This window comes from Perca flavescens, chromosome 2, assembly GCF_004354835.1.
Source record: "Perca flavescens isolate YP-PL-M2 chromosome 2, PFLA_1.0, whole genome shotgun sequence".
In the NCBI taxonomy this organism is placed as follows: domain Eukaryota; kingdom Metazoa; phylum Chordata; class Actinopteri; order Perciformes; family Percidae; genus Perca; species Perca flavescens.
In genome coordinates, this window is record NC_041332.1 from 10,644,041 (window position 1) to 10,753,707 (window position 109,667).

The 109,667-nt window shown below is 40.3% G+C and overlaps 4 protein-coding genes and 1 non-coding gene across 8 annotated transcripts; 2 read left to right on the forward strand and 3 right to left on the reverse strand.

The window, feature by feature from the left end:
* Window positions 1–14,721: 14,721 nt before the first annotated feature.
* Window positions 14,722–50,042, reverse strand: ncf4 (neutrophil cytosolic factor 4). The gene is made up of 10 exons (XM_028595183.1): window positions 49,752–50,042; window positions 48,514–48,598; window positions 48,255–48,414; window positions 37,536–37,606; window positions 36,623–36,750; window positions 32,467–32,515; window positions 23,651–23,749; window positions 20,021–20,172; window positions 18,858–18,923; window positions 14,722–15,063 (listed from the first exon to the last, which is right to left on the reverse strand). The coding sequence occupies exons 1-10, from the start codon at window positions 49,781–49,783 to the stop codon at window positions 14,856–14,858; spliced, it is 1,050 nt and encodes a 349-aa protein (XP_028450984.1). The 5' UTR covers window positions 49,784–50,042; the 3' UTR covers window positions 14,722–14,855.
* On the forward strand, window positions 23,853–62,527 carry pvalb7 (parvalbumin 7). 4 transcript variants are annotated; one of them, XM_028595223.1, is made up of 5 exons: window positions 23,853–23,910; window positions 59,728–59,796; window positions 60,063–60,192; window positions 60,305–60,414; window positions 61,923–62,527. In XM_028595223.1, the coding sequence occupies exons 2-5, from the start codon at window positions 59,736–59,738 to the stop codon at window positions 61,946–61,948; spliced, it is 327 nt and encodes a 108-aa protein (XP_028451024.1). In that variant the 5' UTR covers window positions 23,853–23,910; window positions 59,728–59,735; the 3' UTR covers window positions 61,949–62,527. The 4 variants fall into 4 exon arrangements, with proteins under 4 accessions (XP_028451024.1, XP_028451014.1, XP_028450998.1 ...); XM_028595213.1 differs by having other exon boundaries at window positions 23,859–23,924; XM_028595197.1 differs by lacking the exon at window positions 23,853–23,910 and adding an exon at window positions 49,917–50,156.
* Window positions 62,528–63,081: 554 nt separating this feature from the next.
* Window positions 63,082–76,880, reverse strand: baiap2l2b (BAR/IMD domain containing adaptor protein 2 like 2b). Its single transcript, XM_028566896.1, is given in 14 exon segments — window positions 63,082–63,570; window positions 64,029–64,055; window positions 64,179–64,550; window positions 66,053–66,118; window positions 69,229–69,436; window positions 69,855–69,957; window positions 72,283–72,387; window positions 72,563–72,694; window positions 72,892–72,981; window positions 73,798–73,869; window positions 74,746–74,807; window positions 75,591–75,677; window positions 76,521–76,596; window positions 76,812–76,880. Coding segments are annotated over 14 exon segments (1,530 nt in total). The 5' UTR covers window positions 76,866–76,880; the 3' UTR covers window positions 63,082–63,494.
* trnai-uau (transfer RNA isoleucine (anticodon UAU)) lies at window positions 64,953–65,046 on the forward strand. Its single transcript has 2 exons — window positions 64,953–64,990; window positions 65,011–65,046. It is a non-coding gene; the product is annotated as a tRNA-Ile (tRNA).
* A 2,034-nt stretch (window positions 76,881–78,914) lies between the features above and the next one.
* Window positions 78,915–105,760, reverse strand: dnhd1 (dynein heavy chain domain 1). The gene is made up of 46 exons (XM_028597105.1): window positions 105,569–105,760; window positions 104,122–104,553; window positions 103,521–103,685; window positions 103,184–103,387; window positions 102,993–103,103; window positions 102,645–102,801; window positions 101,698–101,952; window positions 101,284–101,427; window positions 100,102–100,213; window positions 99,646–99,878; window positions 99,284–99,527; window positions 98,890–99,047; window positions 98,457–98,582; window positions 98,019–98,295; window positions 97,668–97,795; window positions 96,565–96,763; window positions 96,391–96,482; window positions 96,021–96,234; window positions 95,788–95,913; window positions 95,582–95,679; window positions 92,337–95,493; window positions 92,111–92,231; window positions 91,781–91,940; window positions 91,393–91,684; window positions 89,800–91,300; window positions 89,381–89,486; window positions 88,851–88,965; window positions 88,549–88,735; window positions 87,589–87,691; window positions 87,060–87,188; window positions 86,652–86,843; window positions 86,087–86,506; window positions 85,549–85,960; window positions 85,171–85,269; window positions 84,887–85,063; window positions 84,366–84,544; window positions 83,196–84,230; window positions 82,925–83,093; window positions 82,712–82,786; window positions 82,136–82,361; window positions 81,849–81,940; window positions 81,620–81,769; window positions 80,693–81,321; window positions 79,301–80,555; window positions 79,138–79,197; window positions 78,915–78,933 (listed from the first exon to the last, which is right to left on the reverse strand). Exons 2-44 carry the CDS (start codon window positions 104,181–104,183, stop codon window positions 80,127–80,129), a joined length of 13,260 nt encoding a protein of 4,419 aa, XP_028452906.1. The 5' UTR covers window positions 104,184–104,553; window positions 105,569–105,760; the 3' UTR covers window positions 78,915–78,933; window positions 79,138–79,197; window positions 79,301–80,126.
* Window positions 105,761–109,667: the final 3,907 nt, after the last annotated feature.

Sequence of the window (109,667 nt, forward strand, 5' to 3'; positions counted from 1 at the left end):
CATCCCTTTTTTCTAAATCATTTTGGAGGGTCATCCAAAATTTAATTCTGGTGAAGTGAGGGTCAGGTCTATTTTGACAAAAGATCCCAAAACTCCTCCAGTGGCCCCTGAAATAAATAATGAACAGTCCCTAAGTCATGTAATTACCTCACTTTGCTACTAATAATCTATGCAAATATTAGAGAGTATATCATGGATAAGAATTTGAATAAAAAAGGAGGTGCACATTGTAAGAGAAATACAGGGAAAGCTTTTTGCAACAATGGCCTGTTTTTAGAATTCAGTTTTTTACTTACCCATGAATAAGATAGTACTGTGTAAACTTCTTTGTGCTTTCTTTTCAAGTTGTTATGATGAGGTTCACAATATAAAATGAAGATTATACAATCACTATCAATCCATTTCTGAAGACCCTGTTCTGGTGAAAGATAAAACCAGTTTTGTCAGCTCTGTTTATGCAGGGCCTACGTGTCAGTGTGTCCTATTTAAAGTGTTAAAAGCTGTGGTGGTAGTGGAAGTGGTTTGTGAGCGAAAGAGGATCCTTCTCCCATCAAGTCAAGTTGATGATAGGGGATGAATGCACTTTGGCGAACTTCTATCCTCTCCACACACTGAGGGTATCACTAAAGTGTGTATCTATTTCCCTCTTCAGGATGTTTTGAAAGTGAAAGTGGAGCCATTTCTGTCTTTGTTCTTGTGTGTATAAGGGTGCACATACACTCAAACACAGACAAACACACCAGCATCTTAACCTGCATCTGTCGCCTCTTTAAGAGGAAATGTTAATACGGTGCAAGCACAGCTGCATGTTGAGAGTTGTGAGAGAAGACACAACAGAAAACACGCATAAAGTTGAGCGGAGAGGGTCCTTCTCGAGCCATGACTGACTTTTTTTAAATAGTTTCTAATACTTTTTATATTTTAGATAAAAGACAGAAATAGTCCTTTTTGTATTGCCTTGTTCTGCCAGCCACTGGGCAACAGCAGCGGGGGAATAGGACGCTATATGTCAGACATTTCTCACAGGTTTTAACAGGCGGCATTACATCACTGCTATCCTAGCTTCACTTCACTGGCTTCACTTGAATTGATTTTAAGATTTTACTGATTACTTTTAAAGCTTGTCAGGGTCTAGGCCCTGATTATATCACAGAAATGACCCCATACAAGCCTGTTGGCAGCCTTAGATCCTCGGGCGGGGCCCTGCTAACCGTTTCAAGGTTGAGGTGAAAAAGAGGTGATTGTGCCTTCTGGACCAGAGCACCCAAGACTTGCTGAATCAGTGACTTGTTTTAAATCTCTTCTTAAAACACACTTTTCTAGACTTGCTTTTATGTGATGCCAACTGTTTATCACTTTTTCATCTTTCTCATTGTCATTTTGTCCTTTAGAGCTGACCCATATTTCCCTTTTCACTATTACAATGCTGTGTATTTATGGGTATGTGTGTTGATTTGTTGTGTGCATATGTGTATTCATTTTTATGTACTTTATTTCCACTGTCAAAGCACTTTTGTTTTTAAAGGTGCTATACAAATAAAGTTATTAGTATTATTATGAGTTTCTAAAGTAAAACTTTTCAAAGCATGCTGCTAAATTGCAGTATTTTTTTACTTTTGATTGTGTTTTACTACCTTCCAGACGGCCATTAGTTTCTGTTCACCTTTTATACAACATTTAAAAAAGGAAAAAAGAAGCTTGTTACTTTGCAAAGAAAACCTATTTCCCCACTTTCCTAGTGGTATGTAGTCATGCCTATTCATTTGCACATCTCTGAGACTTCTGCTGCCACTCAGTAATGTATCTTGTGTCGGAATCCAACTAACAGCTTGTTGCTTGCTACATTGTATTTGCGCTGGAAGAGTTTGCACTGCAAGTGCTGCCTCCTAACTGCAAAACCAGTGTCAGACACTTGAAACAACATAAAAAGCATTTTTTAATTATGGCTATTTTAATTATAATTAAAAAAATGCTTTTTAAAAAATTCTCTTTTAAAATTTAATGTATATATATATATATATAAAGAGCATTTTAATAAGAGCAGTTAATGAAGACTGCAAAAAAGACTTCACATCTGCTGTAAGGTTCAGCCTCTGGACCATAAAGGACTGAATCTAAACAGCCAGAAACATACAGTTGCATAATACAGCTCAAGCCAATGTCACTGGCCAGGGAGCCAAGTTTAAATGTCATAAAATATAACATGAGCTGGTTCCTGCAAAGTGAGTGAGAGAGCGCATTAGTCTGGGTGATCCTGTTGTAAAGTGAACCTTTTTACCCCTAAGCTAAAGGACGATGGGATTTAAATTAAAGGTCAGTGTGGAGTTTATTCCTCCCTAAAGATCTGATTGTTTGCTGACGATAAAATTATTTTTATGAACAAAGTTCACCTCAATCTGGCTGAAGGGAAACATGGTCAAATGCAGCAATAAATATGATCAAATGGCAATACAAGGATTATAGAAATCATTGTCATGTGTCACAGTGTAGACGCTTTTTTGTTTTTTTTCGGTCTAAAATGTGAGATTGTAGTGGTAAATTTATTTCTTCTATTTTTCTCCTCTCATTTTGTCATTTTGTTTTATTATCTGAAAATCATGTTGTAGAAAGTAGCTGCATCAGTCAAGTTTACCTTATTACATGTACATGGTAGTGGCAGTTACATGGCAGTTTACACACCAAAGACCTCCATCATTGCCTGATATAAGAAGTTGTGGATTCAGCTGTCACTGTGAGGTAAACCACAGAAACCAACTCAAACACATCTCGGTCAGGGGGGTGCAGATACTCAACCGCCCCCAAACAACACTGGAGGTGTGTCTCTCAGTAGTTTATCCACACAAGGCCCATCAAGGGCAGCAGCTCTTTGTATGGGCAAACCCTAATTACCGTTTGGACCGTCGTGAAAAAGCTTCCGCTCTGACATCAAATACAAAGTCATTGAAGTACAAAGGCTTTTCCCTTTGTTTCAGATGCCAGCACAGCAGAAGGAGCGGAGGACCGAAGGGGAAGCGGCGGAAAGATAACGGGATTTAGAAAGCGCCGGCAGAGAAAGAGAATTGGACGGAGACAATAGTGGAGTCGAAAATGGCAGAGTGAGACAAGGAGACAGACAAGAATGAACAAAAAATGGAATCATGATAAGAATGATGGAAGTAGAATGAAAGAACTTCACACACACAGGCGCGCGTGCGTGTGCGCGCACACACACACACCAGGAAATGCCATTAAGTTTGGATGTGGACAAAGTGCAAGAGGATGAATCAGATCAGAACAATGAAACACAAAATAATTCCCAAACTTCAAGAGCAAATTCTCCCACTTTCCACTAAAGACTATATGTCATACAGTATGTGTGTGTGTGTGTGTGTGTGTGTGTGTGTGTGTGTGTGTGTGTGTGTGTGTGTGTGTGTGTGTGTGTGTGTGTGTGAGGGACTTTTCCTAATTGTTTTTCTTTCTCTGTCAGTTACTGTAAGATGGTAACAATGGTGTATTCTGTTTTACAGTGGACAGGAGACTGACAGACCCACACCCATGTCTGAGCACTATCCAGTGTGTGTGTGAGAGTGTGTGTGTGTGTGTGTGTGTGTGTGTGTGTGTGATGGATATTTTTGGGCAGGTTATTCTGATGACAGTGATGGTAGTGATGATGATAACAGTTTATTTCCATGCATGTGTGTGACAAAGACATTTGGCAATGTGTGTGTTCCTGTTTGTCAGTAGATTGGACAGAGAGTTTACACTGTAGATCCTGTGGAGGTGAGGATGTGTGTGTGTGTGTGTGTGTGTGTGTGTGTGCGTGCGTGCGTGCGTGCTTGAGTTTCTATGTGTGATTGCGTTTAGAGAAAAGGCTGTTTATGGGTGTTTGTGTACGTGCTTTTCCTCCACATAATATCTGACTCTACATTTGTAATTTGCCTCCAAAATTGTTTCTGTTTTGTATCCAAAAATGTACATTTAATGGTTGAGAGAAGGATGACGAATGTCTGTCTCATTGTTGTGCTTTGACTGACATTGTCCTTCTTATCTTGTTCATTTACTTAGCAAATTTAAAAGCAAAATGAGCTAATGAATACATTTAACATGAATAAATGAATTACAAAATAAGATAATGTCAAGATTGGTACTCTCTTCATAAGTTCTCATTTAATATACTAGGTATTAACAATATATCTAAACATATAGAAGGAGTCCACATATATTTTGTAATACAAGCCAATATATCTTAATTTATTTTTCAATAATGTCTTCATAGTATCATAATTTACAATGAATAAAACATATATCAAAGTCAATAGTTGAGTTTCATCCAAATGTAGCACAAATTTTACACTAACTATTTGCAAAAGAAAATGCAAAGTGATAAATATTTAGAGGAGTGAAAATACAGAAAAAATACTTTCACTAAGTCTAAGATGTCAAAATAAAGCTATCAACAACACTTTTAATGAGAGGAACATATTTTTACAATTAATCCAAATCAAAACATCTTCAACAATCAGAACATAATTCTAGTGATTAGATTATGAAATTAGGCTGATACTTCTGGTATGTTTATCTGCTCCAGAAAGGCAAATAGTTAAGAGGCCAGCCGGAGTGCCTCTACAGGAAGTACCTGTGATCCTCATGGATTTTTCATACAAAGTACTTTTTCTGGATTTTACACTTTAATTATTTTGCAGATTTTTGCGTTTAATTTCTCGTCAGTTTTTTTTATGAACATCCCCAGCAACTCTATCTCCAATTATGCACAGCCCAGTTTACTGTAATCCAGGAAAACAGATCTGTTAATGTAAATCTCCGGGTGTAGCCTTTTCTTTTTTCTTGTACAGCAAAAGTCCCTCTGTTGCTTTTTAACAGCCTGTCTCCGACCTCTCACTCTAATTTCTCTGTCTCTTCTTTTTCTTTTCATTTCTGTCCCTCCACCCACTTGTCTCAATCCCTTACCAACTTGTCTTTCCCCCTTTCATAACTAAGAGAGATTTAAGATTCATGCAGAGACAAAAAACCCTGGCACTGACACACACACACACACACACACACAAACACACACACACAGTATCCTCACAGCAGCATCTCAGGCCAAGTTCTTGACAACAGACTCCCAGCAGTCTCTGCCTCCTCCACAGCTTCATAATTGACCTTCTGTGTGTGTCTGGCCATCTGTGTGACTCCGGTCGGCCCTGTTTGAACATTTTCACTGTGAGTGCCGCTCACCGATCCATCTCGATTTCTTTTCTTTGCCCTCTCTTTCTCCTCTCCTGTCTGCCTATCACTTTAAAACCTTCAGGCCTAAATGGAGATGACAGTATCGACCGATTTCTCCTCTCTCCTGTGATGGAAAATTCACTGCAGTATTATGCAGTGTTTTATCCAGTCATGCTTCTGTTTTGACTGCAATACATCTTTGGTTGGTCATCCATATATATGTTTTATTTTGGCATAAAAAAGGGCTTGTATCCGAACATTGAAAGAAGATAAAGAGTATAAAAAGAAGTAGCTTTGGTTACTTTATTAGCAGCAGTCTTGAAGCATACAGGAGTCAGTGCTGTTTGCTGTAATGGCCTGACTGTATTTCTGCTAGCTCACTCCCGGAAACACAAATAAACCAGTATGCAGAGCGGTAAAGGGTAATTTTGTTTTCTTTCCTTAGAATCTAATCTGGAGGAAGCTGGTTATGTTGATGATGATAATGGTCCTGATGCTGACGACGTTGATGATGATGATTATGTTGATGAAGATGTTCTGTGCCTCTGCAGCACACAGTAATATGACAGCTGCAGAGAGTAGATCAACAGTGCCGCTCTGTGGCGAGGATTTGAAAATAATGCTGCAAAGAGTCCTCTCTGCACATACAGAGTCACACATTTTCTTCCTGCATTTTTCTTTGTATTCAATTATTAGCAACTGTCTACTACACTAAATATGTTTGGGATGTATTGAACATTGGAAAGTTTAATTTGTATTTTCCTACTTAGAGAAAGTTTCAAAGCTGCGATTGGTTTAGCTCCAATAACTTCCCACTGAAGTTTTAAGTAATATATCCAATCAGGTCCCTTTTAATTAACTCTGGGTTACTTTTTAATTACCTGGTGTGGCTGGAAAAATACAGTCTAGTGGTATACATGCATTTTTCAAATGCCTGCCTTTAAAGACATTCATCGAAGGGCTGTCTTATCTGTCAGAAAAACCTTGGGATATCTCAATATATTTAATGATATATGCATCAAAGATGATGTTGGTGATAGTGATGATAATCCCTGATAACCCCTGCATCACATATTTGTCACACACTGCCCAAAGCAGTGTAATAACGCTCCCCTGGGTCAGGAAAAGAAAACAAGCCAAGCTCACAGAACCAAGTCGTGTTCGTGATTTGATGAGTTCACTTTATCTGTGGAAATGATCAACCAAATATTAGTGAGACTGGATGGAAGATTTAAAAATAAAGTGTCAATGAGCTGTTTTCTATGACAGGATTGTTATGCTGTATGTATTATCATGATCTCTTATTATTGCATGTTCCCGAGTCCCCTCTCTGCACACCAAATTTGAAATGAACTCGTTTGTCTGTCTGAAGTATGTGGTCGTGTGTGTGTGTGTGTGTGTGTGTGTGTTCTCAGTATGACAGATCTCTACATGATCATAAATGTGGATGAGGAGGGTGAATGTCTGCTGGCTGGAATAGAATGAAATAAAGATGAATGAACTCATTGCCGAAAACCAGGAGCAGACGGACAGATCCATCTCTCACCAGTCTCTGTGTGTGTGTGTGTGTGTGGTCACATTGTACGTTCCCAAATTTAGAGACCTAAAGAAAACATATATTACCAAAAGCTACTTATTTATCTTTGTTTGGCTCTGTGTCACCTTTGACAACCATTCTGTCTTCCATCAGCAGAAATACAGCACAGCATTGTGCTGTAACCTGTAACCTGTGGAAACTCACCAACATGAATTCTTGTAAACTATGAATCAGAAAAGGTTAGAGCAGCAATTAACAGCAACAATTACACTCTGTGCTGTGAGCTGACTCTGCACTACCTCATAAAGTCCAATGAGTGGCAGCACTTCACAGCACTACAGCTGATCTCTGCGAGGATCAATGCAGAGGAGAGAGGGTTCATTTTTACTTATCAGATAAAAGTTAAAGTTCAAACTTTCAACACAGGCAGTTGTGCTCTTAGTGGTCTTTGACACAATTCCAACACGAACAACACACATCTGTAACACATACCAGTAATTCAGGGAGTTAATAGAAATTAATTTTAAGACTGGAATGAGGTTGCAAGGAAAATAATCTGATTGGCACAGGTTTAAAAACTTTAGATGTGTTTGGACAAAATATTGTACGACCCAGTTCTTTTGCAGCATACTCTTTAAATGGGAACTAGAACAAGTTAGTATTGCACTTTAATAAAGTTGGAAGATCTATGAGAGGCAGCTTGACATGAGAATGGTCAAAAGTCAGTGTGGCAGAGGCTGAGATGTGCTAACCTTTAGTCTGTAGTATGAAAAAACTAGATCCTACAATTCCCAAAAATGTAACTCAATAGCATCTTTTGTTAGACCCTCCCTGACTGGTAAATGCCAACATCTTTCAAACTCCACATTATCAGTTTGTATTGCAGGCTTACTGTTGAAATTCTGAAGTCTCCAACCCCAAGGTGCAACATAATTATTATTTTCTCAGTCTTTAAAAAGCTCCTCCAGATCCACAGAATACATTATACACCCATATTCACAGATTCAGCTGCACTCCTCATGACGAGTAAAGTGGACACATTGTGTAAAATTGGTGTAGTGCCCCTTTAAGTGTTTTATAATGTTTGTAGGCTGTAAGCAATTATAGCATACCATTGTACTATTTTGACAGTAGTAGAAGTCAATGCATAATTTTGTGCGTAAGCCTGCAGAGATCTGAGGAGCAGTTAACCATAGTCCTCAAAAATCACAGAAAATTAAAAACTTTACAACACAAAGAAAGCTGCGAAAGGTAACAGGGCATTCGAAAACGGATATCCAAAAAGAGTGACATCCGGCGGAATTTTGGGCAGAACGAGAGCAGTCCCAGAGGTGGAACGTTGTGGATATAGACTAATCGAACTGTGACTGTCTCCGAAATCACTCCCTTTATAGGGAGATATGTAAGTGCCCTCAAAGGTGTCCCACAACGGCACAAAAATAAGTAATTCTTTCTGCTACAATCCCACAGTGCAATGCTCCAGATATTATAGTTACATAATTACCATTGTGCAACTCAATAGCTGTCAGTGATTATATAAAATGAAGATGATTCATTAGTGTCTGAAATCTCATGCTTAGTATAGAATAAAGCATTGAGTTTATATTAGTAGTCGATGTGTAAATGAGGGTGTGATTTTGGACGCAGCTTGAGATTGTAGTGCCAACTGCCATTTTAAAACTTTTCAAATAGACAAAAATAAACCCTCTATATTCATTACCTTTTGTAATTCATTTCCAGAGCTGTTGCTTGAGCCATCTTTCTGCCATCCTAGATCAGGCACTCAAATGAAAGTGATTCTCCAAGCATCTTGGCATTTTAATTTTGCGCTTTAATATTTGAAAAATGCACAATGGGACAAAGCTAGCTTATCAAAGCATGCTATGGTAAAGGTACATGTTCAACAAATGTTTAGCCCACCTTCTACGCAAAGTTCCAAAAATATTATAAAAAGCTACATAACTCAAACTAATGGCAGGGTTTACCTTATCAGGGAACTTTAAATGGATATCCTCCCCACTGCAAATCTCTTCCAAAAGCAATTGGGATCGCAGAATAATGTGATTTTGAAAGAAAGCAATCTCCCAAAACAATTGCAGTAAAAAACGCTAGAGCAGGAGCAGTAGCTTATCAGGATGGGATTTAACTACCCCTTGTGCTATGCTGAGTGGCTAAGTGGAAAACTGTCCACTAGAGAAGATTTATTTCTGGAGTTGCCAAATGTGAGAAATAAGTGAGACAGAAGAAGAGTAGGTGAAAGGAAGGTCAGGGAGGTAAAGGAGACAGAAACAAAACGGAGAAAGCCAGAAGGCTAACAGGAACCGGTGTGGGGAAATTAAAACCATCCACCAACCACATTTTGGTAAATTTAGGCCTAGTCTGTTATTTTGTCTACTTCATCAGTCACTCAGGAAGGTGAACAACCACCACAAAGGTCAATAAGATGAATTCTCCCCTTCAGGCTCATTGGGTTTTATGCAAAATAGTGCCAATTACTATCACCATGGGGAAGCATACAGTAGACCTAAATTCAGTAACTTCTTTACCAGACTAATCTATATTGGCTTTATCCCTAAATAGTTAAGTATATTCTTCATTTATGTTGTATGGCTAAAACATGTATTCATTTGAAAGATCCTTTTGTTCAAAGCGACATACAAATGACTTACAATTCAAGCCACTACATCAAGGAGAACCTATTGAGGAGAAGTGCCACAATGCTCAGTTTCAAATTCATGCTGACACAAGTGCCACAAGTTCACCAGTGCATGCAAAAAAAGGCAGAGGCAGGTGTCTTGAGTGATTTTTGAAGACAGAAGTCTTTCTACTGCCAAGGGACCACACTGTAGAAGAGTTTGAATTGAGATTTCCTTCTTCAAAGTGACAATAGGACTACTTTGTAAGCTGTTATCCTGTTTGAACTGCTGCCTGCCTGTTGTTTCCTGCTTTCCTGCCTCAGTCCTTTTAGATTTGTTTGACTCCTGCCCCCTGTTGATGACTGTTGGCTTGTTTTTGTGAACAGAACATTTGAGCAAAGATAACTGCCTGTTAAGCTTACCTGGTGAGTCCTCTTGTCTGTATTTTGTGTCAAGTTTGACTTCACAATGAGGCCAAGTATGGACTCAGCAGACCCAATCCGTCCACAGAAAACATAGTCTGTATCCAGGACGTTCCACTTCCGGGATTGCTCCGGTGTCAGCGGATATTCTGCTGGATGTCACTCTTTTCAGCCTGATCTCCGTTACCTTCTGCTTTCTTCGTGTTGTAATTTTAAACTTCAGTGGATTTATGAGGACTATGGTTGACTGCTCCTCAGATCTCTGCAGGGTAAATCCAGACAGCTAGCTAGACTATCTGTCCAATCTGAGTTTTCTGTTTGTACGACTAAAACAACCTTCAAACGTACAAATTCCACCAAAACAAGTTCCATCCCGAGGCTATTTTGCAGCGGCATTGAAATGCCAATAAACCAGAGCACGTTTTTCTCCCATCCCGGAATGCTGTATAGACTAGCCAGACCCTCCTCCGCAGTACTGTGGAGGAAGGTCTGGCAATGCGAGACTACAGAAGACGTGACAGTCCAGCAGCTCTTGACAAGTGACGGCAATGACAAAGCGTCAGTATGTGACGAGTTGGGATGAGAACGTGTTCATTCAAATACAAAATGAAATTTCATTCCTTTATTTCCAACTTTCTCCTACTTAAGCATGTGCCCCACGTTCCATTGACGGTTCATGGTACATGGCTAGTTCGCAGGCTGACATGGCTTTGGCCCTAATGACATTCATTATGAGCTTAATTGGATGTACAACCAGCCATCATGGCAGTAGACAAATGCTGATAATTAAATTCTGGGCAAAGGTTGACTAGAGAACATGCTACTTCGATTGAGTCTGCCCTTTCTTACTGATTAGGTTATGAGGCATAGACAGACTGATGATGACAGACAGAGAGAGATACAGTGTGTGAAATTGACCGAATGTCAAACAGACAGACTGGGTAAGATTGACAAACAGAAATATACAGACATGCACGAAAAAAAGTTCTCCGAAAGATGATCGGTCACCCTCAGAAATAAAATGAATCATTCCTCAATTTTCATCAAAACCTGGCTGGTATTCTTGCAGTTGTGTGTTTTCAAAGCATTTCAATCAGAACCATCAGTGTACGTTAGGGGCGGGGCTAGAAGGGGGGCACGGGGTGGCACCGCCCCTCTGAAACATGATTGGCCCCCCCGGTGCCCCTCCAATCCATTGGGCTAGAGTGCTGTCAAATTAAAATTTGTGATTTCCATTGGATCAGAAAACTGATTTGGCTGACTGTTCTGCCAATTTTCCCAGCCCGTGTCACATGACCAATTAATGTTTCATTGATGATTATCCAATATTTTGATACCATGGAACCAGCACTGGAATAGTTTCTTAAAAAAGTGGCAGACTGAGCCTATTGAAAACGTGTATTGTATTCGGATATACAATTTGTTTAAAATGAAAACAATTGAAATTAATAATGAATGTGATATTTTATTTAGCAGAATTACATTGTGGTGTTCTATCCTATCCAACACTTCATATATTTCTAAACAGATTTTCTATGCTGTATTCAGATCAAATGTCCCTTTTGAACCATTCCAGGTTTAAAGTATATTAGCTTACAGCTGGCTAGGTTTCAAACCTGATGAATTAATTTATTTTTAAAAGTACTGATATAGTATAATATGATATGTACGTAAGTCACAGTTTTTTCTTTTTTTAACTTTACCTCTGTAGTATTCTTGTTTGTGTACGGTAAATAGATAATGTTTCATGTATGTTTTTTGGTGCTATTCATCTTATGTATGTATGTATGTCTATGTCCACTTTCTTATATGAGCTACCCAATGATGCAAAAATAATTTCAGCCCTGGCTGACAATGAAGTTGTATCGTATCATAGATAGATAGATCGATAGATACTTTATTGATCCCCAAGGGGAAATTCAAGATTAAGCTACCACCAGCAGCTTAGCTTAATTTATCATGAAGACTCTACACACGGGGATACAGCTAGCCTGGCTTTCTCCTAAGGTAAAATCCACCTAACACAATATCTCAGTAATCAACAGGTTTTATGTAATTTGTGTAAAATGTGCTAAAACAGATGAATAAGAATGATAAATTGTTGTTTTACAGGGGGTATTATGTGCTGGACTACTCATTGGTAGGGCACAGTGACCTCCTGGAGTCTCCGTTTCCAGTTTTTATGCTAAGCTAAGCTAACTGGCTGCTGGCAGTAGCGTCATATTAACTGAACGACACTAGAGTGGTAACCTTTGGCAAGAAGGTAAATAGGTATATTTCCGAAATTGTTGAGCTATTCTTGTACCAGGAAGTTACACCAACAAGATATCAGAATTGTGAGGTTTGACCTTTTCTTTGTTATGTTCTGAAAGTGCCATCAACTGACCAGTAACACAACAACTTTGAGAATGTTGTCGGTTATGATGTGACAGTATTAGCAATGCCAACATCAACGAACATTTCTTAGCATTTCCAATCACAGCTCCACTTAAAATTAATAATGGTTTTAATCATGTTTTAATAAAAGCATTAGGAAATTCAGTCTTAAAAGCTTAACTTAAACAAGGAGATTATTTCTGACCCCCGAGAAACCCCATAACAGGACTCAAATCTGCCACATTGTCCATCGGTAAGCCGTGTCCTTGAACAGGACTTGAAGCCTTGCATGTTCACTCAGTTTAAGGGTTGCTCTGGATGAAAGCATCAGCTAAATGTAAGTGGAAAATACAACAGCACATTACCTCCATGGTGGCAGCGATGGGCTCTTCCTTTTATCACCACAAAAACAAAGCAATCACAAAGCGTCAAGCAGCAAAAGCATTAACACATTCAGTAATAAGTGAATGTGGGCCAGAGGTAAGGCTGCCTTATGAGTGGCATCACACATTACCACATAGTTTTGATTTTACTCCAGCTCTGCCAAGGTCACTGTGCTTGTCGGTCACTAAAAATAGTTTGAATCTCTTGCTCTTTAGAAATGAAAAAGGCAAGAGATGTAATGGGAAACATAAAGTTATCACATATACAGACAAACTGGTTTATCAAGGACATGTCCACTATAGCCATTTAATTTCCCCTGTACTTTAATTTACACTAAATCATGTGTGTGTGTGTGTGTGTGTGTGTGTGTGTGTGTGTGTGTGTGTGTGTGTGTGTGTGTGTGTGTTCACTTGTGTCTTTACAGGAGTGTTTTTGAGTGTTCAGTGTATGTTGCTTACCTCACTGTTTTGCTTCTCCTGTTTCTAATGCTTTCATCCCACAAACATCAATATAATCTTACACTTTTTTGCATAAAGCATACAGTACCAACATAACAGCCTGAGAGGTAATTATAGTGATGTGCATTCATGTCAGCATGCAATCAACAAAACCCCCCATTAACACCTGAAAAAAACCCATTTGCACCAACATGTTTCAAAGGATCCCAGCTGTATTTTATGATAGATAATTCACTGTTTCAGCTTCTCCAAAATAACTGTTGTTTCTGACACTAAAATAAGTTGGACTTTGAGCAAAACCGACAGTGAAATGTCTCAACCAAAAATGTATAAAAATATGTAAATTAGCTGTCAACTCCAGTCCATCACAGTATCAACATGCATATTTACCTTCTGGATTTGTCAATTTTTCAATAATGCTAACTCCTAGAAGAAAAATACACACCTGAATACTCAATGCAATAACAGTGTTTACACATATAAGTATCAACTGCCTCTGGTGCGATAAGCAACTTTTAAAGATGCATAACTTCCACAGTGCCTGGGAGAGGTTGTTAAAAAGGAATATGAGGGGAATAACTTTGCGTTAAAGATGAGGAAAAACTGTCCTGCCAGCAAAGGCAATATTATATCTGAATTTCCTAAGACAAGTATGAATGAAATGCAGACACATCAATAAAATGTGAATGCAGGTTGTGCTTTTTAATACACGCAATTAAACGTACAATATGTAACTTTCTGCTGCTAGGTGTCTCTCAACCAAAACAATGGATTGTAAACATGGACTTTTGATGACCTTGGAAAGTTGCGTGAAATTATGAGAGTTTATTCATGTCATTCTAATAAAATAGCATAATTACATTTATTTTTATTCGATCTGTATTGGTAGCTGACCAGTTAGCTAGTGAGCCAGCAAGCTAACATTAACCAGCAACTTACCAGGTAAGGAGCCAATTTTAAGTTAAGATTTTCCCCTGTAGCACCGAATTAACAGTAATAAATAAATGTAGCAGGGGCGATTCTAGGATTACTAGACTTGCAAAAGTGTTAACCCCCCTTGCTAAATCAGTAATTTCACTGGACAACAATGCATATATGTATTTATTATTATATCAGAGGATAAAGGTGAAATATTAAGCATATGAAAAAACTACGAAAGTCCCTCTATGGACTACCAGAATCAAATTAAATGATAATGAGGTGTAAACAATAAATTAATAAAAAATAAAACTTTCCTTGACTGGGTTACAGGTGCATAGCATTGGCGACAGCGACACAGGATATTAAACCTGTTTCTTTGAACCTGTAATTGTTTGTCCTGTGTCACTAACAGACAAGTTCGCAAACTAACTTGAAGCACTAAAATTTAATTTGTTTTTATTATTATAATTTTTTAGGGGGGCTGAGATGATATTTAGGGGGGCACGAGTTTCCATTGAGAAAGAAGTGGAAAGGTATTTACCTTCAGAATCTAGAAGGACGGACCCACTTCTTCAGTTTCACCTCAGGTACACCTTTGTTGTTTTGCTACACTCTTGCCATTCCTAAAATCTGCAAAAGAGTGAGGTGATGTGTAGCTTAAGGTTTTATTTGCTCTGAGCTGCGGCTCCCAGGCTCAGACTGCGCATACCCATCTGTGTACTGCTCTGCCTCTCCAGTGTACAGCAACAACTTCCAACAAGAACAAAACTAAAGCATTAAACAGGTTATTAAATTAGTTTATTCCTAAGTGAAATGTACCCAACTGAAACAGCAGTGACATTTGTAACTGTGAATGAATAGAAAAGAAAACCCTAATGCTAAAAGACTTCTCTACGTCCCTTTGTTTCGACTCTCAGGCCTCAACATTGTAAACAGAAAGGTCAGAGGCATATGTCACATGCAGTTCCCACGGAAACTGATTGACAGGTATCTTGACGTTTCCCTGCTGATCGCGGCTCTGCCTGATCATCAGCTGGACGTCTTCGTCGTCAAGGATACGGATGAGGTCGCCCTCGTGGTCGCGGTAGTTGATGGCGATGTCGTCCACCTGGAAGACGTGCCTGAAAAGAGAGACACGGACAGGGAAATAATGACTAAGGGTGTTTTTAGATATTTTAAAGGGTAATTTGTTTTTTTTTCCAACCTGGACTCTATTTTTCTATGTTTTTGTGTCTAAGTGACTGATAGAAACAATCTTTGAAATTAGTCCAGTATTAAGCGTGAACGCTGTAACAGACAGCCACAAACCGGGCTGCAACATAACCCTATGGGGCAAATGTGTTCGTCAATTTGGTCCACTAAAAGTGCTTTATTTGTACACTGACATGCTCAAATTATTATTCCAAGTGACAACATTAAGGAAAGGATCCCTACAGAGATAGGCCTTATTAAAACCTCTTTAAGACCTTTCTGTTTAACCAGAAACAGCTCTAAGGTTGCTAGTGCTAAACTAAAAAAATGACTTAAAAAAACAATACTTTTAGCGTGTAAACTGTGATATTTCAACCAAAACTATAGTTGTGATGGTTGGAAAAGTGGAAAGACGACCCAAAACGGCTTTTCATAGTTTTATTTAGTTTTTCTCGACTTTGAATTAAGTGTATTTTACGATGCTAAAATTCCGGTTTGTTTACATGGAGTCTGGTGGGTTTAGCGAACACAATATCACCGATGTTTTTTATGTTAAAAAAAAAGGATCTCACTTTTGTGAAGGTAAATACAAGCTGCACAATTGCCCTGTTAACTTACATTGTAGCTTGTTTCGCCGCTGCCGACTGCAGCGATCTTGCTTAAAACTGGACCAATGTCAAAGATTGTTGTTCCCATCAGTCATTTAGACACAAAAACATAGGAAAATAAAGTTGAAAAAAACCTGTTAGTTACCCTTAAAGTCTAGACATCCTTTTTGACCAGTTTTCCTTTTTACTTTTATTCATTTGAGTTTAATACATCACAGCCGCCAGACTCAAGTTTAAACCAAAACAACACCAAGATTGAAGAATTCCCAAAATATCTCCAAAAAGGAAATAAAAGGAGGTCAAAGTTGTTTTGTGTGATGCTCATGCAACTTCAATAAACAACCATGATATTTTGTAATCGAACAATCATTGTGGTGTAAATACATTATAACTCCTTTTTCTTTAGCTTTTTGTTGTGCAAGATAAAACATGAGAGAGCAATTGAAATCTAGCTTTCGACATGGTGAAATATATTTACCAACAGAAATGCAAAGAAATAAAGATGAAAGACAAACAACCTCACTGTATTTCTTTAAATGCACATTTGCAAATGGTACAGCTGCAATATCAGTCGTTTATGGAAACTGCACCTAAATAACTTCGTGTGCCAACTTTTAACATACAGTATTTGTGATTCAGAAGCTTATTCAGTTCTCTATGGACGATAAAAGATAGAAGACCATAAGGGCATAAAAAGAGGTGGAGAGGTGTATTATTATTATTATAGTTTTCTTTTGAAATATTCTTATTTTATTTATAGGATTTTATTATTAAAAGCAATAAAGATATTTAACGAAGACATAACAAGAAAACCCTGCACCATTCTTTCAGTGAAGGAAATGACTGCCCCCACATGGCTTTTGTTGATATATTACAGTTTAATTAAAATGTTGCTGTGGGAATTATCATTAAGAAAACATGTGCTGGACCAAAGGAATTGGGTAATAAGTGCAGATATGAAGTTACCACCTTCTCTATATTCACTTTTCTTTGCATGGGCAGAGAGTAAGGTTTGTGTCCAGGAATGAATAAGACACAGTCACAGTTTATGAAGTTTTGAGTTAATGGAATTCCTAGAGGCACAACATGATGGAGTGTTACGTCTGATGAAGGACATGCAAAGACATATTCAAAGTCGCTTCCTGCCAACAGCGCTGAAAGGAAAAGTGTTTTTTTTTTCCTCATTGGAGGACATACATTTCTAATCTAAATCTTGTAGAGATATGTAACACATAAAGCTATCTTACTTTAGCGGTAGTATGGTCACAGTGTATACGATTACACCATATACACACTCAAATGCTAGTTTAGTGTCGGTGGTGAGGGCAGTATAGTAGCAGCATTGCTGAAGTCTCCCTCTGCTTGTATCCGCTGATACAACACTGCTAGTGTGAGTGTAATTAAATGTGTTAAAAGTGTGGATGATAACCTTGCACACTCAAAAATCACACAAGAAACAAATGTATCTTTTTTACCATCTTTTCTCATTGTCTGCCTGTTAACTCCATTTTGTTTATTGAATTGTGATTTTTTGCTGCCCCATCTCTCTTTTTTTTTACTATCACCATGTTGTGCATTTATGGGTATGTCTATTGAATTGATGTGTATATTTATGTATTGATTTGAATGTGCTTTTTTTTTCCACTGTCAAAGCACTTTGTAATCCGTTTGTTTTTAAAAAGGCGCTATACAAGTTATTATTATTATTATTATTATTATTATTATTATTATTATTATTAACGTGGTGTGACATCTTATTCACTGGTTTGATTCCATTTTAGACTAATTTATACTTGAGGCAAGGCATTATATTTCAAGTTATTTCATTATCCAATAGTTAAGCAACATTTCAGTTGCTACTCTTTCACTATTTCTTTGGTTCTTCCTCTTTCTTGTTTAACAAAATCCTCCCTCTTCTCTTTTCCTACTCACTATCTCCTCATACCTCCACCACCACCAACAACCTCTCCTCCCCCGCTCTCTTCACTTCCCCCCTCCTCCCTTTATCAGTGCTAAGGAATATTAAAACTCAAGACCAGGGTCTCATCCATCCTTCTCCAGGGCACAATAGGCCTGAACACAGAAAAACACTAATGAGCAGATAAGCGGAAGAAATGAACTGATTATGAATGGGGAGGGCTAATCATTGTAGCGCTCACCTTTCCAAATTACCAGATAATGAGAGATAGAGGGAGAGGGAGAATGAAAGAGAAAAAGACAGAGAAGAACAGATATGATCGTGTAATAAGCATACGCTTCCTGTGATGGAAGTGCTGTGGAAGGTTGGGGGGAGCAGTCGGAGGTCCTGCAGGAACTAATTTGACGAGCGATGGGCGACTGGCAATTTGCAGGTTTGCATTGCAGAACAGTTGCCCCTCAGGAACCGGGCGGGGAATTAATGGACTTTTACTCATCCTTCTTTGTTCTGAGATTAACAGAAAGAAAATTCTGAGGAAGTTAAAATGTTGAAAGTGTGGTCACACATGTCAGAAATCACGTTGGTTTATCGATATGGGAATCTGCCCTGCTACGCAAAGATGAAAGAACAAAACAGGATACTTTGGGATTTAAATCACCATCATTTCAAGTCTAATTTATTAAAATAGCCTCAATAAAACACACTGAGCACTTCACACGTGCTTTACAAAGTTGAGGTGAAAGATTACAAGTCAACAACAAGTACTTTTTCACTGATGTAATGCTAGTAGGAAAGCAGTGGCAGAACTGGGAAATGGCTTGCATAATGCGATTATGATGTGAAATCTTTTGGAGCTTTCATGCAAAAAAAATAGTGTAATTGTCGCATGCGTCGCTGCCTCTACTTTAAGCTTCCATCAAATAGTTTTATGTTCCATTATCACACGGAAGGTGCTGTAATTCACTCACAGGTGCGAGGTTGCATACAATCATTTCCCCCTACACAGCTAAACAACAGTTGGCTCTTAACACCCACAAAATTGATCCTCCTATTTCTCTCAAAACCACACAGGTGTAAATGAAAATAAAAAGATGACATAAAACACAGACTTCACACAAATCTTTGGTTTCTCCCTATGAAAAATGGCCCCAGTGACAGCGAGTTACAGAAAGGTCTATAGAACGTGGTATTCACCCACCTCATACGAGACAGTAGGTCCTTGTACGTCGGCTGGATAGTGAGGTCCTCCTGTACACACACATCTCTGGAAGAAGGAATACAACATTTAGACCGGCCTGAAGCATTCACTCCTGAAGGTGGAACCAGATATTGTAGCCGATCCCTGACACCCCGGACACAAACTGAACGCCTCCCCTCTGGCAGGATGCTGCGGACCAAAAACCTTACTAACACTCCCCCCATTCATAGTCTCTACACTTGCACTAACTTTCATCCTGGACTTTACATCTGCCCATTGCATATACTATATATTCTTTGCAAACCCATCCAGCCTTTTTTCTTATGCAACAGTTACTTTGTGTATGTGTATATATATTTTTTTCTTCTTCCTCTTCTGTATTTCTTGTTTATTTCGTTTTAATGTATAATATGTTGGTTTATGTATGCACCTTTCACCAAGGCAAATTCCACATAAGTGTACTTATTGTGGCAATAAAACATCCAATCAGGGCAACAAAAAGGTGACATGCGATGAGCAGCAGATGGAGATGAGCTATGATGGCGTGGCATCAATGTGTCTGGGAATGAGTGTTGCTGTTCATGCCACCAACATTTGAAAATATGACTCCAACAGAAAGTTTCACATCAGTAGATGTCTTGGTTGTTTTCAAACATGCCTCAACGGCGCTTCTCTTTACTGAGTAAGGGTTAGGCCCGGGGTAGTGTCCCCGACGCGAAGGGTGCGTGAGCCAAAAACGACGCCATCGCGAGTTTTTTGCGTAAAGTGCGAAGGTGCCGCAAGTTAGTCCGTCATCGTCCCGCCCACGTAAGATAAATAGCTGTGATTGGCCAGGGTCTAGTCTGGAAATCCGTCTGAACACGGGGCTCTGCCGGAGCAAATAAAACATGAGCTTGCGGATCTGTCTGGTTCCCAGGCAAAAAAAAAAAGAAGCACTCAAACTGTTACAGATTTCTGTGAGCTAGAATCTCAACTTTTAGAGGGCTTTTAGCGCACAGTAGATCACATCCAACCTGAAGTCTGGGGTGCTGCGCGTGCTCTAGCTACCCTTCACTTAATTTCCCCCACAAACTGTGCTTTTAGTACTTATGACATCCACACAGTGGAAAGTTTTGACGACTTTGAAAGTCCTGAAGTGTGAACTACAGTAGGCATAAACAGACCTGGTGTTGACTCCAGAGGGGGTGAGCATGAAGCAGCGCAGACAGCTGTAGGTGGGGCCTCCACCCTCACCTTCGGAGTCACTCTCTGGGAGGGGCTTAATGATCTTCACAAAGGATAGTGGGAAAATACCGGTTTGATTGTTCACTGTGCCCTGAGTAGAAGACAGAAGGGCAGAAGACAGCAGAGAAAGGATGAGAAGAGATGGATAAAGAGGTGATGAGAAATGCAAATGAGTAGGGACCCGGAGGATGGAGTGATAAGGGATCGATGATGAGATGAGTTGAAGATCTAAAAGGAGAGAAACACAATAAAGCAGCAGGGACGTGCATCTAGAGAGAAGTTTCCCAGAATAATTAGCTTGTTCATAATATGCTGCTGATGTTCGAGCACTCAAAACCATGCAGCCTTTTTACAACACCCCTGGCGTCTGAGTGTGTCTGCATAAACACACACACACACACACACACACACACACACACACACACACACACACACACACACACACACACACACACACACACCATTAGGCAGTTTTATGAAAAAAAAAAAAAAATTATCCCTGTGATCAGGCAACAGTAAACAATATTAAATAATAAGAATTAAGAATCTTCACTGAAATGTAGATAGACGTAGACATGGCATAGTTTCTCATTTTTACAGTTATCAGTCAGGTTGTAGGTTGGTTGATCTTTTTAATAAGGTCTTAGTTTAAAATGATACCGTCAAGTCTTGTTTTTTTTGCCCCTTCTTGCCCTGCCCCTGAGCTTTACAGAAGATGCTAATGAAATACAAAATATAATATTTTTTTATTTTCTCTGGGAGCCCTGAAAAGGTCCAGGTTTCTCTCCACTGGTGTGTTTGAAACATTCGCCTTGATGCACCACGTTGGATTCTTCACATTTTCCACCCACAGCCGTTTTGTCCACTGACTAAACCGAAAGGCACGCAGTCACCTTAAAAGTTCTTAGCGGTGCGTGAACCTTAACCACGCCAAAAAAACAAAACTCTTACTAGTAGCATGGATGCAAAGTTGCCAACAAGAGAAGAACAAGATAGTGTTTTCGCAGTCTTATATAAGGATTAATACATTATCAGTGTTTTCAGTTACAATTTTTGGATCTCTTTTAGAAAGCCAGAGGCAAGATAAGTGCACCGTCCTCCTCCTCCTTCCATGTTGATTCTCTTTCTTTCTCTCTTGCTCTCTCTCTCTCTCTGCTTCCACCTCCTCCATCTCTCTCCCTCTCCCACTCACCCACTCCCTGGCTTCTCTCTCACACTCTATCTCAACACATCCTTACACATCTCTACCAAACACGTCTCCTGACCTTTCTTTAACTATTTGCTGGCACCAGTGTTCCAGTGTTGCATTTTCATGTTAAGCAGCCAATTAAAATGCCCCACATCCCATTTTTGGACGGTGTGCAGTATGTAATCAGGACATTTTGTTCATTGAGTAATTGTTCCTCTGAAGGAAACTGGAGCATGGCGCCTCCAGTCACATCTGTGGAGATACTTTGTGGTCAGTGTACTCAGCTGCTGCCATGTGGTGAGGACATGAGTTCTAAGGTTTCTTTTTTTGAAGTTATATTATATTCTGTAATTAACTTGTTCACTGCTGCAACTTGTGTAGGGACTCTTTTGTTTAATTGCTTCCAACATTTTCCAAGGTGTCACAGATGTGCTCTGATCATAAAATGAAGCCAAATGGAAATGTACACTCTATGGCCAAAACGTTATGGACACCCAAACAAATTATGTGGATACCTCACTGCCAGAGCCATATGAGATTTTTTTTTAAATATGTCATTTCAAAACCACTGGCATCTTCTCTATTCATCTGCTGCTCGGCCTCCACTCTTCTGGAAAGGCTTTGTACAATAATTGGGGACCTGGCTGCAGGGATTTGCTCACATTTAAGTCTGATTTATGGTTCTGCGGAGGCTCCACACAGAGCTTTTGCCGTAGCCTACGTGAGTGGCCTGATGTTTAAACATGTGCGTTGGTGTGTGCGTCAATCTCTTTAAGAGAATAGCGGGGCCGGCGTGTGTGTGTGTGTGTGTGTGTGTGCGTGGGGAGTGTGTGGTAGAGCGAGTGAGAGAGTGAGGAGGATTAGATTCGGAGAGAGTAGCGACTCTAGAGGCATAGTGGAAGAAACAAAGTGTCTCCCCTGTGCTTTCTGACCACGGTGGGATATATGTAACAGGAAAAGTTAACCCTCTCCTTGATTCCATGTTGTTTATGGAGAAGGAGAACCAGGAAATGAGTTGGGGGGGAAATGCAACGAGAGCATTAGTGAGGTTGGGCACTGATATTGAATGATCAGGACTGGCTCACAAGTGATGTTCCAGGTTTTCCCCATAGGAGCTGGATTGGGGCTACATTTACATTGCTACGTTTTGTTGTTTTTTTAAACAGGTTTTTTTTTAGCTCCAGTAGAAGAACTAATCTCTGTTTAATCTAAATCGCCCAAACCGCATAGCTCATCAGCATTCTCTTATACTGGGCACGCGCGAGCCGTGGTAAACAGGAGGCAGCATGTATACTCCGCCCGTTGCTGGTAGTTGCCATGGTAACGCTAGTAGCTTAGTCTCAGCGAACGAGACGTGGTGACCGATAAGACCCAATCGGGTGTTGCCAAAAGGTCTCTGTTTGCGGCCGTTGAGACTTCAACACAACCCCCGCAGATTCCAAACCAAAACGGGGTCAGAAATATTTTCAAATTCCTCCGGTTTAGGGGCTCTGAAACGCCAGAGAAGTGTTAACGCGAGGTGCAAATGTAGCTTGTATACGATGTAGATATTCGTTTTTAAAACCAAAACGTAGCAATGTAAATGTAGCCTGGGTGGAGGTCAGGTCTCTGCGTAGACCAGTCACCTTCTTCCACACCACCCTGGGACGATCATGCCTGTATAATACCCTAACCTTTCTATTTGTACTACAGTGGGTGTTGGACATGCTCACACATATGGCCACGTGGACACAAAAACTGTAAATTTGACTTTTGGCCATTTTCTTAAAAAGCTGGAGAGGAGGTGCTAGTGCATCCACTTACTCAGGTAGCAACATCTTCCACTGTTCTCTTTTCATTTGACTTTCCATTTAGCCTCTATTCATTTATCCCCTCACTTTTCATATTTCTGTTTAGTTCCAGCTCTGTCTCTCTCATTTCATTCTTCATCTTTCCCGTTTATCTTTCCTGCTCTTTCCCATTATCTCCCTCTCTCTTTTGTACAATCTTACCTCTCTCCCCCCTTTCCCTCTATTTTTCTAGCTCCTTCCTTCCCTCCCTCCTTTCCTTTCCTATCATTTCTTCAACTCTTGCCCTTGCCTGGTCTCTTCTTCCACCACTCTTCTCTTTCCTCTACTTCCCCATCACCATTAAGATGCTTCCTTCTCTCCTCCTCTTTTCATTTGTTCTCTCTTCTTGGCTTATGTCTCCCTCCACCCTCCACCTCTTCTACTGTATATCTTTCCCATCACTCTCACCAGTCTTTTAATGCCTTCCATTCTCCCACTCTTTCCCTCCCTCTCTCCTTCTCTACTTTTCTCTCTCCATCCTTCACTCTCTCCCTCTCTTTCTCTCCCCCCTCCCTCTCCAACGCTCTCGCTCTTTCTCTCTCTGTTCTTACCTCCAGCCAGTCTGCGTTGACTCGTTGCAGCAGGAAGATCACCTCTCCCTTCTTCAGCTTCAACTCCGCCTTGCCGTTGCCGCGAAAGTCAAATATCGCCTGGGACACACGCAGCAGATACACACACACACACACACACACAGACAAAAAAACACACATACACACACACAAAGAAGAAACCACACACACACACATCAGTGAGAGGCGAGAGGAACAAGAGAGGAGAGAGACGGACACATTCAACACAAAGAGAAGAGACGGTGAGAGCTGACAGGTAAAACACTTTTTGCTGAGGGATAATATTGTGTGATTATTTGTGTATAAGTGAGAGAAAGAGAGACAGCAGACAGACAGAAGAGGGATAAGAGATGCTTCTTTTTTAGGTTTTTTCAGTTTGAAAAAGTTACGATTTCTTTGATGAGAGAGAATTGACGCACAAAAGGAGTGAAGTTTGGAGTGAGTGTTCGCGCGTGTGTTATTGAGAGAGAGAGAGAGAGAGAGAGAGAGAGAGAGAGAGAGAGAGAGAGAGAGAGAGAGAGAGAGAGAGAGAGAGAATGAAGGGATGCAAGAGAAAACACGGATGAATGTATCGTCTTGAAGAAGTACATTTTTGTGAGGAAGAGATAATTGATAAGAAAAAGAAGCAAACCTGTGAGATGTGTACGTGTGAGTGAGAGCGAGAGTGAAAGAAAGGAAGAAAATGATAAAGAAGCAATGCTACAGAATGATCATTTCATGTGTTCAGTTATGCAGCTGTTCAGTGCGTTTGTGTGGAACAGATTTGCATGTATTATATTTAATGGTATTGGTGAATCTATTTTAAGTGTTTGAAAGCGTGTGTAAATGCTGCAACTAATGATTATTCCCATTATCAACACATATGTATATTATTTTACGAAAGTTTGAAAAATAGTGAAAAATGCCGATCCCTGTTGCCCAGGGAGACGTCTTCAGGTGTCTTGTTTTGCTCTATCAACAGTCTAAAACCCAAATATGTCTAATTTCACAATGATATAAAATGGAGAGATGCAGCAAATCCTCACATGTGAGAAGCTGTAACCGGTTAGTACGTTTGTTTGATTAATGACTGAAGTGATTAACCAATGACTAATCAATTAAGTGACTAACAATTTCAGCACTACATTCATGTATGCAGCGCTTTCGTGAGCATATACAGAATATACTGGACTTGCTAGTAATAACATCAGTGTTTAGGGTGCCCCTGTGTGTGTGTGTGTGTGTGTGTGTGTGTGTGTGTGTGAGAGTGTGCTGTATGTCTGTGGGAGGTGAAGTAAAAAGCATGTTTGCAAAGTGGTAGCTGAGGAGATGCCACTCTACAATGCAAGGGTGTGTGTGTGTGTGTGTGTGTGTGTGTGTGTGTGTGTGTGTGTGTGTGTGTGTGTGTGTGTGTGTGTGTGTGTGTGTGATGTCGACCGTGCTGGTTAGCATCAGTGCATCTGGAATAAAAGCCTGCCAGAGTTGAATTTGCATTTAAAGTAGATCTCCGTAGTCATAACCGATGCTTTAAACCAGTTCCTGTCCTTTTGCAAAGAGACTCCTCGAACAGACAGATCATAAAGTATGACAATTACACACACACAAGTTTTTGCAAATGCACCATACACACAAAAGCAACAATAATCTCTTCATTCTAATAGCACTTGTACTGTGCACACTTTTCCACGCACACCACACACACACACACACACACACACACACACACACACACACACACACACACACACACACACACACACACACACACACACACACACACACGTTTGAATTACAACCACAGTAGGAGAGGAATCACTAGAGGACAGTCAAACTAAAAAAAGAGAGTTGAAGAATCCGGAGAGGTACAGCGAGACCAAAAAAGAACGAGGAGCGGTTAAAGCAGTGGGAGGGAGGTGAAGAAGAGGAGGAGGAAGGGGAGGATAAGAAAAGTTAAAGTTAAAGAGAGGTGCAGGGCTGCGGAGGGCTGATAGATGGCTGCAGTTTTCATGTGGTTGTTTCATAGCGAGTGACAGCTGTTCACAGCAGCCTGGGTGAGTGGGCGAGTGAGGCAGTGTAATGTCAGTAGTGTTTTACAGTCATTTAGCTCATTACATGCTTTTGAAGTTCATGTTCAACTCTTTGTACGTGTCTGTGTGAGAATGAATGACTGCATGTGCAAGTGTGAGCGTACCTGTATGTGTGTGAGTCCACAGAAAATGAGACAGGGGCAGGTGGTAGATTATAATGAAGCTGGGGAGTGAGGGAGCTGGCTGGATTAACAATCCTTTGAGATTATCCTGACCCCGAGGAGACACACACACACACACACACACACACACACACACACACACACACACACACACACACACACACACACACACACACACACACACACACACACACACACACACACACACACACACACACACACACACACACACACACACACACACACACACACACACACACACACACACACACACACACACACACACACACGAATTTGGGGCTGCTATTTTTAATGCATTATTCCAGACGCTTTTTTATTATAGTGCTGACCTGCCGCAGTAATTTATAGATGATGTGAAAATGTGTCGGAGGCGATAACGTACTATCTCCAACACCAACACCAAATATGATGTGACAACGCAATTCCCCCTCTCTCTATGCCGCCTTTCATCCCTCGCATTCATTGTTCCACCTTTTCATCCTTTTACTTTGACCTGTTGTTTTTACTTTGTCTCTATTTCAGTCCGTTTCTTTGATATCATTTGTTTTTTTTCCCCCCCATCTCTGTCTTCCTCTGTGTCTCTAACAACAGTTTAGCCAACTAATCCAAGCAGTCGCCTTGATGAGTGAAGCATAACAACTCAGTGCTGAGCACCATACAGTAGTTGACTACAGTAGTTGAGTGTACGCCATTTAAACAGATGCATAAAACATGGCAATTGTGCATCCATTTTTTTTTTAATCAAATACTAGTTTTTGGCATCTGGCTAGCAAAAAAAAACAACCTTTGAGATAAGTAAAATGTTAAAAAGGGTGGAAAGGGGGAACAAATCAAAACCAGGAATTCTGTTAACTGTGACACATTTAACAATTATTCACACTGCAAAACAACTTACAATTTGCTTAGTGTTTTAACTTGTTAATGTTTTTCATGGCAGTCAAAGAAACATGCAGTTGTTAGTTATGTAACTATCTGTACAGCTGCATCGTATTGAGATATATATATATATATATATATATATATATATATATATATATATATACACATACATACACGTTCTGGCTGGTTTGTATTTCTTTAAACCAATCACAACCATGCTGGGCAGCGCTAAGCCCTGGATGCAGTGACTGTGCCCTTGTAAAATAGATAGCGGAAAGGGAGGCTGTCAGGCTTTATCCGAGCAATGTACATCCGTTGATGAGATGTCAAGGAACCAGTTAATCAGAGTAGGTGTAATCAGTAAAAATAGTGTGTGTCCCATAGGAGCCTTTAAAACATGAAGATGTCGGAAGCAATTTAGAGATATGGTTATTAGGCTTATTACAATCTGGCCAGATGTTGAGATCTGTTGCTCCAACCAAAGTGTTTGACAGACAAACAAGCAATGAATTTCTCAGGCAAAGGCACAACCTTCTGAATCAAAGAGGAAGAGCTTGATTCTATGATTCACCATTTTGCAATGTTACTCAACAACCATGTTGGATGAAATATAGCATATTAGAAGCAAAGACACCAGTGTTTCTACACACAGCAGTATAAATAGACCAGAAGGCAATACAGCCATAGTTTGTGTCCTTACAAATCTGTTTTCTGGTAATGTGTGAAATACAACGGCCTCCTCAATTACATTTTTGTAATTTCACCAGCCATGCAAAGTGTGTGTATATATATATATATATGTGTGTGTGTGTGTGTGTGTGTGTGTGTGTGTGTGCACACACACACACACACACACACACACACACACACACACACACACACACACACACACACTGTACTATACACACACTGTATACCAGGCACTTTCTGTTGGTATACCTCATGGACGTAGTAAAGGGCCGGCCTCTAAATGTAGCTACACAACCCTTGGGTTCAGCCAGCCCCAGGAGCAATCATTCGGTTCAATTAGACTCGCACCGACACCGCCTTAATGAGCTTGTTAAACCCTCAGCTCGTTAGTCTGGCAATAGGGAGGCGAAGATGAGAATTGAGGTTTTTTTTTCTTCCCCTGACATAATGAAAGTGTATTTTTTTAAGTAGATGGCCCACTTCCTAGAAGGCCTGGGGTGAAAGATCATAGGAGGATATGCATGTATGCAGATAAAAATGAGCACAGGTTGTAGAGGTTGTGTGTGTGTGTGTGTGTGTGTGTGTGCAGGTAACTTCTGCTCAACTTTCACAGAGAAACTGCAGCATGCATTTCAGCATTAGCAAATCCCATGTGCTCCCAAATACTGAATCGATCTATTTTTTAAAACTTGGAAGTAGAAGAAAGAAGCTGACGGACACAAAGCCCTAAAGCGTTATCGGACACGGTATCAATTCATAAGGTTGTCATGGCCAACGTGTTTGCAAGCAACTGCCGTTTTTAGACATTCAGCAAACATTGAGCAAGGTAAGCATTTATTTGAAATCATATTTCTGGCGACCTGATGACTGTAAGTCCATCGTTTACTCTCCTTTTGGCTCTGAAAAAAACATCTAATTCCTTAGCTGCTAAATGGTCCACCATGTTCCCCAGCTAGTTGCTATCTTTGTCTGTCTGCTGCGTGGTGCCCAGCAGGCAGGGTGCAGTGGGTTTATCAGAGCTATTCTGAAGACGGCTTCCTGCTGCTGCTTGATACAAGGATAATGGGAGAGGTGAGAGTGCACGAAACAGATAATGCGATGTGAGACTAAAACAGTGACCTACAACAAGCCAAAAAACTCAGTAGAGCTGCAGAATATAGGTGTAATTCTCTGAGGTTCCATCCCTGTGACTCACCAGAAGCCCACACACAAAGACCCAATTAACCTGCAGACATATTATCCATGTCTCATCTTAACCTATATATTCACTGTTATACCATATGCGCTTTAAACCATATTATAAGGAAAACAGTAAATGCTATGACACTGCTGGTCTTGAATCTTTGTCTAAGCCCATCCACATGCAACATGAACATTCTACTGCACAATTTCAGTTTATAATACAGGTAAAAGTGAACAACTGACTTACAGTATATGGTCAAATTTCTTCCTCTTGAGTACAAAGCGTACCTGCATATCAGCATCTTTTGCTCGGGTAGGTCTTTATCTAAACTAGGATCTAATTTCTGCTCTTATGGCTCAGAGTCTCGGTCGATTAGTACCTGCTTGATTTTCAATTATCTACTTTTATGGGATTTTGCTTTCATTTTTGCACCCAATCTTTTTGCCACTCTAGCATAATCTCTGCCTCTTTTCTCTCCTTTATCTATCCCTGCTTCTTTTCCCGTCTCACCCCAATTTTGTCACATTAGATAGACTAGCCCTCCAGCTTGTGCATCGTCAAAATCAGGCTAACCGAAAGCAGCCTGTCTCATTGACCTTGTTTGAAGCTCATAGTGCCACAGCCAACAGCAATTACTCATCACGCTGTTTGGGGCTAAGCCTGAGCTAATACTAAGTGGAGTGGAATGAAGTTTTGTAGCGCTTGCACCAGCTTTTCTGTGACAAATGCCTACGCTCTCCTCTTATCCATCAGACTCAGACCAGCCATTGATCATTGTTTGGACGGAGTTTAACAGCCACTTCCCTGCGCTGACAAAAGAAACAGACGGCCGGACACACAAACACACAGAGGAGCACTCATTTTGCTCAGAGAGAAAGAGTGAGAGCCAAAATAAATGTTGAGTAGGCTGGCTGCTTCGTGAGTAGAGTATACCAATGTTTTACTTCTGTGTGGGAGAGAAAAAGAGGGGAGGCAGAGAGAGAGAGAGAGAGAGAGAGAGAGAGAGAGAGAGAGAAAAAATGGAGTTTTTGCTCTTAGTTTAGCAATAAAACAATGTGTGTGTGTGTAAGACATTCACCTTTTTCTGTGTGGTGCAAGGTTAGGAAAAGTTAAAACGCTTTTGCAATGGGATAAAGCATACGTTGTTCAAGAGCTACAGAAACACACACACACACACACACACACACACTTCACCTGCAGACATGCACTTACATTGTAGGCTGTATAGTGTAGACACTTACACAGCTGAGCAAAGGTGCATCAAGCGCACAAACCCTCACACTGCAAGGAAATCTCCAGCTTATCAAGGTACCTCTGTGCATAGCTGATTCTTAAAAATCGTATTTTACTTAAACAAGTACAAAAAAATCTGCCACCACAGAGTGGGCTGCAACTAATGATTATTTTCATTATTGATTTATCTGCTGATTATTTTCTCGATTAATTAATCGATTAATCGTTTGGTTTACAAAACATCAGACAGCAGTGAAAAATGTTTCCAAGGTCCAAAGTAATGGCTGCCATCCATCAGTCTGACTGTACTACTCACTCCTACACAAACAGCATCACACACACAGTTACTGTAGGGCTCTATTGGCTCATTTTTAAAATAGTCCGTGATGGTTTTAATTATTATTAATGTGCATGTGTGTGCGCTCTTGTACTTCTATCTTTGTAAGAACCCATTTAAATTTTGAGGACATGTTTCACCGCTGCTCCTCATTTCTTCAAAAGGGCTCCTTGAAGGTTTAGACTTTTTTGGGGTTTAAGTTTGGAGTCACAGTCATGCTAAGGTCAGGGTAAAGGTCCTTGCACACAGTCCAAAATGTATGTGCGGAATTTTAGGACATTAAAGTACACATATTATGAAAAAAAAACACTTTTTCTGGGATTTGGGGTGTTATTTTGTGTCTCTGGTGCTTCCACACGCATACGAACTTTGAAAGAAAATCCATCCATGTTGTTTTGAGTGAGATACAGGTTTCTGAATGTATCCTGCCTTCAGTCTCCGGGTGAGCTGGTCAAAATCGGCACGCCTTTCTACACAAGCCGCAGTTAGCATGCTAACGCTAGCATGCTACCTCGTTCTCAATAGCAAAGCACTGCTACAACACACACAAGTTCAGCATAATCTATAAAAGAACTACTTACATGAGCTAATCCTGCCTTGTGACTGACCGAAGTTGGAGAAACTACCTTTCTTTTACTGTCTATGGAGCTAGCTGACATCTGATCTACATCTAAGCTACTGCGCATGTGCGAGTGCAATCAAAGATAGTACAGAATAAGAAGAAGAAGAAGAAGAAGAAGAAGAAGAAGAAAAGAGGTCTCACTCTGTAGCTAAAACAGAGAGCAGGTGAAAAGAGGATCTGCAGCAGTGAGAGAGAGCTGTGCAGTAGAACAAAAATATGGTGTTTTTTGAAAATTAAACTGTAAATGTAAATGTAAACCTATTCTGGTACAACCTTAAAATACAATTATGAACCTGAAAATGAGCATAATATGGACGCTTTAAAAAATAAAAACAACCTCACGTTTGTCAATCACATTTACACACTGCCCCCGAAATTTTCGTCCGTCATAAAAAAAATTTGGAACGGGTTGGATTTTCTGCGGTTTTTCACATCAGTAGCAAACATTTTTGATGTGTTTTGACAAAGAGAAAGTATGAGTATGAGACAAAGAGTGAGGGCAGCGCAACTTGTGCCAAATGCAAGAAGACACAGGCAGAGAGGACAGGCAGAGAGGTAATGTTCCTGCCAGCGGAGAGAAGGGAGGGAGAAGGAGAGAGAAAGAGCGACAGCAGCGGGACATTTTGTATTGTTTTTGCAAAAAAAATCTTAACAGATTAATTAATACGTATCGGATTCAGTGTGTAAAGTTTCTGTGACAAATTTTTAGGAAGACAGATACAAAAAAAAAACGCATACGAAAATTTTTTACTCACTGTGCAAGGACCTTTAGGGTTGGCATTCAGTTGTGATGACTTAAGTTGGGGTTAGCGTTTGGGGAATGCATTGTGTCTGCCCTCAGTAAGGGTCCTCACAAGTATAGTAGTACAAACGTGTGTGTATAGGCGCTCAAAGGTCAGTCTGGGATTGTGCTGATCGTACAAAAAAAAATAAAAGCAATTTGTTTTGCCTCCTTGGAGGATTTAATTGGCAGGTCATTAATACCTTAACCTGCATACACCGGAACCACATCAACTACACAACCTCACAAAACACACACCTTCTAGATAAAACAGCCACAGAATATAAACACAGTTTCTATTTCCTCTTTTAAGGGCGTGAACAGAATAAAAATGAGAGGATGACAGCGAGAGACGGATGAGAGACGGTCACAACCTTGGAAAGAGACAGAGGAAAAGGAAACAAGGACCAACTTGAGTGTTGTTTGGGGGAGGAGGTCGGGAAGTGAGGGAATAGGGAGGAGGAATCAGAGTGAGGAGGGAGAGGAAGGGCTAATAAGAAAGATAGATAGATGGATACAGAAATTAAAAAAGGAAGTGAAGCGAGGCGGGAACTATCGATGAGGTCAATGGAGTCACAGGCAAAAGGGAAGAGAAAAACCTGACAAATGAAGTCATCCTTTTTGATTTGTGTGTGTGTGTGTGTGTGTGTGTGTGTGTGTGTGTGTGTGTGTGTGTGTGTGTGTGTGTGTGTGTGTGTGTGTGTGTGTGTTATGAGATGCAGTCACGCCCAGGATCACATGTTATTTCTCTGGGTGAAGCAGTGCATTGTGCGTGGTTATTTGACTAAAAAGTTGTTACTCTGTGGGTGGCCATGGAGATTGTAACCACAGCAACAACAGCTACAAAAGTGTTACTACACATACCTCGGCCCTGGGGGCGGAGAAGAGTTCCATCTTTGGTTTGACTGTCTTCCTAAAAAAGGCAAAGAGGGACAGAGATGAGACGACAGATAGAAGTGAAGTGAACACTGCAGGTGTGTGATCAATAACAGGATGCATTACCTCTGGATGGGAGATCAAAATCTGACCATTCAAAGCCTTTTACCTCTAATTATAGTTCTTGTCAAACCTAATCTGTGTATTCTTAGCCACACTAGCAGCAAGGCTGTAGAGATAGAAACAGAGATAGAGACATTTCGTACAGACATTCATGGTCCACAGAGGATGACTCCTACTGACTTTGATGATCCCCTGACTTTTCCCTACATACATTTAAATAATTTGCGCTGATTCCTCTGACTTTTCATCTAGGGCCATCATCACTTTAACATTTCAATAGTTCAATCAATAGTTTGGTTTATGCGTTTAGTGCTAATAAGCAAATGTAAGCATGCAAAACTAAGAAGGTGAACATGGTTAAGATTTTAACTGCTAAACATCACCATGTTAGCACTGTCATTGTGAGCATGTTAGCATGCTGATGTTAGCATTTAGCTCAAATCACAACTGTTCCTAGGTCCAGCCTTACAGAGCTGCTAGCCTGGCCTGTAGAGGGTCTTCTTTAAATACCCAAGAAGCAAAAGCACATAATTCTCAAATATTTCATGAAAAGCGCAGTAGTGTCTGAGATACTACATTTAAGTGTAAGAATACTGAACTCTAATTGATTGTTATTTTTCTCATGCAAGAACACAAAATGTAAGAAATTGGACAAATTTCATGTCAAATTTTAAAATCAGTTTTTACAGAATATCGAAAATGAAGCTAAATATACTGTAGCCAGAAAATACACCCAGTAGTTTAACGGTGCATGGGAACTCTTGCCAAGGTTGTAAAAAAAAGTATAGAGTTCACTGTAAAGTTTTGGAACCATGCAATAAAATGTATCCGGTTTCTCTGACAAATAAATATGTGGCAACATTTGGAAGAGGAAATTCGGTTCCTTTTATAATGTTCTAACACACATTCATGTCCATATAGATAAAGGCAAGTCAGATGCAAGAGCAGAGGAAGTTATAAGAGTTTAAATTTGCATCATTTCCTGTTGAGATATTCCGCCTTTACCACATCACCTGCTGGTGTAATCTAACCAGGGATATGTGCCAATCAGAAGCCTGAATAGCCGTTATGAATGAGGAAGTACACCGTAAAAAGGGTAATATCTCTCTGTGGAGTTTTCCCAAATTTATGCATTCTTTCTCTCTCGCTTTCTCACCACTTAACTGTATCCGTTTATGATGTGAGGGAGAGATGCAGGGATACGATGGGAGGAATTAAGGCTGCACTTATTTGCTAAATGGGACATCATAACTGAGAACAGCTTCGTTTTTAATTTGACATAAAAAATTCATGGCATGTTGCACAGACGTATCACCAGTTACTGGGCTAGAAGTTTAATGTTCTGTACTTTGATCCTGGTTTTACCATGACAATGGAACACACTGTTCTAGTACTAGATGCTGTGTCACATAGATCCACTTACACACGACAAACTGCTACTTATGAAAAAGGTGCTATATACAAAATTCAGAATAGCTAATAATATAGCAGCAAACAACTATTTGCTACATAAAGATATAGTGGAGTAATGTCATCCTGAGTATAGAATGAAGTCACCCTCCCTGTGTGTGTGTGTGTTGTAATCTGAGTTTTTCTGTCCTTTGCTTTGGTATCCAGGCCGGCAGCACATTCATTTTAGTGCATTTGAGTCCCTGCCTTTGGAATGGTTGGCATTCCCTCCCTCTCTCTACGTGTTCATGGCTCACTGGCTAGCTAATCGCCACCACTCCGCAGTGCTGCTCATACGCCAGTCACTGCTGATAACGTGTTCGGGACAAAGTAGATGCTTTTGTAGGCACTAAGCGCATATGTAACCTTGTCTTCTTGCCGTAAATTCTAAACAATTAGTGGGTCCAAGCAAAGTTTCAAAAGACACTTATGTCTTTTTTACAGCACTTGATCAATCCTAACGCTAACATTAATCCCCATTTATGTAAACTGGGTTATTTTGATACTTCAAACATCAGATGCTGCGTACACACACACTCAACTTGACTATAGCACCAAAAAGGTATATCAGAAGCAGTTTTGCTTCCATTCAGTTTCTTCTGTGTAACTGAATTTTCAGACTAAATTACCTCTGTTAATCTATATACCGAACTAATGGCACTCATCTAGTTGGAAAGCTGTGTACTGAAAATTGCATGGATGTCAGTCTGCCAAAATTTTCTCTTTTGTCTATTAGTGTCTATTAAAAAAATAAAATAAAATCACAAAAGTCGAGTTCTAGAAGAGGAGGCCGAGGTTAAATCCAATTATGTTAACAGATGGTTTATGTATTTGGTTATGTGGTGGTATACTTGTTGAGATGAATACATTTGGCTGTGTTTCTGTCATTTTAGTTTGTCCCCTTTCTACTTACCTGGGGAAAAAACGACACTAAAATGTTAACACGCTCAAATTATCAGTTGAATAATTAATATCCATCCGTTTAAGCATTTCAAGGTTTATGCTTTTGGAGAAAAGTCTCCCATCCTTTTCCTCCTTTTTGTCAATTGTTGATCTCACTTATGCGCCACATTAAAACGAGACCTGAACCCCGTCTGCTCCAACTACTCTCATTTTAAACATAATTTACTTCATTCATTTGTATTCATTATTTCAAGGATGAAAAACTGCTCTTAAAAAGCCAAAATGGTACTGCATTGATACTAATTATGGTAACTTTAAAAAGATAAAAGGAGACACTTTTCCATCTTGGTGATCAAAATGACTGATATTTCAGAGACGGTCACATTTTACAGAGCTTCAGTTGCTTTTACTGGGAGCCTACAGGATTTCTTATTCACAGAAAACAATTATGCAAATCAATTTAGGGCACAAACCAGCACCTTAAGTACAAACAAATAACCCCCTTCATCATAAATTGCAGGTGCTTCAGTTTTAAACCTGATCCACCAAGGCTGCCTTCTTGGCACCCTCAAACACTTTGTATAATTGGAGTGATCTGAAGCTCTGATAAGGAAAAACAATGTTAATAAGGGTCTTGGAGTTTGGAACAGTTGGTGTTGAGAAGTGTTAGTAAGTTGAGTGGCATCTTATTTGTCATTGTGCACAGTTTAGAGTAGGACTGGGCAATATATCAATATTATATCGATATTTTGGATATCATAATATCATGATATGACAAGCGTGCCGAGTGTGAAGCGGTTGGGATGAGGATCAGCACCTCTAAATCGGAGGCCATGGTCCTCAGCAGGAAACCGATGGAGTGCCTACTCCAGGTAGGGAATGAGTCCTTACCCCAAGTGAAGGAGTTTAAGTACCTTGGTGTCTTGTTCGCGAGTGAGGGGACAATGGAGCGGAGGATTACATTCAATTTATCGCACCGTTGTGACGAAATGAGAGCTGAGCCAGAAGTCAAAGCTCTCATTTTACCGGTCAGTTTTCGTTCGGGGAACGCCTCGGGATCCCCCAGTCAGAGCTGGTTAATGTGGCTCGGGAAAGGGAAGTTTGGGGTCCCCTGCTGGAGCTGCTCCCCCCGCGACCCGATACCGGATAAGCGGACGAAGATTGATGGATGGATGATATGACAAGTGTTTTTAAAGGCTGCATTACAGTAAAGTGATGTCCTTTTCTGAACTTACCAGGCTGTTGTAGCTGTTCTATTATTTGCCTAAATACACTTAGTCATTGTATCCACATTATTGGTGATTAATTATCAAAACTCTTATTGTGTAAATATATTGTGAAAGCACCAACACTCAACCTTACAATATCGCTGCAATATCAATATCGATGTATTTGGTCAAAAATATCGGGATATTTGATTTTTTCCATATCGCCCAGCTCTAGTTTAGAGATTAGATTTAGAGTCTGAATGCTTAATGGCATATGAATAAATATAAACAACGATACAATTTATGTATTTCCCTGCAAATGGATCAGCAATGAAGTGGGGATAATGTCTTCTTCATATTTAGTCACATCTGGTCGGTCCTCAAGGGCTTCAGCTAGCTGTTTAGCATTACTACCAGTCACTCGGTTTGTACTTGTTAGCATTGTGAGCAGTGGGGCTTACACTTTGCGGGTAGGTGGGCGGAGACGCCTGAGTGCTCGTGGTTGTTGCTGGCAGTCCAGGTCCGTCTGGTAGAAAAACATCCTGATAGCCTCGTCGAGCAACAACCATGTTGGCAGACCCAGCAACCTCTGGGAGAGAGGAGAGAGAGGGAGAATGGAGAAAACGGGGACGTGTAAAGGGTTTGGATAACATGAAAGGAAAGGGAAGAATGGAGTAAAAAAAAAAAAAAAAGGACCTGAAACAATAGATAATGAGGCAGTGTTTGAGGTGGAAGATGGGGAAGACAGGTGGAGATGGAGGAGAGATGGGAAAGGAGGGAAATTGGTGTGGATGGTTGGATAGGTCGGGGGAGACAAGAGGGGTCTCAGGGGAGTGGGCGTTAGATGGAAGAGGAGAAAGCAGAAGTAGGGTGGTGGGGAGATTCGAGCAAGGGTGGAAGGAGTGGATGAAGAGAGAGAGGAGATGAAGCGGAAAGATTACAAGTGCAAGGCGAGCGAAGGCGAGAGAGTGTGGCAAAATGAGAACCACGTAGGTTGCGGGAAAAAAAAGAAATAAAAAAAAGAAGTAAAGCAGAAAAGAGAAGTGAGTGAGTGGGAGAAAGAGAACCTGATCGTGTTTTTAGCGATGGAGCAACACTGAAACATGTCAAAAGTCCCGCAACTACAGTCAGTCAGACGTGATGTGGGCACAGGGCAGAGCAAAGAGAAGAGAGCAGCAACGCCTACATGTTGAGCTTGATCTGCAAACTAGTGCTGACATATCCAAGTCAATGCTTATCCACCTACAGCATCGCTCAGCCCACTAAGTTGTAGGCTTCTGCACCGCACGCTGCAGAAGATAGCAAGCATGCCAACAACTCTTTCCTTTGTACAAAATTAAAGACTGCACCGTGCATGAAATTTTATGGGATTACCTTCATGTACGTGTTGAGTTCAGGGATTCTGCTCTCTGCAATCTCCCTCTTGTTGCCCATGAAGACTTTTCCTAAAGAGAAATATGTTCACAATGAAAAAAAAAAAAAAAAAAAAAAAACGTGCAGGAATAAAATGACCATGGGTTAGATGTATGATCAAGGCCTACATTATTTCCCACACATACTGTAAACTGGTATTTATGGAAGAAGATGAACCTGCAGAATGTGCAACCCTCACACATACTGTACTTCAGCGCAGGCGAACAGACGATTCACCAAAGCCAGCTCAGTGTGCAAGGGGATATAAAAAAATAAGGTGGTAGACTGAATCTAATGTGCAATATTATTCGTTTAGGCTCTAAGTCAAATTTTACTGACAGCATATGATGTTTGGCATTCTACACACCAAGATATTTAAAGATACTGTACCCTGCAGAGTTTTTGTCGTGCACATGCACGCACCGGTAACATGTTATACACCCCTACGCTATTCCACCGATTGATGTTTGGTGGCAGTTATGCGCATGGAAGCTTAGCAATGCACCAATAAAAAGGCAGTGAAGAAGAACTCTACTGACACACAAAAACGGACGTAAACAACGCATGATTGAAAATATTCAAAATAATCTGCTTTGCAAATTCTTTGTGAGAAAGGAAGTGTACAGTATCTGGTACATTTGTTAGCACTTAAGGAAAGGCACAGTTTTAATAAATATTTTATTTATTCTGCTTTTGGTGTTTGTTATTGTTCCTGTTTCTTAAATTTTCAGTTTTTTCCTTTATTGTGAAGCATATGCATTGGAAGCCAAAGCTAGCAAAAATATGGCAGCTATACAGTCTATGGGCAGCACACATAGCCTTTACTCAGCAATAGGAGGTGTAAATGCAGTAGGAGGTGTGAAACAACTTTCATCACAAGCATCTAAATTATGCGTAATTTGATTAAGCAATACGCTCTCAATATTTGTATTTATTGGCTGATGTTTTGTGGATTTTTATACCTGAGTCCTGAAGACATTTTTGTTAGTTGTGACAATAAACTTATATTTATTAAGAAACTTAAGACTGATCAAGATTGATTTCTTGTGTGAAATTTGACAATGATGACTGAGATACAGTTTTGCTTCCAATGAACGTTTACACGTAGGCCTACATATTGGATGATTTAATGAATATTGAAACTAGTAGTGTGAGATCTGTGCATCCGGCCCTAAGAGTCAAAAAAAAAAAACATATTGTATCCTTCTTGAGAGCGTGAACATATTACCCATCATCCCTAATATCACACCAAGTCCAGCCACAATGATGAGGCACAGCGCAGGCTCCTAATGCTCTAAATCAGGCCGCTCTACAATTCATACAAAGCCATCTAGCACTGCTGTTAAATCTAATTTAGCACAGTCTTAATGACCCTCAGCCACAATATTCAGCCCTCTCTCCTCTCTCAATTTCCCTCTTCTCATTCACTCCTGAGCACGATAACTCACTCCATCACTGGCAGACACACATTCACTCATTTACGCACTTACTTTTTATTCATTCACCCATCTGGTCACCTTTCACCATCTGCTGGATACCTCGCTGAAAACAATCCTCTTCTGACCCTAAATCTATTGTAGAATCGTATTATTTCTATCATAAGATCTATGTTGCATTCAAACAAGATATAGGAGACGAGATTTTGTTTGACTTCAAGAAAGAAGCTGATACATTTCAATTAATATGATGGAAAGAGATTGAAATTGATTTCAATCATTTACATTTTGCTCACTGGAAATTGTTAGCAATAAAATAAAATAAATTAAAATGGAAAAAGCTAATTCTATTTTATTAAAGAAAAGCAAAAAGAGAATTCTTTCTCATTAATCACAAGAGTTTCAATTTGACCAAACAGACCTATGTGCTTTCTCCATTATTCTATTTGCTCCTACCCATCACCCATCCATCCCTCTGTCTCCCTCCTCTCTGTCTTTCTTATTCCCTTTCCATCCTGATGAGATCTGGCACTGCAATTAAACCCATCAGATCTAATCATATCCAACAGACTCCTCAGTGGCAGATGCTAAATCAGAGTTTGTAGAAAAGTAGAACTTTCCCAATATAGAATGTGACATTGAGAGACACTGCCTTAAAGTCTATAAAGAATTTATATTACACATTTCTCAGTAAGGCTTTGGTGCTTGGGTATGTGTTAATTATTGTTGCCTGTCACAGAACGATATCAAACAGTTCTCTGTACTCAATATAGGGGATTACTTTGCACGCACACACACACACACACACACACACACACACACACACACACACACACACACACACACACACACACACACACACACACACACACACACACACACACACACACACACACACACACACACACACACACACACACACACACACACACACACACACTTAAGGATTTTGAGTCCCCTAGTGCCAGAACAATCTCTGATTAGACTACAATGGATGCAGTCTTTCAAACGGAGAACATTTACAAAACACACACACACACATGCATATACACACAATTACACATGTGCATGTCTTCTCTTTAGTGTTTTGGGGCAGGATGTCTATTGCAAAAATGTCATATATATATATATATATATATATATATATATATATATATATATATATATATATATATCGACAAACAGCTCACAATTCATTTCATTTCATTTATACCTTGACTACAACTGCTGAAACACACACACACACACACACACACACACACAACCACACACACACCACACACACACACACACACACACACACACACACACCTTCTGCTCCTCTAAGCATGCTATAACAAGTGCCAAGAATAAGAATCATCTGTAGCTTTACCCCGTTTGGCACACAACACATACAGTAAACATGAAGGGCACTTAGAGGAGGACAGAGAGGCGCTGAGAAAACAGCAAATAGATAACAGAACAGCAGAAGCCTGCTTTGGATTGGATGCGTTGTGGCAGAGCTCCAACCATAAGACAACACCACAGGTGCACCAAGAAGATTAAACAGATGGGGTTACTTTGATAATTTTATTCGAGAATACAGTACTACGTCCACTGGTTCCTAACGTGATGTTATCCTGTAAATGAAGTATTTCAAAATGCAGCCATTTTTCTTTGTATCTGCAACGTGACTGTTAAAGCCGTAGATGTTATCATGTAGTTGTAGCGTTGTAATCAGATTACTGTGCTTCTACAGTACTGCACCGATGCTGTATATAGCACATGCAGTTAACGTGACATTGACACCAAATGTAATCTTGTTCACTGTGCACAAGTCAATAGCTAAACTAAAGCCTTTTGAGTTGGAACAGAAATAAATCTGTATGCAACTTAAGTGGGATTACTTTGTAAAGCAGCGTAACCCGATTCACCATCTATCAGTAATTGATACATCTATGCGCACACAAACACACATCTCGGTTCTCATCTCTCTTAAATCGATGGTCCGAGCCACATATTCAAAGCCCTCAGGCCTTTATTGGTGCAGATGTTGGTTTCCAGCCCCTGATAATCAATACAGACACTGACGGCGGCTCCCAGACAGAGAGACTTATGGGAAAATAATGAGCTGCAGAATAAAACTGGAGCGAAGGAGCAGATGAGGACAAGAGGACAAACACAGGCACACTGCAGCCAATGACTGAGGCCTGAGTATAGGTTCTGAAGATACAATCTTGTCAGAAATCACTGTCAGAAATTTTATCTTAAATTTAAAAGATGGTCTGCAGACTTAAAAAGGAAACCATTAGCTTTGAAGCCATCTTGCTACCTCAGCACACAGCATCTTATATCATAATATCTATTTATTGCACGCAAAAAATAAAGTATTTTTGATTCTATTCAAAAATCCACCATATAGGGCGCCTGGGTATTTCACCTGGCAGAGCGCGCGCCCATATACAGAGGCTCAGTCCTCGACGCAGCGGCTGTGGATTCAGTTCCGACCTGCGGCCCTTTGCTGCATGTCATTCCCCATCTCTCTCCTCTTTCATGTACTGTACGGTCAAAAAAATAAAAGGCCTAAAAAATCTTCATTTTAAATACATTTAAAATGGTATGGTGGGCAAGCTAAAAATGATTATGATACATGCATGCATTCTCTGCAACTCCACATAGACAAGATGTTGCATAATTACTGTATTTAGCATATTAATAAGTTTGAGACCCGATTCTAGTATCATATTTGCAGGCTTTTGTCTGCTCAGCCTGTCTTTGAAATTGACAACTCTTCAGTCTGTGGCTCGTTATTGCACCGGGCTGACTCTTTGTGTTTGATTGTGGCCATTCCAGGTGCTTCTTCACAGCATTTATTCTTTATTAACAACAGATCACTTGCGTGAGCCTATGACTTCCCGGTAACTTAGGTTATTAAATTACCTCTGTTGGGTATATTCCTTTTCTCTTTCTCTCTTGTTCTAATTGCCCATTGTCATCTTACGACTAGTCTCACATTGCCAGACCTTCCTCCACAGCGCTGCGGAGGAGGGTCTGGCTAGTCCACACAGCATTCCGGGAAGGGAGAAAAACGTGCTCTGGTTTATTGGCATTTCTTTAAAACTATCACAATCGTCTTGGGCGGCGCTCAGCGCCAGACGGAGCAATGGTGCCTCTGCAAAATAGCCTCAGGAAGGAACTTGTTTTGGTAGAACGTGTGTACGTTTAAAAGTTGTTTTAGTGATGTTATGACAGAAAACTCAGATTGGACAGATAGTCTAGCTAGCTGTCTGGTTTTACCCTGCAGAGATCTGAGGAGAAGTTACCCTTAGTCCAAATAAGCAGCACTTACTTTAAAAAAAGTACGCATATTCGTCGTTTTGGTAAATATTTTTTGGTGTTGTAGTTTGTACCCGGGGCCCCCGTGTTACCATTCATATTTAAATTAAGCAATATTTCGGTTCTGGTTATCTTCTGTGCTCAGGTAAATATGATGATAGTGGAGGAAAGGACCACCATGTCAGAAGTTTCAATGAAACACTGATGTTTAATCCTCTTCCAAAATCAAACACCACCATCATAGCCACCACCCATACTGTATATCTTGTGCAATCTATTATTATTAACTATAGGCGTATGGTTCTAAAGTTTAGTTAGATAGGTGCTTTGGCAGATACCTGGGTAATGAGACCTGAGTGGACCCCGAATTGCAAATATATTTCTTTTTCATCTCTCCCAAACCCTTAACCTTCAGCATTTCTGTTTTTCCTCACACTTTATCTTTGTATTTTTCCCCAGGGGAGTTATCTGTCCTTCTAGCCATCTGCTCTTTTCTGACTATTTTGAATATCCATCACTGGATTATACTATACTATTACAGTCTTCTGGTTTTAAACTGACCTTGTACGATATACTCCTAAGTGGCACTATGATGACAATGCACAGGTTTTTATTTGATTATTTAGCCTGAGAACGTGACACTTTTAGAGAATAGATCTAAATCTCAAAATGCTTTTAGGACCTTTTTGGGGAAGAAAGTACATTATGTTCATTTTCAAGTTCAGTTTAATAGTAGGATGTTTGTAAAGATGCCAACATTTTGTCTTTCTGGGACTTTATACTCATTATAAGAGACAGATCCTAAGGATCAGGGCCAATCAGGGCACATCTTTTGTTGGTATCAGCTAAAAAGAAAAAGTTCCGATCCTTTCCTAACTGTGCTCCACTGTGTTTTTGTCACATCAACAGTTAGTGTTGAAGCGCTGCTCTCCCAAAGTGTGAGCACTCCGCATTATCCAAGTGAAAATGAGAATGTGTGAATGTGAAAAAAATATTTGGGGGCATTTCAGTGCAACTGACTCCGAGTTCAGACAGAGAGTTTGGCAGAAATACTTGGAGCTGCTGATCTTTGAGGCCTATAACTTCGTTATCTCTACTCCCTCTTTCTTATTAGCAAAGCCAAGTGTACTGTAGCTCCCACAACTCTGAAGTATATGATGTCCTGTATCAATAATTTAAGCTTATAAAGTTAGTTTTGAACCTGGACTTTCGGTATTTCGATAAAGAAGCTTATAGGAATAAACTGTGCCAAATTTAAGGGCTACAGATATTATTTCAGTGTGTCAGATATCAGCTGAAGGCCTCGGATAGGGGCCAAAAAAACATTATCAAGACATTCCTTCTCTTTTTGAATTTTTCGAATTCTAATGAAGCCCTCTTTCCACTCCCAATTTGAATACATATTTTGAGAGTAGGAGTTACCCTTCAAGCAGCAGATATCTTACTCACTGGAGAACCAGTGTTGTAACGCAGCGTTTTCGGTGCTCAACTTCCCATTATTATGCTGCAGCATGCGCCTAAAATATGCTGCCACTATACCCTTGTGACTTGAACAGAATTGGAAAAATAAGTTCACATGATATTGATGCTAAAGTGTCTAAATCTCTAAAAAGGGCCACAACAGTAATTATTGTTGTCATGTAGCAGATGTGTTGGTTGTTAAGATGGGTTTCAGTTCCTCCAGCCACAGGGTGAAAATTGAGCCAGCTGTCACCAAAAACCCAACCTGTTCCTCTACGTATGCATGAAGCAGAGCAGAATGAGTATACATTTGAAGGTGAAGGTTACACAGTGACAAGGCAGAAAGGATGGCGTAAAAAAAAAAAAAAAAAAAAAAAAAAAAAAAGTGTTCTGCCATCAGTCAGCGGCAAAGTCCCGACACAGCAAAATCACTGTCAACGCTGTGAAACTGGAGATTACAGTAGCCCTGCCAACTATACTCTAGATTCTCACTCAATAAGAAAGCAGGGACTGACAATGCAGTGATGTTAATAGAGTAAATAATCCAAGTTAACAAAAAAAGTTTTCCTTTCAGATAGGGATGTTAACCGATGACTGTTGGTGGTTGACAGTTTCAACGTTAACCGGTCAAAATTATTGTTAGTCGGTTAAAAAAATAAAAAGTGATCTCTAAATTAGGCAATTTTAGATATTGGAATAAACGCTACTACAGTTAGCCATCTCATTCCAATATTTTTGTTTTCTGTGAAGTGAAATAATCCCTCACGCCAAATTTTTTATAAGGCATAAAAAAAAAAAATTGTTTGGTTCCGGTTTGTTGTCTGTTGAGGTCATGGGTCGATAGGGAATTTATTTTATTTTTTATTTGTATTTTTTTCCCAGTGGCAGCATGGGATAAGTAGGATTTTTTTTTTTTTTTGCATTTACAGTAGCGATGGATACTCAATATTTTCATAACATAGCCTACCTGTTACTACATGTATAGTTGTCGCTTAATAAATTGAAAACATGTAATTCACGTGCATATTAAGTAGCCACGTGTATTTGTTTTGGTCTTATAATACAGCCACAGGTTTAACGCTCCAGCGGAGAGGATGGTTCGTTTGGACAGCAGCTACGTTTACAAGAGTTTGTCAAAAAATCAAGATTCGTTGCAAACTAAGAAACAGACTACAAACTGACATCTTTCATTTGAGCTTGTTTGTAAAGTCACTATTTGCAGAGTAGAGCTTTGTTTGCACAGCGCGGTGAACAAGAGTGGACAGAGCATGCAGAGCAGACTGAAATATCGGTTTCTACATGTTTAAATTTGCCTGTAGAACAGGTAGGTGGGTATTAATAAATATTGACTCTTTAATCATGGAGGGTTTATTGTAGGCTTCTTACAGTTAACGAGTGTACCGTTAGTTCATCTGCGCCAGCGGAAGTAAATAAAGTATAAGCTGTAGCTATCGTTTCCAGCCAGTTACCGGTACATGTGCTGCGTGAAGTAACGCACACACCTCGGCTCTGCTGTGCGTGTGCGTGTGTGCGCGCACATCGCTGTTCAGAATCCCGTCTATCTTCCATAATGCAACGCTTGTATCCAAATGAATTGTGTTGTGAAGTTGTCATTAGCTTCACTGCTGTTAGCCACCTCCAATGAGCCCCAGGGACTTGCTGTAACGTTAGAGCACTCTAACGTTTACCTTTCATTTGATCGGGTTTGCTTGCTACGTTGCCATCCTCTTGAACGACATTAAACACAACATATAGTTCATGAGTGGTTTCATCTGCCCTGTTTAACGTGTTGAATCTCCCCGGCGGCGCAGTAGCGCTGTAGCTGGCCGCCGTGGCCGGTGAGGGCTGCTTGAAGGCGCCGTCCTCACGCTGCTGCTGCCGTAAAACTGGACACGGCAAAGTTAAGTGCCGCTGCGGCGACATCGGGTCCTCTTCCAGCAGTGCTGGAGGAAAACGGGCATCTTGCATCGCAAGAGTGCTGTACAAAAATGTAATTATTAGTTCGCCTTAAATTTTTTATTTGTGTATTTATTTAATTAGTATCATTTCTTCCCCAAGCTCATAAAATAAATTTGGGTCGCACATTAATTGACAGGGTCGGTTGGAAACCGGAACCAAACAATTAATTTTGTTAAGCCTAATCGCCTGTTTTACGCATTCTGAAGGTGCCTGTTTTATCCATTGGTTGTATCCTGTTGCAGTCTATAAGGCAATATTCCGCATAAGATGGGCTTATATTTGGAAACACATTACATCTGCATTTCAGTGGTAACAGATAAGGTGATTATGATCATCATCTTTCTTTATTATTGTTAGCACTACACTCAAAATAAAGCGGCGTCTCTTCGGAGCTGTCATTTTCTCAAATGAGCCGCGGCAATGTTTCTAATGAGCTTCTAACGCTAGACAAACGACTATTTTAAACGCGATCACGTGGCTTGTTCCCAAACTATTTTGAAACTAAGGAGCCATTTGTCCTCCGATTACATACAAGCTCCTCTGCGCCGCATTTGCGGGACTTGTTTCGCGCTGTAGGGGATTTAAAAAACGTGACGTGAGTGGAAGGGCGGTGCCGGGGCAGTGTGTGTGTGTGTGTGTGTGTGTGTGTGTGTGTGAGAGATGCGACAGAGTTGAGAAATTGCAGGCGCGGCTCGAAATGGCTGTTATTTCAAATAGCGTAGCATATTTTAAACTAAACGGTTAACCGGTTTCAACCGGTTAATGAAGCTCGGTGACCGGTCAAGAAAATGTTTAGTTTTCGCCATCCCTACTTTCAGATTGTCATTTGTGTATTTATAAACTATCCAACCTGCATCTTCTGTCACAAATATCACTAGAATTTAGAATTAGTGTTAAAATAGTATGAGTGTACTAAGTGACAGGTTGCCTAACTGCCAGTCAATTACTGATTGAAAAGTTGTCAAACAAATAAGACGTCGAAAAAATTATGAGTTAATGTATTAACTTGATAAAGCTTGCTTTATGTGAATATTGCATGTGCTGATCCCATTATACACTAATAAATCACAAACAACAATAGTTAGTTAAAGCGAACTTTAGAACGTCAACATTTCAAGCCATTGCCAAATGAGTTGCTACAAAGCTAATTAAGACTATCAGCTCCACGCAACTCTCTCTGGATTTGTCAGTATGGCTATGTTCAGAAGATTGTGGCCAGTGACTTTCCCGTGTAGAAACTCAAGTGAAGATAATTACCTTATTCTGAAGAGTCCATCATGTTTTTTAATACTCCATTTCCTCCTTGGCTACTAGCAACTGCATGGAGGAGGAGCAGTACTGCTGTCTGTATGAAAAAGCCTCTATGATGGCTTATCTGTGAATATTAAGGTTGTTCTCTCAAGACAAATAAGTTAAACTTGCAGTTAGCAACTAAGGATTATTTTCATTGTCGATTAATCGGTTGATTATTTTCTTGATTAATCTTGATTTTGGTGAAAAATGTCGCTCAGTGTTTCAACATGCCATCCTCAAATGTCTTGTTCTGTCAACAACTGAAAGATATTCAGTTTAATGTTATAGAGGAGTGGAGAAACTAGAAAATATTCACATTAAAAAAAACTGGAATCAGAGAAGTTTGACTCAAACTGATTAATCGGTTATCAAAATAGTCAGACATTTATTTAATAGTTGACAACTAATCGATTAACCTCTGCAACCCTACTTGCAGTAGCTTCAAATCAGAACCAGCCGATGTATTTTGGGACTTTTGGCTCATGTTGTCTGGATTAGGGATCGACGGATACTGTTTTTTCAAGGCCGATAGCGATTATTAGTAGTTAATGAAACCGATACGCGATATTTGGAACCGATATGCATTCACAGGAAAAAGAAAATCTTTAAGTCAAAAATAAGATTTTGGAATGTTACAAACTCCAACAACAAAAAGATTGTTTAACCGAAGCTGAAGGACAGACACAGAGCTGTGGCGGAGCCAAAGTAATACAGATAATATGCAAACTGCCAAAAAACGATTATCAGCCCTAGCCGATTATCGGCCCTGGCCCTGGCAGATAATCGGTCTATCCCTAGTCTGGATTCAAATGTTTCTCAGTAATATATTTACAGTAGCTGTTTTATGTTGTTAAGCCAACCGATGCCTTTTATGAAGACGGTAGCCCATGGCACAATTCATCTTGCCAGGAAAGCAACTTAACAATATTGGAGGGCACAATAATTTGTCTGTTGAGGTGTGGGCCCCTGACAGATATGTACAGTATTTGAACAATATGAAATCGGACACTGCTGCAGTTATCCGTGCTGTGAACACACACACACACACACACACACACACACACACACACACACACACACACACACACACACACACACACACACACACACACACACACACACACACACACACACACACACACACACACACACACACACACACACACACACACACACACACACACACACACACACACACACACACACACACACTCACCTGGGAGAGAAGGCAGGATGCAGGTGTTGGGGCCACCTTTGTCTGAGTTTTCAGGAGAGTATCTGAACTCGAGGACCTGGTGGAGGTTGAAAAATTCTCTGTACCTCCTATAGATGAAATACTTACTCCCTCCTTTAGTCTTCACCTCAATCACAAACATCTGGAGCAGAGACATGAATGTGAGAGAGGAACTGATTTGTACTCGTCATTTGTTTATTATCGGCTCAGTTGAAAGTTTGTGGTCACTTTTTAAACTTACAAAGTAGTCAATGAAGCCTTTCTTCTCCTCAATATCAGCGATCGTGGCGCAGATAGGGATGTTATGAGGCAGCTGGTCAAAGTCGCTGAGTGGAAGAAATATTCTGGTTAGAATTTTACCGATATAAACCCCAATTACCAAGGTTAGCTCTAAGCAATGTTGGGTGATGTCACTTCTTGTTGACATTTAAAGTATTGTCAAACAAAAGGAGGGCTAGCTCGCCTCTCCCTCCTCCTCATCCTGTCCCCTCCCCCTCCATTCCGTGCTTCCTGAAACAGTCATGAACGCGCATTGTGGAAGTAGCCTACGTGCTATCGCTGCTGCGGTGATGGCTCAACCAACTCCTTATCGTCGGTTATTGGCTGGAACACTGTTATGTTTCATGGTGCAGGTTGGCGCATTTTGTTTTTGTTGGCGTTTGTGGATCCTGGGCTGTCTACAGAGACCATGTTTTTTTACAGTGTGTTCAGGGGACAGGCAGCTCGCGGATAGTGAGGAGATGTTTGCCGTATGTGACAAAAAATGTCGTAGCCTAAAAAACATGTGACATCGCTTAGAGCACCTGTAAGGAGGAATTGCTGTTGATACTGTATATTAAGCCTATGTTAAATGTCTGCCTGAACAGATTTAAAGTCAGATAGCTCAAGAGATTTGCATACAGTCCATCTCAGGATACATATTTAGCAAAATGTTACCTTTTTTCAAAGTTTGAACATTCTTATCCGAGGAAGAGGATTAGGGCCACATGTGAAAAATGTATTTGATTTCTGATTTTGAAGTCAGAATTCTGAAAAAAAAAAAAAAGTTTAAAGAATTTTTTTCTGAAACTTCTGATTTTAGGATTATGATTTTTCTTTAAACTCAGCACTGAAATACATTTTTCACATGTGGCCCTAATCCCCTTCCGTAGCTACTTATATGTTACATGCATTTTGCTGCATGAGATCCACCTTACTATGACAGCAACAAAACGGTGAAACATAATGAGCTCGTGCAAGAAACTTTATTTATTTATTCATTTAACATTGTCTTCATGAGCAAAGAGCAACAACAAAAAATCGAAAGCACAGCCGCAACACATATGCAAACATTAAAGTCAGCCTCTAGTTTCACTACCTATCATATTGTAGAGGCAGGGATCAGAGAGTGAACTGACGTAACGTAATCTAACTTCATATCATATTGTGATATTTTGCTTCATCTTATACGTGCTGTAAAACTGCACTATCGACACTCACCTTTCGTCTCGTAACTGCTGCAGCAGCGACATGATGTTGCGCCCAGCTTTGACCGCAGACAGACGGAGAAACTTCAACTAGTGAGCGGACAGACGCGCCTCCGACAGACAGCTTTGGTAGCGACCGTAGTAACACACTCACACACCGCGGGCTGCACACTGACTGCCTGCGTCTCAAAATGTCTGCAGAGGCAACTGTGCGGAAACATGCAACGGGAAGCGAGAGTTCCCTAAAAAAAAGACCAGAGGCTGGTGGTGCTTTCATTTGGACGTCCCGGTGTGCCGAAATTACGGCAAGGGGCGGGGAAATTGTCTTAAATGGGTTGCAGGTGTCAGACGGCAGGTAGGCTATGATGCTGAAACAACAGAGAAAGAGTGGCACAACTTGTAACAACTCTGGCAGATGGTGAGTTGAAATATAATGTAATTACAATTTTTTTTTTTTTATAAATAATTGATTTTATAGATCCCCAGTGGGGAAATTACAATTTTAAACTCTGTTATTGGAACACAATACACACAGGCCTGGAGTATACACACATGCTCAGGTCCTGTACATGCACAAATGGAGAGTGAGTGGACTGTGACTGCTGGACAGGTGCCCCGAGCAGTTGGAACTATTCTAAAGAAATAGAAACAGAAATACCAATAAACATATTGTATCTGAGGGCAAAAACAAAACCACATTTGGTACTAGAATTAACCCTTTAAATGTCTGTCTATCATGGTGAGCACAACCTATGAAACTATCATTCAGCACCAGTGTTGGTCATCTTACTTTAAAAAACTAATTAGTTACAGTTACGAATTACTTCTCCCAAAAAGTAACTGAGATAGTAACAAAGTTACCACATTGTAAAAGTAATTAGTGTCGTGCTAGCATGTGTTGACGTCAGGTGCTTCATGAGATTGGAGTCGCTTGAGGCAGACGTGGATAAAGTCTTTTTTTTTCCTGGGCATAGCGTGCATGTTACATAAACATTCTTGCCTTTAATTTCAATGAGCGAGAAGTGGTGCCGGTACTTCCAGTTCGAGAACGCTACCTTTGAATTTCCCTGGCTCGTCGCTGTCTTGTGTTTAGTGGTAGTCAGAGCGTGCAGTCATATGCAACGGTGTCATGATTCCCCCCCCCCGCTCTCTCCAGGCAGCTGATGTCACCTCGCGCTTCATTCAACCAAATTGTAGTAACGCACCACTTTACATTCTCAGTAACGATAACGGTGTTGCAACTTATACTTAAACGCCGTTATACTTAAACGCCATTACTCCCAATACTGTTCAGCACTAATTTACATTATCACCTATCATTCAGACCAGTATCATATTTGGACAGCTTGTAAGTACTGTATACCCTTTCAATTTGGATTCAGCATGCCAAGCCTTAAAAAGAAAGTGTTTACCGCTCTTTTGTTCACATTGTTGGGACACGCGACCTTTTGTCGAGGCTGTCATTTGACCTAAGCAGCATGTGCCACGTTGTTTGCCACATTAAAAGAAAGTACAAACTGCCAGTTTTGGAAAGCACCCAGTTTCACTTGGGGTTGGCTAAGGGGGTGTCCACATACGAGCTATTTAAAAAGATGCTCACACCTGCCCTCCTCTATGATGATGCTTTGCTGTGTCTTCAAATGAAGTTTCTGGAGCATGCGTTTGTGTTCAGGTAAGGGAGGATCCACATCTCCTGCAGTAGCACAAGTTTCTATTATTCTCTCTACACTGGTTATATTACTTTTGGTCAAAATGCTGACATGCATCGCATCTCTATAACATGCAGCGGACACTATAATAGCTGTTATTTTAAGTGAAAAAAGAATGGACGTAAATAAGTTATATGTCACTGTACCAAAATCACAGACTGTAAATGGGTTTTGAAAGGCAGATGTAAAAATAGAAACCTTTGGATTACATCATGCCCTGGGGCTCTCCAAACACTTCACAGGAAGGAAGTGGCCTGTCGCTGATTATTGTCACAGAGCTTCTGTTTTATTCGAGAGTTCACAGTCACACTTCCAGAGCCGCCTCGTCCAGAGTCGGTGCCCACCACCAGCGGTGCCACATCACCATCTTAAACATCAATGAATAACTCCCGTATTTAATTTGACTGATTAGTGTAAATGCTGTGAACAAGCAATATGGTTGTTGACTATTGGCAGCCTCTCCCAGCTTCCCACACGGTATCACACGATGGAGGACTGCTCATTTATGTCACACACAAAAAAAAACACAACCTTACCTCAGTGTCATCAAGGTCCTCTGTAATCATGATATATTGCCAAGCAGAATAAACATTTACTAAAGAACACACTTCTTTTTGACATTTCATTTAGTGAGATCCAGTAAGTGATAAAGGATGTTCTACTACTCTACTAAACAGACAAATCTAACTAAGAGGTAAAGAGACAGAGTGAGACCTCTTTTTCTGAGCCTTAGCTAAATGAAATAAATGGAGACAAACAGGGTCAGAAATTTACTTTTGTATTTTTTGTCTGCCACTCATAAATTGTGTCACTTTTGAAGTTGGGATAATATTTAGATTATTTAGGTATCATTACGTTTCCATTTAAGGCTAAAATACCTTTGTAAAAAACATTTGTTTGTTCATTTGCACCGCTATTTGTAAGTTCATACATACCATTCATTTAAATGTAGTGTAGGAGTCACGCTTTAACTTTGCAAAAACAGGTTGCACTATAAAGGTAAGCTGCTGCAACGTAGATTAGGTAACCCTATGATTTATGCTAGTTTATGATTATTATATTCTTTTAGCATTTTCACCAATTGTTGGAATTGTTGTTAAGGGAATTATCTGGCTCTTCAGCATGGTTACTTTATGCCTCCTCTTTGTTGCCTTCAGATACTTTAAGGTGTCAAACTACATGGATTTCATTCATATAGACTGCATTCATTCATAATAAATGGATAATAGAATAGCATGTGTAAATGTGTAAAAACAATTGCCAGCACTTTACTTAAATAAAGCCTGTTATCAAGTTTCTGACTGAATATATTGGTGGCATCATCATTGTCATGCAAATGATCCTGGAAACAGAAAGTCCACATTCCCCAAATCGCTGACGTTCCACAGACACACGCACACACACCCTTACACAAACAATCCTGCACAGGCATGTCGTGACACATGATCTCTCACCCTTCTTTTGCAGTTGACAATTATAAGTAAATACAGACGAGGGCTGGGGAATTATTCAGAAGGGAAATAGTTGGAATAAAATCTGAGGTGATGAAAGTTCATAACACTAGATGTCAGCAAAGTTGTGTGGTTTGCGTGTGTGAGAGAGTGGGAGAGAGAGCAACCATGATTTATTGTCTCATCTTAAACACAACTATCTTAATCCAGCTGATCTCTATTTGTGACGTCGGACAGAAATTCCACGGCCACTGTAAGATTCAATACTGGTTTTTGACCAGGCCCTGCGTGTGACTACAGCACCTGCATCACTGCATCAGTGGCTACACACGCAGATTAACCACGCATACATTACATGCTTCAGTAAATCACATTTTTCCTGGGATATGTTCACTGTGATCCATATACCTGTTTCTGACTTATTGTTTTCACTGAGATACATAAATGTTTCAGAGTCGTGACTTGTTCAAGTTATGCTGAACTCGCTAGCGTGCAAACAGTACTAGAAAAGAGACATGCAAAGAGAGAATGTAGGAGTGTGTGTGAGGAAAAACTGTGTAGGTGTGAATATTTGCTTGTGTTTGTTATACAAAGTCTGAGAAACAGACTGTAAGTGATTCTGTGTGTATGAAAAAAGACAGAAACAGAGTGTAATGGTGCATAGAGAGAGAGAGAGAGAGAGAGAGAGAGAGAGAGAGAGAGAGAGAGAGAGAGAGAGAGAGAGAGAGAGAGAGAGAGAGAGAGAGAGAGAGAGAGTGTGTGTGTGTTTGCGTGTGTGTGTTTGTGTGTGTGCGTGCAGCACATATTGTACTCCATATCTATTTTCATGCAGCCTGAGATGGATCCTTTGAAACGCTGCTCGCATAACAGACCACTGCCAGCCATGAATTGCAGAAACATTTTGTAAGGGTGTATTTATCTTCAAGGCCAGGCTAGCTGATGGAGTCTGTTGTTCTCGTTTCTGTGTGTAAGTGTGAATGTGTATAAGTGGGATAGAAGGCCCGTGTGTGTTTATGCGCTTAACAGAGTTGTACTGTAACTGTGTTTGTATATAGTTTATTTCTAGCCTTGGAATATAACTGAAACAGAAGTACACCGTGAAAAGTCTACTGATGACATACTTTATAATAAGCCATTAAGTTGACAGACAAACACACAAATACACACAGAGAAACAGAAGAAGGGAGACTGACAAAAAAGTCTCAACAAACCCAAGGCTTGTGTTTGCCATGTTGACAGCTGGTTACCATAGAGACATCATAAGGGAAGTAGAAAGAGGAAGAGGTGAGCCTGAGCACAGGATGATTCTAAATGCTGAGACTATAAGATATAATTTAGAGATAATGGCACTCTGTTACTATAATATATGTAGTACTCAGCCCGTCCTCACCCAGAAAACAACTGTATAGGTCGATTGTGCCAGCAACGTCACTTTTGGCACTCTGTGTCGGTACGTACTGACTGACATGCAACACAAGAACGGGACAGTTAGGTTTAGGAAAAGATCGTGGGTGGGGTTATAAAATGTATGTTTCTGTGACACGCGGGAGCCCGTTCTCCTGGGTGAACCCAGCCCGACCAACCTCCCTACGCTGCATTTTGGTCTTTCATACTACTCGCTAGCGTTGTTGCTCTTAATACTACGTCATCTTACAGCGCCACGGTCCCGCTGCCATTCTGCCCGGTGCGTTCCATACAGATGATGAAGGGCGATTTTTGCGTCGTATTTTTGCGACGCTGACAGCCACTGCCCAAGCGTCCGTATTTTACGAGCTGGAAGTGAGAACAGTTTGCGTCTTATTACGTCCTCATTTCGTGACTCATTTTAAGCCACTCCCTGATGTTTTGTTAACCGTCTGTATTTGTGTTGCCTACACTTAACTTGTTCCGTTTCACAACGTTAGCTGTGTGTTAAAAAACTGCAGCCGTTACGCTTTGTGTTTTACACTGTAAATATTGTAGCCAAAGTATGATTTAGACTTACTTATCATTTAGGATAAGTTCTCACTGTAGAGATAATGCTAGTCAACGCTAGTGCCCTAAACAATCAGCATGACTAACTGGAATATACCAGGGAAATGTGGAAGATCTGGTGTCTCATTACTTAATAGTTTGGCCAAACTCCCAAAAATTTGGTGCATTCCTTTTAAAAATCACCACCTCCCACACACGCCCACACACACCAGCCGTAATATCAGCACTAAATATACCACTATAACCACTATAACCAGTGCCTGCAGTGCAGTCATGCACATTTGGCTAAGAGCGGGGCTTCCTTCTCCCACTCTTCTGTGCATGTTGGTGTGAACTGAACTTGGGGTCGGGAGAGCTGCTGCACTCAAGTTACCAACCCAAATGAGCACAAACTGACTACTGCAAACTGCATAATGTCCAAAACTACTCAATAATTACTAATTACGTATTACTGATGGACAAAGTAGTCACATTACTTCAATAATTACTCAACAGCAAAAATAAATACATAAAAAAAAAAAAATAATGTTTTGCATGCCACATCAAATGCTTTTTTTATTCGACTTGTAATGCCTTGTCTACATGTGAGTTTATAATGTTAATAAACCAACCCTCCTTCTTAGGTGACTGAGTCGTCACTGTGCAAGCAAACATCCAATATTCTAATGCTCAGTCCAGTTCCCCCATGTTTATTTTTAGGGCCAATATCTGATATTTGATCCGTGGCGCACTCTGTGTATCTACCTATCTATTTATGCATCTATTCTAAGTGTGCATCAGTCCATCTTTGCATTGTCTCTTTTTCCATTTAAGAGTTAAAAATGATTTCACACTTTTATAACTATGAGCGCAAAAACAATAAAAGGCTTTCAGATTCTCCTTGTCTCCTCGACCCTACACATTCTGTTCTCCAGGGTTAATAACATCTTCAATATTCCAATTATTTCTCTTTGTCTCCAGTCTTGTCCTTGACATACTCCTGGCCTGCCTCTCCTCATTTATTGCCTCGTTTACAGTAACCCATCTATATGTATCTCTTGCGTCCCTCTATCTCTTCTGACCCTTTCTCCCAACTACAAATTACTCCCTCCAGTGTGTTGTCCTCACCACCTCGCCCCACCCTCCCCTCTGTCTTTCTACAATGCAGGAAAGTGCTGATAAAGGGTAATTCAATAATGAGGAGAAAGCTAGGAGAGTCTCAGGACAGGACACTGAGAGTACAGAGGGTCAGCACCTCACAGGAAGAGGCAGACGGACAGAACTACATAAAGACGGGCAGACAAGTTTTCACACTGTTTCCTACTGACATGTTAAATCAAGTTTGACACTGATTTTAGTCAATCATTCAGCCAAAAAAACAAGCTGAACACATGTTGAGATAAGATAAGATAGACTTTATTAATCCCACACTGGGGAAATCCTTGTGCTACAGCAGCTCAAAAGAAGAAAAAAAATGTACACACATCAGAATAACAGAAATACACATTAAATAGACATTGGAGAAAAAAATATATAGAAAGTATTATAAGAAATAGAAAAAATAGAATTAGTTATAATAATAATAATAGCAATAATACAAAACTATTTACACAACAAACACCCTTATATAAACAGACATACAGATGAGTATATAAGTTAATATCTGTAAAAGGGATAGCTCGGATTTTTCGGAGTAGGGTTGTAGGCGGAACTTATCCATAGTCCGTGTATTACTGTACCAACGGTAGATAGCGGTCGGCACGCCCCCCAGTTAGGAGAAGCAGACCGGAGTGGGATTGTTGTGTGTTACAGGATGGTCTTTTTAAAGTTGCATCAGTTTGTTGACCACGACAGGCTTTCATAGTATGTCCTCGTAAAGTGCGTTAGCAAACTGTTGCCCGTTTACGCATCCAGCAACACAGAGCAACATTAAACTCCATTTGGAGTCATATTAGTATTTTAATACTAATATGAATCCAATAAGTCCAAATTAGTCCAATATCGCCCCCATTCTCCCCCTTTTTAGCTCTGTTTTGGTCTCCACCAACTCCTGAGGGAAATATCTGGCTGGTGATAAATGTGTGTAAAAACAAACGAAGATTAGGGTCATGCAGGGAAAAGAGAAGACCCTGGGAGGAGGTGCGGTCCCAGGGGGGGTCAGATAGTATTATTAATGGCCGGTGTGCGGTTTATTAGTGCTGCAGAGAGAGTGATCGCACTCCAGGGCCGACGGTGTGCGTCACGTCTTGAAAACCACCCCACCTTTCTCAAAATAGAGAGAATACACAGACGTGGGGATGGGGTGTGCGAGGGCGGAGGAGGGGGTGGGGGGATGTATATGGGGTGAATGTGGATGTGTTTGGAGGCAGCTATAAAAGTCTTTTTGTGTCCCCCACCTACTGCCTACTTGCTCATCTTACCTCCATCTCCAACCCTTTTCTCTTGACTCTACTCCTCTCTCTCTCTCTCTCTCTATCACCTCTCCTCTTGCCCTCTTTCTCTTCACTGAGGTGCACTCATCCACCCCTTCATTCAGGTAAGAAAGAAAAGAGATATTACATGTTGCAGTAGAGAATAGTTATTTGAAAAACGAAAACACACAATACAAAATCAGAGGAGCTTTGGTCAGTGACCAGATGAGCTGGAGGCTATAACAGAATAATGAAATATTTATCTGTGACAAGCAGATATGCTGCAATTGAATGAAATACCTTTGCTAGTTGTAGGAATAATTAGGTATTTGAAACGCGATAATAAAATATATTGTAGCTGTATAGCAGGGGTCCAATTGGATAAACCTGAGTCAATGCTCTGCTAGAAACTAAACTCAGAAAATCCATCATGGATGTAAATTCAGCCAGGATTATAAAAAAAACATGACTTGACTTGAATAAAATGGAATATGGTGTAATAAAGAAAAATCTACAACAACATATATATATTACTAAAAACAAATCTGTAATTAAAAAAAACATGATATAAACATCTGGGATCTAACGGACACGAGAGCTTGGCTGTCCCATTCTCTCTCATGGGAAATAAGGCTGTGAAGACTTAAACTAAATGTCTGTGTTATTTATTAGTTATGGCGCTTTAGGGAATTATTCAAACTCTACAGTAAAATCGCCATGTATTCATGTTCCAAGATCAGCAATGTCGTTTACGCCAAAGCTACATTATGTAACTTAAAAAATAGAAACATCAAATATCTTCCTCGTTTTATATGGCAGATGGAAAAATGATTCATCCTCAACATTAGTTGTGTTCTGGTTTCAGAATGATAAAGACAACATAATAACTCTTCAAATGCTTTACGTACATGACGTAAGTTAGTCGGGTAATGCAAGTGACGAAAGTTAAGTCAGAGTCAAGTAAGATAACTTACATTTGTTTCCCGCAGGACACAAACAGTGGACTCCTGAGTAAAAGTCCAAGTTAGTTTGACCCATCCATCCACCCTGACCTCCTCCCTATGATTTTGAACACAATGTAATCCAAGAAAAAGAAATACAATGCCATCAAAACGTCATTGAGAATGCTCTCTAACACATGAATGCCGGGGAGTGACTGAGATGCATTTGTCATGATGTCTGTGAGTTTGTACTACTATGTTGACAACACTGACATCAAGATCCAGAACAACCTGTAACAGCAACTTTTGTGGTATAGAGATAAAAGATGAAATAATATATCTAAACAACCTTTCTGTCTTAAACAAACCAAAACAACCTGAGGCATCTTTAGCTGGCGACTTCATGCTCTTTCTATTTATAAAACACTCTCTCATGGATAGGACAAACCATTTGCTAAAGACATCTCAAAAACCACAAATGGATTATCACTAATTGGCTTTTGCTGCCAAGGATTTTGACACATAGCGGGTTGAGAGAAAGTTGAGAAGAAGTAGATCGGACAGAAAGGAAGAGGATGACTATGTTATCTTGTTACTCGTTAATATGTTTTCATTAGTCACGCTGTCCTTTGGACAGGGAGGGTTAACTATTTTGTCTGGGTCCAGACAGAGCAATGTGCAGAGGGACCAACAAAACACACACACACACACACACACACACACACACACACACACACACACACAGGGAGCTCAGATGCACATACACATTCATCAAACATTTCTCTTGACAACTCAACACTTGATGTCAGTGCTCTCAACAGATAAACAAGAAACCCAAGAGCCTTCAGCTCAGGTCTGACACCTATTGGCATCTACAGGCTACTGCAGGTTTTCTTTTTTTTACCCTCTTTGAAACTAAGCACATCCTTTACACTCTTTTTATGCAACATCCAGGTTTACCTGCATACTACATACATAGCCCAGTCTTCCACTGTGAACATTGAACATTTTCACTGATAAAGTTTAGGGGTTAAATGTGGTCTTTGGTGTTTTTTTGCCCCCAACGTCTCCTTCCAAACAGCGCGGCAATGGTTATGATTAGGGTTAAGGTTAGGGTTAGCTGCCTGGAAGGCACCGTTGGTGGCAAAAAACACCATTGAGCGTTAAATGTCTTGACATCTTGTGCCAATAATCTATAATACACTGCATAATTGACATGGAATATACTTATACCATGTTACCTGGTTATCTGGATCAATCGGGAAATAAACAGTATAGAATAAACTCAGGCAAACATCCACCTAATGACAGTTTAAGCTAGGTGTTATATATCCATTTATACCCGTGTACTCAGGAGTCACAACTTTGCATTATTCAGTGACCACGATGGAATTTGAAACTGGATATCTCATGAGACATTTGACATGCTCAGTAAGCGCGCCACAGATTGGCGCTCTTACGGCTGTTGTCTGCACTCATCTCTTTATTTCACACCTTTTATGTGCTCTCTGACCCTCTCTCCAGCTGACAAAATGTCGATGACAGATCTGTTGAAAGCCGAGGAGATCAAGAAAGCTCTTGAAGCCTTTGCAGGTCTGTAACAGTTGTGGATTCCATATGGTATATTCTCAGCAGGAATAAGCTTACAAAGTTTGCCAAAGTCGAAGCTTGCTTTGGATACTGAGGCAGCAAATCCACACACATTTTTATCTTTTTTAAACCAGTGTGTAGAAAAAGTATATGAAGCTTATTCTGCTCTGTAAGTGTGCAGAACATTTCAAACTGGCTTATGTTAAGGAAGAAGCAGTTGAAGAGCTGTTTGATGGTTCAGTCTGTACCTTCTGTCTTGCCTTTTGAAGGAGAAACATTCGACCCTAAAAAGTTCTTTGAAATGGTGGGAATGAAGGCCATGTCAGCTGAAAACGTCAAGAAGGTCTTCCAGGTTCTGGATGTGGACGGTAGCGGCTTCATAGAGGAGGAGGAGCTCAAGTACGGAAGTCAAACAGACACAACAAACACAAAAAGGAGCATAGGCCTGCCCAATATAATGTCTATGTCCTGCACGCTGCCATGTGTTCATAACACCCTGTACTTTTCTCAGGTTTGTACTGAAGGGCTTTTCCAAGGAAGGCCGAGATCTAACTGACTCTGAGACAACAGCATTCCTCAAAGCCGCAGACAAAGATGGAGACGGCAAGATTGGCATTGACGGTGAGAGAACAGAGGAACATTGCAAAGAATAAACAGGTTGCCATTGAAAAATAAGAGTAGAAGGTCGAGAAGGTCGAAGGTGGGGAGTGTACAGGTTAGCATGTAGGCTGAAGGTGCGTTACTGTAACTGCTGCTTTGCGTGCATTTTTTTTTAACAAAAATATACCAACATTTCTTTAATCCCTGTTACAAAGAGGATGTTGCTACTTGTTTACCTCCAGGAAAAACAGCATCTGGCAGCTGCCAATATGCAATCTAAAGAGTTAAGGCCGTGGTAGGCACTATATTTTCAGGCAAAAATTCCATAATATTCTTTCAGCAAATTGTAATTGAAGTGGTCTGAAAGAAAACATGTTAGCAATGTTAGCTCATCTGGTGAAGTTTAGGTGTTGACAGGAGGTTAAGTGTTTAAGATATACCTTACATATATCATATGAACTAATTCTAGTTTTCAATGATAAGATATTGTCATATTGTTAGCAAATTCCCTGAAAAGACCAAAACTAAAAATGCATTAGTCCGTCTCTTAATACTTCCCGACTTTCCAGCCCCAAGCCCATTTGTTCGTACATAACACATAAATCTTTTTTTTTTTTTTTTTTTTTTTTAAATAAACGTTAAATAACTTCCTAAAACAGAGATTATATTTTAGTGGTATCTTTTAGGCTGTTATTTCTATAGGACAGCTTAGACTTGAAAGGGGAGAGGGAGAGGTGGAATGACATGCAGCAGATGGCTGCAGGTCAGAGTTGAACTCCCAGCCGCTGCGTCAAGGTGTAAACCTCTATATATGGGCACCCTCTCTACCAGGTGAGCTAACCAGGTGCCCAGCTCTGTCATTTTTAACAAACACTACCTAAATGGGTGTAAACAGTGTATTTTTTTTTTTTAATGTGGATTAATAAGCTTATGGTGCTTTCAAATATTTATGGCAGCAGGAATGTGGGATTGGGATAAACTACAGTCTGTGTGTTCATGGTAATGGAGGAACATGTCACCCAAGCGTTATTATGGAACCCACGCAACTTCTAGGCAACACCCGCCCTTCAACAGCATTCACACGCTACTATTGGCCAGGCGTCCATGCTTAGGCTAGGTAACGTAACCCGATTTGTTCAGGTCCTATCCCCTGACCAATCGGCTATCCTAACCTTAACCACTCAAGGTCAATGCCTATCCCCAACCAATCGGCCTGCTTCGTAGGGCGGGACTTGCCTAGAAGTTACGTGGGATCCATAATAACGCGTCACTCGGTGAGACTCATTGATGTGTTTTTAATAGTTTTTGGATAACAATGAAGCATTATGGCACAGAGGAAAATTATAAATCAGGCTTTGGTTACACAGAAAATATGTGTTAGTAGGATCCATTAATTGTTGGTATTCTCATTGGATTTGTTGACATCATGGACATATAGAATATTGCCAGCCTTATCCTTAACGCTGTAGGTCAGTAGAGTTTGCCTCATCACTGCCTCACACAAATATTTTCTTTTTTTCTTTTTTCAGAGTTTGAAATCATGGTGCATGAGTAGGGGATAGCTGAACACCCCCCTTTCTTCCTCCTCCTCCTCCTCCTCTTCGTCCCTGCATTCATATTTTGTAACTACCACTACTTCTCTCACCTTCCTCGGGACCCCACACATGGAGTCAGACCAGGCCTGCTCTCTCTACAAAACACTACAGGAGCAGGCCAACAGGGAGTTACCATGAGGAGAAACATACAGGCATAACAGGCACCAGTGTCATTTTTGATTTTTATATAAATATTTAATTGCACAAGCTGTATGGGTTTCTGAATCATTCTTGATGATTTCATGATGGTAGTTTGTGGTCTCAAAACAGATGGTACTAGTGCTGTAGATGGTTTAGATGTTAGAGACTTCTTAAATCTTAATTTCCTTCCTCTGTGTATTTCAGATCGTGCATTTTGTCTGATGGGTTTTACTTCTAGATGTTCACATATCAGTGCACTTTCCGCCTACTCCTCTTCCTCATCCACCTTCCTTCACCTTCCTTCACCTCCTCTCCTCCTCCACCTCCTCCTCCACACTCCCTGCCTCCGATCAGATGATGTAGTAAATAAAATGATATATACAGTAAGAGAGTTGTGAAGAGAGAAAATATCTAAGTAAGAAATGATAATAAAAAAAACTTGAGTAATAACTGTCTCTTTACTTATTGTTACTCACAGAGGAGACAAACATTTAAACTCACAAAACATAACGTACTGAACATTGCAAAACATCAATCACAGGACAGTGAAGAAAATTTAAATTTTATCATGTGTTGTTGTCATTACTTAGAATTTCTTATGGGGGAGACAGAAAATACGCACTATAGCTTTAAAAAAAATGAGCATAGCATAAGAGCAAGACACATGACAGCTTAAGCGAAAACATTAAAAAATCCTTTAGGTGTTAACAGCTTAAAGAAATACTTGGAGATTTTGGGAAATACCGTTATTCGCTTTGCTTGATAGATTCAGATGAGAAGATCAACACCACTCGCATGTCTGTACGCTAACTATGTTGCTGGAGCCAGCAGCCAGGTGGCGTAACTTAGCATAAAGGCCTGGAAACAGGGAAAAACAGCTAGCCTGGCTCTGTCCAGAGCAAAAAAAGGCAGGAAGCCCCAGTTTCCAGACTTTATGTTAAGCTAACCAGCTGCTGGCTGTAGCTTCGTATTTAGCGGACAGATATAAGAATGGTAATGGTAGGTAGAAAGCGAGTCAGCATATTTCCAAAAATGTCTAATTACTTACACTTATATTTTTACTATAACAGGCAAACAGACCATCTATATAAACATCCAAATACTGTACAAGGAGTTGCTAAAACAACTACTTCAAAAGTGTATGTTTGTGATATTAAACTACTTAGATGTATTACAGTATCACCTTTTCTTTTGGTAAAAGAAAAACCTCAACACTGTAACAAACCTTCCTCTGCTCCTGTAGCTCAAAGCCTTCACATTTCAGAGATGTCATTGCATAGTCCTGAAACAAAAATATATACCCTGCCTCCACAACCTGATCTGGCAGCCTCGGTTACAAACCCTGCCTGCATGAGCGATGATGGATCAGTGGATCTGAGGAGAAGATCGGTCATTGGTCTTCGTGGGGCGAAGCTTTACAGTGGCGAATGGGTTTGTGCCTCTGAAACGAGAGGATGACGTACAATGTTACACAATACCTTACACACTCAACTGCCTTCTGACAACACAAACAAAACCACGTACACACACATGCACACACTCCAGGTTGGGAAAGTAACTAACACCAGACCCCAGGCAGAAAATGGAACGTTAGAACTGTGGATAGTGAGCAAGCATTTGATCATTTTCATACCAAAGACACTTCTAAAATGACACAAAGGGATACTTTAAGTGTCCATTGAAACCCAGACAACTGCAGCTGGCACAAATCCACTACTCTTCAACTTTCATGATTATGCATACTTGTATGGAATGAATTTGCATCATTTCAGACTAATGCCAATATACAATACTGACTAGCAAATAGATCATCCTTAATGAAAAAAAGTCTTAAAAAAAAAAGTGAACCACATAAAACAAACTTTTTTTCTATCAGCACATACACACACTGACATTTACCTGGGAAACAGTGGGTTTTCAGGTTGCCTGTGGGGTGATAATGTCTAAGAAAAGAGAGGTTTGCCAATGTGAATAACCAAAACAAGTGAAGTAGCATAAGTGTACCAGGATTACTCTATATGTAACAGAAGAAAAAAAAAAACATTTTGCCATCCTTTGAGAGTTAATCTATTTCAGAATGTAACTCTCTCTGGTACCTGGACATCAGATGCTGATTCACACTTCCTGTCAGGGAGGGGAGAGATTGGTCGAAAATCCGCAGAGCCCCTTCTAAGATTCTGACTCAGGGGAGGTGGCGGCGGTGGGGGAGGAGGTGGAGGTGGCTGTTCGCTGTAGTTCCTTGTCTGGCTTGACTCCAGTTTCTTCTCAGGGAGAGGAGAGATTGGCTGGCCGTCTACAGAGGCTCTGCGGTTGGGCGTGGCTGGTGGCGGGACATCTCCATAGCTCTTGCTCTCTGGTTGGTCAGTGTAGGTGTCAGTGGGGTCCAGCAGATTGTTCATACTGTGGCTTCTTAGAGAACCACTGAGGGGTTAAAGGCACACATATAGGAGCATTTAGTCATTCATAACAGTGACCTGGAATATGTTGGTGAAAGATAATAAATATAAAGCATCCTTTCCCATTTCTGAGCCGGGGTATGTATTTGTTACAGAACAGCCCACTAAATATGCATTTTACAGTAGGTATTAGTACAGTCATTCTGTAGTGTGAACGGATACAAAACAACAAAAATATGTTCTATTGGTGTTCAGAGTTGGGGCAAAGTTTCCGATGCGCAACAGAACAGTGCTACTACAAATGTTAGGCATTCTTTCCCTGCTCGAGGACACTCCCAACATCTCGGAGTAGGAGCCTTTTTCCAGGCGGTGAAGAAATGTCCCACCCTACTCTGCCTTTGATTGGCTAGTACTCAGCACCTCCGTGGCTCCAGTGGCGCAATCGGTTAGCGTGCGGTACTTATATGACAGTATACAGCAGAGCAATGCCGAGGTTGTGAGTTCGAGCCTCACCTGGAGCAGAGTTTTTGGGGGTGGCAGTAGCTCAGTCTGTGGGGACTTGGCTTGGGAACCAGTTGGTCACCAGTTCAAGTCCCCATACAGACCAAGTACGGAGTGTGGACTGGTAGCTGGAAAGGTACCAGTTTACCTACTGGGCAATTTCGGGTTTACCCTCCTGCTGCTTGGTACGTCTGTTCATTGGCAGCCACCTCGCTCTGACGTCTCTTCATTAAAGATGCAGTAGGTAAGACTTATAAAACTAACGTTCTGTCATATTTGCTGAAACTGACCCTATGTTCAAGAACTACATGAAACAGGTAATTTACAAAAAAAATCTGGCTCCTCTGGCATCACCTCCAGCCTGTAGTGCGATTTGCAAAAATCCACAGCTCCCTGTTCAGATGCACCAATCAGGGCCGGGGGGAGTGTCTAACTGCGTGTCAATCACTGCTAATGCACACACATTCATTCGCCCTTGTGGGGGGCAGGGCTTAGGAGACCGTTTTGGGCTTTAGCAGAAAGGGGGGAGGGACTGAGAAGTTCCTTGTTGATGTTAACATTTGTTGGCTAAGTCCTGGATCTTCTCAATCCTACCTAGAGCACCTTTAATGCATGTGTATAACTCCTGTTTGTGCATGTGTGTGTATTTCGGGCCTGTGTGTAATGTGTAAAAAATAACAATCAATAAAGTATGTCTTCTTTTTCTTCTTCGTTGGTTGGATTGGGTTAGGTTTAGGCATTAGGATTAAGATTGGTTAGGGTTAGGGTAAGAATACCAGGGTAAGCCAATCAGAGGCAGAGTAAGGCTGAGTAGGGCGGAGCGTTCCTTCGCCATTCTAGGAATTGTAAATTCGCTTCCAGGTGAAGGTCTCTCTAAATCTAAAGTCAATCTGTCACACTGAAATCTTTCGTCATTTAACACTGTAAAATGGCAGAAATGTTGGCCACTACACTACAGATGGGAATTGTTTTCAACATCTAAAATTCTCTGCTGAATTTGGTGTGCAGACCAACAGTAATTCCTACCTTGTTGCTAAAGTGTTGGAGAAATCCTCGACAGGGGCCACATAAGCAGCAGGGAACCAGCCCTGACTGGAGGAGATAAGACAGATACAAATGAGGAAACAACAAATTCCATAAATCCTCTGTACCAGGAGCGTATACTGTAAACCATTCTACTTTCTACATCAGACAAAATATACTGTTTTTTTTAGACTTGAAATGAATGTACAAGTGTAGAGTGTCAATGAACGACAATGTTTTGCAGTACTTGTTTGTGCTCTTACCAAATGGAAACTTACACAAAACAATGTTCATATTTCATCTCATAGTTTAAGTGGTCAAAATAAATAGCTTTACTGTCTTATTAGAGCTGGGTAGATCAAATAGATCAAATATCACGATATTTTTGACCAAATACCTTGATTGATTGATATTGTGGCGATAATGTAGTGTTGAAAATTGGTGCTTTTGCGAAATATGCACACAATGAGATGTTTGATACATATGTTGATATAATAACTAAGTGGGTAAAGGCAAATAATTTAACAGCTAGAACAGCCTGGTGTGTTCAGAAAATGACATCACTCTACTGTAATGCAGCCTTAAAAACCAGTAAAAGACAACACTTAATGTCATATCAGGATATTACCATATCCAAAATTTAAGATAATATCTAGTCTCATATATATCGATATATTGCCCAGACCTATGTCTTATTGCACGAAATGACACTTGCTGATCTCACAGTCAAGGTAACTTTATTAATACCTAAAGGTAGATTTGGTTTATAGTGGGTCAGCCTCCTTTTACACACACACACACACACACACACACACACACACACACACACACACACACACACACACACACACACACACACACACACACACACACACACAGCAGCAGACTGTAGGATGTAACGTGACAAAGAGACAACATTGCTCATTACTAATAAAATACAATAAATACATAAATCCGCAGACCAAATAAAGAAAGAAAAATAAATAAGGCAGTGGACCTGTATTGCTACTACTTATTGAATATACGTACAGCCACTGGGACAACGCTGTTGCTGTGTAGCTTAGTTTTACAGGGTGGTACTTTATACCTGCGTCCCGACGGTAGGAGCTGAAATTCACTATGTAAAGGGTGGAAGTGGTCTTTCAAAATAGTTCCAGCTATCCTTTGTAATGGTTTAGAATACAGGGATTCTGGGTTGAGCTGTGGCTTTCCCACCAGCTTACTGGGCCACTTCACAATTTGATTCAGACGGTTCCTATTTTTAAGAGACAAGTTCCCAAACCATAACACCAGGCAAAAAGACAAAACTGATTTAATAAAAGTATGATAAAATAGGGTTAATCAAGGTTCTGTCAATGTGGAGGGAGGAAAGTTTTCTCTGGCAAAACAATGGCTAGTTTCCCTTTTTACACACAGCGTCACAGTTTACCTCAAGAGTCACTTGCTGAACTTTATTGCTTTTATTGTTGATATATTTCTCACCTCTTGCACAGAAGGGTGTGAGATTTCTTCTTTCAAAACACTCGGCCTATAAGGCCATCCACATACTGCCCATATACGTGACTAATCAGCAATGCGAGACATATTGTTCTAATGATAAATTAAAAAATGACAATACTGTTACCATTTCCATTCAATTTTCTTTGGAATAATTAAAGCAACACTATGTAACTTTTAGCCCTACATGTTGTCTCATTGGAACTACAACTCGCATCGGGTAGTGTGAGTTGTAGCTCCAATGACATAACCTGTAGGGCTTAAAGTTACATAGTGTTGCTTTAAAGCTATAGTGCGTAGTTTGTCTCCCCCATGAGGAATTCTAAGTAACAACACTGTCGGCGTGTCCACATGATACAAGCCTTCTGTGATCGTGCCCCCACCCCTCCTCGATGCAGTTGTTAGCAGCTAAGGAGGACTAAAAAAACAGATGGAATTAAAAAAACTAGGGCTGTCTATCGATTAAAAAAAATTAACTAATTAATTGCACAATTTGCTGTAATTAATCGCGATTAATCGCTTTTTTAAATTGAGACTGAAGCTTGTAATAATGGATATTTAAATGCTAAATCACTTAACTTTGCAAATATGAAGAAAAAAACAAACAAGGAAAGGTTCTGCTAAGTTCAGAATGTTTAATATCTTTCAGAACAACAGCAGCAACAATTTGGCTTATTTAGTCCTGCTGAAGGCTGCTGGAAACGGCTACAAACTGTCTGACTTGAGAGCAGATTTTTGTCACCGTCCCCGGCTGCTGTCGCCTCCTCTCGTCTACTTTACAGGCGAGGCGCAGTTCATCTCCAACGAGCCTATGTTCAGTCGGCGGCAGGGCAGTCGGGACTCACCCGGAAATGGCGAGCGGAATGAGTGTGACTAGTCTCTCAAAATCTGACAAAAATCTTCTAAACGGACCTTTGTTGAGCTGAAATGAAGACAGATTCAGCAACTGCACGGCCTATTTCTCGCTTAAAATGTTTTCAGAAACATGTTTCAGTGAACTATTTTAGTACAATATGAGATCGTATTCTGAACGGCCGCCATGACAGTCTGGCTCTCAATATCCGGAGAAAACAAACCCATGTGACGCGTTCGTCCAATCAGCTGCCGGTTTTCATTACTTGGGCAACAATACAGAGTAGCGCCGCCTGCTGTTATGTAGACGTATTACGTTTCTCAGCCGCCACATGAAGTAAACACAGCTGCGTTAATTTCGTTAATTTTTTTTAACGAGTTAAATATTAAAAAATTAACGCAAAAATTAACGCGTTAATTTTGATAGCCCTAAAAAAAACATGATGGACTCTTCAGAAGAGGTCATTATCTCGAATTTCGGCGCGGGAAAGTCACCGGACGACACAATCTTCTGAACATAGCTTTGTAGCAACTCATTTGGCAATGGCTTGACGTTTATTAATATCAAAAAGTTACGCACTAAAGCTTTAATTAGGTTTCTCATCTCTGTTGTGAAAATGTGATTTCACTGTCAATGGTGGAGGAGGGAGAGGGCTTTGTAGCAACGGTTGTGCCAGAGCTTTATCAGTTGCAATACCTTCTGGTTGCTGAAAGTCATACATAGTCACAGATTTTTTTAATTTAATTCCCATGTAAAACATCTAAAAGACACTAATCCATAGCTCCTGCACCTGCATGCATACACATCGTCTTCTATCTCAGCTACCCACCGCAGGCTGCTGTCAGTGCGTCCATACAGCCAGCCGTTGCGTGGCTCCTGAACCAGCACGGTGACAGCCTCTCCCCTGTTGAATGGTAGAAGCTTTGGGTTGGATGAGGAGGGGTGAGAAACCAGGGCTCTCATGGATCTGCCTCCACCCAGACCCAGAGATTCCCCCACTGAGCTGGAGCGAGAGCGGCTGGGGAGGGGAGACGGCGCTAGAGGGTGGAGAACAAGTGGAACGGAGAGCGAAAAAAAGGAATAGGATGGAGAGAGGGAGTGAGACATAAAACAGGGAAAAGCTTTTCTGCCTCATGCTTACCATGCCATTAAAAACAAACTCAAAGACAGGTGTGGGAAAAGAGGGTGATGGCACTATTTTGGGTGTATGAATGTGTATCCATAGGCAAAAATAAAAGGATAACTCAGTTACTCAGACATTAACACAAGAACTCTACTACTGTATATTATTTTCCACAATGCCAATGTACAGAACAATATCTATTGGTCTATTAGTCTAATGCTGCAGAGGCAAATACCACTGATCTTGTTTGGCTTCAAAGGTTGTCAGAATGTAATCACATTAAATTACAACAATCATAGTTTCCACAAAGTACAGTCTTTCTCCCACGGCACCTCTAGAGGGCACTCTGCCCAGTGCCTGCTGCTCCCTCCTGGCCCAGGACATATCTTCATCTCTGGCTACTGTCTGCAGCAGAGAGCTCACTGAACCTCGCAGCTGGTCAGAAACAACATACACAAGTAAATAAACTCAATTTTGAATAGAAATCTAGCACAGTAATTGTTTAAACGTACAATATGTAACTTTCTGTCGCTAGGGGTCTCTCAACCAAAACAATGGACGGTAAAACTGGACTTTTGATGACGTTGGGAAGTTGCATGGAATTATGGGAGTTTTTAGAGTTAAACACCTTCGCTGCCGGTTAGTAAGCATCAGTTCACGGACGAGTTTACCCATTCAAGTGTATTCACGTTACGTTTAGTAACGTTTATTCATGTTATTGTAATAAAATAGCTGCAGTTTCCCCAACATAATTACGTTTTTCTTGATTAGATTTTTATTTGTAGCTGACCAGTTAGCTAGTGAGCTAGCAAGCTAACAGTAGCCTGTTGTGCAGCAGCAGAACATCTCCCAGCTGGCCGGAATGATCTCCCCTTCACTTTTCAGTAATCTTAACTTTTCGTTTTGGTGCTTAACCCACCTTTTGTCGGGTTAATTTAGCTAACCGTAAAGACAGATAAACGCAAAGGGGGGAGAAATTTTCGGCACATACACCGGTAGCGCTACGGAGATGTAGCTAGCTACCGCTATGGATGGCTGCTGTTGTGACTCGGTGCTGGGTCTGATATAGTCTGTTTCCCGACGTTTAATTAAACTGCCGTTAGCGTCGTAAGCACCAGTCACTGGAGATAAGTTCAAGCCGGGGGGTTTGCTGTAATGAAAGTAGCTGGCTGATAGCTGACTGGGGGCTAACGGTAACTAGCTAGCTTTATGTCCCGGGGCTGTTGTCAGCTGTCATCCCGACTGAGTCTCTCTGCGCCGGGGGAGTGAGGCAGACAGACCGGGGTGTGCTACTTTGGCTAAATTAGCATTAGATTAATCGTCTATCTACAGCTAACGTTAACATTACTAGTGAAGTTATTCGTGGGTTAGCTCAGTCCTGTTAGCTGTGGTCGAAACAGTCATACTAAAAATAACTTTATTAGCGTGTTGAACAATGTTGTAACCTCGTAATGTTACCCACAAAGCTTTAGCACCAAACGTTAGCACATTGTAGTAACGTCAAGCTGGTATCGATATTTCAAAATAGATAAGGTCTCTGTTGTATTACTGTGATAAAAAGTGGGATGTAATTAATCACAAAATGATGCTGTATGGCAAAAAGCAGTATTACGGTTACAAGTATTTTTTTTCTGTGACATTGTATGATTTACAATTACTCCTGAACGTATCATCTTGGTGCCAGTGTTCTGACGGAAGTTAGAGTAACTGGAGGGTGAAAGGTTATATGACGCCACTGACTAAAGGAAACGTGCCGTGTCTGAAAATAAAATAACAGATTTCTCTGGGTTTGACATTTGGTGGAAACATTTAGGATAGTGTAAGAACACAACTCATAAAAATATATAACATAGGTATGCTCATTTTTAGACATTTTAAAGCAGAAATGTTACATATTGTACCTTTAAAGGTCCTATGACATGTTGCTTTTTGGATGCTTTTATATAGACCTTAGCGGTCCTCTAATACTGTATCTGAAGTCTCTTTCCCGAAATTCAGCCTTGGTGCAGAATTACAGCCACTAGAGCCAGTCCCACAATGAGCTTTACTTAGGATGTGCCATTTCTGTGTCTGTAGCTTTAAATGCTATTGAGGAGGAGAGAAGGGGGGGGGCAAATTCTCTGGGCGGGCAAAGCAGAGAAAGGGGAGGTAACCTTGCTCCTTATGACCTCATAAGGAGAAGATTCCAGATTGGCCCATCTGAGCTTTCATTTTCTCAAAGGTAGAGTAGGATACCCAGGGCTTGGTTTACACCTATCGCCATTTCTAGCCACTGGGGGACCATAGGCAGGCTGTGGGAACTCATATTAATTAAGTGAAATTTTCATGCCATGGGACCTTTAAGTTGCTCGCTGTCTAAATGTATACAAAACATTTTTAACAGAAATATTTGCCTCAGTCACTAATTAAAATGTATCCATTCTATCAAAGTCAGCTCTTTCTGCAGATTATTACACTCAGTGGCCACTTTATTAGGTACACCTGTAAAATGTAAAGTCGTATGCAGTAAAGCAGCAATGTAAAGGGTTGTGCCTAATGATATCCTGTATCAATCAAAGGCATTTTCTCTCTTCAGTTGATAATAACAAATGACAGTTATATCCATAATCGTGTCACTGAGGCTATATACAGACACTGGTGCGGCATCCCAAGGCAGTACAGCTTCTTTACAGGCTGACTGGTGCTTAGAATACTAATTGACTGAGTATAATGTTCACATTGGATCAAAACAATTGACTAAACCACGTAACGCCTTGGTACCTGTGCATCTTGATCCAAATGAGAGGGAGTTCGAGGTCTGGACCCTCTGGTGTCGTTAACTTTCTCCTTCCATCCATCTGCCTTCTGCTGGAGAGACGCACCAGTCTGAAAAGAGATAAGAGAGGTGAACACCTCATTAAATCTCAGGCAGCAACAAAATGAACTTCAGTAAATGAGCCAGTGGTCGCTGAGGCGTGAATTTCATATAATCAAGCAATTAACATGCTATCACATGGGTGGAATAAAACTGTCTTGTGTGTGTGTGTGTGTGTGTGTGTACCTTGTTTATAAGAAAGAGCAGTGACTGAGTGAGGCCACAGTGTTTCTCTGCCAAGAAGCGATACCTCCTCTCCTCCTCCTTCTGGATCTCCTGCTGGCTCTGCCTCAGGTACAGCATGTACTCACTGTTCTCCTAAAAACACACACACACACACACACACACACACAAGACATTTTTATTCCACCCATCGACGTATTAGAAATGACACATATACAATGGTACACAAGTATTGCTACTGGACTGAGTTTGTGGATGTGTATGACTGTACATTGTGTACTGTATATGAGCATGTGAACTTGCATAGTGTTTGTGCATGTTTGTGTAACTACCAGAGAGTCTCTGTAGGCTCCTCGTCTGAGCTGTTTCTCCAAAGCCTCTGCCTGGTTCCTCACCTCCAGCTCATAGACTCTGCGACTACCCTGAAGCACAGGAAACAGAGTGATTCATGAAGCTCTGATGTGATATTGAAAGGTTTTCTTGAGACTAATTAGGCTACATCTCAACTGATTGTGATCTTAAATGAAATAATTCAAACTCAGATTGGTTTTGGGCATTCTCAGAAAGTTTTTCAAATCTGCAGGGATGCTGCTTTGAGTTTTATGTAGATGGAAATGCAATAAATATGACTAAAATGACCAGATACATGGGAGTCAAGTTGCAATGTTGTCCACAGCAACAAGTCAAAGACTAACTGCGATTGACAAACCAAAAAGAAAAAGTAATTGGTAAATTACAGTGGAGTTCTCTTTTCTTATTGAAGGATGTGTAAATATTACGTTAGTTGTATTACCATTAATGTGTGTAAGTTTCAAATCATTAAAAGAATTGCAACAAATGTGAACTCCACAGTGTACTGTACACATCAGTAGTTTCCATATGTTGAGCCACAAAGTAGGAATGAGCCATAACTCTAAAATTGATTTAGTCCAATAAAAATATACTGATTAATATATTACTGACGCTTTCACAATTGTATCTTTGTATTCATCAAATAACTATATATATATATATATATATATATATATATATATATATATATATATATATATGTATATGTATGAATTAAGAAAATGAAGAATACACAAAGTATTGCAATGCTACAGTATATAATAGAATAGCTGCCTAAGTGTTACCATAAACCATACTCCTAGCCCAGTAAGTTACTCCAAATTCTCCTCAACTTAACCCAGTCCTCAGAAGAATAGATATAAAAAACATTTGCTTTTTCCACTCACATCAATGTACTCCTCATCCAACTTGACATTCTTCTCCATGGCTTGCAATACCTCTACCTGGAACCATCGAAACTGAAGCAGGAAGATCAACAAAGGCACTGTGATGCAGCCAAGTGATTATGGAAACTGTCCCCTTGTTAAAACAGTAGATTATTTTGTGTGACTGAATCTATATGCAAATGTGCTCCATCATCAGGCCAACTTTTTAATCAAAGGGACATGTTTTGCCTTGTTCGCATCACTGAAAGCCACTGCAATCAAGTGCGAGGGTTCAAGTGGCACTATGAATTTTAAACAAGCAGTGAAATGCGAGCAGAAACTCATCTCCTAAAAATTTCTGTAAAGTCAAAAGTGATTCTATGAGCATCCTACACACATTTCTTAATTAACGCATTAAGACCAGATGCAACATATGCGTGTATAACAAGATTTCAAACATTTTAGGAAATATTAATTTCCCTTTCCCAAAGTTAGATGAAAGTATTGATATTATATCTGGGTAAATTCCACACAACTGTATTTTCCAATATGTAACAGTAATCATTTAAATGACATGCTTTTTCCAGGGCTGCAGGACAACAATGTCTGCTATATGTTGTTTGTAAGCAAAGTTTTCTTTATTGTCTTTCATTTTATAATTTTTTATTGGGGTTAATATGTATTTAAATATGACCAGATCACCACCAAACATAATTACAAACCAATTAAAACTTTTTAGATATTTATATAGATATATATAGATATAACAATTTTTTTTGAAAGTGCTCATATTATGCTTTTTGGTTTTTCCCCTTTCCTTTATTGTGTTATATATCTTTTTTGTGCACGTTATAGGTTTACAAAGTGAAAAAGCCCAAAGTCCACCCCAAAGGGACCATCCCCAATAGAATAGTGGATCCTGTGTTTTGGTTTGAATAATATGAGTATTGACTGAAGACATGTACTGACCACTCCCTCCATCTCTGCGGTGAGTCTCCTCTGTGTTTCCGATAACTGGATCAGGACATCCCCTGTTTAAAACGAAAAAGACTAGACATTTTGAATTACCATTGATCTAATGCTTTTACTTATTTTGTGTGAATTTACAAAAGAAAGGCAAAATACTTGAGCAGCAATTTGATATATGACTTTAACACATTTTAACACTGATCAAGTCATCATGTTAAGATGGCAGAAAGGTAGCCAAGCCCTTTATATTATGGGTGCCTCTGGTGTTGATTATTGTCATGGATTGTGGTTGAGCTAATGAATTGAGTGCAGCTGAAAGACTGTCCCCATCTATAATTTAGAGGCTGTCACTTAATAGGGCCCCAGGTCACGCTGTGGCTCCCTGACCTTCTCAGTTAGCCAACCTAGCAAAACTACGTGAGTCACGCTGTGCTAGCACTGATGAATGAGCCCTCACACTCTCAATGGGGATGCCTTAGCATAATGCTAACAATGATATACAGCCCCCTGGTCAGAGTGAAAGTGAAGCTGGTGGAAAATATGCACTCATGCATGCACTTAGGCCTGGATACACACACACACACACACACACACACACACAAACACACACACAAACACACACACACACACACACACACACACACACACACACACACACAAGAGAGCATGAGATGATGTGGTATTTTACAATCTGTATGATTAGGCTTGACATTAATTTGATAGAGCACTTAGCCATCTCTAGAGAACAATTATGTTTCTGTAATGCAATAAATTACAGGTGAAACCTGTTATGGAAAGATTGAGTAATCAATAATACGTACAAACAAACACACACACACACTTACCAAGAGAACGAGAGGAAAGTGTGTGAAGGGCCTGGTCACCCATTTTAGCCACAGCGCTGAAGTAGGCCTCACTGCAAACAGCTAAGGCTGTAGGGCACACACACACACACACACACACACACACACACACACACACACACACACACACACACACACACACACACACACACACAAACTACAACCTTTTCAAATACTTAACTTTATAAACATATTGGCCTTGGAGTAACACCCCAAGCCAGTTATACTACTCTTAACTGGGTCAATCAATTCTGCCTTTATTCATTTGAAACACAAGCCTTGCAGTGCTGCTGACATATGATATGTGATTTTGGTCTAGGAATAGCCCCATGCCAGTTGGTATAGTTTTACAACGCTGCCTTGTTGCCCCGTGACTGACTACCTGTTCCTTTCTTTATCAGGACGAGAGGTACATTAATGATATATGCTGCTCATCGTAGAATCGTAGACAGGAAGGATTAGTGAGGCCAGACAGGCAAATACAATGGGATGCAGGTTTCAATTCTGCTTCACGTTCTCTTAATTTTACACGTTTATTTTTACACGGTATAAGTTTAAACTCAACGTATCATTCCTACGGCACTCCTTGACAAAAAGCCAATGACCCATTTAATCCCAGTGACTTCGAGCTTTAGGAAAACGTTGTGCTTGTTCACAAACATTAGGCCCTCCCCACGAGATTACCGTTATCTATAACGTGTCTACTTTTAACACAAACTGTATGCAAAACTCAAAGAAAGAAAAAATAAATGTTACAACATGATGTACTACATACTGTGAAATTATTAAAATAACTATTAGAAAATGTCTGTCTCATGCATACATACACACACGCGCGCACACACACACACACACACTTATTCAATCCATCACCCACACATCTACCCACCAGTCACTCACAAGCTCACTCACCTTGGAAAGCATTGACGTAGCTGTTTCCTAAAGCAACAAGCTTCTGGAGGCCAGGATTGAAGTGCTCCATCAGGTTCTACAGTAACACACACAAAGAGAAATACACACCAAAAGAAACAATAGTTACTTTTGCAATCATTGAACACACAGGAATTTTAAATCTGATACTGTCCCAAGTCACTCCGGCCATGCCATGTTTAACTATATCTCATAGTTCTTCCTCCCATTTTAAAGACTACATTCCAGCCCATGAACAGAAACCAAAAGGTAAAGGACAAGGCAAGAACTCACCGAATAGACGGTTAAAGTTGATCTGTGCAGCTGGTCACTGGTGGCTCCGGACATAGTGTCCAATTTCAAAGACAATATGAATTTCAAACAAATAAAAGTTGTCAAAACAAAATGAACGTCATAGACAGAACAACCTTCTGTAGAGAGTCTGTATTCCCATTCAAACTTCTGACAAAGTTTTCGCAGGCGTTTCTTGTCCTTTGTGTTATCAGCGTTTTAAGGCAGTTAAAGTCACTTTCACTGCAGTCCCACTGTTCCTGCTGCTGTTCCAAAGACTGATAACACCTGTCTGATAGAATGGTAATGCCCTCTCCACCTTTGTCTCTCATCCGTTAATAAGCTCTTTTACCCCCTCGTCAGCGGTAGTTTCCGTGGAAAGAACGGGCAAGCGAGCGAGGGGAAGAGAAAAGGGAGTAGGTGCCATCAATCTAGCCAGGCCAGGTAAATTATTGATTGAAGCCCTGAAAGGAAAGGAGGACTGCCAGCTGCCCAATTAGCTGTGACTTGAACTCACACCTAAGGGAGGACCTCAACTCTGGTGAAACAAACTAAAGTTACTGCCTTAAACATGTGCATTAAAGAATCAGAATTCAAAATTTAAAGGGGGCTTCTGATGTTTTATACTTTATACTGCAGTCGAACCACACTATGTCCACTCCACTAGGAGCTCTTTTCATTATTCTTCATTATCCCACACATTTTAATGGACATTTCAAAACCTTTCCATGACTTTTCAAGGACACATAATAAAATGTCCATGACCACTCAACTCACAACGTATAACGCAAACAGAACTGTATAGTATACTTTACTCCAACTTACTAAATCATTTCACTAATAACAATTATGCTGGTCCGAGGGCTTTCACATTTATAAATCCTTAAACAGTTTCTTTGTCTTTTATTTTAGTGTAAACAAACCACATTGATTCATTGCATTACCCATTTTCAATGTGCATTCATCAGTCAGTTTGTGTTGTGTTCACTTTTTTATTATTTAATACATTTGTTGCAACTTTACACTTCATACTGTCAGTGTCCGTAATTATTTAAATATTCAAAGGACCGAGGGAATATGTAAGGGTAATACCAAGGTATGCTGTAATAGTATTGTATTACAGTACTGTTTTTTGCATTGAAAAAAAAAAGAAATACTAAATAGCATAATGGGCCAAAATGTATATTAAACAGAAAACAAAATCTCCTTTGAATCAGATCAGTCCAGGTCAAGACAAGACAGTAAAAGTAGTGATATTATTTTCACAGAATACAAAAAGAGACTAAGAGAATGTAATGTCAAATTGTTTGTCACCAGTCAAATGAACCTGAATCTCAAACATGTAGTCGCCTCCTTTACTACACACACATTTTAACCCTAGCAGACCAATTTTGTTGTCATCACATTGGAATGCACCAATGACAAAAGAGTGGACAAAATGTAACTTATTTGTATTTCAAAATAGAATTTCCAATACTTCCAATACTTCCTAGGATATAGTACAAGTGTCGTACAAGTACAAGTTTTAAAATTGCATTAAATATATGACCAACTATCCATTCCATTGTTGCATACCATCATATGTATAAACGTTATAAACTCTTTCAACTCTTACAACTTTCAAAACATCATGAATTTTTGGATGCTGAAATTTTACAGAAAAAATTCTTAGGACAACATTACATTAGCGGCTCGAATGAATTGTCCCGTTAAACAACCTGTTCTACTTTAACTTGGAATATGTCCTTGTGACTTTAACTACATCAATGTAACTGCTAACACCATTTTGCATGTGCTAGTGTGAAATGTAATCATGTACATGTAACATATGGGAGGTACAGACAGACTGTCCTACCCAGCAGGTGTGACCATGTCTTTCAATTAGGCAATGTCATCATAGAGGACCCCACCATCACCACCATCTTCACTCGGTCTCTTTTGGCAACGACTTACAGTCTCCAGCACAGTTTTCAAGCGCCGATCGAGAGAAGCGAGGTGAGGCTCCGACAGCAGTGGAGCCACACTGTGAAGGGGATCATGGGCGAGCGAGGCCCTCATGACATCACTGAGACGATACTGTGGCAGAGACAGTAGACGCAGGCGTAGCCAGGTGGAGCGACGGATTCTATAGAAAGAGCAAAGTGATAGAGAGCAAGGAGAGGATGGGGTGATAAGGGAAGGAACAAATAAGTGAGAAGATAAGAAAATAGGAGGAAAATGGTGGGCACAGCAAAAATCGTATTAACCTTAACTGTGCTAAAATTAAGTACTATTCTGACTGACTGAGGACAAAACCATAAATATCTGCAGAGTACATTCTTCTTTGTACCTGCAACATTGTTCTAGAGGTGCTAGGATAGAGGGCTCATCTTTGGAATGACGCCCAAATCTGCAATAAGAACAGACCCAGAGTCGGTTAGGCCACATCACAATTACAACCCCAGCAACCACTACGAAAAAGTATATTAACATCGACACACAAACTAACACACCAGAGATACTCACGCCCTCCCGTTGTCCAGGTGTACTAGGAAAGTATTGTTGCCAAACTTCTCAAAAGTTTCATAATGGTGCCTGTCCATGTTACCTAGACAAGGGGGAAAAGAAATATGGTTACTACTGTCGGACACGAGAAGGTTTCCTCTGTTGAGCTTTCTGCTGTCAATATCCTATTATACATGGCATACTGTCTATAATAATATAGTTTTGTCACGGCCAACACCAGTCAAACTATGACATTTCATATTTAAGCAATAAAATGTGCTTTTTTTATTATTGTATTGCTTAAAAATGTCACGCATAATTCCTAAAATAACTATACCATAATGAATGAATTTAGTGATGTATTCTAAACATTTGAAATGTAGCATTTAAATGTTTTTTATTTACAAGGTTCTAGGTTAGTAAATGTATCACTGCCAGCCAGCGCTGTATTTAACCTCTTTATATAGACTCTTTTTCTACCAAAAATGTTTCGCACTGGTCAGGGGGTACTTTACATACATTATTGAAATAACTTTGAGAACCGCTGAGCTAGATTGTACAAAATGCTATTAATCGACATTATGACGTTATTATTGTGTTCAAATGTTTAATGAAGAACCTTACAAAACCATTCAAAACATTACAAAGCGTCATGTATGATGAGGCATTATACAGCAACAGAAAGTCACATGAATTATTGTGAACAGCAGTTAATGACAAATACATTTACAAGACTTCTCATATAGTATGACTAAGGACTCTTAAGTCAATCCAGAGTTGCATCTGAGCGTCAGTCTGTTGCATCACAGCAGGACAAACCAGGATGGTTTATAGTCAGAGCATACTCACTAGCCTCACCCTTCTCAAACTACACAACACAGGATTTAGCTTGGCATGTAGGGGAAACGTAGTGATAATGTTAACATCTGCCAGTCCCCGGTTTCCACTCTCCCGCTCTCCATCGAGATAGAGCGGGCAGTGATAGACTGGTAACTGTGGGACAGTCGATGAAGAAGCATGTGCCACCAGGGCATTGCTGGCGTTGTTTAAATGTGAAATTTTACAAGGGAAGGTATCCTGGGAATTTTTTGTGCTCCTGACTTGAGCCTTGACACAAACAAGGGGCAGTGAGCATGGCTGCAGAGAGACTGTGTCCTGTACGGCTCCTAGCTGTGTATCCCATGATGCCCCTCTCAGCTCCAGGCCACATAAATACACAGCATCCAGGGGAAGTGAGGCTGGGTATGTATCATCACTCAGAACCTAGAGGGAAGAGAACAGTATAAGTAATTAACCTGCAGCACCTGCAAATAAATAATGCAATAGTATGAAATTAACTATTTTTATCTAATGGGTTCTAAAAATTGAACAGCATTTTAGAATGCAATTGTATATTTTACCTGAAAATGCAGGGCTATATCACTCATATATTTGCGATTTACTTGAGCAGCCTCTCTCATCACTGCCACCAGAAAGCCTCTTGCATTTTTAAAAGCAGATAGTCGGTATGCACCGGGAGGATCTGAAGTGTTGTGGTGCCAGATATAAGCACTGAGCAACTCTGCCCTCCTCTCCAAGTGAGACAAGTCAGTGGGCTTGAGGAGGGAAGCAAAGGTCGGCATGCTGTATTGAACGGGCTGTTGGAGCTGTGAGAGGAGCGAGGACACCGAATCAATGAGATCATCCCACTCAGCCTGGAGGAAGTCACGTAGGTGACTGTGAAAGACAGCTCCAGCATTTGTAACTGTGCTGTCATTCTGGGTGTGTGTGAGATAACTCTTCAGAGCCTGCAGTCTGTCTCTAGCATGGCTGTATGCTGAAAGTGTGGTGGGCTGGCTTAGCTGTGTGTAGAAACTCCTCACTCTTCCTAGAGGAGTTTGGGAGGCCTGCAGTAGTATGTTCAAATTGTGGCTATTGATCTCGGTCATCTCAGCTGCCACATCTGCACTGAAGCCCAACACAAGGGGGTCATTGATGTTTTCAGAATCCTGAAGACCCTGCTCCAAAATCTGCAGTAGTTCTGACAAATCTGAGAAAATTAAACATTGCCATAATCACTACATTGTACCTACACAGAAACACAAACATCCACTGTTGGCTCTAATGCTTGCACTCCTTGCTAAGTGTTGTTTTTGTCATGTTGATTTGAAAATGTATCCTCATTTTAATGCTGCAACCATGTATCTTGCTCTGCATAAAGGTTTCAGCTAAATGTTTAAAATGTAAAAGTAAAGAAAAAGAATATTGCATAATCCATTTCCTCCAGTTTACTGTCTCATTCATTTGCTTGTAAGATGTATAATACCATCAGGAAGAGGTTTATTTACCAATGTGGCCAGGATTGCTGGTAATATCTGAGAGGATGTGTGGTCCACTGCCCCACAGAGGTGACACTCTGCTGAGGCAGGTCTTGGCAACGCTGTCCACCACCTCCAAATCTGCAGAGTCTAGTACATGGCCACCATGCACTAGATTGACTAAATGAAAAGCATAACAAGGTTAAAGCATACAGTAACTGAACTAGAGGGACATCTTTATCGGTTAATGCTGCCTCACCTGCTATATACTGCAAAGCCTGATCCTTGTCGTGGCAGAGACTAGCAATGCAAATGTGTGCATCCACCAAAGCTAGTAGGTCTTCCTGACTCCTTCAAAACAGAAACAATCCAAATTCACAAGCTTGAACTCTTAATCGTTTGTGATATATCCACCATTTGAAGAATTAAAAGACTTAAATTCAGATCATGTTTGGTTTCACTCTAAATGGATATGACAAATATTTTGCGATTACGCAACATCTCTATATTAACTAAAGTATACAGCATGTGGGGCCATTTCCTCACCAACTGTAGATTCTCCCTTGGCCTAAGTATTTATAGGCCTGTCTCTGCAGTAACACAGAGTGGAAGATGGCACAGCGCCGGAGGAGATCCATGTTGTGTGCTTTGACACCCGACAGTGATTGACGCTGTATGATGGACACCACCTGTCGCAAGGAACAGCTCAGCTCCTCCTTCAGATCCCAGGGAGAGTCACAGACCAGAGACAGGGAACACATTCGCACTGCCGCTGTTCCAATTACAAAAATAATAATCATCATTGAAATCATAATCATCATTACAACCTGAGCAAAACCAAGACAAAAGATTACTGTATTATTTGAGGCAATAAATTAGATCACTTAGGAACAATTATAAATTGAATTATTGAAAGAGAAAACTAAAGATTGTGAGATTACCTTAATTGATAAAAATCAATATACTTTATTCTGTTGTATTCTGTTTGTCAAAGTTTATGATAAGACTGGCACTCTATATTGAACAATAATAACAGCTTAGTACCAGATGGTGGTATTAGTGAAAAAAGAAAGACTGCTTCATCCCTTGGATAGAGCAGTAATGGCAATATAGTACATCTACCTGGTATGGAGCGTGATGCATATTCTTGAGTTATAAACCACAATCGGAAGCACGGGTGAATCAGGCATTGCTCCTCTGTGAAATATGTAGGTAGGCAGGCCAAGGGCAGATGGATAAATACATAGTAAGACTTGTTTGTAACTTGGGTTGTGAGCATTTGTTAATGATAACAAATAATACAAATGCAATTCAAATTGATTCTTGACCACTTACCTCTAAAAAAAGAGATCAACTGACTGAGGTGAGCCACTACTTTACCATCCCATTGTTCCAACAGGTGACAGTTGTTAAAAACCAACCAGTGGCCATCGTTAAAAGCTTTGTCCAGCATTGAGAGAATGACCTCTCTGTCACACAGAGCCCCAAAAGAAATGACTTTTACCTGAAAATAAAAACATATTCATAAAGAAAAACATCAAGCACTGCATTGGTGTACATTGGCTACAGTTATTAACTTGAAACAAAATGAAACAGTGTGCATTACCTTCTTTGTTTCTGCTACACAGTGGGCCAATCTGTGTATTAAGTGAAGAGGCTGAATGCTTGTCCACTTATCTCCTCTTTGACTGGGCAATGTAAGGATGATGGGTCCCTCATGTTTGAGAAGATACCGTGAAAGGGCCTCTGGATTCCCAGTGTGAGGGGCCTCAGTCCCTGCTGTCTGTCCAGGCAGGCAGAGGTGGTAGGTGGCCATGGCCTCAGCTAGTCCCTCCAGGCAGTTCGGGAGCATGGTCTTCCAGAGGAGAGCCCGCTGTAGCAGGGAAAGATGGGAGTGAGAGCGACAGGGAACAGCCCCTGCTACGGTGGAGGAAGGGAAGTGCAGGTACTCCTGCCACTGTATGGGGCAAGTGGAGAGAGAGGCAATCAACCCTCTGAAGACCGGGATCTTCTCCAAGCAGAGGAGCTCTGGGTAGATATGAGGGGGTATCCAGCTGGGCAGAGCACTAGTGGACTGTGAGACAATGGGAGGAAGGGAACAGGGTTTCACTTTAATGACAGGATGTTTTATGTCTTGAAGGCCCCTGAGGAAAGCCATTCTCTCAGCCTCAGAGCAGAGCTGTTTGTGTTGGAGCAGAGCCACAGACAGCAGCAGCTCCAGAACAGCAACATGGCTCTTTAAGAGACAAGGCCTGTATTGAACCAGCAGCTGGGCTACCATCCGGTTTGTGACCTCCGGTATTATGCCCGCTGGCACTTTCCCAATGGTACATGACACTAATGGCCTGCCCTTTACAATGAAGACCTCTTGCATAACTGTGATGAAGCCACGTAGGGAAAAGTAGTAGGCAGGGGAAAGACGAGACATCTCCTGCAGAGCCTGGTAGAGGGCAGCAGCTAGCCTTATTAATTGTCGGGGCACAGCCAGCAGGGACTCATGGTACTTCATCTCCTCACTCAGCTGCTGGATCTCAGCCCGCAGTTTCTTCATTGCTTCTTGACAAACAGCCACACGGGGGAGAAAATCAGCATCCTCCAGCAGCGAGGTGTTCGACTGCAGGATGTAGTCCATCAGAGCATCCTACAACATTGTGTACAGTCAACTGATGTGCAGCAGCTACGTATAAACACATTTTGAACTACTACTACTACTTTACTGAATCTTATGAGACTAAATAACCAAGAGAAACAGTTTTGTAAATGGTGGCCTTGTCACCTCTTTTGAGATCAGTTCCTCCTGCAGCAACTGCTTGTCATTCTGGAACTGCAAGTGTGGAATCAGCAGCTTTTTACACTCAGACTGCAGCAGCTGTGTCAGCATTAGCTCCTGGATCTCTTCTGAGCTTACAGAGAGGTCAACAACGCGCACATGAGCCAAGATGGACTGATGGATGTCTATGAAACAAAAAAAGAATGCCCAGTGAGCCCTACTTTCAGATGAGTTAGAATAACTCATTTTCAAAATGTCCAGAGTGTCCATTTCATCCCTTTGTTTAAAGATCCCATGTTATAAGCTAACCCCTTGTGCGCTGAGTAATAATAACAAATAATATATAGCAGTATGACATCTTAATACTGTGTGTCATATGATCTGTAAAAAAGTTCTCAGTATATCTCTATAGCAGTTAACTTTGGCAAATCACCAAGACAAACTACGATCCCTTATTTTACTGGGATGATGAATAAATTTGAAAGTCCTGCACTTATTTTGCAAGAAAAATTGAAAATCATTCTTACCACTGCTAAGCAGTTGGACAGGCAGATGCGTGCTAAGGAAGAGGCAGAATTCAGGGTGGCTTGGCTGAACATGCTGTTTTAACCCTGGAAGGCAACGTCCAGCAGGGCGTGCCAATCTGGCCAGAAACTGTGGACTGGGAATCACACGTTCCACATGAATTACCAGAACTCTCAAACCTGCAAAATGAAAGACTAACATAAGTTACAGCTGAAAAAGGACAGTGTAACTTAGATATTTCACAAAAACAACTATTATAATAAAAAAATTCCATCCCCTAGTTGACCTTTCTCCGCAGCCTGGTCCAGCTTGTCCAGCAGCTCTGGATCATCAGCACAAACCACCACATCACACACTGTCTCTTTCTCAAGCTTGGCATTCACTCCTGCAAAGAAGACACGTATTGTACTGGTTTAAGTTTCCCAATACAATTCACATAGGCTTTGTATTGATTTTCTATAGAATTAATGAGGTTTAAAAACTGTGTGATATATATTTGCCGTTATTTCTGCTCTGCAAAGTTGCAATAGGCATTAGTTAATATTTCATATATTTTATAGACTACTAAGGTTAATTGATCGAAAACAATCCTAGGATGTCGGTAGATGACAGGGTGCAACAAATGGGCAAATCCCAGCAATGCCATTGTAATCTAAGGGCCTACCTGTGATGAGCATCCTTTGAGAGATTACATCTAGATGTTGCTGGGTGTCTGCCAGTAGAGGCCAGCACTGAACCCAAGCACTCCTGCAGCCCCACAGCAGCAGCTTTACAACCAGTCTGTCAAAAGGAGCATCCTGGAGCATTCCTATTGCCTGACCCAGAGGCAGCTCCAGCCTCTCAGACACAGGGATGGGGAAACCAAGAAGGGGGTAAGGAGGTGCAGTGTCAGAGTGTGTAAACAGGGAGGTTCTGGGGTCCTTGGGGTTTACATTGATTCTTCCTGTCTGACAGAGCGTCCTCCACTTGTTCAGCAGTTCTGTGCGTATATCAGGTCCAAAGGGGCCTAAATAAGAGATGATTGCAGCCAGGATAAGGGCATCTCCTGGCAGAGTTTGGTTACTTAACTTTGCCTCCTGAGGAGAAAATAAAGAAAATCCTAATCATTTAAATAAAAAATATTTAAAAAAATAACACCAAAGTATAAAATGAAGTTGTATGTTTAAGTGAAATGTAAAGTATATTTGCAAATGATGTGTTACCTGAGCAGCAGCCCTCCAGTCTCTGACATGTGCCTCTAACTGTCCTGCAGCCAGAGTAGCTTCTCTTTCTGAGCTCTCAGCTGTGGGCAGTCGCAGCAGTTCCTCCTGCAGTTCTTTTTGTACCAACTGCAGTTGATTCTTGACATTCTCTTGACAATGGTAAGCATGATCCTGTTGGTGCTTGGCCAGGTGCAGTTGACCTTGGGCCTTTTTGGTCAGAACCTCCAATTGCTGCTTTACCAACAGTTGGTTTTGCATAAAGCAGCACTCATACACAGCCTGGACCCATCGACACAGGGACTCACAGGCTTTGCTCACCTCTAGCACAGACTCTGGCACAAACTGGGGACTGTGAACTATTTGGCCAAGCTGCTGAAGCTGTTCATTTGTCAGACTAAAGCGGTCAAAAAATTCCAACTCCTAGGAGAGATACAGTATATTAGCATGAAAGCAATACCAAAACAGCCTCTTATGTCACTTTGTGCAATTGCACCATTACTAAACCACTGCCGACCTTTATAAACTTATGGAAAAACTTTATGATGGAAAGATATTTTCCACAAACCTGGAAAAAGTTGGATTGTCCAAGAAGCTGTTTAGCACTCTCCCAGCCTAGAGGACGATTAAACAGCAAACAAATTGCGTCCATGATTTTCACTACTCCATCAGGTGGATCTCTGTAGTGCCGCACTTCCTCCAGGTCAGATGGATTCAGACAATTTAGAATGTGAATACTGGACAGGAACAAAGGTTTTATCTGGGGGGAATAAAAGATTTGAAACATTAAATTCATATACAGTGACACGTTTGGTAAATGTAAAAGGTATACGACTGGCCAATATCAAAATAACCTAAGATGGTATGATGATGATTTTTATAATGTGATCCGTTGTGAATCTCTAAATGTAAGTATATGTTATATTATTTCTACGATTTTAGATGCAGATATTAATAAAATAGGAAATCTGTTTACCTTTTTCTGAGCATGATTAATCTGCTCTTCCAGGTGACGCAGCTTGCTTTCCTCTACCACACATTTCTGCCGGGCTTCCTCAAGCAGGCACTTGTGATAATCTACCGCTCTGAGGAGCTCTTTCTCACGCTGCAGGATGAAAAGGGAGGGAATATATTGTTTATGCAGACATCTAAATTTGTAATTTTCACAAAAGATGCTGTATTATAAGTGTGTGTGTGTATATATATATATATATATATATATATATATATATATATATATATATAGAATATTTAAATTGCAATATAAATTGAGATACGTAGGGTTACTTTTACATTATCTCTTTTGCAAAGAAATAAATGTTGTATCTGAGTATCTGAATTGCACTGAATGTATTGCTTGCAAGGTTGTTTAAAAAGAATTATGACCGTGGTAAAAAATAACCTCTTGTGGATTAGAAATTGTGGCAGTCAATTCTGCTGAAACACTATATAGAATATTGATCACATTAGAACTTCATGCTGTATGCTGAATTGCTCTATATTACCTGCTGCGTCTCAGCAACTTTCTCTTGCAGTCTTATTAAGTGCTTTCTGAACTGCAGAGCTGTGATGTTGAAGACATCCAAATGAGACAGAACAGTTGCAATTCTGGAAAAATACAATATATATTGTTTTAACAACATAATAGGATGTCAAGAAAATAAAATGTAGACCTGTACAGTCTACTACAATACAATTAAATAGCCATGCAACAAATTCTCCCTTTGTAAAGGTTACCATTTTGATTTTGTTGCATCCATCAGATATCGTTGAGGATGTAGTTTGTGGTGCAGCTGTGTTGAATTGCATGATCATCAGGCCCAGTATGGGGTCACTTTATCAGATTAAGCTAGGTCATGGTAACCTGACTCCGCCAGATGGATTGCTTTACATTTGCTCGGCATATCCATCTGGAAACTTCTCCGTTGGAGAACTTTTGGGAAGGGGCGAAAATACTGGTTCGCTGATTGGATAAACCATCTGTCTTTCACCTCCTGACCAATCAGATCAAACTCTTGCTGAAACCAGTCGGGAGAAGAGCAAAAACATCTTTTCCTCCGAGAAAAGCCTCCAGTGCCGTTTTTTGCTCTTCTTTCAATGAAGGAATACTTTCTAATTTGGATAAAACTTGCGCGATAGCTACGCTCATCTTATCCATGGAAGCTGCCATGTTGTTTAGACTGAACAGTCGCTTCTTGTTGCATCACACCTAAACCCGCCTCAAAACCAATGCTGATTGGTCGGTCGTTTGGCGAACGGCTCCAAATTTTCTCTATCTCAAGATGCCAGACTGATCTGCGAGTGAAAAACTGGAGTTCGCAAGATCAGGACGGTCTCACAAGGCTAAGGCCATGGTAGTATAATCATAAATATATTGGTATATGCACAGCAGCACATTAAATACTAGAATCAAAGGGAGGAAAAAAAAAGTGAAAAAGCCAACTACCCATTTAATAACAACTAACCTGTTGGCTTGGCTCTGCTGTTGTTTGTGCAGATGGTTGCAGAGGAAACCAAAGTGGGCAATGAACTCCATATAAGTCTGAGGGCTGAATGGCTGAGCTCTTAGAAGGACAGAAGCATATTGACATGCAGATTGATGGATTCCTGCCATAGCCAAAGACAGATTGGCCTCTGAGCCTTCTCTCTCCACTAAATTATAAGAAAATTAAAAAGGATATGTCTTAGAACAGACCAGAAATAACAGTGCCAGTAAAGAGTGATACAAATGAAGTCAGTACAGACTAACTTTTGTGGTGTGACTCACGTTTGTGGAGACTGGTTTTGAGACATTGAGCAGCAACTTCTACTAAAGACTGGTTGGACCAAGGCTGGTACACCTCTACACAGCAACTGAAGCTCAGGGCTTTGGTCAGTTGTGCCTTGATCACAAATGATAAAAAGTCATCCATTTAGGGATACAATTTGAAATTACATTATCAATTTAACATATATAATGGCACAACCTGCACCTAGTATAGAAAGCCCAAATATCACATCAGAGTAGAGTCCACATGGTCTGCATTTAAGTTAGGACTGTCAACAACATGGGATATAATTGGAATGTGGACCTCAATGACTCAACTGTGATGTGACAGTTGGGGTACAAAGGGTCCTGCACCCTAATCAAGGGTTGGTCCTTTAAGTATCAAACGTGAGAGGACACATTTAAATGGTTGCGCCTGCTCTGATTTCTCCACCTTACTGGGTTGAAAAGTACAGTTTATGTTTTGTTAATGAATACAGGTACAAAGGTTCAAGGACAGGTGTAGTAATTGAAAGAAAATGCATATTTACATTCCATCCCTGGGTTCCATTGTTTGCAGGTATCTCATTGCTGTCCGTAATGGTGAAGGGAAGCAACAGGAACACATGCACATTTCTGTGGATTTGGCTCAAGTACCTTTGTTAAAAGAAGCGGAACAAATGTGGTTTTGAAGTATTCACATTTTCTTTTTCAAATAATTACTGTCAGTCAACTTTCTCATAAGCCCATTTTTGACTACAGTCTACTGTAAAATAATGTAGTTGCAAATGCCTTACATCACAAGCACATTAGCATTAGGTACTTTTTTGGATGTCATTAAATACACTAAATGTATTTTTTAGGCCTAAAGCTTAAATACACAATTGGAAGTGGTAAGTTGTCTCTAAGTTATGCCTAAACAGTGGGCACACTAGCATGAAGACTAATCATTTAGGTACTTTCTTCTTACTTCTCAAACATACAACCATCCATACGGTATCGTCTTGAGTTTTTCACAGCAGTCACTCTGGAAAGAAGATTTCTCAGCTCCTCATCTATGTAGAGGCCTGTGTAGGTTCTGTGAGACATCACCACCAACAGCTCTTCTCTGACAGACTGGCTAATTTCTTCATGGACCAGTATGATGACATTAACTCCATCCCCTTGAGTTTGATTCCCAGCTTCTTTTAGGATTTCATGTAACTGATTCTCATTGCCAGGATGCACCTCCATCAACTGGTAGCCTGTTACATAGGCAGCTAAACGCACAGTGGTTTTACGGCCTGTGCCTCTCTCTGAGCCAATCAGCACTCCGTGACCTCCATGTATGAGCAAAACCCTGAGGATATGTAAAAGCTGACTCACCCTCTGTCTGTGTACAACGTATCTGGTTGTAATGTTGGATTCATTTTCAATTTTCTGTCCTTTGTCTTGTCCTTTTCTGTCGATGACTTCACAGAGCTCCTGCAGTAGTACGTCAAGTTCTCTGTCCCGATAAGAAGCGCTACATTTAAAACTGTATTGTTGACTTATTGGGGCCTCAGAGAGCTCAGGACCATATACAAGTTTAGCCACTATGCCCTCCATATGCTGAAGAATCTGGGGTTGCAGAGGGAGGCTTGTCTCTTCTAAGCAAATGTTTTCAGATGGAAGGGAAGGTTCAGTCAATGTATAGCCTTTCTTTGGGTCTGACAGGCCAGCTGGATTTGGCTCTTGAGGCAAATATAGTGTATCTACACTCTGACCTTTTGGCTTACAGGTGCCTGCTGTGTCCATGGGTAGTGTGTGAATAGTTAGGTTTGAGACAGTGGGTGGGTCATATAAACTGGCAGGCTGGATTTCATCAACCAATCTTATTCCATAGTGTGTTGTTGCTGTCTTGGCTATGAGTGACACAAGAGTTTTGCGTTCATCCTCTGAGCATAACCTATCACTGAAAGTGCGCATGCACTCATGCATCCAGAGATGTGCAATGTTAAGGACTGATGCTGCAGGCCCTGGCATTGTCCCTGTGTTTGGGATGTTAGGCTGCCACAGGCACATCCCTCTAAACACCTTCTGAAGGTCATGATGGGAAAATATGAAATGGGGACGCTGCACAGTTGGCTGGAATTGGTCACATACTGCATGATAGAGATTTTTAGTTGCAGTGATGATACAACATGCCATATCCTCACCACTGTGCTTAAGTTCCAAATCTTTGAGCCAGATTTTTAGCCGAGGAGAATGTATAGACAATATAACTTCCATAGATAGGCTGGGAAGCACGAAGATAGAGAACAAGCGCGACAGCCTGGAGGATATCACATTACTGCGGTGACTGCCAAATCCAAAGACACAACAGGTAGCCATGTAGCTGATGGTTCCAGAATTTAATAAATTGAAGTTGTAGGCATCAAATGTTAGAATATGTCCCATTGACATACTCTGTCGTAGTGTTTCTAGAGCGGTTGACGTCCTCCCAAACACATCTATCAACAGGAAGGATAGAAATATTAACAGCATAAAGCGTCAAACCCTGCAAAATCATATTAGTTCTCCTAAGGTAAATTTTCTTACTCACCACAGGGGGCTTCATGCAAATCATCGACAAAAAGAAGCAGTCCCGGCTGTTTTGTCATGGAACCCACAGTATCTTTACAGTTCTTCTTGCAGCTGATGTTATTCATTAAAGTGCACAGGTCCCTGGAGCTCAGTAGTGGACTGGCTGGTAGGCTAATGTGTGGCTTGTCAAGCTTGTCAAAACTCAGCAAAGTTTTGCACAGAGTAGTTTTTCCAGAACAGGGCTCTCCTGCGAGCAACACTGGCTGATTTCCCTCCAACATGAGGTTCAAGATATGGGTATAATTCCGATACTACGTAAATAGATTTAAGACACTTGTTAGTTAAAATGTATAAATGCAGTGATGACTTAATTTATGTATTTTTACTACACTAGACAGAGGACAAACCTTGGGAGGGAGGGAATTTGTCAGCAGTGTGTTCTTGGGGCACATCTTGCTGTCTTTGTTAAAAAAGTGTTCAAACACACTCTCTTCATCAGGAACCACAATTTTGTACCGGCAAGTAAATAGCACTTGACGGGCTAGTAATTCGAACTTTGTCCAGTGGCTAAAGTAAAAATATAAAGTATAGGAAGACAATTGTTGACTGATATTTCTTTAGGGGGCTTTTTGTAAAAAGAAAAATAAATTTTTAGAGATGTTTATAGCAATAACATACATACTAAATTATCTGCATAAATGAATGTGACAAAACAAGTTGCATAAAGATTATCTTACCGAGGATGCAGATGTCCACTAAATCCCCAAATATAAGCCACCAGAAAAAGGTTCCTGGCCAGCAGATCTTGTTTAGTTGGGGGATCTGTGCCTGCTGTTCCAGTTCTGTGTAGAGGTATATCTGGTGGGAGAATATGTCATACAGTATTAATAAAAGTAAAGTCACCTTAACTAGTCTGTATGTTTTACAAGCTTAGGCCTATATGTTCATGACTAATGTTTATACCTTGTTTGTCTATCTGTGGTATTGTCTCAGCTTTTTCCACATCCTTCCCAAAATGCTGTAGGAGGGCACGTAGGATCCGAACAAATGACATGATTTCTTGCAGTCCATACATGACACTTTTAGGAGATTCTCCTTCATTATGGATGGCAGAAGTTAAAGCATTTTGCCTAAGCAAACTAAGCGTGCTGGCGAAAAGATCGCTAGCCAGACAATTCCACATTTTTAAGGTTCCATGATCCAGTTTGTGTTCAAAAAAGAGAGCATCTGTTTCACTCTTCCACACAGCCTTCCAAAGATCAGTACCTGTGACATAGACAAAGCTGCAACGGGTCACTGCAGAGGGACTTGCATCACTTAGGTCAGTGATCTCCATAAGTAGCTTAAGGTGTGATTGAGATGGCAGTGTTTCACCTGATGACAAGCGCAGAAATGGGTCCTCAGGACTGCACATTGTAGTTAAGTAATCTAACCAGCCAGGCTGCCCCACAGGATTCCCATCCATTATCAGCCATTTTTGAGTCTGATCACTTTTCTTCCTATTGCTGCAGATTGTAGAACTTTTTGGTTCACGCCGTTCTAAATCTCTCAGAACCTTTCCAACAGCTCCATCTTGCCATCCTCTGTTTTCACAGAAGCAGCCAAATACCTCCTTATGGGACATGGCGTTAGGAAACAAGACCACAGTGTCAACAGAGTTCCAGGTTGAAGCAGAGATCTCTGGTTCTGCCTGTGGGGTATCTCCTTCAATCATATTGTCACTTTCAAACACATATTCCAATGCCTTGGCAGCCAGATGATTGAGTGCTCCAGCTAGAGCACAGTAACAGGTTGTCTTTCCACTACCCAAGGGGCCTATAAGCATAACTGCCTGAGAGATTTTCATGGTCTGGTAGAGTGTAAGAGCACTGCTAATTATTTCAGTGTCAGTGTGAAACTGTTTCTTTTGTAATTCTTCAATAACTGCATCTTTAAGTTGCTTCTTTTCTTCTTCCTCAATGTACGGTTGGAAAAGAGGAAACTGGCATGCTATAGGGAATGTGTTCTTGAAGGTGATGTAGAACTGGGAGGCTTTCTTGTGCTCATAAAGAATAGGTGAGAAGACAGAAAGAATAGCTTTGACAATGGCTGTCTCCTCCCTTAAACCCTGTGTAATTGACAAATGTGAACTGCTGAACTTGGCAGGCTTTTCAGTATCTTTTGTATCCTTTTCAACAACTCTGGTAGTCGCATTTTGTAAAGGTGCACAAGCAGTTTGTTCTGCAGTCGCTCCTTTAGCCTCATCAGAAATTTCTTGTTGCCTTACACTTTGTTGTAAGTGCATTTCAGAGGCGGAGATGATCTTTTGCAAGACAACAAGATAGCAGCTCTGGTTATCAGTGATGAAATCAGGCAGACAGAGAGAATCCTTGGCCAGGCTAACAAGGGCCACCAGACGTCGACTTAAAGACACAGCTTCTGAGAAACCCATGGAAGTCAGCATTACTTCTGCGATGGTCCTGTAATCTGGATGGGTTAACGCAATGGGTCTAGTTGCACATCGCAGACTCTCTGGAAACTCGGGTGTATGCCCCTTCGATGAGATAAGAACACATCCATAGCTTAGGCTGGCATAAATGCTTTTCCCTGCAAGTACCATATGGCATTCAGAATCAACAACGTTTTTGCAACCAGTGACCCCTTCAGCAGTCCTGTCCTTTGGCTCCTCATTCATTCTGTGATTCTTATTTATTGTTAACTCAGAGAAGGATTGATGGATGTCTACTAGATTCTGCCCCAGTGATGACAGGACCCCTTGTGTTAGTAAGTCCACAGAGTCCAGCAGAAGCCATGCTCCAGTCTGGAGGGCGCCCAACAGCATCCGCTGAACAACACCAGGTCTTGTGCTTGGACAACATTGCATATCGACAACCTGCCTCCCCAGTGCTTTTCCTAACTGGACCACAGTTGTTTTCTTTCCAGACATGCAAGGTCCACTCACAAACCCACATCTGTAGCTTGTCAGAGCAAGCAGAATCCCCAGTGTAGCCCGATCTGTGGATGGAGTATGCATCATTACCCAATCTTCTGGACCAAAATACTCATAATCATATTGAAGACGATGGCCCAAAACATCCACGCAACATGTTGGTTCATTGGCTTTCAGACTCAAATCTTCAGAGTTTACATGATACTTCATTAAACTTAGCCACTCAAAAGATGACTCCAGCCCACATTGTACCTCCATGAGTCGAGATAGCTGCTGTGCATGCTTCATTGTAAGCTGCACTAAAGCATGCAGACACATCATTGTGTACTTAGAAACCAGAGATTCCATTTTAGCCCCTGTGACTCCATCTCTAATTAAACGGCCAAGGTTTTTCAGTTTTGCAGAGCTGTATGCCTTTATGTTGCTTAATGTCGCTGGGCTTGATTCTTGGAAAGCTTGTAGAACTGTGTTGCACCAAACTGCCTCCTCAGCCACCAGCAAACACTGAAGAGGATATTCAGACAGCAGATCCAGCGCAGGTACTGCAATTTTTCTTCTTTCAGCAATGTGGAACAGGAGGTTTCCAACTTCCTTATCGCATGCCATATATTGACTGGGTGGTTCAAGCTGGTTTCTCACAACAGCACATTGTTTCATGAGCTGTAGCATTGTCAACTTTAATTGTTTCTCAAAGACACAAAGCCATACCAAGGCATTGGGATTTGGTTCCAAAGGAGACAGAAAGGTTATGTGCTCCTGGAGGCTACCAAAAAACCCTAGCACCTTCATCTCTCTGTGGCTTTGAGATGTAGCCCCCCAGTTCTTCACACCTATTGTATTAGATGGTATTTCACAATCCACTTCAAGCCAGCGTATCCCTTTAAAGCATTTGCGCACAAAGGGTTGCAGTGTAAAAGGCGTTGGATGAAAGGAGAGTAGTTGTATCACTTCCCTATCACTCAAGAACCAGAGTCTTGGAAACTGTTCACATAGGGTCTCCAGAAGATCCACCATTTGGTTGGAAATTGCCTCCATTGTAGACAGACCATCAATGAGAATCTGGCAAAGGCTTTTACCATGGAATCTGACATTTGTCTTCTTGGAATGAACAACGTTCAACACATGAGGGTCACTTAAGATAGAGTGAATAATTTCCTTAAATGTCTCATCAACTGGTTGGAATCGCTCCAGCTATAAAATAAAAAAGAAAACAATCAACATTTTTGGTTTCATAGCATTGCATTAGATATGTTTGACTTGTGATGACATAAGGACATACCAGATCCAATCTCTGAACACTAAAGGATGTTTCATGGAACATCTTGGTCAGGGAAGCCCATATTTGCTGGTATCTTTCAATTAAACAAAGTAGCTTTCCTGTTAATGTTGAAAAAAGACAATACAATGTTCATACTGCTTCTACACTTGGTTGCAAATTGTCAAAATCTTGCTTTGTTCATTTCTTTTTGTGAATATCCACCTTACCAAGATCTTGTAGTGATTGCACCAAATCCTCCATTTGCACTCTGAACTCAACACTGTGTGGGGACTTCAACATGGTGGACAGAGCCATCAAATCACTCTCTATCTCAGCAAAGTGAATTTCCAGACCTGAGTTAGAAAACACATGGCAAATCCCAGCAACTTGTAAGTAAAATATTGCTTTTCACACATAGTGAGATATATTATTCATTTGCCAGCTTGTTATTGAGTCTCACCAATGATAGTGAATCTAGCATCTTTACAGGAGTAGTGAATGGCAGTTTGAACATATGATATTGCGCCCTCTGTGGGTTTTTCTGATAATCCATGTTGTGGCTTCCAAACAGGAACAGTGAATTTATCCACCTGGAAAATTCTGGCATTCCATCCCTGTTGAAGCTTTTGGAATGTCTGCTCCATGTTACACTCTGCTTGTGCATCCCTGCATATCTGACAGAGTAAAATGTACCATAAGCAAAATGAATCAAGTAACATGTGTGGCATATAAGGGGAGTTTGTTGTTTATTGACCCTGTATTGAGAGGCATTTATTTCCTAATTTTAGTAGCACTGCCATTACAGCCCCATGTGTCTTTCCTGCTCTCACCTTGGAAATGAAATTCTGGTCAACTTCAAGTAGCTGAGACATCAGTTCAGCAACAGTCACCTTCTTCTCTGAGACACACAGTAGGCCCATGCCTGTCAGACAGAATGTATTTTGATTATTTTAGATATGCTTTGGTTTCATGCATGCGTTACCAACATGGCTAACGTGTCTGACCTTGGAAAATGGCTTTCCAGTGTTTATGTTTGAGTGTGGGGCTCTGCAGCTTGGCCATGGGTGCAACCTGATGGCTTAAGTTTTCCAGGATTCCTAAAGTCTCCTGCAGCACTGCATCATGAGTAGGTATGATACTTGTTAGAGATAAAGCTTGTTCCTTCCACCTGGCAATTTTCTCCTGAGCTTGTGACACCACAACCTGACGGAAAAATATTTCAGAAGATTTGTTGGTTTAATTCACATGGACAATTATGATAACTTAGAAGATTGTTATCGTCACAAAACAAACTATTCATAATTGTTTAACTCAGAATGGTTTATAAGCATTGCTTAGCATCTTCGTATATGTATTATGAGATATGCTGTACTTGCCAATACTACTAGTTTTTTAAAGGTCCCATGACATGGTGCTTTTCGGATGCTTTTATATAGGCCTTAGTGATCCCCTGATACTGTATCTGTAGTCTCTTTCCCGATATTCAGCCTTGGTACAGAATTACAGCCACTAGAGCCAGTCCCACTATGAGCTTTCCTTAGAATGTGCCATTTCTGTGTCTGTAGCTATTGAGGAGGAGAGAGGGGGGGGCAAGGTGGAGGGTGGGGGTGTGGCCTTGACCAACTGCCACTTTGCTCGTTTGAAAGCCATGATGTCTCTCTCTCATGGGTGGGCCAAATTCTCTGGGCGGGCAAATCAGAGAAAGGGGAGGTAGCCTTGCTCCTTATTAGCTCATAAGGAACAAGATTCCACATCGGCCGATCTGAGCTTTCATTTTCTCAAAGGCAGAGCAGGATACCCAGGGCTTGGTTTACACCTATCGCCATTTCTAGCCACTGGGGGACCATAGGCAGGCTGGGGGAATGCATATTAATGATAAAAAACCTCATAAAGTGAAATATTCATGCCATGGGACCTTTAAGCGTACTTGTTTTCTCCAAATAAAATAAAAGGAACTCAATTAAAGAGAAAGCAAATTCTAGTTTAAGTACCTTTTAAACAAGTTGGTTATGCATTTGTTATCACCATGAATGCATAAATAATGAACTCCTTGCCAAACATATTTTACCATGTTGTCAATAAGAAAGACCTTCATTTGACATGTTACCTCACTGAAAAGGAACTCTTTCCATCCTTCCATCCATGATGTAAACCCAGCTATTAGCTCCCACAACTCTTTACGGGCTTTGAGCTTATTAACATCTGTTGTCAAAATGGTCAAATCCATTGGATGTTCTAATGGGAGACAATAAAGCATAACAGTCTGAAAAGATTAGGATTTTTGTAAATACTTAACATGACAACAGTTTTTCCCATTGTTGTTATAAGATCAAAACCACCAAGTTTTTCCTTTTCTTGCTGTTTAGCTTAATTTTCCTTTTCTTCTATCAAGTTCAAAAATAAGTTTTTCAAGCCCCGAAATCATATACATGTATGTACATAATTTACACCATCTCACCGTGTAGTTTTTGGCTGTTCCTACTAAGTTGTTCCAGCTTTGCATTGAGATTGTGCACATGTATATACATGTGGTTCAGTTTGGAGACCATCTCTTTTGCATCCTGGGTTGGGTCAAGGAAGGGTCCAGATGTAGCTTTAGAGACAATATTTTTAAGGTCACAGACCAAAAATGAGAACATTGTGTCCAATGCGTTAGCCATTGAAGGAAGACGGTGGCACACAATGCTATCTGCTTGCTTCAAGAGGGGAATAAAGCAATCCAACATGGCCAGCATCTAAATATAGAACACAAACAGAAGTACACACAAGAAAAAAACGATACCTGAGATGTGGTCAAACAGCTGCAATGTTCTAAAATGATGCACGAAACTGAGTTGTACAACTACAGTATAATGTAGTTAATAATAGCATAATTTTCACTTTTATGCCTGCAGACCTTTTGTTCCAAAGTCACCTCCTGTTCAGTCATCTTCCTATAGTTCATGCAAATAATGTCCTGGAGGGAGTGAATGTACTCCAAACGTTTCTGCGTGTCAGCCAACATTTTCACAGACTCCCTCATCTGAAATAATAAGACAGATTTAGCATTTTTTATCAATTTTATATGTTTATCATGGCTAAAAACTATGTTTGAGTGATGTAAAATATATCTCTTTCCCTTAAATAATGTGTTCGCTTAAAAAGGGCTTTTTACAAAAACAGTGATATGTAGTATGCATGGTTTTTGAATCCGAAATCATAAAAATATCTGATATCATGTGAGAAAAGATTTATCATGCTACAGAGTATCAAATATGAATTAAATGTTGACAAATATTTGAGGGCTACAAGGAACACTCTAGTATATAAAGTCTAAAGAGTTTCTTTACCATAAGAGCGTATTTTGAGAGGTCATGTAAGTCTCTGGGTTGTGTCTTGAGATCAGCAGTAGGCCTCTCCAAGTCTGATATGACGCTTTCTGAATGCAGCTTTATCTGCTCAACTAGCTGCTCTAGCACTTCTTCCTCAATGAATCTCAGTTGTTGCCCTTAAAAAAAACAAAGGCAAAGAGTATAAGAGCATTCAGCATTAAACAAGAAAGTAATTTATCAACCCATTAATTGACCATACAGTTTACCATTTTACAAAGCCAGGGAACAATAACTCGTCTTTTTTTAGGTCAATGTTAGGTCAATGTTGATCTTGAATAGGAATCTGTATTTGTATTTAAGAGTCCTCAAGTAACACTGGAGAGGAGATTTAATTACTTTAGAGCAGACCTACCTAGATTTTTCTTTATGCTGGTGCACTGGATGATGAACAGTTGGTTGGAGGTAGAGATTGATGAGGGAACTGTGTCGATTCTTTCAGTCCAGTAGTGTATCTTCTTTATGTGCTCCTCATATAGTAAAGCAGACTGACCCTTCATGGATTCCAAAGAGGCTCGACTCCATTGGCTAATGAACAAATGGATGTCCACCAACCATGAGTAACTCTCACACAGCTGCTGGATTTCTACTTCAGCTTCCTGTCCAGAGAACACTTGAATTACTTGAAACACATAAGCAGGTGTGCAGATTCTTTAACACGACTATTAGATTAGATTATGTACTAACATCACCTAGTATTTGATTTTAAAGTCTTGCCTGCATGATCTTGGCCTGCTTTTTCTCAACTTGTTTTGTAACGTCGTTGATGCTGATCTGCCACTCCAGCTGTCCCTTAGGGAGTGGATAGTAGCAGCCATGCACCCTGTTTCCCTGCACCATCAGCAAGGTTTGTTTAGGCAGCACTAGCCAGTGAGATGGCAGGTCTCTGAGCAATTGCCAGCAGCAAAACTTTCTCCGACCAGTCATTGAATCATTGTTCTTATTTTCCCCTGATAACAGTTTATAAAAGAAATGACAAAAGATATAATCTCATTTCAAAACCATTTCTGTGTTTAGTTTACATCAATCCACACAGCAATATGAATGACAACTTTGGGCCGGGTTCAAGCACATTTTCACATGAAAACTGCATGTTTGGGTCAGCAGAACCTCAACTCAAGTAAAATCAGAACAGTGAAATTTAAACACAAGCTTCAATGCAAATGATTTTACCTGTAATAGTAGAATGTTCAATCCAACTAAAGGCAGAGGTTAAATCCTGAGCAGAAACAGAAGTGACGACACTGTTGCTGATCTCCAGGTAGAATCCACAAGTGTCACACATCTACCAGAGAAGAAAGATGTAACGAGTAACTGGTGCTACATTTAGATAGCTAGATAGAGTCTTTATTGTCCCATAGGGATAATCATTTCCACACATCTTCTTTTCATGATCCATAGCACAACAACACATAAAACATGTAACACATATACAAAAAAAGCACATCACATTAAGACACCCACATAGACACATCAAATGTGAAAACTACAAAGCAACTGAGGTGGTGGTGGCGGTATTACAGTTTGTTGAGCACTGTGATGGTGGTGGGGACAAAACGTTTTGTTGATATAGGCTTTAGTCCAGTTCAGTGCTCTGTATCTGCGGCTGGATGGAAGTATTGTGAAAAATTGATTCAGTGGATGGTCTGTGTCAGCTGCTATTGTACATGCTAGGTGTGTGATGGCTGTGTCATTCATGTCTGATAGGCTGGGTGTGGGGAGACTGATTATCTTGGAGGCTATATGTGTGATTATAGTGAGTTTGTTTTTGCAGATGGCAGTTAGCATTGTGTAAAACCAAGGTGAGCAGTACAGTACAGCAGGGTGGGTTGGATAATGCTTTTGTAAAGTAGGAGCAGGAGGCGGGGGGCAACAGAAAGGGCTTTCAGTTTGTGAATGACATGTAGTCTTTGTTGTGCCCGTTTCTGGATGGCAGTGACATGTTCCTTGAAGTTGAGTTTATTGTCTAATTTATGATCAATATGCTGTTCAGAAACCACACAGCTGGAATGAACAGCTTTGATAAACATAACATGTAAATATAATGCAAGCATAAATCCTACATCATTGTTGGATTTGTCTTATTGACAATGGTTTTCAATTACATGAAAGTAACCTTATGGAGGTATTCATAATTCATTTTTGTCCACGACATTTCAATACTAATTATAATCTACTGGTGCAAATATTTTTTTAGAAAACTGAAACATTTTCTTCTACCTTTTAACCAATTGTCACACATTTGAGGAACATTTTCCTTAACATTAATCTTATCCAGTGCCTACAACTAAACATTATACTGTATTAGAGGTATGGCTGCATTTGCATTTGCAACTGTGAAGTTTTGTAAATTACCTGAATTATAGAGTCCCCAACAGTCAGGAGTATCTCACTCACAGCTTCTTTGAACAGATATGTCGGTGGGTCCAGAGTTAGCTGACTATTGGCATTGAAACACACCTCAGTGTGGAAGAGACAGCACTGCTGGGATGTTTTCCTCTAACAACAAAAATACATCAATTGCATTCTTTTAATTAAATGTTTATTCAATTCATTGTCAATTTCAAAGTAATAAAATGTTGTGTATCTATAATTCTTCTGGTTATAGCTTGAGAGGCGGTTGCAACAGTGCTCTACAGTATCTGAAAATGTGTTAAAAACAAAAGTGACAAGGATAATATGTTCTTAATAAAGTTTATTTTTCTAGCAAAAAGGTTTGTGTCCTTGTAGCTGCTACATAATTGGAGTTAAGGAATGCTTTCTTGTCACCTTCAAAACGTTGTCGAGAAAAGAAACGACATCTTGTCGGATGATCGTGACGAGACTTTGCACGGTCATTTGATTGACGAGAGCAGCAAAGTTGCCCAATTTTTGCAAGATGCTTTCAGACCGGGCCAAGTCTTTCTTCAGGTCCTGCTGGTGAGCCAATTGGAGGTGAATGGGTTCGTTGCATTTATTTGGCTTTTTAGCATATTCCATGTGCAGGTGCAGGTCCTGTTTTGCCTTGTAGCTGCACTCTTTCACCTGGGGATAAAAGAGATTTTACAGGGACAATATTTAATAACCTATGTTCCCAAAGTGCTGCTTTTCTAAGAAAACTGACCACAAGCCCATCTATTCCATAAATGGAAATGCTTCTTTCTCATATGAACATGTCTGTCTGAACATGTCTAATGCTCTAGATCAGAGGGGTCCGGGACCCCTAGGTGATCCTCAGAGTAACAGAGGGGGGCCACCAAATTATTGGTAATTTTTGGAAGTTTTTTTCAAAAACTAGGATTTTTTTACATGATTCCAACATATTATTAGCAAATAAGAATCAGGCTATTTGTGAAAAAAACACACTGAAGGTAAGGTAGTCACTATGGTAGCCATCCACAGATACTGTTCATGTACGTTTAACATTAAATCATGATTTTTAAAATCATGCCAACAAGTATTAATTATTTTTATAGCTTAGTATTTAATGCACTAAAAGGGTATGTATAAAGGCTCTAAGCTGCCCTACACATTATTGTATTGTAAGTTTAATATGCAACTTAATTGTATAATATACGCAGTAGGGGGTCCCTGATCTGTCTCTCTCAGTTAAGGGGTCCTTGGCTAAAAAAACCCGTTAAAGACCCCTGCTCTAGATTGCTCTATCATAAATGCTATTCTTCACACATTAACACAGGTTTCAGTTTGTAATTGTTTCAGAAATAAAATTGTGGTACCGCATTTAGGATGCCAGTGCGATACTGTGATAACTTCTCCAATATGTGCAGACAATCTTGATTCTTGGTTATCAGAACATTCTTGAATTCCAGCAATGTGTAGGTTTGAGACTCCTCTTGGGGCAGTTGGTGTGTTCCTTTCAGTTCTTCAATTATTCTGTAAAAGATACAGTATCATTACCAGGTAATCTGAACAAACCATGTTAAAGCTTAACATCTGTCCCATCTAACATTTAAAGGTCATGTCCAAATTTGGCTAATTAAGTCTAGGCTATTACGCCAAAATCAACTAATAACTAATATAATATAAAACTTATATTGAATGACTTGCACATGAAACTGACTCACCTGTTGAACAGAAAAAGAGCATTTCTGAACTGAGGTACAGCCATAACCAGCATATCCTGCAGATCCTCACACTTGCGATGAAAAAATATCTTGCGCACATTTCTATGCCACCTGGCACAAAAAAACACCAATCAGACAGAGCATGAAGATGAAAAAAGAGAGAACAGGTTACAGTATACGTATGTACTTACAAGGTGAAAGCTTTCCGCAGTCTAAACTCCCTGAAAAATGGAATTTCCTGCAAAGCTTTCCACGACACAGACTCTCTGTACCAGTCTGCCAGACTGACAATTCCACCATAACCTCTTTCTGTCACATGTAGTACAGAATTAGGGGAAAAGATGTAGTGCTCAGAACCAGCTTCACTGGAATGGACCACTCGCAGGTCATAGGGTCTAAAACAAAGAGGACATATCACTGTGCATTACTAGTTTAATTGTGTGCATCCCAGCAGAATGACATTACTACATAATAGCATCTATGGGAGTCTGAAATTAAAGGGTGGTAGATTGTGTTATTACAGTGTACCTGTAAATGTCTCCATCCACTTCTTTCAGGTAATAAAACTCCAATTCTCCCAAGTCTCTTTTGTTGACAAACATATGAACTACCTTTGTGCCAGTGAGAGGAACTGTATTTGGTTTGGTCACTTTACACATTGTGGCTCTTTTTGATTCATCTTTCTCTGTAAAACTGAAACAATAAAAACGGAGTGTAAACAACAGAGAATCAGGAATCAAATCGTTTGGGGAGGATATGTTGACAGCTAAATTGGTCAGCTCTGTATGCCACTTTGGTAAATGAAAAGAAAAGTTCGAGAATTTCTATAATATACTGGGATAAAACTATGCCTGGGAAATATTTATTTCAAGCAGTGTGTTCCACTGTTTCAAAGGCCTACCAAGACACACCTAATCCTACCACATATCATCATCATCATCATTACATATTGCATCATGCCTCCTATTGTGACGTGGTGTATTAACAGGATTGTATTTCTGTCCTAAATTAGCAAAACATTTCACATGAACTAAATGAGGAATGACGCTCATACCCAAAACTTTCAAGATCACATCAAAACAAATGGGTGTATTAAAATCAAAATAATCTCTATAATTAGTCCACGTACCTCTGTGCTGTCCTATCATCAGCAGTTCTGATAGGGATATCGGTCCCTAATGCTGAGGCCATAAGTCTAGGTCCTTTTGTCCATTTTGTCCCCCCCACGGCTCTCCCAGGTCCTACCTGGGCTATAAGACGAGGGAGTTCCACCACCGATAAAGGTCTGTCAGGTCTGAACAGAGGCCTGGCTGTAAAGGCTGCTGTGAAAGTAGGCAGCTCCGAACATAAAGGCGGTAACTTCACCTCAGAAGAGTGGGTCTTTTTCTTAACCTTGGATCCAGGCCTAGTAATGTTTTTGCCACAGGTCTGAGCAGCTCCATCATGGGATCTTTTCTCTGAAGATGTAGCAGACATGCTGCTGATCTCTTTATGAATACCATCAGCAGGTTTAGTTACCAAAAACTTTGTCTTGTCAATCTACATTATTACTCGGGAACTTCTGTAAGAAAAAAAGAAAAAAAAGTAACGTAAACTTGAATCATCACCATATCATGCTGTACCTATCCTGCATTGTCGACTAGCCACATACCAGAAACAAGATCCTTTTTTAAAAAGAGATATAGATGTACATTACTTTAGCAAGATCTCTAAAAGAATGATGCTCCCTACTGTAAGAAACAAACATCATTTTAGACAGGGATAGGCAGAATTTGGGTCACTAGGAATACTTTGCTCAACACAGAATAATCATTTTAATTGGCATAAAAACAGCCTATGAAAAAAGTTGCATAAAAACAATGAGCTGTTTTTGCTTTACTTGTTATTTAGATAAACATTAAGCTATATATATATATATATATATATATATATATATATATATATTAGTATAAGCTACTTCGGATATGCCTATGACTACAAATCCTGACATCTTTACCATCCTGATAGGCCTATAACTTTATTTAACGATACAAGTTGCCTTTTCGAGATTCAGCAAGTAAAAAAACAAAGGGTGCAGCCTGCAGGTGAAATCTTGATAATAGCACTGTGTGAAGATAAACGTTAACGAACTGATATAACTTGTTTTGACTGAAACACCCTTTTATTAGCAAACGTAAAACAAAACAAAATATTTAAATCACTTTGTATGGGTTATATGATTACAATAATGCATGAAGTCCAGCTATTAGCAAAGCCTTTCTGTTAACGTCAGTTAGTTAGTTATGCTAGTTAGTTAGTTAGCTAGCTAGTTAGGCTAAGCTTGTTAAAACAGCTAAAGTTAGCAGCAACTGTGTAACTAACGTTAGCTACTAAACCAAAGACGTTAACGTTACACATGCCGCAGTTTAACGCCTGTTCTTAATAGTATAAATATTCTGGTGTTTAAACTTAAACGTTTAAACACCAGAATATTTAGAAAGCCGACCGTGACGTTTTTAAAGTCAAATAAGTACTTTAAATAAATGAGCTAGCTAACAACATAAGAAACAAAACTAACTTGTGTGTAACTTTCTTACCTGCCAGCAAGTTGTCTGCGCAACCACGACGACGGCTCGTTGCCACGGTAACGCACCGTAACTTCAGTTGAGCTGGTGAAGGTCAAGTCAAAATAAACAGCCCTCAACTGTTTAAAGTATCACTAATAGTATAGTAAGTTATACCTTTTTGACCTCAGAATACACTGGTTTACAAGAAATCACCGCAATGTATTCAAGTCATTTCGATAAATCCCTCAAAAGCTGTTTCTCTGCTGCTTGTGTACAACCTTGTAGCTAGGTGAAAGTGTAGTTTTAGTTTATGAGCTGACTAAGCAACAGAAATTGTTCATGTTTTTTTTTTTTAACTTAACACCTAATAATTGAACCTAATAATAAAACAGCTGAAATTATAACTGTTCAGCCTATAGACCTTTTTATCACAGCAGACTTTGTTTTACTGACTCACAGGCCTACCTGCTAATTCCTAAACCTAAATAGAATGCAGCCATAATTAATTCCACCTGGTGGCTTTCCTGTTATGGCATGTCAACAATATCTGCTGTGATAAATCTATTACCACTAAAACATCAAAAAGGGTTTGGTAAAACGCCAAACCTGTGCCAGACTCTTCTGCTGGTGCCCAGCTGACCAACAACAACCCCATTAACTCTTCCATGACATGGAGTTGGAAATTTGATTCTGACCTCTTAAAATACAATGTGCAGTGCACAGTATGAGCATACTCATCAAGAAGTCCAGTATGACCAAATCTATGAAGTCCACCAGTCTTGTGCCTTTGTTGTATGGCGGGGTCTTTGTCACCGTCGAACAGTAGTCTGGTTCTGACTCCCACCTGAAAGACAGACAGACATGATTCACTCTTTGGCATCAAAATCACATGTGCCTGATTGGACTGGTAGCCTCTGTATTTCACTATTTCTAAAATTAGGGCTAGGGCTACATTTGTTTCTGTTTCATTTTGCTGAAAACAATAGATATATCTATTGTTTTATATACTTTCCACTCATTCTGCCGAGCTTAAGTTTTGTTAATGCTGAACACAGATCAATCAATTGTGCCATAAAGCAATTCAACATTTTTGGGCAAAATCTGACCCACACATAGCCTCAGTGTAGATGCTGCCAATTTTCTAAGTCTTTTCTAAGTTTCTATACAGCAACTCTGCTAGTAGGCTATCTCAAAATGCCTGTGGTATGACATTAATAATGATGATTACATTTTTTTTTAAATGCAACACAAGTGCAGCAGTAGCCTAAAGGGAAAAATTAATAAACAATAACCTCCTATGAAAAGATAAATTAAGTTGATAAAAAAAACAATATTTGGGAGCCCTCTTCATTATATGGTCTCACAGGGCTTTAAGTTTTGGGGGTGTGCTGATGTGATATGTTAAATCACTATCACTATCCAGCATACTGACTCCCTCTATGACTATAAGAGCCTACACCCACTAACTTTGCCAGCTTGCTGCGGCTGTAGGAGCGTCTCCAGGGGGATCTCCAGGTCCTGCGGGCCGCCAGGGAGAGATCAGGTAGCATGACAGCCAAGGAGGCCTCGAGATCTCTGGGGCGGCCACACACAGCATGCTCTGTGGAACAGTAGTAGGAACACTGGCCGTAGAAACACACATTTCCCACTAGGGGGAGCCACAGGTGCACAGAGAGACGGTCATGAGGGGAGCAGTGGAAGAAAAAAAAAAATGACAAAGGAAAAATTGGGATTAAAGAGGATGTGGGTGACCAGAGAGAATTTAGAAGAAAGGAAGAACATTCAAAGAGAATCATAATCAGTTGACATACAAGGGCTTTTTAAGCAGTGAAAATGAATAATGGAGGATTGTGTGAGCGGTAGTACCGGGGGACGTAAAAAAGGTCCGGGCCAGCTTTCGGTCGCTGGTGACATCTTTGATCTCCTTGACCACATCCACCAGCCTCCCTACCACTGGTGGGATTCTCCTGTAACCCAAAACCCTGCAGAGAGAGTTAAAAAAAAAAAAAAAAAGGTAGGGAGTTGGAGACAAAGACAAGTGGGATAGACAGAGAGACAAGACACACAGAAAGAGAAAAGCAAAGAGGGAAGGGAGAAGAAAATAAAACTGTGTTACGAATCATGCATGCGTTATGTGGCCATTTCATCCACCATTGCAGTCATTGTGCAAACTCTAGCAGTGTTGTGCTTTAGTTTCCTGGGAGGGGGGTGGGGGGAACTTGGTAGCCTACCTGTCAAGGTGAAAAGCTGCGATTTCTGCATTGTGTCTCTCAAAGTCTGAGAAGTAATAGAGGTTGTTATTGGTTTCTTCATCTCTCTCCTGCCTGCCAGGGAGAGGCAAAGTCAGCACATCATACATTCATTAACTACATATTTACATCAAGTAAAGCCTCTTTTATTTGCTCACTCGCAATCAATAAGCCCACTTGGGCTGTAGAGGTTTCGGTTCGCCATTAAATCTACCAACAGCACTTGAGAATATGAAATATCAGACATCATCCTATATGTACTTAGACAATACATGTATCCGTTGTCTTAATGCTTTAAAATCCCTCTCTTTGCTTCATCTACAATTTACCCTGGTGATTTATTGGATTCATTTCAAGACAACTGAAAATATGTAATCTTTCTTAGATGTTATACATTCTCTGTAACGAAAGCAATGTGTCGGATTTGCCACTTGGGACTCACTTCATGGGTTTGAACAGGGCTTGTCCATAGTTGGGAAATGACATCACCAGCTTCAGTTGCGTCCCCCCAGACTTCTGCACTGAAAAACAGTACTGAGAATGTTTCCATAGCAACAGAGCACACAGGGAACACACACATACAACACAACCATGCTGTGACCTAACACATTGGCCATTAATAGGGCACACGCACAAACACACAAATGTAACAGAGAAAATATGTGCGTCATCACCAATATATATAACACGCTTCCATCAGTTTGTGGAGCCACTCCACACCACCGTGTCATCTCTCTGACACACACATCCTTTTTCTATATTCACTGGGACATTGTATTAATCAAAGAAGTGAACAGTGTTATATCTATGGTATTAATTGCATTCATTTCCATTTGCGCTACCAAGCCTTCAGTGGGGGTGATACACTATATTATTAGAATTGCTTTATTGTCATTGTGCTGGTGCACACAACAAAATTCAGGCATTGCCTGAGTGGAGCTCAAATGTACAAGATAAATGAATAATAAAAAAAATAATAATAAAAAACCTGAAAAAAAAAAGATCTGTTCATACACTTGTGCACACACTGTCACACACATACACACATCCATTCACAGTAGTATTATATATATATATATATATATATATATATATATATATATATATATATATATATATATATATATATATATATATATATATATATATATATATATATATATATATATATATATATATATAAATAATAAAAAAAAAAAAATATATATATATATATATACACACACACACAAAGGGATGGTGTTGTAAAGTATAAATATTGTGTATAAAGGGGAGGGGGGAGGGGCTTTCAGTGCAAAGTTCAGTGTTGTGATGGCCTAAGGGCAGAAACTGTTGTTTGTCTTGTGCTGTGCACTTTGATGGACCTGTAGCACTTTCCTGAGGGCATAAGGGCAAACAAGTGATGGGCAGGGTGAGATGGGTCCTTTAGGAGCTATCTGTCTTCCAGGGCAGCCTTGATGATTCTCTCTGCAGAGCTTTCATGTCGGCCACAGAACTGTTGCCATATCACACCAGGATCCCATGTGTCAGGACACTTTGACTTTGACTTTCTGGAGTGGCCTTAGGAAGTAAAGCCACTGTTGTGCCTTTATTTTTTTATTAGAGTTTATGTTGGTTTACCACGTGAGACATGGGTGCCCAGAAGCATTACGAACACTAAGACAGAAGGATATATCTATGCTCCTGTATATCACATCAATTTATATCTTTATACCCTTTTGTGTTGTTTTTCCTTTTTTGGACTTCTTTCAATGTCTTTATATCTAAGGAGTCAAGAAGACCAAGCCACAAAATCTTATCAAGCACTACTTTAAGTGCACATGGTTACTGTACTTGACCTCTTTTGATTTTAGTCAAGTTACACTGAGCTTATAGACACA

Coding starts and splice junctions, on each gene's coding strand:
- pvalb7 (XM_028595223.1), top strand. CDS start 59,736: ATGTCGATGACAGATCTGTTGAAAGCCGAGGAGATCAAGAAAGCTCTT. Junction 59,797..60,062: donor AGCTCTTGAAGCCTTTGCAG/GTCTGTAACAGT, acceptor TGCCTTTTGAAG/GAGAAACATTCGACCCTAAA. Junction 60,415..61,922: donor CGGCAAGATTGGCATTGACG/GTGAGAGAACAG, acceptor TTCTTTTTTCAG/AGTTTGAAATCATGGTGCAT.
- ncf4 (XM_028595183.1), bottom strand. CDS start 49,783: ATGTCGCTGCTGCAGCAGTTACGAGACGAAAG. Junction 36,751..37,535: donor AACTCAACACGTACATGAAG/GTAATCCCATAA, acceptor CCTCTCTCCCAG/AGGTTGCTGGGTCTGCCAAC. Junction 32,516..36,622: donor CGCCCACCTACCCGCAAAGT/GTAAGCCCCACT, acceptor TGCCTTTTTTAG/GAAGACAGTCAAACCAAAGA.
- dnhd1 (XM_028597105.1), bottom strand. CDS start 104,183: ATGGCCTCAGCATTAGGGACCGATATCCCTATCAGAACTGCTGATGAT. Junction 96,764..97,667: donor AAGAGTTCCTTTTCAGTGAG/GTAACATGTCAA, acceptor TTTTTCCGTCAG/GTTGTGGTGTCACAAGCTCA. Junction 91,301..91,392: donor TTTGCATGAAGCCCCCTGTG/GTGAGTAAGAAA, acceptor TCCTGTTGATAG/ATGTGTTTGGGAGGACGTCA.